This window comes from Erigeron canadensis, chromosome 8 (assembly GCF_010389155.1).
Source record: "Erigeron canadensis isolate Cc75 chromosome 8, C_canadensis_v1, whole genome shotgun sequence".
Taxonomy (NCBI): domain Eukaryota; kingdom Viridiplantae; phylum Streptophyta; class Magnoliopsida; order Asterales; family Asteraceae; genus Erigeron; species Erigeron canadensis.
Window position 1 is genome coordinate 34,489,746 of NC_057768.1, and position 144,179 is coordinate 34,633,924.

Consider the following 144,179-nt stretch of genomic DNA (forward strand, 5'->3'; position numbering starts at 1 on the left):
AAACGTGACCATTATCCGTGTATAAAGGACTACTAGTGTCATTTTGAAATTTAAAAGATGAAACGTGATTTTTTGGTAAAGTCACAAGGACGATTTGTGAAATTAACTCTAAAAAAAAAGTTATACTTTAATTTTTTTTTTTCTCATATTTGAAAACGAAACCATTTTCTTTCAAAAAAAATGAAAACTAATTCGTTTTCATATAAATCAAAATACCGTTAATTATAAGTCAAGTTGGCAAAAGTTTTAAAAGTGACTATAATATTTGATCTAATACGAGTATTATCTTATAAAACATTTTATCATTTTTTTAAATCTCAATTAAGTAATTAAACTACCTAAATTATCTTTCTTCTTTATTCACTAATATAAATATCTCTACCTAATAATATACCTATAATACCTTTAAATCTCAACCACTCATTTTTTCGTTCTCTGCTCAAATTTCAACTACTCATTTTTCTTCCCTTCTCCATAAATCATTTTATTCCTCTAATTCATTCAAAATCTTTTATCACAAAAACCGTATATCGATAAATTATAAAAATTGTATGAGTGTTTTTAAAATTTCATGTTCTTTCATTAGAGATGCCATTCGATATACTTTCGACGAATTTTTAAATCCGGAGGGCTGAGCCAGTACGGCTAAGTCATTTGGCTATCATACTCTATGACTTGACCTATCAACCCTCCATCTCACCACCGCAACGCACGAGTACTATATCTTGTCTTATTAAATAGATATTGATCAAAAGTAGTAATTCATATGAATTATGTAGATCAGTATTAGTTTACCATATTTATTTATTTATGGTAACAGCTTATTATAGGACCAAACTAAACCCAAATGCAGCCATATGACCCATTACAAATCAAGATGACCTTTTTGATATAGATAGTGCTTGCATTATTCCATGAAACACTAACAAATACCATTTTAGATACCTCCCACATACCTTTACAAGTTGTAGAGTTTTTCATTCTAAAATTTTACCAAATTCCGTTGAGCATTGCTTATTTACCGTGACTGCAGAGTTTCAGTTACTGCATTATTGTGCAGTAACAAACGCAAGGACATGATCAACCTAGTCTTTTAAGAATTACCAAAATGTATTTAGACAAGAAGATTATTTACCTGCTTCACATGAGCTTTACGGCTTCAAATGTAACAGACAACAGAGTGTTTGCCTAATACGAAGCTATAAAGGTTTAAAATTTTTTTTATCCTCATGGGACTCAACAGCAAAACCGAACCTGATCAATTCAGATATTCGTGGCCCATGCTGGTAATTCTACTAAAGTCAGCGGAACAAGGATGTACTGATGTGCATGGCACCCAATCTTCACAGCTAGAGAGAAAATATGTCAAGTATGTACTTATAGTAGTATTTCCACCGATAATCATTGCGCTGCAAAAACCAGATTAAAATGAGTAGACATAGCAGACTAAACCGAGGGGTCAGACTTGGTGAAGAACGTTGGGAGCCTATCTGACATACCCCTCACAAAATAACCATTTTCTTATATCTTCACAATCGACACACTATTGCCTTTCCTCTTCAATTAAGGTTTACCATTCTCACCCTTATTCTACCATATCCAACCGTCACCCCCATTTAAGTTCCAGAACCTTGCCATGCCTATTTTTGAAAAGCCCGAGACCCCTGTTATAGAAGTATAGAGCCTACCTATAATGCATGATATGAGGTCCCATTCCCTCCTTGTTTGTAACCGAGCCTGGCACTCTTATCAATTGGGGAGCTTTAAACATAGTGCAGGCTCCTCTGTTTTTATGATAGATGTAAATGCAACCTTTTGATTACATGTTCCTTATTAGATACAACTTCATTACTTCATGAAATTTTGTATGGACAGTCAGAGTTATACTCTCGAATATTGTATATACTCTCAACTTTCTAGCAAGTTCATCATTGTTGCCCATAGGACAGTCAGAGTTACCACCACAAATCACTAAATCAAGAAAAGTTTCTAAGCATATGTTGTAACAATAATCTAAATCATTTCTGGAATGCAACTTTCATAATCCACATCAATGCATTATAGTGTAAACAAAATTTGACAGTATTCCTATCCATTAAACTTTAAAAGACAGAAAAGCACACTATTTGATACCATATTATTGGCAAAATACTTAGGAAAAAAAAAAGGTAAAGAACAATGAACAAAAAAACTAGCCAGAAACGATAAGAAAAAAATATATTAACTCAAACTGTATTGTTTATACAGTCTAACTTAAACTAGTCGCATCTAAGAGTTATATGATGTAAGACATTATGTAAATATTGCAATCTATATTGTAGGGAAAACTTCATAAAACTATGATATATGAACACGAGTCCATTAGTTTTCAGTTTCTGGAAGACAAAACTAAGAATCAAAATGACCCAACCAACAAAATAGTATCAGTAAATTGCCTCCAGTAACTTTACCAAAAAAAAAAAACATTACCAATCTACTTTTATAAACTTGAGTAGTACCAATAGAAATTGCATTCAGGAACTTAGACTGCATCTGTCCAATCTACCTTTTGCTACCAAAAATCATTGAACCTGTTCTATGTTTCTGAAACCCGAAATGGTGAAATACCATCACTGCTTAAGAGATAAGTTGTTCTGATCGGCTGCAAAAACACATAAAATGACATAAAATCAAAAATTAAATATTGACTGACATGCAATTCAGCCTGCTCTAAAGCTAAATAAGTACCTTATTTGCTGCTTGGTTTCACTTGCACTGACGCTTAGATGCACTTCTCAGTCTAGCAGGAGATGTATCAAAGGAGAATATGGAAGAAATGTAGCCCCGATTCTCCACTAAAATTTCCATATTCTTATTCTTCATGAGAAACTCGATCGCTTCCACATCAAACTCAGCTCCACTAGAAAACCCAACCTTATTAGTTCCGAAAGTTGTGGCACAAGTTCTTCATTCTCCCACAACACCCCGTCGGCTATCACTTATGCAAAACGAGACGCACATTTGATCACATTTCTATGAGCGCGAGATATCTTCATCTTCTACTTAAAGAATTTGGAGTTCTGCCTGTCCCAACGGATCATTCTGTTTGCTTCAACATTGACTACATTTCCAGAAGAAAAGAAAAGCTGTGATTGGTTCGGGAGTTTCATAAGCTTCAATAGTGAGTAGACGACTAACAGCTTAATGTCTTCTTTCCGTGTCAAGTTCAAATCTAAGATCAGCAAGAAAGCCAAGAATGAGTTTAAACAGACCCCTCTTGATAAAAAGTTTTTCTAAATTTACTGGCTTGAAATCTACATGATCAACATCTGTTATGTTCTTCTGTGCAGATTCAAATAAGGTACGAACGCCTAGTTTCTTGTAGATATCCAAAAGCTTCGTTCGAGTTAGAGATTTCTGGGTTATTTGAGGATACCATAAAAAAATAGAAGAATTTTGAAAGAGATCCACCAAGAAAAGATCATCAGCAATGAAAACATCGCACTTGTCCAACAGGAGAATCTCATCAGAAGTCGAATCTAAAACAGGAAGTTTTGATAAGTTTTTGATGAAAGTTTCTTCTGTTTTTGGGTTCAAACTTTTAACGACAAACTCCCAAAAGGCACAACATTCAGTATGTGTAATCTTAGGTTTTGAATTATCCCATTTCTTCAAAAGTTTGCAGTAGTCATCAACAGACGGGTGAACTTTCACATTGAAGATGTTGGCAAAGAAGGCAAAAAGTTTCTTCCCGTACTTGAAATTCTCCAAAACATACAACTGACAGAAAAAAGATTGTTCTTATCATGGAGAACACAGTCTTGAGGATCGACACACTCTCCCTTTTCAACTCCACTTGGTAGCCAGATCTTTTTGTTGTCTTCATCATCTGGCCTCTACTTGAATTCACACAAATAATTGTAGATTCGACTGATGGTTCCAAGCACAGAGTGAGATTCAAGGTAACTAGCAAGCAATTGACATCCCTTTTCAACATCAGTTGTTACTCCTAAAACATTAAGCTCCTCTTTATAAGATTGGATGGCAGATCCATAGAACTCCTCATCAATAAATGAACCATCACCATGTTTCAGATGAGAAACCCAAGCAGGACTGAAAAGCAAGCACTCTTTAGGATGTTTGTATCCAAACTGAGTTTTCAACCAATTCTTCTGAGACAGTTTTCCAAGAAATTTAGCAAGAAGTTCCGAACTATGCGCTTTCAATTTCTTGACCGTTTCAAGCAAAGCAATAACATTTAAAGGAGTAATGCTACTTGAATCTTGAGGGAAAAAAAGGCCGGCAGCCACAAACTTGGAACCATCTTTAAAGTCAGTAATCACACCCAACTGCTTTAGCTCCTCTTGGTAGTCATGGATCCCACTGCCATAAAAGTTATGGCTATCGTCAATAAATGGAAGAAGGGATATTGGAGGTATTGCTTCCCAATATTTACCAAAAAGAATACATTTATTGGGTGATCTGTAATCACCACATTTTGTTCTGAGCCAATTTTCTGCCCGTAAACATTCATTGAGTTCGCTGGGAAATTTCACCTTCATTTTGTTCAGCTTTTTGCAGCATTGCAGAAATGAAATAACATTTTCTTTTCTAATAGAAGACATTGAAGCCTGTTGCTTGAAAGTACGAGTGATTTCTTTGCTGGCATCATCGAATTCTACCATGACACCAATTGTCTTTAGTTCTTTTGTCATTGAGTAGATACACTTTCCATAGAACCGAGAAAGATCCAAACACCTGTAAAAGGCAACCCCAGTCAGATTCCTGATTCAACAGAAAACATTCAGATGGGAATCTGTATCCCAAGTTTGTCTTCAAGCACTTGTTGTTTTTGACTGCTTGCACCAACCTATCTGACGATTCTAACTTCTGCATGCACCTTAATATCAATAAAATAGCATCAGATAACAAAGAAACAAATGAAATCGAGGATTTCAGGTAGTCCGAAACAAGCTAGTAACAACTCTCACTGATTCTTACTACCACACCCAACATTTCAAGTTCTTTCTTGAAAGAGAGTATTTCTATTCCATAATAATCTTGATCGATAAATGGAATGTCACTTATTTGTGAAGCGGCATTCCATTCATTGCTAAACAAAACAGACTTGCTTGGAGTCATATCACCTCGAGATGTTCTAAGCCATTTTCCATCTCTGACACTATTGATGAAGTCCTTACTAGGGAGATAATGTTCTAAGCGGCATGGAACAATAGTTTCATTCATCAGTCTTGCTTTAATTTCATCCCGAACATGGTTTAGTTTTGTATGAGATGACTCATTCATGAGTAAGAACCGTAGCATTTACAGTAGACTTCACCAGAGAGATAAATGCATTTAAAAAGGCTAAAGGCACACAATCAAGAATTCTCTGGTTCCATTTGCTGTCCCAGAGAATATTTTCTCTAGATGAGGCCAAGAGAAAATCCGCTTGGATTATAAACGGAAAGTTAGCAACTGTCTCTTTGGGTAAAAATGAATAGATACCAGGCATGCTTGCACCTCTGTTGAGTCTCCTTCCGTTCGGGAAAGCCAATGTGATCACCCACTCTTCTACTTCAGATCTCACATCAACTTTGTTTTCCGGTCTGACCGGAAATCTTTGCTTCCACATGTAGTAACCACATTCTTTATCAACTTCATCTCCAACATCATCCGTCGTAAGATGGATTGTGTAAAACTTTGCGTCCATGCTCTTCAAAGAAACGAAGTTTTTCTCACTTGATATAGATATTGCAGTCATAGTGTTAAGCTTAGGATCCTCATTGACTTCCTGGACCAAAAGCCTCTTTATCTTTGACAGAAAGAGTAAAACTTCTGGATGAATACTTGACAACTGATCTTTACGGGCTGAACCTTGTCTGATTTTAGTGGCAACACAAGGGTTGTGGTTGGTAGTGCAGTTGCTAAACCGTACACACCCTTAATGGCAAAGAGAGTCGGGTTGTCATCGACCCATTCAGGAACAACATAACCAACATTACACTGATTGCAAGGTTTTTCATTAAACCTTATCTGATAACCATCACTAAATATGTGAGGCTGAGTTGTTATCAGAAATACACTTTTGAACCCATTTCCTGATAACATGTTGGATATTTTAGTGTAATTGGATTTAACTTGTTTGATGAGTAACGTCATAATAATACATCATATTTGATTGGAGGTGCGGAGTGCACACCTATTTGAATTTATTATGACGAAGCCCCTAAGGTACGGGGGTCCAGAGGAAGCTCCCCTGGGAGCGGGGTCCAAGGCTGGGGTCGAGCTGCCAGGTCAGCTTAGAAATTTTTTATTTCCATTAAATTGCTATAGTGAAAATCCCTCCGAAAATTTAATTTTCGGAACTTGAGGGACCAAAAATGACAATTCAAAATCCTTGCAAATAACTGTCGTTTTGGTAGTTTTATATATCCCGTAACAAGATTTCTGGTCATTCTCTTCTTCTCTATTTTTCTGGTTCTTTTCTCTCAAATAATAAACACACAGAACATTCTTAATTCCCTGAATTGTATCCGAAAGAATAGTTTGGGTGAACCGCCAAATTGATTCAATCTGAAAGTGATTACACGCCTTTCAAAGTTTGATTATATCTGATTATCTGTTCGTTTTTCACGAATTTCCCCAACATAACAAGCATAGAATGTATCAAAAGCGTGCAATGGTGAGTGAGCAATTATACTAGGTACTACTATCAAAAGAGTTGCGATGAATAATTAAGTAACAAAAAGAAGTACTTTTCTCTCCGATGTAACGACGCTTGCGCAGACCTTTCTTAGTAGAATATCCCACACTGCAAATCGAGTCAATGTTTTTGCGGGAAAACCCTTTCTCGTTGTTAAAAACTAACAATGTCGCCGAAGCTCCAGTGTTTGTTATGTCCTTGGATGTAACAAGGAACTCCAGCGAAGGATCAATTCCTTCCGGATATTCGTTGTCCTCCGCATTCTGTCAAAGAACATTCAGCCAAAGAAGAAAGCAATCTAAATTTAGTTACAAACTGAAACACATATAAATATGTAATTATCATATTATATACAGCTCTTTGAATGTAACTCTTTGAATCTAATTTAATATGAGTGACTATTATATACATTAATGTAAAACTAATAATTGATATCCAACACAAATTAATGAAATAAAACTATTAATAAAAATAAACACAGTATAAAGTAGGATCATATCAATTGTGGTTAGGAGTTTCGAGGTATATATAGATCTAAATAAGACCTTTTATATCATGAAATTGTGTAGTAGGCTATAGGGGGAGGTTGATACAGAGAATTAGAGTTGGAGAAGAAGAAGAAATTGATTTATCACACAAATTGAGTTTATTGATATGTAAATTGGATATATATACAATTTTGACTCATTGACCAACCAAAATAACCGCCCAACGAAACTATTCAAAAACTTGACCCAAACACCCCCTGACTTATTTGTATATTACATATCAACCCAAAACTAAAATAAAACTCATATTATACGTAACAGAGGTTATGGTGCGAAGGATTTTTTTTTTATGAACGGCGGCGTCTCTTCTTCCCCACCACCACCGTCATCATCTTTTCAGGTGGATACGGTATAGGCTTTGCTCTTATGGGAACATATAAAGGGATTGGAAACACTTAAACAGTGATAATCAATATCTATATCTATATTATATACTATATAATATATAATATTATAAAGCAAAACTCATTTTCAACTTCCAACATTAAACTTTAAGTTTCTAACAATTCACCAAAATCGCATTACACCAATTACACTACTCCCCTGCCACCACCTGTCGCCATTACATCGGCACCACCCATCACCGCCACCATTTACACCACGGCATCCACGGGTACGTTTCTAGTTAGTTATAAGGAGGATATTAAGTTGTATATGAAAGAAGAAATAATTAAACCTGAATAAGTTCCATAAGGAAATGGACATCTTTAGCATAAAGTTCGGCAGAAAGGTTTTTGACAGCCTGATGGAGATCCTTGGTTAGCGGGGTCGGTTTCCCGCCTATCAAAAACTTGGTCCGCCTTATCTCCTCCACATGCTCCTTCGCCTTCGCCATTGCCATAGTAGTACGTAGTAGGAGCTGTAGAAGTAGTGGACGATGATACCTTTATGATCGGTTGATATTTAAGTGAAATACATGTATCTATATCTAAATCTATATCTATCTAGGGTTTTATAGGAATGATTAATCCTCATATTTGATAATGGAAGAATGCCAAAGGGCATGGCAGTTAGTCAGTTACTACTACTACGTTGAATGTTATCTTATTGAGTTTTGAAAATATTTTTAGTTATCCATTGGGGATTTTTAGATTTTAGAGTTATTCCAAAAAATGAGGAAGATTTGAAAGAAAACTTTTTTTTTTCCAATCTGACAATCTCACATTTTCTTTTCATTTCTTTTCTCATCTAAAATAACTCAAGAATAGCAACAAATCTTGATAGTATGTCTACTTGATCTTGTCAAATGGCCTTTTTATATTCTTCATACGTATTTCTTTTGTACAATTTTAATCAGGTATATTAATCTTTTTTATTGTTTTTGCTAATCTATACTACATATTAAAAAATATAGCCCCCTGCTGAAAATTACAAGAGGAAAATGTCTATTATACCCTCACTTAACAAAACAACTCACGTACATACCACCTCATGTGCACCAAATCACCTAATTATGGTATCTATTATTTCATTGTTATCAACTCATTAAATGGTTGCTGACCATCCCCTTTACGCACCATTGGCATAAACACAAAATCTATCTAATTATGGTAATTATTAATTCATTGTATCAATTTATTATTATCAATGTAAAACTTTTCTTTTGTACATAATTTCAAACTTTTCAAAATTTGTTCAACAATCTTTTATTTATTTCCAAAAATAAAATGCCCAGATTTATTTGAGTTCTATATAAATACTTTTCATTTCACACAAAACTTTCATACTACCATGAATTTTATCAACAAACCTTTCGATCTAGCCAGATCCTAAATATGAAATGAAGACGGATGCAATCATAAACAGGTTATTATTTCAATATGATGAATATACGTCTACTTTTTTTCTATTTTTTTTACGATAACATATTTGATATAGGAATCACTTCATGAACTTTCGAAAAGAAGCATCGTATTTTTTCTTATTTGCTTTTTTCTGAATTTTTAGTTTTTTACAGTTAGATATAATGGACAAAGTATTTTTGCTTGGAAAAAACAATTCCAGGCTTTGGTTATATTAGGTAACTAATACTAAAGCATCAGGGTTTTTTTGTTTATGCTTATAGTAAATTCCATTTAAATTATCTGCTTTGGGATATTAGCTTTGCCAACATCCTGACAACTTCACGTAGTTATATAGATTCTTGTGTATATTCATACTTTATAAATGACACCCGCAAAATAATACAGTAGCGTTTAAGAGGTATAACTACAGTGAGCAACACCAACAAATCCTCTCCCTCCTATCATCATTTTCAAGAAGATCATTGTCACATAAATGAATTTCTGTTGCCAGAAATTCATAGCAATGCGTATTAATGAATAATGTGTACATGATATTTATATAGCCAGTAATTTCTTTTCATTTCTATAGTGTATTGTGTTATTTTCTTAGTATCAATTTGTAACATTCATCTAAAAGCAATGTAGATATGAATTTCAATATTGGAAGTGACGAAGTGTTTTTACATGTTGATGTTGATGAATAATGGTCTTTAATGTACATATTACACTTTTTTTTCTTTATGGTTGTGAGCGCATAGGACTGCACATGTTGATATAGATGAATAATGGTCATTAGAATGTACATGTTATGCTTTTTAATTACCTTTATGGTTGTAAGCCATAGGAGCCTCCTCATCGGATTAGTGTTGTTAATCACTTTGCATTGATACATACTCAAATTTTTACTTTCTATTTTTTTCATTGAAATGTAATTCGATGTACGATTTCCATAATTCCATTTGATGTGAATTTATGTACATTTGTTCCTTATTTCAATATCTAAATAAAAATGATTTTGTCGTATGTGTATAGCTGTGTATCATACTATTATAAAGCAAATAGGGTTTCTACTTTCAACTTTCAATTCAACATTTACTTTCCCAAAATGCCTCTTCTATCAATTATATATTACCAAACACCATTTCTCTCTCATCAAATCTCAATCAATCATCTTTTTTCTCTCTCATCCATAAATCATTTATTCCTCCAATTCGTTCAAAATATTTTATCTCACAAACCGTACATCGATAAATTATAAAAATTATATGGGTGTTTTTAAAATTTCATGCATTTTCATTAGAGATGTTATTCGATATACTTTCGACGAATTTTTAAATTCGAGGGCGGAGCCCGTACGCCTAAGACATTTGACTATCATACTCTATGACTTATCACCCCCATTATCTCACCGCCGCAACGCGCAGGTACTTGCTCTCGTACTATTATATATGTAACAAATTTTTTATTCTAAAGTTGAATTGATATGAAGGGGTGTGGATATAACAGAAACGATATACTCCCTCCCTTAGCTACAACAGTCTCTTTTACAAGGGAAGGAAACTCCTTTAATTTCATTTCTTCAATTTTCATTACCTATGGTAAATTTACTTTACTTAGTATTGATATGATTTTATCTCTTTTCTATTACATTTTGAAACTTTGAAGTCTATATAGTTGATTTTGGTGATTATATATATTCTTACGTTGTTAAGTATACTCGTATAATATATTCACAATCCAAGCTACACGTTTTTAATTTGTGTCCTACCAAATACATTCACATTTATGGTAAACTTCCAATTTGCCACATTTTCTTACACTTACCCTCCATAATTTCATTCACTTTCACTCTCACTCTCATGTCTATTTCAATCACTTACAAGTCGTGTATATATATATATATATATATTTTTTAGCGGTCAATCACTTGCAAGTCGTATATATAGGTGTTTAATTTTACATCTAAGTTGCAAATTATGTATAAACATATTTGTTACATATTTTCCGAACCCTTGTACTTTTAGATTAACATTGACCGCTATTTTAGCTACGCAATCCATTATGATATTGCTTAATTGATTGTCCACGCTTATTTTTTTTGTTATCATGACATTAAAAGCTTGTACCATGGTATCCGCTGCAACGCGCGGGTACCATGCTAGTGATAGCTAATGTATATAAAGTTGTACTTTTTTGTCATTAGATTCAACAATTTATATGTAGTTTTTATGTAAGTTATTGACAACCCTAAAATTTGTTATTAACAAAATTATCTCTAAATATTTTACGGAGTAAGTAGCATTGTACCCGCACGATACGACGGTGGGTTGGTGGTGACGACGACTGGTGGTGACGGCGGTCGTGGTTGTGACGAACTGTTATTGGTGGTCGGTGTAAGTAATGGATTTATTTTAGAAGATAAATGATTGATGATGTAAATTATCTTATTAAGGGTAAAATATGAATTTTGCATCTAACATTTTTATGAGAGAGAAAGTAATAATTATTATAATATAATATAGAAGTATAGAAGTATAGATAATATCTTCATTTAAACTAACTAATTTGAAATAGCCATTTCTACTTTGAGAGAGTTTTCTTACGCGTATCCGATTAAGACAACGTATGCTAAACCTCCGCTGTTGAATCGTGACACGAAAATTTCAACGAAATTATTTATGATAAAAGTTACATATTCCTATTAGTCAATCGATTTTCTTTATTATACTTAAAATTTTTATTTTCCTAGCTTATTATACTTTAACATGCGTAAGATCTCACAACAACTTATATAAGGTGAATATTTTACCTATAGCGGGTAAATGTCTTAATATTAAGATAACGCCTCAAAATGCTAGATTAATTCGAGAAGACTGTCATGAACAAACGCCATACTAAAATATTCACCTTTATAGAATTATAGGTCAATAGGGGTTTTAAACCATAGTTCATTGCTCCGCAGGAAGGGTGAAGTTATCAATGACGCCATACAAAAATATTTTACCTTTTATACTAAAAAAAGTTATAAAACTTTGAGAGAAAATGTCATAAATGGTCCTTCTAGTTTGTCATATTCGCATTTTGCCTCATATGCTTTTTATTCGTTGCAAATGGTCCCTTGATTTTTCATTTTCGTTGCCAGGAGTCCCTGGCACTAACTTCTGTTAAATTTGACCGTTCAAAGAGGGTATAATCGTCCACTTACATAAAAATCATTATTGTTCTTCTTCTCCTTCTTCTTTCTTCTTCTTTTATCTGGCTACCACCACCATTACTAAAATCTAGCCAAACATCAGGTTTTTTCAATACAAACACCCCATATATATAATCTTATATAATCATTCCTTTATATATACATACACTTGATGCTTAAAATACAAACATAACATATTAACAATACCAAATATACATGTCATATATAGCAATTACAGTATCTACTTTCCTGAATGTTTGATAGAAACAACAATGTTTTAGTATTCAGTTTATATAAAGAAAAGAAGCAAAGGATAAAGAATTAGCATGAAACTATCTTGTTCGACCGTTTTATACCAATCAGTTTTTCCCCCAAAATTTCAACATTTTTTTTTCCAGTTTTCATCGTCATTCATGAGTAAACTAAAAAACTTTTACCAGCAAATGAAACACCCCATACTATGAAACGAAAATGGATCAATCTACCCATTAGCAGTCGGGTCAACCTGAACCCTTTCTTTGACCCGAGATCCCAGCAGCTATAGCAACCCAGCAACAGTAGCAACCCAACAAAAGTAACAACCTATATATATATATATATATATATATATACCACCAAAAAGAAATTGTTGATAGAAATTAATTTGTGTGATCCACCTTTGTGTCATCTCACGTTGCCGTCATTTGTGAAATTAGTTGACTTTTCTTTAGATTTATTCTTCCTTTATTAACTTTATATTTGATTTGGTAAAATGATATGCTTAGATTTATAACCTCTGTTTCTCCATTTCATACAAACCCATCAGATTTTTTTTTTTTAAATGATTATATCATCTCTGTGATTGGTTTTTAGATGAAGATGACATAGATATATATTTTTTTGAAGATTATAATTTTCGTTTGGTTGGTTTTCGGACGAGATGACAGATATGGTATTTCTCTTTTATTTTATGATTGGTATTATAAAGGGATTAGTGTCTGGGAATGCAATGAACTATCCACGAATGTCTATGTTATGTAATGATTTACTCGAGTGTTTATGTTATGCAATGAACTTGCTATTCTGTCTAACTGGTTTAAGTTACCTGGTAACCGCTTACGTGTAATAGGTTGATGCCACGTAATTCAATGTCAGATGCCACGTATGTTACATACCATACACATTATGTTATAGTTCTTTACATTGTATAGACTTTCGATGAATTCCTGTATCTGGTCTTCTTCTCCGATGAATCTTTGACAAACTTCTAGCAACTTTCCAACTAACACCTTTAACTACCAAATCCACAATATTTTCCAACTTAATCATCTCGCCTTAACTTCAACCATATGCATCTTCTTCCAATATAGCCAATCAGTTAACACCATCCATCCAATCCAATCAGTTCAATTACTACCTTGTTATATATACATCCATGATACATACATTGCGGTAAAGTAATATGTATAATTAAGTGATAATAATAATAACCATCACATGTCCAAAATCTAATAATCGAGAGTGGTGCGGTGGTTGTGGTTAGGGATATATATATATATATACATTTACCTTCAAGATCTATGTCTATAATATACCCATCCCTATCTATTTATGTGGCTGCTGAGAATGGTGGCGGCTGAGGATGGTGGTGGCCAGAAGCGGTGCTGGTTGGGAATGGACAACAACAGCTCGAACCAACACCATCACGCGCCCAACAGATCTAATAACAACGAGTAAATGATTCAAGATCTGTTTAAGATCTGATGGAGATTGGAAATGGCCACCGGAGTACCATGTGGTGGTGGTGTTCCAGATTGATTTCATCCCTAACTCCACCCGTCGATCCTTATCCTCTTGCTCCGACTCCAGTTTTTTTTTGCGGTTCATTGTTTTTTTGTGTGTATATATGTGTGTGTTTATATACTCGTATGTGCGTGTGTTTGTCTGCTCGGAAACTGGAAATAACCGGTGAGACCGGAAATCATATATGGTGTAAATATTTAATCCAATATATCTTTTATAAAATAGATATAATTGCCACGTATGAAAATAGGGATGACTAAGCGTGGCCCATTTGGTCAAACTTAAATAAAGTCAAAGTTGTGACTTGAAACTGATTGTTCAGCCGGTAACATACATCGATTCAACAAAATAACGAGTTCATTGCATAACATAGACATTTGTGAATAGTTCATTGCATTCACAGACACTAATAAGTAAAAAATATAGATATAGAATGTATGTATATATAAATTGAATTTGGGGTTTTATCACAAATAGTCCCTATGGTTGGTAAAAGGACTAAGATGCCCTCACGTGGTATACATGTGAGGGATTTTAACGGCCAAATTTAACAGAAGTTAGTGTCAGGGACGCCTGGTAACGAAAATGAAAAATCAAATGACCATTTGCAACGAAAAAAAAGCATAGGGGGCAAAATGCGAATATGACAAACCAGAGAGACCATTTGAGACATTTTCTCAAACTTTGAACATCCTCCAGTTTTGGTTTTAGCAAGGTTCTCATATCGAATATATACATAGAACTTTGAACTCATTAACATATAGTAACATACTAGATTTTAGACCCGTGTCAAACACTGGACATGAGGTTTACGGTATTATCAATATTAGATCACCATATATTTAATTCATAAAAGCTTAAATTTTGAAGATATACAGTTTTAAGTGTTATACTTTGCAAGTTGTAGTATAATAACCACATGATCGTCACTGTCATTATTAGTTGAGACATATTGATAGAATTGTTTGTCGTAATTATTCTCCAAGGCACATGCTGCAATAATTTCCCTATTATAAATATTTTTTGAAACCAGTTATACTCATAATGTGATATTATTATGAAAGATAATTAAAAATTAAAATATAAATATATTTGTGATCTTGTATTTGACATTTAAATTTATGTATTTGATCATGATACGAGCCATAACACGAATATGTTTATTTTCAATCACATGTCTTATAATAATTAGATAACAATTAGGATTGTTTTCATATTTTTTGATAACAATTAGGACTCTTGATTTGTAACATAAAAAAAATTAAATATATAGATATTGTCGTTTTAAAAAAAATAAAACTTCTCAAGTTGATGACTAAAAATAAATATAATAAAAAAACTTAACAAGTTGATGGTTAAAAATAAAAAATAAATATATATTTAGTATTCAGGGCTAAAAAGTGTAAATTACTGATGAGAATAAAAAAAGTGTAAATACTATCATATGCTAATAATTATTACTTCTCTCTCATAAAAGTGTTAGTTGCAAAATTACCATTTTAACCTTAATAAATTAATTTACATTATTAATCCCTTATCCTCTAAAATATCTCCACTACCCATTTACATCAATTATATTAAATCAATTACTTACACCCACCACCACCGGTCGTCGTCGTCACCTCCACGACCGCGGTCACCACCACCACCAGTTGTCGTCACCACTAAACAGCCATTGCATCGCGCTGGTACAATGCTAGTTAACCTTAATGTAAATGCTTGTCACATCTAGCATACATTGTTATAAACATCATGTCGATATTGTTTTAGAATGTAAGAAAGGGTGATTGATACTCTCAGAAACTGTACAATAGAATTGGAATTGCATTGTGCAAATTATATACCCTATTAAACGTAATGAAACGATGAACAGTGATGGCCACTGTCCTAGGTGGCCAGTTTACGTATTGGATTCTTTTAATTCATGTTTATTTGTTGGGCTTTTAGGTATTTTTACTTCTGGGCCTACTTTTAATTTCTAATGGACTTTTGAAATATTTTAATTTCTGTTGGACTTTTAGACTTTGTTTAATGGCTCTTTGTAATTTGTGCATCTATGTACTTTTGTGAGCAGCATATTTTTGCCCCATTTTTACCTAATTGAAAAACTTTAGAGGATGATTAGTTTATTACCTTTAGGTCCAACCAGCAAACATAAAGAGCGATAAAGCATTAAAATGTGTTATCTTAGTAATTAAAACCATGCAACACGCAAGTGCATCATATCGACACCGTACACATACCATCGGCCCCGCAATGCTATCGGGCCGCGCAACGCGCGTGTTAAATTTCTAGTTATGAATATTTTAGTACAATGGTTTTTTCCCTTTTGTGTTGGATTATACGATATTGAAATGACCCAACCGTTACCAATAAAAGCGCATACAAGAATGAATGCAAACTAGGGGTCAGCAAAAACCGAACCGAAAAAACCATGAAAACCGAAAAAACCATTGGTTTTGGTTTTCTGAAAACCGAAAGTTGTGGTTCGGTTTTGGTTTTTAATGAAAAACCGAACCGAACCAAAAATATATATTTTTACTTTATTTTATATTTATATCATTTTTTATTAATTTTTGATAAATATGTTATTATATTTGCATTTTTAGGTGTATATAATAATATCATTTATATGTTTTAAGTGAAAATACACAACAAAATTAATTTGTTTTAATAATTGTATAATTAAACAACGCACAAAAAGATATAAATAGTTATATATAAAATTTGTTTGAAGTTTGTACAACTTACTTTTATAGATTTATTGTCATTGTTGTAGTGTTATTGTTACTAATATTGTTTTGAAAACTTGTTGAAATTAATTAAGGTGTAATTATAGGATATAGACTTATAAACTTTTGAAGCTCAATTTAACCCAAACCACAAGTGGTTAAAAACCGACTAAAATCGAAAAACCGAACGAAATAGACCTAAACCGAAAAAGCCGAAACCCTATGGTTTTAGTTTTCAAAAACCAAATTATAACGGTTCGGTTTCGATTTTAGTCAAAAACCAAACCAAATCGAACCATGCTCACCCCTAATGCAAACCATTACCTCTTATACTAATAATTATTACTCTCTCTTATAAAATTGTTAGATACACAATCATCATTTTATACTTAATAAATTAATTTATATCATTATTCTCTTATCTTCTAAAATATCTCCACTACCCATTTACATCAATTACATTAAATCAATTACTTACACCCACCTCCACCGGTCGTCGTCACCACCACCACCACCAGTCGTCATCACCACCACCACCACCAGTCGTCGTCACCACAAAACCGCCGTCGCATCGCACAGATACAATGCTAGTTAACCATAATGTAAATGCTTGTCACATCTAGCATACATTGTTATAAACATCATGTCGATATTGTTTTACAATGTAAGAAAGGGTGATTGATACTCTCAGAAACTGTACAAGAAAATTGGAATTGCATTGTGCAAATTATGAACATTTTAGTACAACGGTTTTTTCCCTTATGTGTTGGATTATACAATATTGAAATGACCCAACCGTTACCAATAAAAGCGCATACAAGAATGAATGCAAACCATTACCCGTCTCCAATAACTTAAAAAGGGTAAATGCATCAAAAGGTAACAACTTTGATTAGATTTACCAACTTTTTAAAGCAAAAACTATTAAAGTCTCAAACTTATGGTTACAAGGTAGTTTATCTAAGGTGGTTTTTTCAAGCGACACCAAAACCCTCCATAAAAAAGGTTAACACGATCAAAGTTTACCAAACCATCAGTGGACACCATCATTTTGACTTGGGCAATCCAATTTTTCGAAATTTGGTAACCTTTAATCATAGTTTCTAAAACTGGTAGTTTTCTTCCAGCAAAAAGACAATAAGTTGGTGATCTTAAAATACACATTAACCAAACTTGCTTACCTTTTTATGCAATTTGCCCGTAACTTAAACTTTATAAACCTATCTACCTTCCACTGCTAAAAACCTCTGAAGCGGATTCTTTGTTTCTAAACCTAAAATCCATTGACAGACTAAGTGAGGCTGGAAGAAAGGTTCGTATGAACTTACGTGATGGTTCCTTCTTGGTCTTTTTAGACCTTGAAGACCCACCATTGATCCCTGGTTCTTTGACTGATCTTGAAGACTTTGACTCAAAAAACGAGGAGCCGGATGATTTATCATCGGTTGTGGTGAAAGAGACCAGGACACCATTATGTGATGGATACCCGAGAGTAGCATCTTGATGGGGAGGTGGAAATTTCTCGCTCTTGCTTTTGGCATTTGCTTCTGTTGCAATTCGTCTTCTCTGAAGATAAAATTCAAAAAAAATGATATATCTTAAATAAAGTAATAAGTGTAATAATATGTCTGAGCTTTATCTTGAATAACTACATACTCGCAGAAATCACAGAAACTATCAAAATCACCTGCACTGTAATATCAATATCATACCACCTATGCTTCTATGTCCAAAAAAGTATGTATTTGACTTTTAAAAGTCAAGGCAATTGAATTTTTAACTTGAAAACCGCTTTGATTATTTTTACATATGCGGAAAGTCGGAAAGCAACAAATATCAACCATATGGACTCAAAAACTACTAGGGTTGAATATCTAGAATGTGGATTCTTATGTTGTGAATCCAAATCAGATTTTTGCTATTTCTCTTTCGAAATAGAGAATTAGATCATGCTATTTTAGATATTTATTTCTACTATGTATCCAAACGTTTATGCCAAACTGCAAATTATTTAGACTAGTAAATCAAAAGATCTAACATTTTGCAACTCAAGAACACGCGAACACCATCAGAAAATTGACTCTTTGATTACTCTCTCAATTTTGTGAACTAAACTCTGAAAGAGCATGTGATATAGACGCACAATATACTATTAAAATTTTAGCTCAATCAGATAAATACACAAATAGTTACGGTTTTTCAAAATTTTCAGCTCGGTTCAAACAACTCAGATCAGCAACTTGAAATTACTTCTTGATATTGATCGTATGTAGCTTTCTGGTATTGATCTTCAAGACATTAGACATACATATTTCACTCAATCCGACTTCATATGAATTTTTTTTAAATTCCAGAAACCATATAGATATAGATACAGATTTTTAAGAGAGATGGATTTATATATAGAAAAAAAGATGTAGATATGCTAAAAAAAAAAGAAGAAAAATATGAGATGATAAACAAGAGAATGGAAAAAAGATTATTTACATTGAAATGACCTCGGACTTGGTTTGATTTTAATTTGGATTTTGGCGTTGGTTTGATTTTTATTTAACATCTATACTATGAAAAGTAAAAAGACCATTATACCCTCACGTGCAATGCATGTGAGGGACTTAACGAGCCCTAGCTAACTTCCATGTGTTTTTGGACCATTGATGAAGCCATTTGCAAACAGTAGGGCCAACGGGGTAAACTTTTAAAGTAAAGAACAAGGAACGAAATTTTGGGAAACTAAATGGATGATCTGTGTAACTTAGTCGATAGATTTAGTCAAATCATTTCGATAAAAGAATGGGCCACTTCCCAATCAACGACTCTAGCATTGGAATGATATGAAAAAAAATTAAAGGTGCTTTGGTGGACCTCACATCTAGAAATTTTTCAGCATATAGATCAAAAGTGGTTACTAAACTATAAATACTGACTTTTGCCTTTAATCAGATAAAGGATGTGTGCCTTTTAAGTTTTTTGTCCTGTCAAATATAAATAACCAATACCAAAGGGTTTATAGTATGTGATTTGGCCCACAAACCATAAGGTTGTCTGTGCAAGTCCCAGGAGGGACAAATGTGTGAAAAATTATGTGGTGGGTTGATATTTGTTTTTCAAAAAATAAATCTCTAATAATAGGTCAACTGGGTTTATACAGTATTTGTCAAATGAAATAACAAAAAAACTTAACTATTTTATCATGACCTGAATTAAACAAATAAAAAATGGAGCGTAAATAAAAACGTTTCACTTACATCTAAGTTGGATTGGAGCTCTGCATTGGCTTCGGGGGCTGGAACTGCACGGCTAATCCGTTCTCGGGCTCTTGTTCTTCTATTTCCATCCGCAACATGGGATTTACTCAAACCTCTTTGCCTGCCAATAAAAAACAATGCAATTTGCATGAAGTTATAGTGATAATAGACTAAAAATTATGTTGTGGGTTAAAGCAAATATAACATAACAACCTTCGAGCTTCTTCCTCTCTTAATTTAGCATCGATTTCTTTGCTGGGGGGATATTTTGGTAATTCTGATGGTTCACAGGCATAAGGTTCTGAGGTGAAGAACTGCGCACAAGGAGAAAGCGAGAGTTCGATGTATGCATACAAGTCTGCCAACTAATAAGATATTTCTGATATTCACTAGAAACTAATACCAATGCAAGATGTTACTCACATTGCTATTCAAGGCTGACGTGGCAGACCCACGGTCTTTAGGATCAATTGCAAGAAGATTTTCCAGTAAAGGTAGAGAAGAAGGTGGAAAATCTTTAAATGTTTCTACTATACAACGCTTGTATGGATGTTGTGGCTTAAAAAGAGTCGCATTTGGCAACCGGTATTTCTTCCAATATTCATCTGATGGAGAGCCACATAATTTGAATATCTTGTGCAATTGTTCAACCTAGAGATACGAATTTAAATTAATATGGGGTACTAACTGGTCATTATCGAACTAGATTTCATGTAGATTAACAGAGTAGAAATGGAAAAATGGGTGGGTAGGGTAATGAGTCAAAATGGGTAGTGTTTTTTTAAAGTTCTATCATTGTTGACCCATTTGACTTGCTTACCTTTTAGCTAGCTTTTTTCCCATCAGTTACCAGCCCAAATTGACCCATTCATAACTAAATATATAGAAATTGCCACCTCTACTTTACAAAGAAGTTATTTGACATACGTTGTAGTAATGTCGATTAACTAAAAACTATAATAGGGTGAAAAATGAATCTTTAGGAGATCTTTTTTTATCTTAGAAGGATATAATTAAACTGAAGGGATTGTACTTTGTACCTCTGTCCGTCCGGGTAATATTGGTTTCCCAGCAAGAAGCTCAGCCAAGATGCAACCGGCACTCCACAGGTCAACACTGACACCATAATAAGTGGCACCCAGAAGAAGCTCTGGCGGTCGGTACCAGAGGGTAACAACACGACTAGTCATCGGTTGCTTATGTTGTGGATTATAAAAAGAAGCCAACCCAAAATCAGCAATTTTGAGAATTCCATCATTGTCGATCAGTAAATTAGATCCTTTAATATCACGGTGCAGCACACCATTCTGATGGCAATGCTCAAGCCCAGAGAGTAGCTGTTTGATGTAGCACTTGACCTGCCCATATGATTACTTTTAAGCCGTGCAAAATAAATTATAAAAAAAAAAAACATTTTTACTTATTTCCTATTATTTAGATGATACTAAAATGACCTGAAACCTATTAATAAGATGGGGGGAAAAACGTTGTTCCATTCAATTTTATGGCTATAGACTTCTCATTTTTCGTAGTTGTTATCAGTTGGTACTCATTTTTAGCAAGCAGTAGGTTCCTCTGTATTTATTTGACAAATTTAAAAAGTTTCTGGCCATTTTGATATATTCCATGTGTTCCTTAGATTTGAAGCCCTTGTTAACATTGAATGAACAAAGTAGCTAGTAAATAGTGGACTCAGCAGATATATGGTATAAAACAACATTGATAATATTGTATTTCTTGAAGATTAAAAGCAGGTTCCTTGTCTTAAGAAAGTTCATTACTTTATAAAAACTTCACCATCATTCCTTCCATTAGTATATACTTGACTTCCTTACAAATCCATGGTTATTCCCCCCCCCCCCCCCCCCCCCCCCCGGTAAAATACAATTAAAGTACTTCACATGGCGTCTCACAGTTGTCTAGCAACAAGCAAGCAAATTTCCTAATCAAGCTGTAACAAAACTATAAATAATTTAGGAGCGCAACTTATTTGTCGACATCAATAAAATATGAAAATATGAGCTCGAGGCAACATCAACAGTAGAGTTAATATTTCAAAAGCAAGAAAAACATATATTTGGATACAATGGTATGGACAAGACCATTAAAAAACATCAATTTTGGAAAGCACAATAAGCAACACCACGAGACAAATACAAGCATACAAGCCGAAAACAATAAGAAAAAAACAACTACATTATAATAATTAATACGACAACAAAACATAAGGTCAACATACTCAATCTATATACGTTTTCAAAACCGCAAAACTAAACAAATATTTAAGTCCATATCTATCTCAATCAAACAAATTATATAATGGAGTTTGAAAGTTACCTGTGGCTCTGTAAACTTGACACCTTGAACAGCAGCAAGACCGGAGAGATCATGTTCCATGTATTCAAATACAAGGTAAAGACTACAGGACATTCTTGAAGTAACCAATCCTTCAAGCTTGATAATATTTGGATGATTTAACTTCTTCAATATAAGAATCTCTCTTGCCATAAACTTGACACTTTCTGGCTCTAAATTATCAAACCTAACTTTCTTCAACGCAACTATCTTCCCAGTTATTAGATCCTTAGCTTTATATACATTGCTATATGTCCCTTGTCCAATCTGTCATCACCAAATTCAACAATAAAACATAATCATTCACTATATATATATATATATATACACACACATGAGACTCAAAAGAAAGGATTCAAGTTTTTCATTAAGGCCACCCAAATATTCAAACCAAGTACTTATCTACTTCAATTTGTATATATTCCGTCAAAAAAAACATGCCAAATGACAAAATGCCCAATAAACTTAAAAAAAAAAAACTTCCACTAAGTTTCACAACACATGCGCCGCTCCCTCTTTAGCAAACCGCTCGATTGTCCTCTAGATGGGGCAATAGGGCATATGGGCAGTCCAGAGCATAAGCTCAGCATTGCCTTCCACATATTGTCCCCTAAACCAACCAGCATTGTCAGTTATCAACGCTTTAAAAACATAATAGACACCTAATCAGTATTACTACAAGTAGTATTTGAAGGGTAATCCTCACTGTTTTTTCTATAACTAGTAAGGGCATTTTTGTCATAGGACATATATGATCATTAACTTCATTTTTTAACAAAGTCAAATATCTAACACACAACCACACATATTTACTAGTCGGTCTATGCGACTTGAACTCACAGCCTAACTCGCTCGTTAATGGGTCATCGCACATACTTATATTTAGCACAAATGAAAGCAAATACATACAACATATCAATTTTCAGAATTTACCTTATCAATTTTTTCAAAAGTATTAGCACGTCTAGGAGTCCAATCTTTAATAGCATCACCAGCAACATCACAAAGCCAAGAAGGCCATCCATGAGCCACCTTCAACCCATACCCCGGCTTCGGGCCCGGCCCTTTCAGACCCTGACCCGAAACTTCACCAACAGATTCCCGGATCCTATCAACACCAACACCATCTTTTTCTTTACCCAAACACACCACCCGTTCGACGTTATGCCTAGCTGAAGAAACTGCACCATTTTGGGTTTTGGAACCTGGGTTTTGATTATGATGATCTGGGGTTGCTCTCTTACAAAGCAAACATCCCATTGTTAAGTAAAGAAGTATGAATTGAAGCTAGTTAGTTTCCATTAACGGTGGAAAAACAGTGTGGTTGTTGAGTGCATTAAATGTTTGAAGGTGGTACTGAATCTGTGTGTGTGTGCAGAAAAGAGTGGGGATTTATGTGGGGGTTAGTTGTGGAAAGAGAGTTTATGTGCGTGTAAAAGTGTGTGCGAGACTTTATGGTGGTAGATAGTAAAAAGGAAGTCAGTTTTTTAGATTTTTATAGTTTTGATAGATTTTATTTCCCTTTTTAATACCATTGTTTCCATTTATTTATGTTTGATATTGATTTTTTTTTCTTTTTTCTTAAAAGTTGAAACTCTATTAATTTCTTTCTTTTTTCTTTCATTTACAAAAAGATACTCATGCAATGTGGTGCAGGATAACAATGTGGTGATACTTGATAGCGTGATAGTGACGATGCCGACGACTGATATAAATTATTGACGTAAAGATGATAACGAATATATTTTAAAATAGAATAAACTTTTGTTCTAAATTAACTCATTAAAGATAAAATGATCATTTCCCTTGTTACAAAAATCTAATTTTTTAACATGGGGTTAGAACTTCTATATAGTAGTATAAATAATACAAAATATATTAAAAAGCATTCTTTTTCCTTTTTTAAACAAAAAAAAAAAGTTATATACTTAGTTTTTCTCTATATTCCATTACTATTCTATTAAAAATCCCTTAAAATACTCACACCCCCTTATTTATATAATTTATTACTTATACTATCCTTATACGTTTAGTCAAATTTTTCTTCTTATATAATTGTCTTAAATTAGTATAAGTTTAATTTATTATATCTTATATTTTATAATTCATCGAAACATTATTTTCCTACCTACTCAAGGTTGCAAAAATCGACCTATACAGCCGATTAATCGAAATGCAAATCAAGATCGCCACCTCAACGATTTGATTCAGGCTGGATTGGCCTCAAGAATCGGTCAATGCATTAAAAACAGTTAAATTAGTCAAGGTTCGGCCAAATCAATCAAAATTCGCCTTAGAAATTGTCAGCTCTATACTTTTTCTTTTTTGACAGCGATAGTAGATGATGATGATGATGATGATGATGATGATGATGATGATGATGAGGTGTTGTAGGCGAAGGGTGATGATAGGTAGCAGGTGGTGATGTGGTGGGGTAGATAGAGGAAAATGAAAATATGTTGACTAAAAACCCAAACGGGTGATATGATCAAAATGATGCACAACTCTTGTTATATGCATGAGAAAATAACTAAGGAAAATGACTAATCCTCCTAACAAAATAGCCTAAAAATCCTCCTTATACTTTAAGAAGATGACATGTGGTATCCACTAATTCTCTTTCCTAATCTTGCCCCCTGATTTTTTCATATGTCACCATCCAATAATTAGGAGAATTATTAAACTATTTTGTTAAAAGAATTAATCATTTTCTAATAACTAATGATGATGATAATACAAAGTGGCTGCTACATTCATTTAAGGGTTCCACATTTTATTATATAAGTTTATATACATAACTGCTCTTTTACTTTAGCCCCTTTGTCAATGACTTAATTATAATATATAAGTCGTACAAATTATGCACATATAATCTCTCAACTTATATTTACAATTATTATTACGCAAACTATTATTATAAAAAATACATAAATTATTAGATTGATTTAAGTTTATGTTAACTTTTTGACTTTTAAACTATTATGATTCCATTTATAAGTAATTATGTTTAAATACGAAGTTTATTACATATAATTAGCTTATAACCCGCGTAATACGTTGGATTTGAAAAAAATTTTGCATTAAAATTTTTTTAATATCTGAAAACTATTAAAATCTAAATAGATATTTACATCTTTTGAATAACAATTATAATACCATATTAATTGTTAAGTGAGATTATTATCAAATTATATTCTCAATCATAAAACTAAATTATATACATGAAATATTAAAGAGATCTTTTTGTTAATACTAAGTTGTAACTATACTTCTATCTTATCAAGGGTACCAAATATGTTAATTTAATTCATGTCTTTAACCAATCGCATTAAAAAAATAATGTAATATCAAACTTTTTTGAAAAATATTTGTAGTGTCGTTGAAATAAAATGTTTTTAATAGAAGTAAAATGTAACTGAAATTTTTTGTAACAATATAATATTTTTGATGTTTTATTATAACTAAACACTAAAACAATATAAAAAAATTTAATAAAAAAAATAAGTGAAGTACATGATATAAGTTATCAACAAATAAATAAGCATATAGTAAATTTATCGAAAGTTTTTATCAAAACTTAAAAATCATATTAAATTTATCAACCCATTTTAAATTGAAATTTTGTTAAATATTTTAATTATATGACATTAAAAATACAGATATACAATATATAAAACTTTGTATGCTTGAAAATATAATATATTTTTTATATAAGTAAGTGATTTGTTTATAAGTTATAACATTAAAGAATGAATTAATATAAATTAGGACATTTATCTAACTAAAATAAATAACAGTAAATTGTAATAAAGTAAAGTATGAGGACTAAAAATGTTATTGACCAATTTTTGGGTCAATGATGATGTCATCAAGAAAATCTAATGGTGAAAAATAAAAAATAAAATGTAATCAATGGGTCACACTTTTTCAAATTTGAATCAAAGGTTTTGTTTTAATATATATTAAAGATTCAAAATATTTATTTTTATATATAAAAAACTCAATCCGATTTTTTTTTTCCGATTCGATCTGAGTCTTCAAAAGATCCTGACTCCCCTATCGTAGATCCGATCTGATCCCAAGTCCCGAATTCCCCAAGTTTGATCCTACTACACTAACGAGGTTGCAACTAACCATTACAAAATCAAAGTTAAAAGAATATTTAATGTCAGCTTCATTGTTCAAACTACTAGCTTGATATATAAAAACTTTTTATTATTCTTTCAAAGACAAATTTAGTTAAAAGTATTATTATTGAGGCTTTGACCATTATTTGTGGAATATTTATCATTTTAAATTATATATGATTACATATTTCTACTGTAATTTTTAAAACATATATTCAAATCTTTTTGATTTAAATTAACAATTGATCTCAAACATCCATTTCTTAAGAGGTATATCTAAAGCACTATTTTTACTTTCTCTCTTACATACATATTTTTTCTTCGATATTTTCATTCCTTGTCCATTTCTATATCCTTCATCTCTCTCATTAAACTTCTATAAAACATCATCGATGCACATACACGCACGTACATATACACATAAAAAGTTTGTATGCCATAGCAAACTATTATCGATGTCGTTGTTATATGTGAATAAGTTACTAGATATGTAAATACATATCAATATATCTTATAGACCCCTATTTGTGGTTTTACAGTGAGCTTATAAACCCTTTTGTGGTTTTCTAGCAGAGTCGTGCCTTATTGGTTTGGGGGTTTTTATGGTCGTCTTTGTCTAGGAGTGGGTTTGCATGTCTTCTCCTTTCTCCTTGTTTGGCGGTTTTATGTTTCTCGCTTTCGTGGGTTTATAGAGGTCGTCGGCTAACTATTTACGATTTCAGGTGACTCCTTTTTTGGGTTGTTGCTAACTATTGCTACATGTTAGTTTATATTATCGTTTATTACTTGATTGTGATTACATTTATGCAGTTTTAGTGTTGCCAGAATTCCATTTTTGAAGCGATATGTTGCGAAGATCCGAATAGCTTGCCTTTGATTAGGTTATGTTTAGCTTGTCGATATATCGTTACACGGGTATGATGATAAACGATTCAAAAAGGTGATCAGATCACGGCGATATCTTAATGAGGTAAACCTTAGAGTTGGCATGATTATCATGGCATAGTAGCAACTTCTGATTTCTCACCCCAAATCTGAGTCCAATTTAATAAAATAAAATAAAATTCTGATAGCGGGACCACATTTGGAAACCACAACTTTACGTTTTAGTGAAGTTTGGTAAAAAAAATTGAGGCCACATGGCATGATGTAATTAGCTACCACTTTGTCAATTTATAGTTTTTCGATGCAATTCTTTCACCCTTTTTATACATAGGGTTTGGCAAGCTCATAAGAGACACTATTGTGTTGATATAGCCTTTGGCATGCTCAAATAAGACACTATTATGTTGAGGATAAGACTATGATAAAAATACTTTTAAAATAAGAATGACGAGAACATTTAAAAACATCATTTTGATGCATTAAAAGTCCAAAAATTAACATAGTGCATAACTAATTATCATTATTTAAGTATTTAACTAATTATCTTGATGAATATGCATCCAAGATAGATGCACAAAACAAAAAACATGATTTTCTCGATTTTGAGAGACCAATGTGTCGTTAAACACTTAAATAAAGATAATTTGTTATATATTATGTTAGTTTTATGGACTTTTAATACATCAAAATGTTGTTTTTAAGTGTTCTCACCATGTTCTTATTTTAATATTGTTCTTATTTGATTGTCCCAATGTCTAAGTACAAAATATATATGTATGTAAATTCATAAATTTGCGATACATATATTTATAAACTTTATTGCTTCTCCCATCCCAAAATTAATATATATAACATTTCAAAACTTTCACAATACAATAGACGTTTAGTTACATTTTGATTGTTTAGTTGGTTGCTAATTATATAGTTACATAGGGATTGGATTCGACAACTTCTAATAATCGACTGTTGCTAATAATAAAATAATATAGAGTAAGTTACAATTTTCGTCCTTATCGTAGGTCAAAATTTACCGTTTTCATCTCCAGGTTTCATGAATTACCGTTGTCATTTTATATATCATATATATAGGGGTTGGGTATTGTAAAACAAGTATTAAAGTAAAACAAATAAGACAAGATCTTGACCCTTAGATCATTGTTAAATTGATGCACGAAGATTCATGAAGTAATTGATGCAAAATAATTTTTATGATGCACGGTGATTTTCAGTGAAGAGAAACCTATTGTTTTATTTGTTTTACATTAATACTTGTTTTATTTTACCTAAAACCCATATATATATATATATATATATATATAAGGTTGTCCGGCATATAAGTTTAGGTATGGAACCCTTTACATACAAATTTTTTAATATTTTTTGATTAATGATTAAATGTTTGGGCCACATGATATTTATGGATTAAATAAAAAACAATATGTGAGTGTTCCACACCTAAACTTAGGTACCTAACAGCCTTATATATATATATAGGGTAACATTCCAGTGAGAACAGTCTTAAAATAAGAACGGTGAGAACACTTAAAAAATATCATTTTGATGCATTAAAAGTCCATAAAGCTAACATAGTGCTTAACTAATTGTCATTATTTAAGTGTATAACAACACATTGGCCTGTCAAAATCAAGAAAATCATGTTTTTTGTTTTGTGCATCCATCTTGGATGCATATTCTTCAAAATAATGCATCGACCAAAAAACATGATTTTTTCGATTTTGACGGACCAATGTGTTGTTAAACACTTAAATAATGATAATTAGTTAAGCACTATGTTAGTTTTATGGACTTTTAATGCATCAAAATGATGTTTTTTAAGTATTCTCACCGTTCTTATTTTAAAACTGTTCTTATTTGATTGTCCCCCATATATATATATATATAATTTTTTACATAGTAATTTAATCAAACTTTTAACCACAAGTAAACTGGTTTAGATCCTTTAAGAGAAAAAGGATCGGTGTAAATTTAGCTTCGTGTCAGTATTATTTGATATAACAACCCACCATATGTTTTAATTTTTTTTTTATTTTAATTATTTACTCCCAAAAAAACCTTCCTCCAACTTCAATCTTATGTTGTATTAGACAAATGTAATGAAGAATTGGTGTGAACTTAGCTTCGTGTACGTCGCGCAATGTGCGACGGGTAGAATTACTAGTTATTATTATATCTAGGCAAAACGCCATTTAAAAAATTGCAACAACTACACCGTGCAGTTAATGATATTCGATTTTTATCATTTAATTGATTTTTGATTAACGTAATTTGTAGTAGATAATTATTTTAAGACATATTAATATGGTAAAGTAAGTAAGTAACCCCTAATTCCGTCTTTTACGGGTTTCAATATCGTCTTCAACGGTAGAGAGACTGCTTCCAAGTTCCACCATAGATAAAAAGGACTTCTAGCCTTGCTGGGCATGAGATCGAACTCTTGACTTCTGTCTTCAAAGGGAAGGGCTCCAACCACTTGATGCAACCCAATTGGTTTTACAAGTTAAAATGGTAAGATGACTAATATATATAACGAAGAGAGTAAAGTTTATCCTTTTATTTTAAATTTAAGTATTTTTCCGCAATATTTTTGATAGCAATCAGTTTTTAATATAAAAACTTTTATACGTCTAACTTTTGGTGTCCCCTAATATCATTAAATACATTATATCCTTTATTAAGGGAAATGAATGTGAATAGTAACAAGGTTGATTTCATATCTATCTATCTATTAATATTCTACTATTCTACTAAAGAAGAAGTTCACCTGATATAAGAAAAACTTAGGTGTCAACAATTCACACTAGCCAACAATGTTTTTATTATGTCATGCTGATGTCATGATACATTAAACAATTTTTGTTTTGTTTTGTTTTTGTTTTTTATTGATTTTGTAATATTTGTATGTTTATATAATCTGTGTTTAAAAATATATTTACCTTAAAGAAATATAAAACCTTAAGAAAAAAAAACTCACCGGAATCTTAAAAATTTTCCGACAAAGTCAATTGTTGCCGGCCAAAATTAAAAAAAATACCCAAACAAAATATAGACAAAGATTAAATTATAAAATGTTGACTTTTAAAATATGAACAAAATTTGTATAAATAATCGTGAGTGTGGGGTTGCCACACACTTAAGTTTGGTAAAACACCTCTCACATATTAATATTTAAATATTAATGAATAAATGATGGACCCCTTATTTTTATGAAATAAAAAATCAAGATGTGAAGAGTTTTTCACCCAAATTAGATGGTGTTATCCCACATATTCACTATTTCACTTCCCCATATATATATATATAAAATTTAGCAACTAACAAACAAAAGAGGTTTTGGAAGAATTGGTTCATGCATTCACTTTAAAGGGTGCTTTTTTATAATTTTTTTGTATTTTTTTTTTTGTTTATTTACATTTTCACTTTCTACAACATATTTTTTTAAAGTTTTTTATTTTACATATATCTTTCTTAGAATTTTATTTTTAAAAATTTTTCGTTGTATATTTTCTTTTTGGTTTTGTGGATTTTTTTATAACAGTTTTTCTTTTTGTGACTTTTAAGAGTAAACACATACATAATGGTGTGGTTATAAAAAGTAAAACAGACAACCATAGTATTTTTAATATCATGTTTTACAAAATTATCAATACATGAATAATTTATGATGTTATGTTTGTGTATCTATACTATATTATAAAAGAAATAGCCCATCTTATTTATGGAAGTGTTGAAAATATGTAATATTTTCACTTAGTACCCCTTAAAATAATTCAACATACACTACCCCATAACATTAATGATTAATTTACACTACCAATCTTTTATTCTTTAATATATTTTCATTAACCATTTACATCAATTATCCACACCACTTGACGCCGTCTCCACCACCAACACTCGGCCCCCCACTACAACGGCATTGTCACGACCACCGCCGCATTGCACGGGTAACGTGCTATTAACATAAAAATAAAAACGATAATTACGGCCCTTGCAAACCTCCTAGTTAAATTTATGTTCCGGCTACGTAGTAGTCATATAGTTTAAATAATTATGCTTTCCTCGCCTAGATTGTTTAACAACATTATTTGATTGGCGGCATTGTCTTAATTTGCATGCATCCATCTTCAAGGAACATAAATACTTTAGGGAAAACTTCCTCCAGAAAATATTTTGCTTATACTTGATTTTTAATCCAAAACCTTAAAACGTCATGTCTTCTCAAATATTAGTCCATTGTCCATTTATACCAGTATCCATATTATTTCATTAAAAAGTTAATATATATATTAAATTACCATTTAAGATGAAGTAAGAAAATAAAAACATGGACCACATAAAATAGCTATATAGGACATGCATTAAATTAAATTTAATGTATTAACATTAAGAGAATATGACATTAACAAAATAAACCAAGTTTAATAGATTGTCATGTACTTACATTTTTTTATCCAACCATCAAGGTATATTGTGAGTGTATTAGTAATAATGACAACCATGGACACCCTATAAAACCACATGCAGCACAAGTAATCAGTTTTTTACTTGATTTTTCTTCCTTTTCCATACATCTTCATCAACTTCATTAGACCAAAAAAAACATACATACATTATACATAATTAAATTCGTAAAAAATGGTTGCGGTGTCGTATATGACCGCCTTAACGACCTACTTCAGCTACGTAATGTTATTTGTATTTGGTCAAGTACGTGATTTCTTTCATAATCTTATTGATTGGTGGAAACATACCAATCTTCAGGTACGCACACTAGCTAGTTTCTTTTTAAAATTTAGTTTATTTATTTAATTCCCTTTTCTTTAAGTAGTTACGAGAGCAAGTATCCGCGCGTTGCGGCAGTGAGATGGTAAGGGTGATAGGTCATAGAGTATGAGAGGTTATAGGAGGTGATATGTCATAAAGTGTCATAGCCAAATGTCTTGTCGTACGCAGAGGCGGTACTAGGAAAAAATTCCAAAGGGGGCAAACTTAGAAAACTTATGAAAAATAAATCTAAAAGGGGGCAAAATGTTAAAAACCTATAGAAAATTTTTAAAATTTTATGAAAAATTTAAAAATACATGACAAAATTTAAATTTGGAGGAGGGGTATTGGACCCCCATGCCCCCCCTCCCCCCTTAGTACCGCCCCTGGTCGTACGGGCTCCGCCCTCGGATTTAAAAAATTCGTCGAAAGTATATCGAATGACATCTCTAATGAAAGAACATGAAATTTTAAGAACACCCATATAATTTTTATAATTTATTGATTTATAGTTTTTGAGATATAAAAATTTTTGAAAGAATTAGATGAATAATATAATTTATGGAGGAGAGAGAAAATTGTAAGCATTGATATATGGTACATTATGTATTATTATATGTACATTGTTGAAATTGAAAGTTGAAACCCTATTTGCTTTATAATATAATATAGAAAGTATAGATAATGTTGTTAGTATATGTTTAAATGATTCGGTTCACCAATTTATTATGCATAGTTGTATATTACAGGGGTATGCACCAATATGTTTAGGCCTTGAAGATTTTTATATTCGGCGGTTATATCTTCGTGTTCAGGTAATACGTACTAGTAATTTGTTGAATACCATCGTATATGTATAACTATAGTGCCGATCAAGTTTATTTAAGCATTTTTATTCCAAGAATCGTGATAATTTTTAAATTACATGTTGAATCGCAAGTGTTCAAGTTCATTCACATATAAAACATAATAAAAGTTCATATGATCGATGTGAACAAAATAAAAATGAAAACATGTAAAGATACATATAATTTGATATTTTATATGTGAAAGTAAAGTTTTTTTTTTTTTTACGATATGAACTTTTATGACTTTTTACATGAGAGAATAAACGTAAAGTACATGTGTGGGCTAATATGTAATTTAAAATTTACATGTGTGGGCTAATATGTAGTTTAAAATTTTTCGCATGAACCTCTCATAATATAGAGTAGTTATGTAGTTATATTATTACTAGTTACACGATTTTTTAATTAACATCTAAAAGTATATTAAGTAGTTCACAAATAGATTTAGTTTGTTGAATAGGTGATTGTAGCTACTATCTGATCTTAGGCTTGGAAAAGGTATTTTGCATGCTGCTTTATTAAGATGTTTATGTATCTTTGATTCGCGCGAATCGCTTGGCTGACAAAGTTAGAAACTAGTTTATTATACGTATGCAAATGCAGGATTGTTTCCAACGACCTATATCGAGTCGCCCTGATGCTTGGGTTGATGTGGTGGATCGTGTTTCCACTGATAATAACAAGACACTCAAGTAAGTGTTTAGATCGATATGTATTCTAATTAGGTTGCGGTTACATGAATGCATCATTATTCATTGCATTTATACTAAAGTTGTACCAAAGTGTCCCAGGTACTTATCTTAAACTTACAAATGTTTATATCCTGGCAGGCGGACTACAAAAGTACGTAGGTGCATTAACTTAGGTTCATACAACTACCTTGGATTTGCCTCAACAGATGAATACTGCATGTCTTCTGTAATTCAGTCTTTAAAGAGATATCGGGCCAGCACATGTAGTACTCGTGTTGATGGGGGTAGATTTCTAACTTCATAATCTATCTGTTTGTAATAACTTTTATGATCCTCTACAAGCAAGTCTTGGATCAAGTGCTTAACACCCTTACCTAGTCAGAGGTTAATAAGGGGTTGGATCCTTACTCCCCGCAAGACCGAAGGTCCTTTTCTACCTTAAGTAGTATAACCAGAAACAGGTTCTATTTCTTAGTTAGGGATAAGGTTGTCTACATTTCAACCTCTCCCATATATACACTGTGGAAGACGGTATTAGGCCCAAAATTCATTGAAGATGGCTGGAGTTATACTTTACTTTATCCTCTACGAAAATGAACACTTTTTGTTGGCCAGTTCTTTTATATTTATTGGTGTTTACCATTAATTCAGGCACGACAACACTGCATTCCGAATTGGAGGAGATCGTAGCTGAATTCGTAGGGAAGCCCGCGGCTTTAGTTTTTGGCATGGGTTATGTTACCAACTCTGCTATCCTTCCCGTCTTGATTGGAAAAGTATGACCTACTATATTATGCGCGCAGTAATATATATCAATGACATGTTTAAGTTACTAATTCATTACATACTCCAATTTTTAGCAGGGTGGGCTAATAGTTAGTGATTCCTTGAACCATAACTCTATTGTAAATGGTGCTCGGGGATCTGGTGCTAAGGTTATAGTATTTCAACATAACTGTAAGTTTGTGCATCGTGATTGCATTCACATTTAAAATGTCGTATTTTAAAAGCCCTTCATGATGTTTGCACACGCATGTATTAAATATATGTAGCACCGTCTCATTTGGAGAAAATATTGAAAGAAAATATTGTTGATGGACAACCAAGAACACATAGAGCTTGGAAGAAAATCATTGTTGTTGTTGAGGGGATTTATAGCATGGAGGGAGAATTTTGCAAGCTTCCTGAGATTATATCTATTTGTAAAAAGTACAAGGTGAAACACCTTAATTTCTTTTGCTTTTTTGGGTGCGGAGAATGAAATATCATTTTGTTCTTACATATCATTTGTTATATATATATATATATATAGGGATATCATACGTACAGCGGGCTGTACGTATGTTGGGTACAGCCATGTTGAAAATCAGGGGGCATTTTTGATACATATATAAATTTAAAGGTCAAACTGTAAAATCAGGGGGGGTTTTTGTGTGTATAGTATGTAAGTGATGTACCCATCATTTTCCCTATATATATATAAAGAAAAGTTATTTTTAGTATGAGGGTTTAAAAAAGTACAAAAAGTATAAGGTATTTTCTCCTTTTTCTTCCTTCTTCCTTCCATCTCTGACCACCACCACCACCACCATGATCATCTCCGACCACCACCATGATCCTCCGGCGACGGCGACCATCTCCGGCGAGAGTTACATATGTGTAACTAACTTACACATGTGTAAGTACAACTTCTTTTTTTAGCATTTTAGGGTCTAAAATTTTTAGGTTTTTTCCTTCGCGAGACAATCACCACCAGCCACCATCATCTCCGACCACCCCAACCACGGCGCCGGCATCAAGGGCTTCGCCCGTACCGTAGCAAACCGTCACCATCTCTTGGATCGCCGCCCATCAAATTCATACGATTCCCATATGCGTCCCTTGACGGTCATCTTAGAACGGATGAGGGCCTCTGGCCCGTACTGTATCCACCCGAAAACGAACCTGATTCTCGTCGGAAAGTTAACTTACACATGTGTAAGTTGTAGTTACACATGTGTAAGTCTCGCCGGAGATGGTCGCCGTCGCCGGAGAATCATGGTGGTGGTCCGAGATGATCACGGTGGTGGTCGGAGATGATCATGGTGGTGATGGTGGTGGTCGGAGATGGAAGGAACAAGCATGTGTAAGTTAACTTAGACATGTACTTTTTGTACTTTTTTATATGCTTGTACTATAAATAACCCACCCCTATATATATATATATATATATATATATGTAACAGGCATACGTGTATATTGACGAGGCTCACAGCATTGGAGCAGTCGGGAAAACAGGGAGAGGCATTTGTGACCTATTAGGCGTGGATACCGCTGACGTGGATATAATGATGGGAACATTTACAAAATCATTTGGATCATGTGGTGGTTATATAACAGGATCAAAGGTCCGTTTTGATCATACTACAACGTTAAAAATAACACAATGTCGTGCACATGAGGCATATCCAATGCAATTGTATTGGTTTTCAGCTATGGTTATCGTTGGAATATGATCATGTTATAATAAATGCATGTCTAAAAATCATTTAAGTCTACGAGGTTACACAAAATAGCACGTGAACTTTATATATTTAATTAATGTATTAAAGTAATATATTAATTAAAACGATCACTTAAATAATTAATTAAACTAATTAAAAGTATTAATAGTGTTTAATTAATAGAAAAGGAGGTGTTGGAGTGAAATTAGGAAATTAAAAGTTCTTTCCTAACTCCACTATAGGGGCTGAAAATCTAAGGCTTCTAGGCATTGAGATTACTTGGTTTCTAAGTCACAAACCCTTCAATCTTAGCCTATAAATATAATGCAAGGGTTAAGAATTTTTACACACATTAACAATAAAATCAATTGTGAAAAACTCTCTCCTCTCTTTCTCTCGTTCGATTGAAGGCAAAAACCCAAAGGGTTTTTCAGTTTTGGGGTTTGACATCTAGGGAAAAAACACAACGGGTGTATGAGTTCGTGATTGGGTACTAGCATACGATATAGGGGTGTCAAGTGTTTGATCGTAGAGGGGTTTTGATTTAGACCCTACAATAATAATAATTATTATTAATAACATTATTGGAAGCTTTGCGCAAAAGTACACATATTCTATTCATTACTTTGTTAATTAATATGATTGCATATACGTTTCTATTCCGCTGCTTACTCATGATTTGTTATGTGTTTATGTTCATATATTCTAACAGCTATTTGCCTATTTCTATTAATTATTTGCTACGTACTTAGGAGCTTATCCAGTATTTGAAGTATACTTGTCCTGCTCATTTATACGGCACATCTATAACACCTCCTGCCGCTCAACAAATTATATCATCCATGAAGGTTCTTCTTGGAAGGGACGACTCTAGTCGAGGTTCAACAACTATCATAACTAAATAGTATAGTAGCTAGCTAGATATGATTATATAACACTAACTTGACCCCTTTCTTTCACAAGAATTAATGATCTGATTTTCAGTCTTATATATTGCCCGATATATATAGGTGCTCAGAAGCTTGCCAAAGTCCGTGAGAATAGCAACTATTTTAGATCAGAATTGCGGAAACTGGGATTTGAGGTTTTAGGGGACAATGACTCACCCGTAATACCTATAATGCTTTATAATGTCGCAAAACTACCTGCCTTTTCAAGGGAGTGTCTCAAACGGAATGTATGTTTGATCTTAATTTCCTTACATTTTCTCCCCTTTCGGGCTATTTGATTGACCAACTTAATATCTCTAAACATAAATCATTTTCGATTAACCATGTGGACAATTTTGAACCTATATCTTCCTTTCTTTTAATATTCAGTATATATACTTTTAATCTTTTATGCTTAGTTTTTACTCATATAACAAAGATTATGATATGATTAGTGATTGAATTGCAATATAGGTAGCGGTTGTCATTGTAGGTTTCCCAGCGGCCCCTCTATTGTTGGGTAGAGCACGCATATGCATTTCTTCCGCTCATACACGAGAAGACTTGGCAAAAGCTTTAGAGGTAACAAGTTCATACCTTAATTTGGTTACTTGATATTCTTTTTTCGATCGACTTTACGCATATGGTTAACTAGAAATTTCAACGCCCGCATATAATCATGGATACGTGATGCCGCAAGTAAATAAAAATATATTGATTTAAAGGCAATGTTACGACAACCTTAAAAAATGTTACTCCATTCAAGCCCAAAAAACATATATATGAAAAACCAAAAAGTAACTCGTGTTTGGAAACCCGAAAAAATGTGTCATGGACGAATAGTAACGCGCCACATAGGCGGATACTGTTCACGGTGGTGAATAAGTAGGCCTTTCTTGCAGACCGATTCCATTAAATACATAAATTTACTTTTTAAAAGAATCTAAAAAACAAAGCATATAAAACTATTAAAAAAAATATAGATGAGCAAAATCCAAAATAAGATAGCTGAAATCTAAAAAAACCTTAAACAATATGATAAACTCACTGAAACGTCTGACATATAAGTTTAAAAAAAATAAAAATAAGCAAGCTAGTAGGCAGCTGCACAGCTATCTGGGAGCCTGCTTCACTATTCATCATTGTATTCGACGAATAGTAACGCGTCACGTGGCTTCATTACTCCATCTCCATTAATATAGGACACGTGAAAATCAGTGACTAAAAACAATAATAACCTAGGAAACCAATTACGATTAAAAAATAAACTCTTGCAATTACCTTAATCGATTGGAATCGCAGCATTCCCTTCACCAATGGAAACGAAAGCAAAGACAGTATACAACATACAACAGATATATATGAAATAAAGATAAAGATTTTCCCATTATATTCCCCACTGTAAAAATCGTACACGTAGCAACACACCACTAATTCATCCCATATATTTGCCACCTAAACTTAGACTTTTAAGACAAGCAAATAATAAAAATGAGAGGCGAAGGACTCGATCCCGGGTCAATGCAAACCGGAAACAAACCCCAAACCAACTAATTTAAAAGCAGTTTTATTAAATTTTTTGTGTATTAAATACATACGCAAACTTTGTTTGACCACTGTTCACATCCAATATTTAACATATTAAAGAAAGTAATTGTGTGCATGTACTTGTGCTCGATCGATCTCCATCAAAGGATCATGGTTCAAAGCTTGTACGAGTTAATTAGTTTCGCATATGTATGTATGTCATTTTTAATGCTAAAAGAAAATCCTGATAAAGTGATATATTCAAACAAGTTGATTAATGTGAAAAATGTAGAGGTGGCATAATGGGTAGAAGGGGTGTTGGATAACATGTCAAAACGGATAACTTTTTGTGCGACTTGGGTTAGCCTAACCCAAAACACTTTTCGTCGTTACTTTTTAGTTTTGTTAATAATTAGTGTGCTGGATATGATTAGGAAAACAATCTTATTATAGCTTTAATTTAATCTAGTCTTTCAAACATATTATTTAGCTGGTTTTATACATTGAAAATTCAATTTGGGCGAATTTCAACTCTTTTAACCTAAATAATTCTATTTGTAACCAAACGAGCTACGATTTAGCAAGTTGTATGTTCTTAACATGTAAAATGCACACAAACTGATCTGTTTTTGCAAAGCCACATAAACTAAATAATTTGATGTGGGGCGTTTGGTATTATTTTAGGCAACTCTAAAACATAATATGTACCCACTTATAAAAAACCCTTTCAATTGTGAGGCTTTATTGTAGTAGTATAGTAGATAAGTTTTCTACCTTTTAAATGCAATGAATTTTGCCGTTATTTCTGGGCTTTATGAGCTAGTCTATCATAGCCTCATAGGTGTGGTCGTATGGGTCACACATCAAAATGGGTCAGCTTACGTCTGGGTGGACTTGTCACTTTTTTTTCTTCATAAATAAAATTCATAAATAACTATATGATAACGATTATAGAACTGTTATTTGTAAAAGTTCTAGTTTTCTCAATAAAACAAGTTAAGAGGTTGTAGAAAAGTTTAAGAATTTGCTTGGTCTGTTCTATACATTTTTGTAGCCATTATATAAATTTTCTTTGATAGAAATTAGTCATTTGTTACAAGAATTAGGTATTCTCATGATGTTGAATTGAAATTTGTCTCTAGCTTGAAAACTCGTAATCATTATTATGTTTTTTGAGTAACGAAATGGCATTTCAGGTTATAAGTAGAGTTGGTGACTTGCTGGGTATGAAATACTTGAAGGCTCAACTCAAAGATAGAAAGGAAGCTGAATTGCAGTGAAGTAGCTAGAATTATAATAGTCGAAGATGATAAAATATAAACAACACTCAACAAATAAGAAAGAAATTGTAATGAGGAATGTTAGATTTATAAACAAATTATATTACAAATAAATATTGATGAACTAATTACATATAATACTATTTTCTCTTTCTTTATTTTTTCTCTTTTCATTCTATGTATATTCAGACTCGTTTCAAATACACAGATTGTTTATGATATATTAATGATAAAGTTAAATATATGTAATTCAAGAAAAGTTGTGAAAAAACCAGGGAATTCAAGAATGTAACTAAAATTATAAAATAACAAACCGGTAAATTCAAATATAAATAATGTAATGAAAATCAAAGTAGCGAAATGTACTATTGGAATATTGATGAAAACGTTTAACTTGTTCGTCAATCAATATCTAGTCAAGCCTTGTCGTTGCAACAATTTTTCTAACAATACAATCAAAGAAACTTCTTATAGTTTATGTTGTGGTATTTAATTTTTATGAAAGTTTGGGATTATATAATTGTTATCAGTTAGATATATATTATTTTGTATATATATATATATATAGTCATTAATAATTTGATAAGCTATAATTATAAATAACTTGAATAAGTTATAATTATAGTTGGATGAAGACTAATTATAAACAAAGTTGGTCTTTTTTATTTGATATTTTTATTTATTATTTAATTAGTTGGATATTTGGGATAAACATGAGTTTTATATTGTATGTGTTGGTGCATACATGGTTTAATAAAGTTATAACATTTATAAGGCACTCCTTAGTTTTGATGATGATTAAGAATATACCACATGAAGGTAAGTGTTAAATATAATTGATCATACGTATATACTTACATGCTTCAATATCCTTCTAAAAAACGTTTTATAAAGACGCAAAGTAGCACTATCTATAGCGTCGATCAATGTGTGGTGTGCCATAACAATTTATAGAATGTGTAAGATGGTATTAATAATGTTTTGGGCATACATACGCTAATTCAGAACCAAAAATGATGAAAACGTCAAGTTTGAGTTAAATGTAGCAAGTTGTCGAAAAACCCAGGCACGACCTCAGTTCAGAGCACGGCTCCAGAGGACGGCCTCATGTCCTGTAAAGGTCGTAATCCTTTTGTCCAATTCACTAGTTTTTCACCCGGCCATCGTTACTCGCTTCCGTGACTCCAAACTTGTACCATAACCTTATTTTGATATTCTAAGATGTTTGAATTTGGCAAATCTCAAAAATAACAACTTTCGTTTTTCATCAAATTTGAGGTCGAAATATTTTCTAAGTTTCATGGAGCACGACTCTTGTTCAGATCACGGCTCCAAAGGGCGGCTCTTGCAGGATTAGAGGTCGTCATCTCTTTGTCCAAATCAAAGAATTTTATCAAGCGTTCGTTACTTATGTTATTGACCCGAAACTTGTTCCTAAGGCTTATAGTATCATTCTAAGGTGGTTGAAAGTGTCAAAATTCAAATCTAAACAACTTGATTTTTCACCAAAATTTGGAGGCCAATTTTTTTCTAAGTGTTGAAGGTCACCAAAAGTCAAAATTAGTTAAGTTGTCAAAATTGGTCAACATGTGATTAAATTCAGATGTGTATGTGAAAAGATAGTGGGATTTTGATTCATTTCCATAACTCATCTTGTGACTATCCCATTCTCCAAACCTCCCTCTCTTGGTAAGCATCTTCACAACTTTCCTTCTTTATCTTTTGAAGTTAATATTGGTTTAGGAAAGTTGTTGTTGTGAGTGGGATTTCATGGGAGGTTGCAAAGGCTTTTTGTAGTTTTCCAGGTATAGCACGACTCTTGTTTGGAGCACGGCTCTTGTGCCATGAAGCACGGCCTTTGTTTGGAGTCGTCCGAGTCAAACGGTAATAAAGCACTTTTTGACTATAAATTGAAGACTTTGACATATTTGGACTTCACATCTTGCATCTACAACTCCTGGAAACATACCTTCTTATCATACAAATCTTATATCATTGATTATTAGCACGAGTGTCAAAATTTATAGTGAGGAGATTATTTGGTGAAATAATTGAGAGCCTACAAATTGTTTATTCAATTGCACTAGTGAGTGTGATTGTTGTGTATTCTCTTGAAGTGTCAAGAGCTTGTGTTTTCCTAGTGGTTAGGAAACTTTGTATCTTGAAGTGTCAAGATTATTTGGGTGTAATATAAACTCTAGTGGTTAGAGTTAGGCAAATTCTTGAAGTGTCAAGAATTGAAGATTTCCTAGTGGTTAGGAATCATTGGTGTGTCTTGAAGTGTCAAGACTTGGTTAATTTCTAGTAGTTAGGAATTGTTGGTTCATCTTGAAGTGTCAAGATTGTATTGCGGACTCTCCATCGGTTTTGGAGAAAGATAGTGCTACAAAATCTCGATTGTGAATCGAGGAGTAGATTAAGGCGGATTAGTTAACATCCGACCCCAACCACTATATATCGTGGTGTTCATGTGGTGATAAATTCTCTTTCCCTTATTATTTCTCATTTTATTGTTATTATATTTGCTTCAGAAGGATTGAATTGGTTGTTGGTAATTACAAGTATTATCTCTTTGTTGTTCAAATGAAACAAGTTTTGTAACTTGTATTGAAGATTAATCAAAAAGTATTACAAACCAAATAAAAATCGGGTACAACCTATTCACCCCCCTCTAGGTTGCACTTACAGTATGTATTTTATTTCAATAAAATTCTTATTTTAAGAAAAAAAAAAACTAAAAGTGTAAATTGATGATGGAAAACACAAACATGTAAATTATATTATGACATCTGCTAATTTAATTAAATTAGAGAAATTAAGAGTTGTGATTGGTCCATTGAAGTTATATCAATTGTCTTTTAGTATATATATATATATATATATTAAAATTAAGATTGTATAATTTGTTTGGAAATTTTATTCTTAACATAATATCTTTCAATTGTAAAATCCACAAACCACATATGTAAATAATAAGCAAACATATTAAACTTTGAATTGGAATCCTAAAGTATTTCATCTTGGGTTATATATGTTGTGAATTGAACTTCACCATGTCGTTACTAGCTTTTAGATCAAGTGGTCACCTGAGGCCTTCTTTAAGAATTATGGAAAAATGGATGTTGGCTTGAAGATAAGGGTTCGAATCTCAGTTCTTATGGTCTAAGACATTGACCTCTTCAGATATGTACAAACCGTGTTATTCTTCGGGTTCCAACCTCTAACATACCATCTGCTTGGATGTCACTACTAAGGTTTGAAACACTAACCGCACCCCTCAACAAAATAAAATCACGACAGTCGTACAGATCACAAATAAATGGAGCCAAACACGACCAAGACCAAAAAGGGGGTCTTAAAAAAAAAGCCACTGAAAAGGAAGGAAGCAGACAAACTCAAAATTTTCTCCAAATCCATCCATCCATCCAATCACGCTTCACATCTCTCTCGCCGGCAGCGCTCCTTCCGATCTCTGATCTCCAATCAACTCCCTTTCTCTCTCTCTCTCTCTTTTCCTCTCTCAACAAAACTATATATATATGTATATATATATCATCAAAAATAAAAAATAAAATAAAAAATGATCACAATTCCTTATATAACCGCCTTAACAACCTACTTCAGCTACGGTTTACTTTTCGCTTTTGGTCAATTACGTGATTTCTTTCGTAATCTCGTTGATTGGTGGAAAGATAACAATCTTCAGGTACTCTCTATATCTATACATATGTATCTATAGGTTCTGTTAATTAGTGTTATTTTCAAGTGTATGCTTACATGCTCAGTTTATGTATGTTGTTAGGGTTATGCACCGATCTGCTTAGGTCTTGAAGATTTTTATATTCGTCGATTATATCTTCGTATTCAGGTATCTAGTAATTCATTTTATATATATTTGACAAGTTATAGAGGTTGATTTGGTTGCTCAATAAATGAATGAATGATAGTATGATATAAGGCAAATCTGTAGGTTTAGATTCGTATCGGTGATTAAATTAACGATATAATCGAATGCACAAAAGCAAATATAATATAACCACTCACTAAAAGCAGAATGCACAAAGCAACTTGAATGAGTACTACTTTTTTTAGTTATATTTATTTAATGGCTATATTGAATGTTTGTTCCAAATTTATTTATTTTTGTTTATCCTGTAAAGTTTGGTGTTTTGGGGGACATATTGTGGAGAAATGCTTTTTTAGCCATTTGAGAAGAGGAAGTGACAGATATTTGCCGAGTCCTCTTTCTGCAGAACCATTTGAGATACTGGCAATAAGTTGTAGCGGTGATTGAACTTTGGACTTTGTGTTTTGTATAGAGATTAATTGATAGTATATACGTTTTCTCTAAAAAAGAATCCAATTAAATCAAGGTATTGAATAAAATTAATTATGTTAGTATAATCTGGAATAGATGGTTGCTGATGAAAGATTTTAGAGGGGAATATTCCTGAAAGATGCTCTTTATTCGTGTGTGTGTCTAAAGATAAAGAAATGGATATGGTTGGAGAGCACCTTACTCTCATCATTACGTTTTTTGAGTAATGCACTCTGAATATTTTGTTTGACTGTTAAGTCTTTCTTTCAATAGGATTGTTTTGGACGACCTATCTCGAGCCCTCCAGATGCTTGGTTTGATGCGGTGGAACGTGTTTCTAGTGATAATAACAAGACACTCAAGTGAGTGTTGAGATATGCATTATCAGTTTGAAGCTGTTATCTAGTATTAAGTTCTGATAATTTGGTTCTAATGTTAGGACGTGTTATAGTGCATGCAATGATAAATTTTGTTGGTTATACTGAAAGCTAGTAACAAGGTGTCACCATCTCACAAACTGTTGAACTTGTATATGTTTGTAGGCGGACTAAAAATGTACGCAGGTGTCTTAACTTAGGATCGTATAACTACCTTGGATTTGCTGCAGCAGATGAATACTGCACGCCCCTTGTAACTCAGTCTTTAAAAAAATACTTTGCCAGCACATGCAGTAGCCGTGTTGATGGAGGTAGTTTTTTGGATCCATATCCTATTCCTGATCTTCCTCCTCAAAAGTATTTTTGATTAGGAAATTAAATTTGTGACTTATTACCTCTATTTATATCGATTCATTCAGGCACTACAGCACTGCATGCCGAATTAGAGGAGGTGGTTGCTAATTTTGTTGGGAAGCCAGCCGCTTTGGTTACTGGCATGGGTTATGTCACCAACTCTGCTATCCTTCCTGTCTTGATTGGAAAAGTATGTCCTGCTATATGATGAGTAATATTGATGATATGTTTAAGTTTCTCAATTCTTACATGAATATCTACAGGGAGGGTTAATAGTTAGTGATTCTTTGAACCATAACTCCATAGTAAACGGTGCTCGAGGGTCGGGTGCTACTATTACTGTGTTTCGACATAATAGTAAGTTTGTTCTCACCGCTTACATTTTAAGTTGTATTTATTCTGCTCGTTGAATTTCTTTCTGTTTATGTATTTAAGTATCTTGTTTGGGGCCTTCCTCATTATCGTACTCTATTTAGTGCCGTCCCATTTGGAAGAGGTATTGAGAGAACGTATTGCTGATGGGCAACCAAGAACACATAGGCCTTGGAAGAAAATTCTTGTCGTTGTAGAGGGGATATACAGCATGGAAGGGGAAATTTGCAAGCTTCCTGAGATTGTTGCTATCTGTAAGAAATACAAGGTGATAAATGTTTCTTTTCTTCCCTTTTTGGGAATCATGGTGTAGAAGTTGTTGCTTTCAATCATGGTTATGAGAACTTGATTTTCATTCTTACTTTAGTGTACACTTTTCAACATTTCTTCTTTTTCCACAGAACTTGTTTCTGTCAGTCGCTTTCATATCATTTGAATGTGTATTATTATCAGTTTTCCCTATTATTAATTGTATCTGTTACATGACAATAGTTGCTTGAATACCCTGGCAATACACCACTTAACTTTGGATTTATACTTGAAACTGAAGGAATACTTCTATCTAATGATTTTTAGCTTTTACTATCATTAGAATATAACGCTTGAATTCACACTATATCTTCTTTCCCTTTAAATAATAAATTTTTTAAGCTGTACTATTGTTTGGCACATGATTTTGTAATCACAAGCACAACAGTTAAACATTTGAAGTTCTATTGTGTTTATCCTTTCATTAAGTGTAACAATGAGGTTAGTCGGGAGTACAACATTTCATTCTTGCAATTCTGGAGGTTACAAAAAGTAACTGAAGTGCGAATGGTTGTGCACTTGTGCTCCTAAGTTCTGTTGTTGGTGTCCAAGTCTGAATGTGTTTTATTTACGTGTATTATTGCAGTTGCTATCTTTTTATGGCAGCTGTTCCTCTTGAATCTTGCTTCTGTTTCCTTCTGGGTGTCCCTTGTATTTATTTGTTTGGTCAATTTGTAACAGGCATATGTGTATTTGGATGAGGCTCACAGTATCGGAGCCATTGGGAAAACAGGAAGAGGTGTGTGTGAGCTTTTAGGCGTGGATACTGCTGATGTGGATATTATGATGGGAACTTTCACAAAATCATTCGGATCATGTGGTGGTTATATAGCAGGATCAAAGGTCTGTCTTGGTTCCTTCTCTATAGAAATGTCATAATTCATAAATTGATTTGACACCAATGGAACATCACATGATATGATTTTTTTTTGTATGGAAGTGAAAATTCTGCTCGGTTACTGACAGTAATTGCCTGCCTTATGTGTTTATACTTGTTTCTAATGTCAGAACACTTGCTGCCATAGAAACATACGAATTTATCCAGGTGCTAATTAGTTTCTGCATGTTTGAAAAACCACCCGTTTTTTTTGTAAACGAGGGTATCCTTGCCAGAACCCTTTGATGGCACTTGATAGGTCCTTTTTTAAGGTCCTCCTGATTTGGGGACTGGGGGTAGTGGGTTGACTTTATCCTTTATTGTCGTTTACAAATACGGGATTCAGTCTACAAGAGGGGCAAGCTTAAAGAAAAAAGAGGTGAAAGCTATCAGTTATGTGAAATTAGGAGGCCAACATTCTAAATTATTGCTGCTTTTTTTTATTCCTATGAGAAGATAGAGTAATATGAATGTTCCTAGTAGAAGTTGAAGTTTCAAAAGCAAAAACAGAACAACACTTGGAGGGACGATTCAACAATCTTCCATAAGGGTCCCTCTTTTGAGGGCTCGTGACTTTTGTCGATGCTTAGGATCCTTGAAACCTTAATGTGTATCCTTCAACAAAGTATTGTTATAAATGCCCTTGGATATTTGATTCTTTATTAGCTTCTTCTGCAAGTTTGCTACTACTTTTTTCTTTTGTGTTCTATAGGCATAATGATTAGTTAAGATCCTGCATCATAAAACAGAGCATTAACGTTTATATGTGCTTACAATTGTATTTATGTGCCAGGAAATTATTCAATACTTAAAATATAATTGTCCAGCTCATCTATATGCCACGTCTATATCACCTCCTGCTGCTCAGCAAATTATATCTTCAATAAAGGTTATTCTTGGAGAGGATGGCTCTAGTCGAGGTCCAGATGTCTATCTAAATATTTTATTGATTTGTCATTAATAATTTAACCAATTTCGCTATTGTTTGCTGATTTTCTTGTAATTTGGTTAATATAGGTGCTCTGAAGCTTGCTCAAATTCGTGAGAACAGTAACTATTGTAGATCAGAACTGCAGAAAATGGGCTTTGAGGTTCTAGGGGAAAATGACTCACCGATTATGCCCATAATGATTTATAATCCCGCAAAAATCCCTGCCTTTTCAAGGGAATGTCTCAAACGGAATGTATGCTTCATATCTCCCTATTTTTTTTGCTTTATTTAGAGTTGACCATATGCATGGTTCAAACGGGCTGGGTGACAGGGTTAAGTTGAAGTAGGTAGTTCTAGAAATGAGTCTAACATCTTAGTATTCAAATTCCTATTATTTATAAATAATCTGTGTGTCATATATTATAACATTTTATTATTACACTACTGTCTACAGACCTAATTACTTGAAAAAATGATTTAAGCGGTATGTTCAAAAAAATACTTCTAGGGTGACATTCGACCTGTTTTATCCATATGACCCATTTTCATTTAAGCTACTCCATACTTTTAACATTACCCGAGTTGATTTAATTAATGACTAAATGGGCCAAGAATTCTATCTTTATGGTTAGCCATGTAGGCGACTTCAATCTATAAAGTTCTTGCTGATTTGTGTTCTTTTAATCTGCTATAAATTATCTTTCTCGATGGATATTTATATCTGACTCTACATTCTATGGTAACAGGTAGCGGTTGTTGTTGTCGGTTTCCCAGCCACTCCTCTACTGTTGGGTAGAGCACGTATATGCATTTCCGCTGCTCATTCACGCGAAGACATCGTTAAAGCTTTAGAGGTAACAACTTTACATCTGGATACTTCCATCTCCTAATGTTTTCCTGTTGTGGGATCCTTTATTCATTTGCTTTTCACTGCAAGGTTTCCATCTTTATTTTTATTCAACATTAGGTTATAGAAACAAATAACTCGACCTAAGAAAGTGAATCAAATATCATATTGTCAACTTACCCAAGTTACCAACTTATAGAGTTATATCTTTGCTATGTTAATCTAAAGACTTCCCCTATGATTTCACACCTTTTGGTTATTTAATATATGGCTCTTGCACGCATGAGAGCTTTTATATGTGTTTTTCATCTTAAGATCTGTTTGTTTCAAGTTTATCAAGTGTTGCACACATAGTTGTCAAAGGCGCTCGCTTAGTCCGTCTAGGCGCAATGCGACGGTGAGGCCAACCTAGGCCGAACTTGCTAAACTTGCAACTGATAAAGTGAAAGTGAATCCATTAGATCCGAGTAATAACCTCAGCTGAATAATAACCTATAAGTATTAAGACAATATAATCATGTTTAGGCTTGTGTGTCTGTTTATAAATTTCTATTATCATCTCTGTGCACAATAGTTTGTAGTCACACCTTAGATGCGCTTACTCTGTAGGCCACTTAAAAGTGCTTTGTTTTTATTTTATACACATTTATCTAAGTATCTTGGTATTATAAAGATTCATTTTAAAACAGACTTATTTTATATTTTTAAAGCTGGTTTTCTTTTTCTTCTGGAAGGATATCTTACCTCACCCATACCCCACATATATGTGAAATTGGAATTGTTGTATCATGTATGCATTAAAAATTGACATTGTCCGACTTTCATCCCTTATGATATTTATGATTTATCTAATCTGTTGATCTTCTGGATGAAATTTGGATTTCATTTGAGATTATTACTTGTTGCTATAAACTCAATAGGTTGAAGAGTTGAAAATTTATTTTCACATTTTAGCATGTCCTTGAAGTAACAAAGTGATCTTCTCAGGTTATAAGTGAAGTTGGCGACTTGGTCGGCATTAAATACTTCCCTGCTGAACCCAAGAAGCCACAACTTGAAGAAGGCAGAGTTAAAACAGAGTAGCTTATCTGTTTCCGGGTGTGCTAAAGCAATCAAATTCCTTGAAAAGGAGCTGCAGAATAGAACTGTTTGTTCTGCTCATCCAAGTGTATCTGTATTTTTGCTGAACTTGGTCTTGAGACATTGTACAGATGCTGCTACAGCTGCATTTACAGCGTGCCGCAAGTATACGTGTTTAGTGTTGTACGTCTTTCAGTCTTTGATACATTCTTCACTCCAAACCTATGTTTGATAAAACTGGGCATGGTTTTGGCTGGAGAACAAGATACCAGCTAATATTTGTTTGTTTGATTTTTTTGTTCTTATTTCTTAAGTTATTTATAGAATATTGTATAATTACTCTTATGTAGTTATCACTAATTTTGACATTAATTTGTGACAGGATATAAATAGTGGTTGTGGATATAATGACTAGTGTCATGCATAATATACACGTAATACATAAGCAGCCCCTGTTCTCCAAGCTGATACCTAATGATATGATTTATACTTGCAGTCCATCACATAAAGATTGATCCCTAAAGTAAAAGTACCAATCGTGTTTCGGCTATTCATGCATTGTTGGGCATCCTTCATTGCTTTCGTCACTGACGTTAGAAGTGTACAAACATGGTGATGAAATTTTGTAAAGCTAAACCGAAACTGTATCATACTGGAATGCTTTGATGTTGATATACTCTCCATAGTCGGGCACCCTTTTAGTATCGGGTTTTGATTGAAAATTAAAATGCACTATACATAGGTCACGTTTGTTAGAATTAGATTAAATACTTAATATTTTAATAATCAGTCAAGAAGTTAAGGTGTGCTATTTTGCATAACCAACCATTCTGAGATACTGAGACATGGAGACCATTTGGTGTTGCGGTATATATTGTCGGTATACAAGTTGGCTTCTTTAGTTCTTTAATAGAATAAATTAACTCCAAGTTAAAAAGCTTTTAAGATATACTGTATCATTTTAACAAAGGTTTTTCGTTTTTTTAATAAAATTTCTATAACAAAAGTTCAACATGACGGGCTGATTTCAGAGATTATCATATTATGTTTTCTTATACATTTTAATGCAAATCGAAAAAAGTAAAATTAACAAACAAGAGATGCTAAATCTTCATATTATCCTTTCGAACAAACTTAAGTTTCAAACTTTAAAGTTTTCCAACTCTTTGTTTTTTCAAAAGTTAGCTCGACCAAATACTCAGAAGAACAGGTAAATCTTGGAGATATATTGTTGGTCACTTTGTGTAAAACAAAAGAAATGTTAAAAATGGATATATCTATTCTTGAAAGCTTTTTATCACTCAATTTAAGTTATTTTCTCTTCAAACAATCTATAAATTAACAATTGGCGTGATATAAAGCAACAATTTTGTGTAATGTAAAATCAAGTGATCACCTATATATCACTTGCAGTGTATGCATATACCAGCGAGATCAGCTGTAGTTGCCTGAAAATCGAAGATGATGTTGACTACACAACCAATATATAGAAGGTAACCATGGGGACATAAATGTAATATATGCATGAAGTCCCTCCACTTTATTAGAAAAAAACACACAAACAACTATATATATATGGCTGTAACCGGTAAACCAAAAAATCTAAAATATATACCAGTTAGGCTATTACATCTGAGTTAAAAAATGGCTCGCCATCATAAGGTAACCCGAATATAGAAAATCTCATCCATTTACACACACAAACAACTATATATATGATCGATGCCTGTATATATACACACCATATCATTCTTTTCAAACCACTACATAACTTCATCAACTTGCTTACTCAAGGAAGCAATAGTTACTAGCTAAGCTAGTTAAAATGATCACAATTCCGTATTCAGCTGCATTTTCTACTTACTTCTGCTATGTATCCGGGTTCATATATGGTCAGCTGCTTGATTTCTTACGTAATCTGGTTGATTGGTGGAATGCTACCAATCTTGATCAGGTGCACTAGCAAACACACTTGAGTGTGTTTGTGTTTTGTTTTACATTAATACATAGTGTTGTACGTTATATAAAACACATACTCGTATATGTTTAAAAGACAACTTTGAACTATGATCTGCAGGGTTATGCACCAATATTGTTAGGACTTGAAGGTTTTTACGTTCGTCACTTCTATCTCCGTATGCAGGTAATGGTAGCTAGCTAGTCCGCGCCTAATGCATGTTTGTTTTTTCATCTTGGTTAAATGCTTATGTTGATGATGATAACTTACTTTCTTTCTTGGCTACTAGTTGTAATATATTCATTTTGGGTGATTGATCATATTAGCATATCATATGATAAGTTTATGAAAGGGTTTTGAATAAAGTGATAAAGTGGGTCATATTTTTTTGAACCAAATTGAACATTCTGTTTCATGTGACATGAAAACATCCAAGATTACGAAGATATCCAGCGTTAAATTTATGTGTTACAACAATCTGATAATATGTATATATAGGATTGTTTTGGACGACCTATATCAAGCCCTCCTGATGCTTGGTTTGATATGGTGGAGCGCGTTTCCAACAATAAGAACAAGACTCTAAAGTGAGTGTTTAGATATGCATACTGAGTCTGGGGTCCAAATTTGGTACAATGTTTTGAGTCTTCCTTAATATCCAAATTTTATGAAATGTTAGAATGAAAGTGTCCCAGGATATATCCTAAACTTACAGATTTGTAAATATTGGCAGGCGGACTACAAAAGTAAGCAGGTGTCTTAACTTGGGCTCGTACAACTACCTTGGATTTGCCTCAACAGATGAATTCTGCACGCCCCGTGTAATTGAGTCTTTGAAGAAATACTCTGTAAGCACATGCAGTACTGGTGCTGATGGAGGTAGTTTTCTTGGACAATATTATACTCACAATCATGGAATATTTGGCCAAAATAATATAAAAAAAACAAAAAACAAAAAAGACACGTACACATTACTCTTCATACAGCTTTTTCCAATTGTCCCAAATGGGGCTTGAACCCTCACCAACTTGAATACCGCAAGGCCAAAGGCCTTTTGTAATTATATCTGCAATAAACTTCAGTTCATGATCTTTTGTGCTTATTTACATCAATATATACATACAGGCATGACGGCCCTGCATACTGAACTGGAAAAGGCGGTGGCTGATTTTGTTGGAAAACTGGCAGCTATAGTTACTGGCATGGGTTATGTCACTAATTCTGCTATCCTTCCTGTCTTAATTGGAAAAGTACGTCCTGCTATATAGGATCGATAAGTATTCATGACATGTCTATACTTCACATACTTTTCATGGTTTTTTTTTATGACAGGGAGGGTTGATTATTAGTGATTCTCTGAACCATAACTCTATAATAAATGGTGCTCGAGGGTCAGGTGCTACGATTAAAGTATTTCAGCATAACAGTAAGTTTGTCACTTTGGTATTGATAGCTCGCTGTGATTCTCCTAGGATGCTTATTTAGTTGCATTGTTTACCATACTTGGTCCCTTTCTTACTTGACTTTGTATATAGCGCCATCTCATTTGGAGAATCTATTGAGAGAAAGCATTATTAATGGACAACTGAGAACGCATAGACCTTGGAAGAAAATCATTGTTGTCGTGGAGGGGATATATAGTATGGAAGGGGAAATTTGCAAGCTTCCTGAAATTGTTTCCATTTGTAAAATATACAAGGTGAAGGTTATGTATTTTTTAGATATAAAGCCTCTTATATGGACTAGTTGTAGTTGGTTCTCTTAAACTTTGCCTATGTTTTGATTTGGTCCGACTTATTTTAATTTTATATTCAATAGGCATATGTGTATTTGGATGAGGCTCACAGTATTGGAACAATTGGGAAAACAGGCAGAGGTGTCTGCGAGCTTTTAGATGTAGATACTGCAGATGTTGATATAATGATGGGAACTTTCACAAAATCATTTGGATCATGCGGTGGTTATATAGCAGGATCAAAGGTCTAGCTGACCCGAACACTTCTTAAATGCCACTTTTCTTGGTTTTATGATGAGGGGTCTTAAATAGATCGATTCTGAGGGACTATGTTTATAAGTTTTTTCCTATTTGTGTTTCACTATTTCAGGAACTTATTCAATATTTGAAATATACTTGTCCTGCTCATCTATATGCGACGTCCATGTCACTTCCTGCTGCACAACAAATTATATCTTCCATAAAAGTTATTCTTGGAGAGGATGGCTCTAGTCGAGGTCCATACATCCTATCCAAATAAACTTACTATTCAGGAACTAGTTCAATCGCTTTCACCAAAGTTATCTGACTATTGCCTTTATTTGTCCAATGTAGGTGCTCAGAAGCTTGCTAAAGTCTGCGAGAACAGCAACTATTTTAGATCAGAGCTTCAGAAACTGGGCTTTGTGGTTTTAGGGGATTATGACTCACCCGTTATACCTATAATGCTTTACAATCCTACAAAAATCCCTGCTTTTTCAAGAGAATGTCTCAAATGGAACGTATGCTTCACCCCTTACCTTTTCTTTTTTGTCTTCAATCACGTGCTCGTCATTTAACCTATATAAGTCCTTGCGGGATCTTTCTAATTCTATATGAATTATGGTTCTCTAAAGAAACATTAATTTACAAATTACAACTGAATACTAATTCTAAGGAAACAGGTAGCTGTTGTCGTCGTATCTTTTCCGGTCACCCCTCCACTGTTGGCTAGAGCCCGTATATGCATTTCTGCTGCTCATACACACGACGACATGGTCAAAGCCTTGGAGGTAAAATCCTCATATCTACATATAATAATGTACTATTTGTTTCTCCATTATTTCATTTTATTTGATGTCCTTGAAGTAACAAAGTGGACTGCTCAGGTTATAAGTAAAGTTGGTGACATGGTTGGCATAAAGTATTTTCCAGCTGAACTTAAGAAGCCACAACTTGAAGAAAGCAGAGTTACAATGGAGTAGAAGATTGGATTTTGGGTAATCGGTTCAGGGAAAGCCATCAAAGTCCCTTAATGAAGCCTCATATAGTTGTTAAAGTGCCTTATGAGTATGCATTCCTAATGTGTACCTCTTCAGTGTTTAATACATTATCGATTGTATTTTTTGTATTATTAGTTTCATGCTGTTTGCGTTGATCTTGACGTCGATTTGTGAGAGAAATCAGTACTAGTCTCTGTTTTTGTTCTTGCATCTACTTTCGGATGTTTGTTTATATGAAGCAGAATGTGTAGGTAATGTATCAACTATGAATGCCTTGGTAAACATGATAATATGCAGAAACAAAAATAGGAAGAAAGGGAGCCTGATAAGATGAAGTCACTTGTAACCAGGATCTCCAATTTTAATATTGGGACTTTCAGACTCAATGGGATTGAAGGCCCAAAACCTTGAGTCCTGGACCAGTTGTGCATATCCAATTTAGTGCATTGTTCACCAACCGCCTCCTCCGAATATGAAAAAACAATGTTTTCTTGCATGGATTCATTTAGAGTTTACATCTTTTACCACCGATCCTTAAATCCTTTGTTTCTCCATCCAACATCTTACACAAACCAAAGTATTGATATACTTCTGGATTTATACTTGTTTCTAATATTGCCACCACAGTTGATAAACTCAAAGAACCAACATTATTGGATTGCGATTGTGAAGCGGAAAATGAATCCATATTATGAGAATTTTGATAATGTTAGTGATTTTGGAGTGTTTTTATAGCTTTTGTGTGTTGTAAGTAAACCAAATCCAAGATATCTATTTATAAGAGGCTTATAATGGCAAAATGGTTAATAAATGGCGGAAAAAAAGGATACGGTCATAAAATGTACACTTTTAGTCCTTTTGATGGTCAGATCCCGGTTTCAATCCGATTTGAACCGGGCATGACGGGACTCTCACCTTCTTTGGCGCCCCCTTCCAGGGGACTTGGGCCCGGTTCGCCGCTGAGGACGCTTCTCCAGACTATAATTCGAACTACAAAGCAATCTGATTTTCAAGCTGGGTTGTTCCCGGTTCGCTCGACGTTACTAAGGTAATCCTTGTAAGTTTCTTTTCCTCCGCTTATTGATATGCTTAAACTCAATGAGTAGTCCCGCCGGACCTGACCCGGGGTCGCGGTCGAAGCGTCATCAGAAAACAATGCGTTGGGTCAATAAGATGCAACTTTTGGACGAGATACCCGCAACAAAAATCCTGGTTATGTCACCACTAGTCTTGCGCCCGTCAACATGTGCTTTTATTTTTGCCAACCGCTCGGTGAAAACGGGAGACCAATATCCGTTCAGTTTGGAGAAATCGACATTCGAACCGATCCTACCCCTTAAATGTTGAACCGGTTTCAAATCGACGGTTTATCCGAAACCCGAATTAGTTTTAGTGAAACCGGTTGGGTTTTCGGTTTTGGATTTCTGAAATCGGGTCGGGTAAAACCTGTCTTAATGGTCACGACTATTGGTGACAATCATTTGTCATATCGACACTAATATTTTATTATGTGTATAAAAAAACTTCTAAATTTAAAGTTTAATAAATTTTAACTTTTTAAAATATCAATGTTATTAAATTTATGCAAATACTTTAGTAGCATATAACTTAGATGTTTTCAAAAAAATAGTAAAAAAAATTACATGTGTACATTTAAAGAGAAATGATATATTCTCTTAAATATTGACCTAAAAATCTTTTTAAAATTATAAATTTTATGACATGTAAATTCTACTAAATATATTTTATAATTTTTTTTTTTTTAACGTTCGTATCATGAGATGGCTAGCCGTAAAATTTAATTGGGTAGATAGTCATTAGTGACCAATCCACGAAGTCAGGGAAAACTATTCTTTATTCTTTTGAATTCCAACTATTTCAAAAATATTATGGAACCAAACGACCTTAAATTTAAGCATATATATATTTTTAAAAGGATCCATATTTGAAATAGTTAAAAAAAAAAAAAAAGAAAAAAAAACAATGGAAAATGTAAATTTATTTTAAAAATTGGCTTTGGAAACACATGATAGGTATATACACACTCACTGTCAAAGGATAGAAATATACACAATCAGTCAATCACTCACTTTAATCACTTCTAACCCCTTTCCAGCTAAAAAGAAAAAATATGTCTGAGCTTCAACCACCAGTAGATACTCAAACCAACGGCGGCGATCCTCCGGCCGGAGCTCCACCAGACACCACGACGCCTGTGGCCGGACCACCAAAACGACAGCGTAGACCAAGTGTCCGATTAGGCGATATCGGAGTTCGAAATCAAAGAAGAACCAAACATCATCAATGGAAAGATTCAAAATCATGGAAAACAGGTGAGTTTCAAGATTTTGATAAAAACGTTGATAATATGACTAACAATGATGATATTAATAATGGGTTTTTGATGGGGAGTTGGAAAGGTAAGGACTTTTCGAAATCGAGTAAAGCGTTTTCGAGCTCGAAAAGGGTTAGGACTAATTGGGATGACTTTGATTATAATGATGATAATGAAAGTTTGAATTTTGATGGACCATATGATGATGTTAATGATAATGATGATGATGATGGTGTTAATGATGATAATGATGATAATGTGGAAAGAAATGGTGTTAGGGTTTGGTTAAATCAATTAGGATTAGGAAGGTATGCACATATTTTCGAGGTACATGAAGTCGATGATGAGGTTTTGCCTTTGCTCACATTGGAAGATCTTAAAGATATGGGGATAAATGCTGTTGGGTCTAGGCGAAAAATGTTTTCTTCTATTCAAAAGCTCGGTAAAGGGTTTTCGTGATGAAGTGAGACGAGGACGTAAGGTTAAGAAGCGAAAAGCTGAAAACTGGTTTGATCCCTTCTTTTGTATTATATATAAGTTTTAGGGTTAATTTGCCTTATTGGTTTTTACTTTGTATGATGTGGTTTTGTGATGTATATATTTGTAGTTAGATAAGGTTTAGCTGTGTAATTGTTGTTTAAGAGAAGAATGGGAATAAAGTGTATATCTTGTAGTTCAAGAAGTGTTAAATGATGTAGATGGTGTGAAATGATGTTATTGATATGAAAATTGGTACTTGGTTTATCTATAACTTAAACAGAAGAGTGCTAATCTATATGGAATTGGTATATTAGCTTGAGACTGTGTTTAAAATGCTTACAGTTCTCGTTTGTGTTTTTGGGTGTTTAATTCATATGCTAGGCTCTTGGCAGGTTTTGTTGTGCAATTTCAAAGTGAGTATTGGGTGTTTCAAAATCATAAGCAGTTTGTTAAAGTTAGTGGCAGTAAGTAATTTTATATTTATGTTAGATTATCTGTTTTCATTGATCATATTCTTCCTAGCTTCTCCAAAGTTCAAATGATATGTTCGCCCCAAAGGTATAATACAAGAGCTTTTTTAGTTTTGTCAAACACATGAATCTGATCGTTCGATTTTAACAGGCCGTAGTAAGTGCGTTAGCATATACCTCTGTTGGGTATATTATACCCCTGTCATTACTATTTTGTTTTATTTTTATCTAATTTTTTTGCCTTTGTGATGGCAAATTTGCACCTGATAAACCCGATGTTATGAATGCACAATGTTTGGTCTAGACAACCCGCTTATACCCTATTATTGAGAATGACATGCATCATAGAGCTATGGCACAGAGACATTTCACATTAGATAATTTTACATTTATCTTTATTTTTCTTGAGGCAAGAATCATAATTAGGTAATAAGTTTATTACATTAATGCTACAATAGTTAGACAATAGCCAGTCTTGTCTATTGTTATTATTACTAGACTTATGTCGTAGGCTCGTAGACGTTTCATGGTTGCCTTTGTTTACTGACTACGCTGATGGGTTAATCACGCCCTCTGGGTGTGTTGTTTATAAATTTTGTAATGTATCTATGACTGTAGAAAAGATTTGTATAATCTATATAACAAATTTGTTCCTATTTTGGCCAATGCTCAATGGTGTATGCCATACCTCATTAATTGGGTTCTTACCATACCCTTGGAAATAGGGATGACAAACAAACTCATACCCGATGGGTAAATCTGAAATCCGACATTTTTGGGTCGGGTTCGTGTCTGGGTATGCGGGTCTAGGGTCGGGTATGGGGATGGTTTTAGTTTTTTTTGCGGGTTCAAGTCCGGGGACGGTTTTAAATGAAAACCCGTATACCCGAACCCGTATATCCGACCCGTATATACTACATTACATAGTAATAATATGTTTTTTTTCCATTGGCGGTAAGGGGAACTTAGCACTACTTCATTGGGTTTTTTTTTTTTTTTTTGTGGGTGGGGGTGTGGGGGGCTATCCTCATTACTTCCCACTCGGCGAGAGGTGCACCTAACCCACTCATCAATCACGGTGTTCAACTAGCTGACTTGCACTGATAGACCCCTATTGTATTGAAATTTGGCGCTAATCTCTTCAATGTTAGATTATACTCTATGTCAGAACATTTCTGTGAATGCTATTTTGATCTAAGTCTTCTTATTCTGTGCCCCGTGCTAGGAAGCATTTCTTCTTTTTTTATTTTTTCTTTTTCTTTTTAACAACTAATAGTATTACTCTGTATATAATACCAAAACAATAGTACTTGTATAACAAATAAGATACCTATAGAAAACTTCATGCGAGCCAAATATCCAAAATAGGGGAAGAACTTTATTCATATTACTTGCAAAACAAAGTCAAAATCATCCGGACGCCTATAAGCCACTTCATTACGCCGAATTCCAAAACAAATAAAAATAAATAAGTAATGGATCCCCGATTACATGCGGGGAAATCCGAAACCTGGCGGTTAGAAGGTAAATGGGGACCCATCGGGTCCGGGTTTAGGACGGAGATTTATAACCGGGTCCAGGATTACTTAAACCCGGACCATACTCGTCCCATTGGCATCCCTACTTGGAAAACGTATATATCATGATGTGTATCATAGTTCGCTTATATGTACGTTCGAATGTAGAAACTATTAAAAGCTATTGCTCAAGATTTTATTTCATAATTCTTTATGAAATGCTTTCAGAACAAAGGTTCGAATAAGAGTTTTCAGAACAAACCTTTTCTTTCATAAATCTTTATGAAATGTCAGACATGGAAATCCCTCCAGAAAATGCATATATGATCATTGAGACGGATGGATGTATGGAATGCTGGGGTGCAGTCTGTAAATGGAAACGAAAGAAGAATGATCCAAGAAAAGAAGAGAAAGTGTGTGCTTACGCCAGTGGAAAATTTAATCCCATAAAGTCCGCATTAGATGCTGAAATTTATACTGCCATGGAAGGATTAAAGTCCTTCAAAGTCTATTACATTGGGAAAGGCAAGGTAACACTGCGAACAGACTGCTTAGGAATTATTAGCTTCTACAACAAGACCGTCCAAAGTAAACCATCAAGGGTTAGGTGGATGAATTTTGTTGATTACTTCACTGGAATAGGAGTTAATATTCATTTGGAACACATTGATGGCAAGCTTAATGTATTAGCTGATAATTTGTCAAGATTGGTCATCGTCCTTATTGCAAGAAACGTAGAACGTTTCAACCTAGAAGAACAAGAAATTAACAACTCAAGGCTTGGAGTTTCTAGAGACTACACTCGATGAGCTATGGAATGAGAATCAACTGGGCTATAACACTACTCATCAGGATTCTCAAGTCAATTAAGGTCTAGTTGCCTTAACACAAACATGAAGATGTACAAGTCCTCGGTTGGAGAATGCATGTTATCTGGTAGATTTAAAGGCTGGACTAAAAGAAGCTAAAAGGCCGATAAGGAGTTGGCAAAATTATCAACCCAGATTGATGAACTCCGATCTATCCCGGATGATTTTGAAGAAAATAAGGAACTGGCCCAACAAATAAAAGCCCAAACCAAAATCCAGGAAGTAAGCCCAAAACCCATGGAGCACTGGAAGACAAATGGTGGGACCAACCTTATCACCCATTATTAGAATTCCCAAATGTCGTGAATTATTGAAGGAACAAGTGATGGACCATCCGGACTACTCATCATCAAGATTCTCACGTGTTTTAAATTTAGTGTCATTTGTTTGAATTGATGTGTCCAATTATTGTACTCCATGTTTCCTTTTATTTGTCGATTGTAGTAGTCGAATAATTCCTTCTCAAAAGGAATGGTGTGTAATTACAGAGAAAATGATAGGTTGAAATTAGTGAATATGGGGCCCATAAGCACTGTTGTAAAACTCACCGAGCAGATCCGAGTAATCTCTGAGTTTTCGCTACAAGCTAGGGTGCCGAGTCGAACCGATTACTCCGAGTACTCTCCGACTTGGTCACTTTGACCCCCGAGTACTCACCGCATACAACCGAGTACTCTCAACTCGCTTGTCGACCGATGGGAACGATTAACGACTTCTGCAACCTTGTCCATAAGTGCACCCGGCTAATACCTAATCCCATCTCTTTGGGTGTACAAATAGTTGTTATTCTATGTTGAGAAGAATCACAATAGGCATTACCTAATCTGATAATTCTCTAAATATTTTCAATAAAAGATTACAGTTTAAGTTTTATAATCTGTTTAAAAATTCCAAGTTTTATATTTTTAAGGTCTATTCTCTATAAGTCTTTAATTATTTTGTAGTTTGAGTTTTATCGTTTTGACTCTCTGCATGATCATTATTCACTCCGCTGACTCTATTGGTATCAATAACTTGGTGAGATGAGTTTATGGAATCAATGGTTCAAGTGAGATACATCAGCCCGTTCATACATTCCATTGTGTTTGTGGCATTTTTTAGATTATGAAACTTCATCCAGTAACTTGGATTGACGTAGTGTTATGTTATGCATACCGGCTTCTTTTTACATCTTATTGTACAGCAGATACTGTTGATATATGTTTGAAAGCAAAATAGAACATGTTTTATACAAGTATTGAACGCAAACACCAAATATCACTCGATTCAAAATTTCAACTTCAGTGGCTCCTTTGCGAAACATTTTAAAAACTCAAAATAAAACCTGTGTATGTTTCAGAAAGGACGAAGTCCGTTGAGGATGTATTGTTATAACCAAGCAGTTTCTATCATTGAAATAATTTTTACTCTGCAACTACTTGTTATTTGCCGCCATATACAAAATGTTCAAAAGGGAGAACTAACTTAAAACCTATGACCAAACAAATACATAAATGCTATTGCAAAAACAATGTGGTCCGTCCTCTCCTTTGACTGTTTGGATTCCATACAAAGAAGACCGATTGATAATCAACACATGTTACAAGTGTTACAATGAAGCTGAAACTGCCTACGGTGTGTTTAGAAACCACCAACCTGGAAAATGGTGTACAATAATTAAAAAGAATAAGATTTTATAAGCCTGTGTATATACTCATTAAATATGAGGCAGCGTTCAGCATTCATTCTAGTAGAGGTGGTCACGTATTTGATTGGTGCTACTTCAGCTATTTGACACGGTGCAAAGTTGACTATGTCCAACACTATGCTCCAAAGGGTACATTGTCGTTTCTTTCACATATCTTTGATGATCTAAAGCAGCCTTTCTGAGGCCTGAATATTGGCTTTTATGAAGTTTCTTCTTGATGATGGAACAAGATGCTAGAGGGTCATCAGACCCGGCTGCAACCCACCTATTACAGTTATGAAGCACCGTTTGATCATGTTGAGATATCAGAAATACATTATTCCACATTAAGGGGTGTCTGGAATTGTATTTGAAAGTTAATTATCTGGTTATCTTGCAACATCAAGTTGTATTCGATTAATTATAGAACGTTGTTTGAGAAATGAGGTTTCAACCTAGTTTCTCAAAACTGCATTTCTCTGATTCTCTCTAAGACAATACAGACATGCCATAGTCCTTTTACAGAACACTGTATTCTGAATACTTGCCTTTTGCAAACATGATAACCAGAAATTCATTTCAAAACACAATCCCAAAACCCTCGAAATAAAATAGAATTTAGTCTTGCGGAAACTAGGATTAATTAAAATCTAAACAACTAGCAAAGAGATCACAGGATGCTGAAACTACATACCTCAGAATTTTCTCTGATGCAAGTCTAGCAGCAGTGATAGTGTTATGGCTAGGTACCCATTTTACAACACGGTTTGGGTCAGCACGCATTGGAGAATGAATTTTTATAAGCTTGTAATTCAGAAAATTGGAACAATAAATTAGTCAGGAAAAGTTGAAGTTACAGAAAATTACGATTTTTAAATAACAAATCTACTATTAGAAAGCAGAACAAGATCATGGAACCACACTGAACATGAAGGAAGACGTGTCACACATTCGTAATTGCTACATTCTTATTGCAAAAATACATGGCCATTAATCAATTTATCTACATATGGGTCGATTTGGGTGAAATTTCTACTATAACGGGTCAAATATATTAGGCTAGACTATTTAACTAATAAGAAAATGGGTCAAATGGGACAGAAGTAATTCAGATTGTATTACCATGTATATGTACTGCCTAAATCACTATGCTAATATATGTTAGGTTACTTTTGTTATCACATCGTTTTTATGATTACATCTAACATGTTACTTATTCATGTAAAATAAAGTGATGGATACAAAAGTGTAGAGGCATGTCCCAAACCGAGCCAATCTGTTTTGACCCAAACCCAACACTCCAGCCTCGTCTGACTTGTCATAGTGCTGAAGGAGCAGGTAGCAAAAATTAACTTACTCCTAAACACTCCATCATCTGGTAGTAAGCCCTACCATGCAATGGGGTATGGCCTTGTCGAGACTCTGAGAAATATCTTGTCCTGTATTCAACATAGCCAAAATCATTGATTAGGGACATCAGTCCTATATATCTTGGTTAGAATAGCTTCCAGCAATTTTAAGGATATAAATCTTTGAGCCTGTTGATAAGACTCTGATGCAAGTAACTTAGCATGCCACATCATGTATTTTGTACATGCTGATTGCATTCAGGTACCATATCATCAAGATGACATATCATTGTTGTTAGTAACTTGAAGTGGAAACTTAGAATTGGCTTAAGGTCTCTCACTTAAGGGTCAAATGGGTCCTGTTAAAAGACTTAACTAGAAAGGAAACATGGCAAATGGGATGGACGGGTTGTCAAGTTCAAATGAACAAAAACCTCCTAAGTCAAATGCACAAGACCTCCTAAATCAATTGATCCTCATTTTTTTTCGTATTCACTCTTTCATATCCACCCCTCCTATCATTATAGTCAATTTACTATTGTGAGAAAATAGTTGTCATAATTATCTCTTCATACTCCAAGTCTCAAATACTAGTTAAATACCAAACATGGATAAGAAAGTGTTTGAGATCAGCTCAACCTGGCCTGTTTCGCCCACATTAAACTGATCTGTTTCACCCACATTAAAGATAACCCATTTCAAGCCGGCATGGTTTTGCCTGTTACCCAACCCACCTGACCTGTCCAGTTTGCCAACTATATTGGAAACCCATATTTTTTTACTAACAACATCAATGCCTAAAAAAGTTGAGATGTTCATATAAGCTTTTATACCATTCTTTATAGCCTGGATCTACGGTGAATCCATACATGTCAACCGTATCACATATTGACAGAGCAAACTCCAGAGCCTTGAGACCGGTTCCTTTTGCTGCTGATCCAAAAGATGCACCTAACATGAGATATATGGGATTGAGAATTGGAACTTCCTACAATACAAAAATTTTAGTTCAGGTTATAGAAGGTGGATTGAATAATAAACAGACAAGTAAGTTCAGCTTATTAAATTGCCATCTACTTGAAAATTAAAATCACACATCCAAGTAGAATGCCATGTCAAAATTAGGCTCACCCGAATCATTTTGTTCATGATGTCATGGATTGTAGTTTTGACGAGCAGCACCTCTTTTCCAGTTTCTGTGGAACATGAAACATTTAGTAATGTTCCAATAAAAAATGTATCAGGTTCATACATGTAGAGTTGCCATAGTAGAATACCATATAGCTCAGCAACTTTATCCAGAGCTTTAGCAGAACCCCTGTTCAGTAGGCGAAATGTACTTTTTTTACCCACATGATCCGTGTAATTCTGCATTGCAGCTTGAGAGTGAGAGGGGAACTCTAACTAAGTTTACCTACAAGCCAAAATCCGGATATGATATATATACCTGGATAGGTGCACCGTTTTCCCTTAAAACGGCATCATAATTATCAATTTCCTCGCCAAACTTTGTCTTTAACAGATCTCCTGAGTTACCAATAACTGCACAACGACCATATTGACGTGGAACATACGGTGGCGTTTCAGGTAGTACCAGAGAAAGTTTCTCCATGCAGAGAGTTTTATTCGCACAGTTGTTGCTGCAGCAAGAGTGCAACAAATCAGACAGCAAACATATGTAAGACCAAATAAACATTGTATGGACTTGCAAAAGAGAAAAGACAAGAGTACGGTATCTCCTTGAGATACATAAACTTGGCTGAAACTTTGAGCATCTTGATTTACGATTGAAGATAGACACATGGAATTAACAAAACTAGCAGGCAATGTGTGTCGTGGACACACCTTGTTCTTAATAATTATGAGATTTTGAGGCTTACAGTTGTATTCCTTTATTAATTCTCCGCCATGCATAATCTTTCCATCCATCAGGCAAAGCATCGATGAACTCCTTCGTAAGAATGGTGGTACTGTTACGAACCTGGACAACTCAACTTATGAGAAACGACACAACTAACAAGTGTGTATCGTTAAGTCTTATGACCATTTTCTCCAAGAGAGAGCAGAAGATGTAATTTGCTTAACCATATTAAATTATTGAGATGGTAAAAAGATAACTGTGAAACTGAACAGCATGAAATTAAATTCCCACCCAAACTCCCCATCAATGGGTTAGGTACAAGTCCACAGTTTATACTGAATGTATGCCAGAAACCGACTCTCCAATGTGTCTGCCGTGTTTGCATGGAAATAGACAGATTTATCGAAGGTTACATATAAGTGAGACTTTTCTAAGAAGATAAATCAATGTCATGTTTGCCATTTTACTTTTTATGTGGGGTCTACTGGTAAAAGTTACACCGTGAAACAATTGGCGACTTGGCATACTAAAAGCTTTACATATGGGAAAACAGAAGGTATAAAGCTAGTTACACATCAGATACTAACCTGCTCCCATGTGGCAACTGCTTCACACAGGTTAAATTCAAAGGATAAGCCCTCTAGATTTCCAGTTTTGGGGTCTTTCTGTCAGAAGTCCAATTCAGATAATAATTAGATAACATATGATAAAAATTGCGGATAAACATGAAGCGATAAATCAATTTTATTCCTTTTCCAATGAGTGACAATAGCCACTTAATCAGCATTTAACCGAAAATGCAGCTATACCGACACACCTGGGATACTTTAACAGAATTAGATTACAAAGAGCTGATATGTGAGAAAACCTACCCATTTAGGGATTGTGTCACTGGGAAACTGTAGAGTAACTGTGCAATAGTCTCTGCCACTGAAAGCTTGCAGCCCTAATCCATTGGCCCTCTAAACAATTTGAACCAAGCAATTACAACAAATCACATAAAGGCAGTGCTTTTCTTCTAATAGTCTACAGGACAACTCTAATTATAAGGAGATACATCAATGTACGTCTTGTGTGTGTGTGACTGTGTCAATTATATATATCCTTTAATAAATTTATGGGAACACTACTCATCCTTTCGATTTACGGCTTACACTCTTTCCATCTAATAATCTACAAGGTAAGTCTAATCATGGGTAGATACATCAATGTATGTCTCGTGTGTGTGTGTGTGTTAGTTATATATAGCCTTTAATAATAAATTTTAAGGGAACATGTACACATGAAACCTCTGCAATTACTAAACTGTAGTATTTTACATTTCACGTCACTTTCCTATAACCGTACATTCACAAAGCACTTCTCTTTCCTATAAATATAAATTCATAAAGCACTATCCAATATGCATCATTACACAATCATGCTCTAAGTTAGCTTATTCGCTCTATTCTCCAATCCAGTTGCCATTTACCTAAAGCTGTTCAATACTAAACTCAACGCTGTCCAAATTCAGTAACATTAAACTGAGTCTACTTATCACTTAAAGCCGTATTACAAGTATTCATTTTTGTATCACTAACCAACATTTCAACTTAAATTCACAATCAAATAAACTCAACCTAAAAAAAAAAAAAAAACCCTCACCACACACTTTTGAAAACCAGTCTGCAACGATTGCAATGCTTCGATTTCTTCGTCTGTAATATTAAATGGTCCGTCTACTCGCATATACATAATCATATATATCTCATCAAAATCAAATCAAACTAAGCTAAATAAATATCATAAAATGTGAAAGTAAAATAAGAATAAAAAAAAAACATACTGAGATTAGATACGCCGGTGATGTAGATAACAATAGCTACAAATCCAGATGCTAAAGCAATAATAAATGCTAAATGTAATAACTTCATTTATTATAAATTAAATTAATTATTTTATCAATAATTTTTTATTATTATTTATTGATGTTTTTAAAAACAAATTATTAGTTCAATCAAGTGCGAGTTTGAAATAACTTGAAAACCTGATTATTCGGAGTGTGTAGAAGAAATACACAGTCGGTGTGTTTAAAGATTTCGCAGTGAGAGTGACGGTGTTTCTTGATCTGATTTGCGAAGAGATGGACCTTTTATAGTTACAAAGAAATGTTACATTTGTTCACCTTTAAGTGTCATCTTTTTTATTTTGTACCCCCTATATTTTACTATTAATTAATTAAACCTTTTTTTTTAAAAATGTGAATTACTGGAAATTAGAATGTCTAGCATATGTTTTTAGCCGAATTTGCGTTTAAGATCCCCTCGCTTAATAGATTCTCGTTTTAGACCTAGGGATGAGCAAAAGACCCGATGATCCACGCCCAATCCAGAACTGACCCATAACCAGCCCTAACCGACCCGTCCAAAGCCCTAACGGGTCGAGTCACCGGTCACGTTTTTAATGCATTCGCGGGTCACGAGTTGGACTGGTCTAGCCGGGTGAAGGCAAAAACCAAAAAATTGTGAAGGAAACCCGTAACCCGCCCGAACCGTCCAGAACCTTCACGGGTCACGTTTTCATGCTAAAGCGGGTCGGGCCGGTTTCAACCCGTGCACGTCCCTACTTAGACCAATGGAAACACAATTGATGTGACCACACTCAAATTTGTTTAAAGTGGAACTCAAACTTAAATACCTAATACCACTTATATAAAAAAATATATATCCTTAACACTAGACCAATATGTAATGAGATCTGATAATGGTTGTTAACTAACAGTCTAACATCTATACCTACTTATAATAAAAAAAAATAAATAAAAAATCTTCTTTATTCTTAGAAATGTTAGAAAGTTACAATATGCAATATTATAAAAATATCTCTTTCCTTTTTTTCTTTTTTATTTTTTGAATAAAATCACTCTTTTTTTCATTCATTAATTTAATTATCTCCACTAATATATATCTAAAATACCCTAAATGAAATAAATTATACCACCAGTCACTCCAACTCTTAAATTAACTACACTAGCCATTATATCAATTACATTTAAATCAATAGCCTACACTATTTGTTATCATCACCACATGTCGTTGGCCTCACCTGACACAACCACATTACCGCCACCGCATTACGCAGACACCAACAAAGAAGTGTGTTAACATTTAAACAAGGAAAGTGATATTTGTAGTTTTGTACCACAACATCTAATATATTTACCACATACATGTTATATTGCTTTATGTGGTACTAATATCGAAAAAATTTTAGTACCGAGAACAAGACAACACAAGGGCTTGACTTCAACAAGTTTCAAACCTAAGAGGCTATTTACATTACTAGTATTACCATAGGGGCCTTCTACAACTAACCAACCATCTGTGTTTGTTCTAATAATAAACACAAGATCACCGCTCAGCCGTCTCTCACACCACTGCCCCCAATTCCATCAGCAGCTCCTCCGTCTACCACCACCGGTTAGTTTTCCGGACACCATTTCTTCCAACACACATACACACTCGAATTCCTAACTGTGTGTATTCATTCTTTTTATATCTATTAGGTTTTATATGTATATCTATTTAGTTTTGGGGTACATCATTTCTATTTATACGAGTAATTTTTAACCTAATATATTTCATTCTATTTTATTTCATTATGAATTATACTTCTTACTTATTTATATATGCTTGTTAAAAAAAAATTAAATAGTCATTAATTAACCCCGAAGAACAATACCAATGGTTATCAAATCATTTTGGCCTGTAAAAGTAGAATCGGTTATTAAGAAGTATTAAGAACCGATTAATCGATAAGTAGCGTCAGCGAAACAACTCCTCCTAACAAACATTGTGTGCTGTAGGTTTTTAACGCTTGTCTGAGTGTCATGACTAAGTTAAGGAAGCTCAATCGTCCCACTGGACATCGAATTTCCATGCTCAGGTTTTGCCATTATCGGTTTTCTTTTTGTAATCCCGTGTTTATATGAAGACGAAAACGATGATAGTATTTTTGCATATGCAGGACTATGGTCTCGCAGCTGGTGAAGCATGAAAGAATAGAAACTACTGTTGCCAAGGTGATCTGGCATAGTGATGTTTGCTTTATTTTTATAGCAAAATTGCTCCGTCATGTATTGTAGTTGAGATACTACATAGAATATAGATTTTGAGATTTTCCTTTATAAACCATCTTTATCCTTTAGTTGCGTGTAGTATAAATAGATACCCTCGTTCTCCTTCAAGTGCTACTGTACCTTTTTTCAATCTTAAACTTCTAGATTCGTTATAGCATACTCGTGAACAGTTTTACCTAGGAAGTTGAACATATTGGAGCTGTCAAATCCGTGATCTGTTAATGTTAAGTTATACACATTTCTTTCAAGGGAAAAAGATAATTTGTTTCTTGCATGTTTTGTGAAATCTGTGATTTTGTCAAAAATTTTTATAAAACAGTACTTTCTCAATGATGACATTTCTTTTTACTTCGTGATTGTTATATAGGCAAAAGAAGTCCGCCGACTTGCTGATAACATGGTGCAGCTCGGGAAAGAGGTGTGTGTATCATGTAATTTTTTGTTTATGTTCATCATCAAGAAACTCGTATATATTACAGAAATTTCATTTTTTAAAATGAAAGTTTTATAATTGTCAAACTTTGTGAACTTCTTATGTTTTAAGTGTCCTAAATCTTTTACAGGGCACCCTTTGTGCTGCTCGCCGTGCTGCTGCTTTTGTGCGAGGGGATGATGTTATTCACAAACTATTTACAGAGTTGGCTTACCGATACAAGTGAACTTCATTCCTGTCCTTTGGTCAAGTTTTTTTAGTCACCATCAGGTATTAATTGATTAATATATTGGTTGCAGGGATAGGGCGGGAGGATATACAAGAGTGCTTCGAACTCGGATAAGAGTTGGTGATGCTGCACCAATGGCATATATAGAGTACGATTTTCAAACTCTTAGGCTTTAAATACTTTATTTTCCGTATGTTTGCTCTTTTTGTTACTTAAAGCGCTTTAGAAATGATGGTGCACAAATTGCTTCCTTCCGAGTTTGATTAATCTGTTGAGAATATAGTTAGAGATAGCAAATGGGCCGGTCGGGTCAGATTTAGTCGGACAATATCTTGTCCAAGTTTTACATTTCTTACAAATAATTAGGGTGTCGAATATACAAATGCATTAGATTTCAGTAGTGTCCTGATTTTTAAGTAAAATTTATTTTGGAGGCTTATATGCATTGAAAATACATTCTGAGTGCCGTTTGAACCATTTGGCCCGTTTCTTTTTCAGCTAAGCACTTTTATTCTAACAGTTTTGCTTGGTAGAGATCAAACGTTACATGAATTGGCATAATCGCAAGTAAATCAGTCAAAAACTGAGAGTAATCTAATATTTTTAGGTGTTTGACTACATGATCAGTCACCCACTCTAGTAACTATATTGGTGACCAGAGTGAATTATATTATGCAACGCTAATTTGGTAGATTGACGCTGCTTCTGTTACATAATGAATGCAATCTTTGACTCGATAACAGCTTGATTGAACAGTGAATATTAGTCTCACATCCAAGACTTGTGCTCGTAAATCTGTCAACATTTTAGATTCATAAAGAATCTTGATGCTTATCATTTCATAGTCTTCTTATCTTGAAATGTCTTTATTCACCAACAGGTTCATAGATAGGGAAAACGAGCTTAGACAGTCAAAACCCCCAGCCCCGCAACCAGCTCAAAGACCGGGATTGGATCCTTGGACAAGATCTCAGCTAAGCAGAAGTTTTGCATCTCCAAAAGAAGTCAAAAGCTCTGAAGCAGAAGATTAAAACTCATTGTCACTTGAATCATATCTTCTGAAAGGATAAGAAGGTGTTAGTAACAATGGTGACACTACTATAAACTTCTCTGAGCACAATATTCCAAGTTTGTAGCAACATTTTGTTACACTGATATGTTTCATGAATCTAGTTTATTACATTGTTGTGGAGGGAGTAACCTGGTCTACAGTATGATCATAAAATCGCTTTGAATTTTGGATCCCGTATGAATAGTTTCTTCGGTATAATAAGATAGCATTTTGAGTCGATTTCCTATCGAGTTTTTTTGAGTCGTATTGATGTCCTAACATGTGTGTTGCTCACTTGCTTGTATCAAATTTGGGATCCGAGTTTTTTAACTACCCAAGCTCCCAAATCTAGTTTGTTTTATCAAACATAGTTAAGGTTTACCTTTCTCTCTTTTCCAATCTTAACCAGCACTAATGCTTCCATCTGAGATAATCAATCAGACTTGACTTGACAATTATTTTAGTAACCTTTAGAAAATAGGGAGTATGGTTGATGAAACCTCATGATATCTTGATGTAACTTGGTTTCTAATACAAAAGGCTTTAATTTGATTTTGAAGCATGGATGCAGCCACCAAAAGTAATTGTGACCGAGTACTATGTCGTTCATTGCCAAGACGTATGAGCCTGAGTGTACATGGTCGACTCTATTTAGGGGCATAGCTACATTGTGGGTAAGAGAGAGAGGGTTGTTGCCCTCTTAGTTTTTCACGTCTCCTTGACATCTAGAATCACTTTTTGTAAAAGGGAAATAAATACAAGTACATGTAAACTATTTCCAACAAGTTAGAAAAAGCGTCTAATATTGCGACTTTTAATAATTTAACCAGACTATTTGCAGCGACTGTCGCTGCAAATCATTATGTATAGTAAGTCGCTGCAAAAAGTCCCACTAGACTTTTCTCTCTCTTTCACGTGAACACCTTTTGGAGTTGTGTTTGAATTTTTTATTGCTACTACCAATACTTTGGAATTGTCCCTGCAACTTTGGAATTGTGTTAAAACCATGAGCCACCACCAATATTTTGGAATTTTTTTTACAGGATTAGTAAAAGATGCGTACTCTTTCCAAAAAAAAAAATACATTTAATAAGAGAGAGAAATATTTTAATGTGAATATAGTATTTGCAGCGACATGTGTGGTCCCCATAGATATCAGTGTCAGTCAAAAAGTGACATGACATGACTATTTGCAACGACAGTCGCTGCAAATAGTCTTGATCGAGATACCAATTATTCCTGGTCGGGATATCAAAAAGCCTATGTGCTTGCCTCTTTTTCTTTTGGAGTATTACATTTTTTAATGTCAAAATGAAATTCCTTTTTAGATTATTTTAGTTTTTATCAAAAGTTTTGTTTATAGTTTTGTCAAAAAATATCACATATTAATTGATAAATGTCTAGGAATTGTATAGGAGATTTAGCTTTTAATTTTGACCAATAAGCTTTTATTATGTTAGAAATTTTGTTTAGATGCAAGTAGTTTTAGCTTATATTTTAAAAACAAAAAAAAAAAACTTCAATAGATTAAGTTTGTAATTACAGCTACTATACCAAACACCTTTAAAAAAATTGTTATAAATAGCTACAGTAACACTGCATTCTCGAGTTTAAACTGAAAAAAAAAAGAAAGGAGAAGATTGGATAGGAGAGGGAAAAAAAGAAAGAAATTATACATAAAAAAAAACTTCTCAAGTTGGAAAGAATATTATAGAAAGGAAAAGAAAATTAAGAGTTAATAACATTCTTGAGTTCATAAGAAAGGAAACGGAAAGAAGAAAAAAATAGAATTTTACAATAATGTCCATTTGGGTAAAAAAAGAGTAGATAATAAAAATTTAAAAAGGGGGTAAATTAGTAATTTTGTGCTAAGCTATTAACTTTTTTCCACAGTCAGCCCATATTTGGCATAAAGTTTTGGTCTAAAAATGATATGACTTTTCCCACTCTTCTCTTTCTTTTCTTTTAGGGTGAATTTTTGAGTTTTATTTTTATGGGATAAGAAAGGGAAGGAAAGAAAAATTTATGTTTTTGTATTCTTGAGTTTTTTTTCTTAAAGAGTTAATTTCAAAAATCGTCATTGTGGTTTTACCAAAAATCACGTTTCATCATTTAAACTTCAAAATGACACTGATGGTCCTTTATACGTGGATAATGGTCACGTTTCGGCCTTTAATCAACAGTATAAAGGACGAAACGTGACCATTATCCGCGTATAAAGGACTACCAGTGTCAATTTGAAGTTTAAAGGCTGAAACGTGATTTTTTGGTAAAACCACAAGGACAATTTGTGAAATTAACTCTTTAATAAAAGAAAGGAAGGTGATGGAAAGGAAAAGTTGAAGATTTTAGACAAAAATTCTCTCCATATTTGGAAGGATAAGTTGTAAATTTATCAATATACCCTTCAAACCTTATATGAGTTATAATAACTATGAGGCTATAAATGTAAAATTACATATTTTTTATTCTTTCTTATCCTTCTCTTTTAACTCAAGGATACATTTTAAATCCTTTTATTTCCTTCCTTTTCTTTTATAAAACTCAAGAATGCATTTTATAAATATAATTTTTTATCTTTTCTTCTCATATCCAATCTTCTCCTTTATTTTACTTCGAAAAAAACTCGAGAATACAGTGTTAATGAAATATCATAAGAATGTCTTTTTTCTATTTTTTCTTTTCCTTTCCTCCCCTTTCTTTTAAAAAAAAAACTCAAGAATAAAACTACATTAACTCCAACTAAAACTTACAGGCAACAACTAAAGTTAACAATTAAATTATGGAAAGTTTACAAACATCCCTACATTATATAAATCTCACTTCAAAATTTGTTAGTTATTGCCTATGTGGCATGCTTAAAAATGCAAGAAAGCCCAAAAATCATTACAATATTGCTCATTGAAAGGTCTACGGATTAGTTACTTTTATAAGAAGTTCAAATTTTTGAAAACTGATTTGTTATGCTTTCAAGAAGTTCAAATTTTCGAAAATTTGAATATGTAACCGTTCGTGTATTGCTTGTGGCGGTTACTTCTTTGCATGTCTATGTCTATATAAGGCCACTTCCATTCAGTTTTAAGGCATTTTAAAATGTAACACATAACAGATCAATTTTAGCATGGCATCACTAAACCATTTTTCAATTAGAAATTTGCGTCCAAATAATAAGCCATGTACGATAACGGTTAGAATTTGCGGCTATGGAAGTAACCTCTACATGGAGATGTTAATAACATAGGTAGTATTGAGATGATCCTGATGGATGAACATGTAAGTATTCATTGTTTGTGAATTTTTCTTTTTTGATTATATTACTTTTTAACATAACTTTCTTTCGAATTTATAACTAGCTTTTTAACATTCTAATATATAAACATTTTCATTTTGACAGTTTGATAAAGTGGTTGTTGTTGCAACAATCGGTTTTATTCCAACCGACCAGTTATGGTATTCAATGGAATGTGTGAACTGTTCTCAAAAAGTTAAGTTGACCGATCTCTACATGGATGCAGTCAACATTATTGATGCTTTAAGAGACAACAAAATGTGGATTTGTTGTTCATGTAACAAGGAAGGAGTTCTCATCAATCCTAGGTATATATTTATATTTCATATTAAAACTCTATAATCATTAAGTTATGTGGTAAAATTGTATCTCTGTTTTTTTTTTTGGTAGGTTTAATGTGCAAGTTAGGATTGTAAATGCCACTGGTGCTATTGGAGTTAAAATGAATAATCAACAAATTTCAAATCTTATACAAAGAACAGCCTATCAAATTTGTGATGAAAATTATGAGGTATATTTGGTTTATTTTAGTGCTAAATAAGACTTTTCTATGCATTTTAAGTCATTATTTTTTTTAAAAATGGTCATTAGTTGTAATAGGAGTACATTTACTTCACTATATGCATGCTTGAACTGGTGTTAAAGAAATTATTTAAGGTTATAGCGCATCCACGTGGGTCTATATATCAAAGTGAGAGAAAATTCATAATATATATCACATCCAGGTAACCAACATAATCCTTCTTATATGCGCCTACTATGGGCAATCCATTTTATAATTTCTCTCCGGCGTGCAATGTACGCGTTTTAAGCCCTCGTGTATCATTAATAAATCCCAAGGTATATCTAGCATTCTTCTTCTTTAAATTAATCAACTCATAAGAATATTTTTATTATGTGCAACTCAATTATATTTATTTATTGATACAATCTTAAAATAAAATTAAAAAAAAATTATTTAGGGTTGTCCGTGCATGTGTTAGTAAACTAACAAACGAGAGATATGTTTATTTTGCATTCTAACAAAACTAAGCAAACACAATTTTATTTTGTTAAATTCGGTTCATTTAATTAAAAGCGAGACACAAATTGGCGAGTACGATCCGAAAAACCAAGTATCAACTGGAAAGAGCAGAGATCTCGTTAATTTTGATCTATCCTTCCTTCCCTGTGTTCAAAAACCATAAAAATAACAGAAAAATCATAAGCGAGATCTGAATCAAACAATGGCGACTAGATACTGGATAGTATCTCTGCCTGTTCAAACAACATCATCTTCTTCATCTCTATGGAATCGCTTACAAGAATCCATTTCCAAAAACTCATTTGACACTCCTCTTTACAGAGTACCTATATCTATATCTATATCTATATCTATATGTCGATCTGTTTCATTTTAATTTTCACTGCCTCATCCAATTTTGTTGTAATTTACACACACACATACATATTAAATAGCTGATGATTGAATTTACTGTAATTTTGCAGTTTAATATACCGAATTTACGTGTCGGAACTCTCGATTCGCTTTTAGCACTCGGCGATGACTTACTTAAGGTTATTATTATCATATTTCATCATTTTATGATATTTTAGCCTAGATTGTGAAATTTTGATCTTAATTGTTATATCGATAACTGAGAATTTTTGACCTGAATTTTTGTATGATTTTGTGAAATTCCTGAGCTAAGTTGTTGAACAGATATGATTATGTGTGGAATTGTGTACGCGAATATGTACTTTAAGTATTTTGATATTTTGTGAATTTTCGGTCCAAAATTTAAGTAACATTTTGAAGTTAATGATTAGATTTATTGAATCTATATATGACTGTGTAGGCCTGCAGCAAATAGTTAATTCACTTCAGAGTTCAGACTTATCTTTCGTAAGAATCTGAAATTTTTGACTTAATTTATTGAATTTGTAGAACTGTGTAGGTGAATACTTAATGTTAACATTTTGTTAATTTGTAATTTGATTGGAAGTTATTCACGATCTTTGTGCCGGAACTATGTATTAGCTTTTAGCAGTCAGTGAATGTTAGAGAGAAATCAATAAGAGAAGAAGAATTTGTTTAATCTCAAGCTAATCTCTCCAGCTTGGATATACGATTGTATTTATATGACGAATACAACGACTGACGGTTACAACGACTTCTAACAACTTCTGTTACAAGATTACAAATTGACACTTTCGACCCCTCGACTTATTGAATGTACAATTATTGATTAAAACTAATATTATTACTACATAACAAATACCCCTCTCTTAAAATTCTTTTTGACCTCAAAAAGAGAATTGAGGGAATCTGCATTGCATATCTGCCAAATCCTCCCATGAAGCCTCTGATATTGGCAAATTCTCCCAATGAACCAAGATCTTCATAGCACCCCTGTTACCTTTCTTAACCCATTGCTTAGAAAGAACAGCCCTTGGTTGAAGCAGGAACCTTGGACTTTTAGGTAATGGAAATACTGCATCAGTAGGACTAAATGCTTTCTTCAAGAGTGAAACATGGAATGTATGATGCATCTGGGCTTCTACAGGTAAATCCAACTTGTAAGCAACTGACCCCATCTTCTGCAAGATGAGAAATGGTCCAAAAAACTTTGGAGATAATTTCCTGTTATGATGAGACTTCAATGTGGTTTGAGCAAAAGGATGCAGCTTCACATAAACCCATTCTCCTGGTTGGAAATTTCTATCACTCCTATGCTTATCTGCAAACTGTTTCATTCTGTTTCTTGCAACTTGTAAATTGTTTTTGAGCTTCTGAATCATCATCTCTCTATCTCTATGCACCTCCTCCACAGCCTCCACAGCAGTATCACCAGGAATATAGGGAATGTGAAGATTAGGCTTGATTCCAAAGAGTGCTTCAAATGGTGACATTTGAATGGCAGAATGCCATGTGGTATTGTACCACCACTGAGCCAAAGGGACCCATTTAACCCATGTCAAAGGTGCATCCATGCACATACTCCTCAAATAAGACTCAAGACATCTATTGAGAACTTCAGTTTGACCATCTGACTGTGGATGATAAACAGAGGATAATGCCAAAGTGACTCCCTGAAGTCTCATAAATTCCTTCCAAAATTGGCTCATGAATATTGGATCCCTATCAGAGACAATTGTTTTGGGACACCCATGAATTTTGAACACTTGATCCATAAAGACTTGAGCCACTTTTACTGCAGTGTATGGATGAGATAACACAATGAAGTGACCATACTTAGTCAGTCTATCCACCACCACAAATATAGTGTCCTTCCCTTGAACCTTAGGTAGTCCACTGATAAAATCCATTGAAATGTCTGAAAATATTGACTGAGGAATAGGTAGAGGTTGTAACAAACCAGGGGATGCTGCCTTGTCATATTTGGCTCTTTGACAGATCTGACATTCTTTAATGAATTGTTGCACATCCTTAAAGCAATGCTTCCAATAAAAAAGGTCTTGTACTTTCTGCAGTGTTGGAATGATGCCAGAATGCCCTCCAGTGGCTGAATTATGAAAAATGGAGATAATATCCTTCTTTAATGTTGGATCTTGACCAATGATAATCTTGCTCTTCCTTTTGAGTAAATTGCCATCCCATGACTGGTTGGGAATTATGTCTCCTTTTTCTAACTTCTTCATCAGTTCTTTGGTTGCAGGATCACTCAACCAAGAGTTTTTGATTCTCTCCAACAACAATGCATCAATACTACTTATTCCCATTTCACAAACAGCCATGCCCTAAACTCTACTTAAAGCATCTGCCACCAAGTTATCTGCTCCTTTTTTATAACAAATTTCATAATCATACCCCATTAACTTTGAAAGCCATTTCTGTTGCAAGGGTGTCATGATCTTCTGCTCCATCAAGTATTTAAGGCTTTGATGATCTGTTTTGATAACAAAATGATTGCCCACTAGATAGTGGTGCCACTGCTTAACTGCCATCAAAATTGCCAAGAGTTCTTTTTCATACACAGACAGGCTTTGCTGTCTTACTGATAGTGCCTTGCTTATGTATGCCAATGGGTGACCTTCTTGCATCAAAACTGCCCCCAACCCTTTAGATGAAGCATCTGTTTCTATCAAAAAGGTTTTTGAAAAATTTAGAAGACTCAAAACTGGTGGAGAACTCAATGCTTGTTTAAGTGTCTCAAATGCTAGTTGAGCATTTTCATTCCACAAAAAACCTTCTTTTTTGAGTAATTCAGTTAAAGGTTTAGCAATGATACCAAAACCTTTAATAAATCTTCTGTAATAACCTGTCAGACCCAAGAAGCCTCTGAGTTGTTTTATAGTACATGGTACTGGCCAATCCTGAATTGCTTGAATCTTCTTAGGATCAGTTGAGACTCCTTCCTTGCTAATAATGTGGCCCAAATATTCTACTTGTTTTCCTCCAAAAGAGCATTTAGACTGCTTGGCCTTCAATGCATTATCCTGCATAACCTTCAAAACCTGCTCCAAATCTATCAAGTGTTGTTTCCAATCTTTGTTGTACACCAAGATATCATCAAAAAAAACCAGTGTGTTTTTCCTTAACAATTCCTTAAATGTTTCATTCATGAGGGATTGGAATGTTGCTGGTGCATTGGTTAAACCAAATGGGAGTACCAGAAATTCAAAGTGTCCCTGATGAGTCTTGAAAGCTGTTTTGTAAATATCTAGTTCATGCATCCTGACTTGATGATAGCCTGACCTTAAGTCCAACTTGGAAAACACAGTAGAGCCCTGCAATTCATCCAACAACTCTTCCACCAAAGGTATAGGATAGACATCCTTCACTGTCTCTTCATTTAATCTTCTATAGTCTATGCACATCCTCCAAGTCCCATCTTTCTTTTTCACTAACACCACAGGGGCAGCAAAACAACTATTACTCTGTCTAATTACTCCACTTTCAAGTAATTCTTGGGTCATTTGCTCAATGACATCCTTCTGTGCCTTTGGGTATCTATATGGCTTCAAGTTAAGGTCCACACCCTCATTCTTGAGCTTAATCTTACGGTCACAAGGTCTGGATGGTGGTAAACCAGAAGGAACTTCAAACACAGCTGCATATTTTTTTAACAAAGATTGCAACTCATCTTTTGAACTACATCCCTGAAGAATGGGTTCATACATGTGATGAGGGTCTGTAGAATCTTGCAGAGTGAACAATTGAGCCTATGTTATCTTATTTGGCCTTTGAATCAATGTAGACATCTTCTCCATAGAACATAAGCTCACACCATGTTGCTTGACCCCTTTCAGTTGGAAATTTTGACCATTAACACTGAATTTCATAGTCAAATGCTTAAAATTCCACACAATATCATTGAGGGTTTCTAACCATTGCACTCCAAGAACTATATCATAATTGTTAAGTTCTATTAACAACATGTCTCCACTAAACCAGTTCCCTTGCATACTCCACTTAAAATCCTTGCACACATTAACACATTCCATCTTATTTCCATCTGCAACAGTTACTTTCACATGAGGAATTTGTATTTTGGTGCACCTTAATTTTTCTGCTAATAAGTGACTCATGAAATTATGAGTTGAGCCACTATCCACTAAAATGTGCAGACATCTAGTACCCACAGTACCTATAACCTGCATTGTGGAGTATGATGGAATTCCAGTGATAGCATTTAGTGATATTTGAGGATCTCCTTGTATAATTGGCTGCTCCATTTTTTCTTGTATCCCCAAATTATTTTCTGTTTCCATTGGCAGCATATTCATACTATGTAATAATCCCAAATTAGTCATATCTTCATCTAATTGTTCTTCCAATTCCACCAAAAATAATTGTTTCTTTCCTTTACATACTCTGAAATGTCCTGGTACAAACTTTTCTGTGCAGTAAAAACACTCTCCCCTTGCCCTTTTTTCTTCCATGAACTTGTTAACTCTTTTAGGAACTATGGCAGTAGAACTAGAGGGGATGGAACTGATAGGGGTTGCCAGAATTGGAGGTTTAGCAGCATTGGTTAATTGATTATTTCTTGGCAAGTTACTCCTATAACCAGTAGTTCCTCCATTATTTCCCCCTAATTTCAACATCCTATTTGCATCATTTTGCATTTTGGCTAAAGAATGAGCATCTCTTAACAATTTAGGTTTAAACATCTTAATAGGACATTTAATCTCAGGTTTTAATCCCTCCACAAACATACTAACTGCATATTCTTCTGGAATGCTAACCTTATTAAGAAGAGCATCAAAAGAGTCACAATAATCCTCCAATTCACCGGTTTGAGTCAATGCTTTGAGTACTCCCATTGCATCTTCCACATCTGCTGCAGCGAACCTAGCCATAGCGGATCTAGCATAATCAGTCCATTGTATCTCCTCCATCGGTTTGCCATTGGATTTGATATAAGCCTGATGCCATTGTAGTGCTCTGCTTTCCATATGAATGGCAGCATATCGGACTTTTCTTTTTTCCGGTGTGTTATCAATCGAAAAAAAATGATCACATTTATACATCCATCCTTCGACATCATCGCCATCGAATTTAGGAAAATCAAGCTTAGTGAGGCGGTTATTGACGCTTCCACCACCATCGCCATGGGGAACCACCGCTCGTTGTTCCTCTATTGTGGCTACATTCCTTGTGAGTGTTTCAACCGCCGCTTTCAATGAAACTATCGTATCTTGAGCAGTTGCGAGTTCGCGTTGTACTCGTTCCAAATCATCATTGTTAGATGTGTTCTTTGTTGCTGGTGCCATTGTTCTGAAGAACTTGCCGGAATTGTGAAACTGTGAATCAAAGTCGCCGCCGGCAGCGGTGGCTCTGATACCAATTTGTTAGAGAGAAATCAATAAGAGAAGAAGAATTTGTTTAATCTCAAGCTAATCTCTCCAGCTTGGATATACGATTGTATTTATATGACGAATACAACGACTGACGGTTACAACGACTTCTAACAACTTCTGTTACAAGATTACAAATTGACACTTTCGACCCCTCGACTTATTGAATGTACAATTATTGATTAAAACTAATATTATTACTACATAACAGTGAATAGTTCACAAAACGGTGATAATTGGCAACACTTAGTTAAGGTTATTATTTCGATCATTAGCAAAATTTTGATCTAAACTTGGTATGATTTTGAAGTTTTTGTATAATTATATCAGATCAACATTAATGCACCACTAGTAGTATATCAGACCAACATGATTATCCATGGAATTGTGTAGTCGAAAACCTACTTTTGGTATCTTGATAGTTTTTGAATTTTCTGAATTACATTTTGTATGACTGTGAAATCATTGACTTGATAATTATGTTGGTGAATCCTTTCACTACGTTAATATCCTAATATTTTTTGAAATTTCTGACCTAAATAGTTAAATTTCGTATTTTATTAGAAAATGTGAAGTTGATATGACTGTATGTGAAATTCAGAAATTGTGCTGGCATATACTTAATCAAGTTTACTAGCTTAGTGTTATGATAATACTAATCTTCTGAACAAGTTTTCATATCATTGTGAACTTTCTTAGCTAAGATATTGGATTGATATGATTGTGATGTGGAATTGTGTAGGCAAATACTTTTATTGAATCTTGTTCTCACAAGATACGACGTCAGATTGAAGATTTAGAGAAGGTGTCTGGGGTTCTTAGTAGTTCGTTGACCGTTGATGGTGTTCCCGTAGATTCATATCTAACAAAGTAATGGCTCTTTCATTTGTTTAATGTGTATTTAGATTTTGAATGAAGATCATGACTTTTGATGAGTGTGAGTTTTTTGATTGTAGATTTGTGTGGGATGAGGCCAAGTATCCAACTATGACTCCTCTTAAGGAGATTGTGGATGGTATTCACGTAGAAGTAGCTAAGATTGATGATGATCTTAAGGTATCTATTTTGCTATCTCTTGTCACTGTATTTGTATCGACGTGCTTTTTTCAGGTATAATCAAATATATGTCGAAGACTGTGTTTAGGATAGTGCTAGACCCCAAGCTCACTTCATAAAATAAGTTGAAATAATCTCACCTTATGCTAACAAGTGCAATGGGAGAGAACGAAGTAAATGCTAGATTATAAGCAATACCCTGTTTTGTGCTTCTATCACTTCACAAAAGTGCTTGACATTGCTATGACATTTTGTTATCATGATCAATAATACATCCTATTTGTTTATCCAATCTCTGAATGTTAATAAAAATCTAGAAGCTTTTTGTTAGTGGTAAAACTGCTTTAATGCATTGACCTTACCATTAAGAAGCTTTAATCTGTTTAAAAAAAGTAGAATATTAAGTAACTTATAGCCCTGTCAGTAAATTTTAAGAGTTGGCTGTGTAAGAACCTCTAGAGAAGTTCATTTCCAGTGGTATATATTCTCTTTCCAAGGTTAGTGTGGGTGCCAAATGGGCAAATGATACCACTCTACCAACATGGTAAGGAACATGGTCAACTTATTCAGGTTTTAACCTTTTGATGGATGTATTATGATGATTGGATCGACACTATTCATTAAAGGAAATATATAGCTAACAATAACATAAACTTGGTGGATCGGCTCAAGAATAAGTGAGAAGTAAGATTATGTTCTCCAGTAGGAACTAGGAAGGAAAACTCTAATGGATAAATGCGGGATTGGACTAGAAGTGTTAACAGATAGATTGATAATTTCATAACTTCTAAATTTTAAATGTTACCTTCTATCAAATTGTTGTGGTTGATCTCTGATGTGTAAAATCGAGTTATAAAATTTATAAACTAAAAATACCTAATTATCGACTACTACACACTTGGACCTAACCGTATATAGTATAGAATAAAGGTAAGACAAGGTCTAACACAGGTACTGATTAAAAGCAAGCGAGTTTAATGTAGTTTAAGAAAAGCTTTGGATTTTAAAGACTCCCGTCATATTGGATTTTGAAGAAGTTAGTTAATTAATAAAATTAGTCATTCCGAAGAATTAAACGAAAAGAGATTTGATTTATATCAAGATTATTTAAAAGATCATCTACCTTGAATCCATGACACTACAAATTCAGGTTGCACTTAAATGAAGAACCAATTCAAATATGTTGATTAATAACTGAGAACTAAACAAAGACTCACCCCGTACCCGTCAAGTTTGTTACTTTATTCAATTCCCTTAATTAACTAGTTCCATTACTAAGACCGGTACCCCGAGATGCCTCTGATAACTTTCCTAGTTAACTAATTGTTTTTGGTTATTTAGATAACAAATGTGTCTATTGATTGTACCCAACCATTAACTCGTTAAAACTTATTAACTATTAATTACTTTCTACCGTACCCGTCATAGAAACAATCGCTTCTAACCAAGTAATCAAAATAACTTCTACACAACCTAAGTTACCACTAAGATCATGCAAAAACTATCCGCAATCAAGAGTTAAATAACAAAGTATTAATAAGCTAAGATTACGACACAAGCTTAAATCAAATCAACTTGAATTATAAAAATAGTGCAACCATCATTCAATTGTGTCACTTCATCTTAATAGATGATTAAAGATTTAGCTACTCATGGCAAGAAAAATAAAACTAGCAATTATCAAACAAATAAAATCCATAATAATAATTGTATAGTAATATAGTCTTACAATAAACAACTAATAATAATAAGAAAAGAGAATAAGTTCGAATGAGAATTTTACTATCGTGATGATCGAAAGTTGTTGCTCCTAGGAACTCTGTATACACCGACCTCCTTAATGGTGGCTCCTTTAATCGACAAAAGACCAAGAACCTCCAAGTGAGGGATTCTTTTGCGGCTCACACACACCCAAAAATCACGTACCAAAACCCCCTCTACCGACTCCTCTAATTCGTAATCCCCTCCCAAAACTCCTAAAACTAATTCGATATCTAGATGATTTTTGATTGTATATATATACATGATGTTTCCATAGCCGACTTCCACGGCCCAATCCAACCGACCCTCTCCTCTTTGTGATTTGTGAGGCCCATGTACATGACAAGTCCATATGCTCCTTGACTTGCTGCCATGTTTTATTAATTTGACTTAGCCCACATTTATTTCATTCTTTTCGTTTCATAGGAGAGTCCACAAATATTACTAACTAATTCATAAATGCACATATTAAGTATAAAAGTCTATAAAAATGACACTAATACAAACATAAAAGAAACGATATCGCGTGAAATAAATATATATAAAATAGGCGATATCAATCTCCCTCGAGAAGGAATAAAGTTTCAGCTGTAAAAAGTTCTTTCAAAAGAATGACTACTTATTTTCCAGAACACAACAGGATAATGTAAATATTGCTCACTTTGTTTAGAAAAGGGGCTGCCTAGGCGCTAGGCACTTCTAGGCGTTTGGAAAAGCGCCTTTTGCTACTTAAGCGCTTGGGACCCTCGGGTATGGTTAAAAGGCTGCTAGAGACTTATTGGGCTTCTTTTAAGCCTGATATGTGAAATAAATAAAAGGGGGCCTCTTTTTCTGCCTTAGCAACATTCATGCGCGGGAAAAATAAGTGGCTCATCTCCCTAATTCCAGATTATGAGGAAGATGGTGACTAATTATGGCACATTATAGTTGATATGTCTCGCTACTTGATCTTTTGTTTACATCGATGGTTACTAGTTGGTGATTGCTCTTTGCTTAATTGCTTTTAAAATTCTTGAAAGTAGCTAACTATGATACTATTACTTGCTAGTCACAACATTTTTGTTAAAACTTTTTGTATTTAAGTGAAGCCATGAAGCATCTTGTGTATTTTTGTTATGTAGAAGTGAATTTTAAGTATGTTTAAAGCAATTGTTTAATTGTTTTCTAGAATATGGAATGTAGGGTTTGAACAAGTATATGGCACAAAAAGTAGTCTTTTTACACGAGGCATTAAGCGCTTCCACTTTATTTGACCCTCATCACCTCAGAGCGCCTATCACCTTTTCATAGATCAGATTGCTCATTATTATCATCTGTAGCACTATCCTAATTTGCGATGTTCTCTTTCTTCTGAAAGCACAGTTTTCTTTTTGATCTTATATATTTAAAATACGCACGTTATTGGCTTTCTGATGCCATTGGGGCTTCGCGCCATGACAGGTTCGGATTGCTGAGTATAACAATGTTCGCAGTCAACTCAATGCAATTAACAGAAAGCAGACTGGAAGGTAAAAACATATTAACCCCTATTATTGTATAGTAGGTAGCATGAAAATAGAATAAACGCAATGGAACTTTGATTGGCATTAGTAATTAGTTAGTGCGCCGGATTCGAACATGATGTTCTATTTTAATCCTTGTAATGTTTCTGAAATGACTCATTTAATTTCTAGCTTAGCTGTTCGGGATTTGTCCAATCTTGTGAAACCAGAGGATCTTGTCACTTCAGAACATTTGGTTACTCTTATTGCTGTTGTCCCCAAGTATTCACAAAAGGATTGGTTGTCAAGTTATGAGACTTTGACAACATATGTGGTAAGATCTCTATTCTTCTCTAATGGTAACCCGATTTATTTATTTTTATTTTTTATGTTTTGTTAATATCTTAAATCCAGAATTTGGTACTTCATATCTTTTGGCTTGAGATGGTTGGAGCCTGCCATTTTGGTTTCTGCTACTGCATATGAGTTTCATATTTCAGTAGGAACAAGAATTTGTTCTGGCAATTCTACTTTTGATTGAACTAATTGTTTTAGGTCCCCAGATCCTCCAAGCACCTACATGAGGACAATGAGTATGCTATCTATAACGTGACATTATTCAACCGCGATGCTGACAATTTCCGAACCAAGGCACGTGAAAGAGGGTTTCAAGTGAGTTTTTCATCAAGTAACTTTGTTGCCCAAGTTAGACTTCAAGTCTGCAACTGAATAATCCAACTAAATGTGTAAACTTACTAAAAAGACACTGAAAAGAGAAATATTAAATCCTCCTAATGGACACGTGGCACTAATCCATATATGTGATGTTGGCTTTTGTATGTACATTTATCATTGGCAAATGTCCTTTAGGAGGATGATTAGGAAGATAATTAGCAGGATTTAGCATTTCTGTGTCGAAAAACCTCTTGACTTGTCTTTGTGGTCACGTGACAGCAGAAATATCTCTAAAACGTCTACGTTCAGCCAAGTACTCCTATAAGTTGTTAATTTCCAGCTGTCTTTCAGATTCGCGATTTTGAATATAGTACAGAAACTCAAGAGAGTCGGAAGCAAGAACTTGAAAAACTGATGCAAGACCAGGAATCCCTGAGGAACTCTCTTTTAAATTGGTGTTATACAAGCTACGGAGAGGTAAGTTAATTTCATGAGAATCTTAGTAATAAGGTGAAGTTATGATTTATTTAGAGGTGTCGAAAGCTTTTAACAATTTTAAGAAGTCGTCTAAACTCTAAAGGCCTTTTACCATTGAAGATTACTTTATACTGCAATAGGTCGAAACATACTAAGCGATTGGTGTGCGTTCAAATATTAATATGCACTCACTTCATCTATTTACTCTCCCACAAGACAAATTTTGACTGGAAATAGCTTTTTAATAAAAGTCTTGTGTATTGGAGAACGTATATAGATGACGACTTATTAAATATAATACTTACAAAAAAAAGGGTTGATGTGGCGAAATAAGAAGTAATTGGACGAGTTTTGAATTGTAGATGCTTTAAGTTGTTTTATTACTATTAAAATAAATGTAATTTCTTTAATCATATTTGACACACTAATTATCTGTAGAGAAAATACTAGAATTTCCGACCTGACTCATTTCTACAAATTTGTCTGTTTTGGCCGGTTACCTGACCCTCTATTATATGCTCTCAATTGATGGGGTATTTGCTGCCAAACCTCTATAGAAATTGGTTTTGGCATCATAAGTGAGTATGGGTCGTATACTATGATATGCATGAGGTTTTGGGGATACAAGGTCTCATCTATCCCTAAGTTGGAGAATGGGTCATTTACTGTCATAAGTAACTTTCACATTATGTCACAAGAATATTCATTTTTTAACTGAACATTCGAACCACAATTCAGATCAGTCATCAGTCATGTTTTACTATTATTTATATTTGTTGCAACTGATGGCAAAAAGGGCATGTTAATTGCTAGTCAACTTATTTTTTGCAAAACAAAAAAAAATTGACAATTAGTTTGTTACAACTAGTTGCAGGTACGGCATATTTAGATATTAAAAAAAAAAAATAGTATTAATATCTATATGACTTTATCTATCCTTTTCCATAGTCTAGCTTTCTTCCGTCACATAATATATGGTTATATAAAATGCTAGATAGACCAACATGGACCTAAAGATATAATTGAGACATGTGGAATATGATGAGAGAGATTGTATACACCATATGTCATGTATTGAACAGATTAGGTCCATTTTTAGGCCCCTTTACCATTTACTCATGATGAACATGGACCTAAAGATAGGCTTAATGTGATTTTCTACAAATTAACCTGAGTAGCTCAACAGTCCTGGGTTATTAAATGCATACTGGAATTTTTGTCGGTGACTAAGTATTGAACTGCATTGATCCTGCAGGTCTTTACTTCCTGGATGCATTTTTGTGCCGTACGTTTATTTGCTGAGAGCATTTTGAGATACGGATTGCCACCTTCATTTCTGGTATTAATTCTAATATTTACCCTGGCAGGGGAGAAGATTAATCTAGTATTTCTTTCTACCTGTTAGGTGTATGCTTAAATTAAACTTTAAGCAGAAAGGCAGAAACAGTAACTTACAGTCAACGACTCAACGGTGTTGTTAACTCTTTAATTGAGAAGATTTGGAACAAACTTTTGAATAGTATGTCTCATGTTTTTCCCAAGGTTGTCTAGAAAACGTTTACACTTCATTGGTAGAAATAAAGTAAAATAATGTAAATGAAACCTTGGAACTTAGATAAGAGGCCGGGAGGATTGAATTGGATAATATTGTTACTGCTCAAAACCAGTCAAGTGGACATGAATCACCTATTTATTATATTATAATAGTTTGTGTGCTTATTATGACTACAAAAAACATATTATCATTTCAGTTTTAGTTATAAAGAATCACGAATTAAAATGTATATTCATTAAAGTTACACCTTTCAGTGGCTTTCGACCCATTTGACATTTTTGAGTCTTTACTTCCAATCTTTCCCGTTGGCATTTTTACTATCCTTTATATTTTTTACAGATTATTTTGTTTATTTCAGTCTGTTGTGTTGTCACCATCTGTGAAGAGTGAGAAGAAAGTACGTTCCATCCTAGAAACTCTATCTGACAGTTCTAACAGGCAAGTTCTATATTTCATCTCAAATACACAGACCTAACCTATATTGCTGTATCGAAAGTATCTAATGCATTCACAAAATATTAATATCAACTCAAGAAACTACATGCATTATTTAGAACCTGACAAAATACTGATGTGCAAGTGGTACCCTATCCTTTTGGACCATTTTGGAAACTTGTCTTGTTAGGGCTACAATATAGGTATTCAGGATATGGGTGTTGGTGTTGTAACATTAAAACCTCTGAATGTTGGAACAGTCAACATTACCACTCGAATACGACAGAACGAAAGAGAATGGAGCTTCTTCCATGCTTCACCCCCACCCTATAGTGACATTTGTTTCTTTATCCATTTTTAAACTATCTGATGTATGAATAACGGTTTTTCATAATTGACATATCGTTATGCAGCACGTTCTGGAAAACGGATGACGATGGAAATATGGGTGGCTTAGGTGGTGATGCTGACACTCATCCTTATGTCTCGTTCACCATTAATCTCATATGAGTCTACTGCTGGGGTGGTGTCAAACACCAAATCGTCTCAATAATCTCCAAGTTATAAAATCTGTAAGGTGTATTCATCTGATTTTAGTTATTCAGTGCTGTCCTTTTTGGTTCTTTTATTTTGGCATATGAAGATATGTTCGCCTGATGGTTACGCTAATAGCTCGGTACAGGCATTTGGTTATTCGTTATTTGGAAAGTTATGTAATAAGTAATCTTGGCTATGCTTAAAATATACATACCATGTAAAATCGAACTTGGAAATAAGGTTTTTGTTATATTTGTAAAGCTTTATTTGGAAAGCTTTATTATATATTGGTGAATAAATACAAATAATTATGAAAATAAAAGATAGTTTGACCTAAAATTCAATCGAAATTAGAAGTCTAATTTATTAAAGTTATATTTTGCAAGGCAAAGTAAAGTGTGTACTATGGTCGAGGACTTGAGGCTGCCACTAGCCTAGTCCCGCTGTTGCAGTGTACGTTTAAGTAATTCCCCAATTCAATTCCATGCAAACATACAACTGTTCTGTTCCATATAAACATACAATAATAATTAATCCTGGACGAAAGTATTACTTTATTAATCAAGTATTTTGATGATAATCATATATACAGTCAGCGCGAGGCTATAAAATGTTGTGGATCTAGTAACTGATACCCGGACAGTCTTTGTGATTGATAGTTTATGAATTTGAATTTTGGCTTTTACATATCTGTATATTAACTACATTGGTATTATTTTTTTTTTTTTTTGGACAATGACTAACCATTAAAGCCATTATCTGGTATAGATCAAATCTTAATTAGATTATTTTAGTGTATATATATATCAAAACGACTATATAATTACGACAATGCAAGTACCATAATTCGCTCTATCTGATCTTTGTTTAATTAGATTGAAAAATCAAATTAAGTTGGTAACTGAATTAGGAGATTATCTTACTAAAAATGAAGCATATCAGACCCTAAATGCGAAATTGCAAGCTAAACTCATAGTAGACCGATGTTTAGAAACTGTATCGAAAATATACGGATAATGTATGTAGATTTTGAATTCGCTGGCTTTGCCGCATTTTAATTTTTAATATTGTAGCTTTCTATTAGGTGTGAATTACTCGCCAACATCTAGAGGCTTAACATACGTTGTCCTACGACTTAACCAGGTTCGCGCTAAGAAAGCACCATCGTTGAATAGATCCACAATTTTTTGAGAACCCCCTATCTGTAGGAGAAAACTCGATCACTATGAACCACCATAATACTAGCTAGCTAATTAATGTTAGGAAAATTATTTAAAGGAAACAAAATGTGGAAATTGAACAATAAAATGACCATTATATATTTTGTATTACAATTTAATTTATTCTCAAACACAATATAAATTTTATAATACATAAATATGGTATGAGAGAAACAACATTACATGTAACTTGTATATATTAATATACATACATATGCTTGTATCCTACTAACTCATTTCTCGTTTGTACTATAAGCACGCCTTCTTCGATTTGCTTAATACCCTGTCATGCACTTCGATGGTGTTAAATGACAATCCAAAACAAACTAAGAAATATTTTAGTCAAATTAATTAGCCTTTCATTTTCATCCAACCGAAAAACAGCTCCTATTTTTTTTTAATTTTTAATATACATACATGCATATAGGTGCGTGAAAATTGTGTGTGCATAAATGTTTTTCTTTAAACGGAAAATGTTTTATTAACGGTTTAGCAAGTTGCTAGAAAAGTGACAGTTGCTAATTAACTTAAAAGCGGATTAAATCGCCATTCTAGCCAAATTAATACAATTTTTACACCTTGTGTATGTGCTTGTGTGAAGGAATGCATGCATATATATATTAGTTATACATACGTGTATATATGTGTGTGTTTTGCTCGTATGTCATTGTATGTAGCGTTAAGTGTGTCGCAATGTAGATAACTAAGATCGAAAAGTTATAATATGCACAAACTATCATAACTATTATTGTATGTACCAACTTTGTAAAAATGTTTAAATTATGTAACTAATTATGACCAACCAATCAAAAACTTGCACGTGACATCTCATACGAAGTGCACATAAAAGAAACCATGTTACATAATTTGAACATTTATATTACATATATTTCGGTGCACTTATCCTTTGTATATATAATATATGAAGTATTTATGTATGTATGTAAATATGTATGAATGCATAAAAATATTGAATATTGATCATCAATCTGTAGCTTGTACCTAGCTTGTAGTAGAGGCTATCAAAATGTATTGAAATTGTTGATGATGGCAAAAAGATCATCAGGTTCTTGTCTTGGTACTCCTATATTATTCCACATCATCTCTTCGTTATTCTAAAACACAAACCATTTTTATTCAATATATATATATATATAGATTTTAGAAAGAATAAAATTTTAAATTCTATTTAATTTTATTTATGTGTCACAAAATATACCTGGGAAAGCATGCATGACATCTGGTCCTCTTGTAATAACATCAGTTGCTCCTGGTATATGTAGTAGTACACGTAATTAATATCTCCAAAGTATTAACTATCTAGGTATCATTTACAAAAACTATTTGAAAAAACCTATACTTAATTGATTTAAATTAAACAAAATCATTGTTTAAATAACTTAGTTAATATTACCAGCTGATCAGCTGTGAGCATGGGTGCATCAGAATGATCTACTCCAAACATTGGATTTACAGAAGCAAGCTTGGAAGAAAGAAACTAAAAATCTAGTAGTTAGTTAAATACGAGTAATTACTAATTATTAGTAGTTTATGAATAGATTAGCAATATATAACCAACACTTTAATAAATAAATAATAAAGGAAATAATCAAATGGTTAATTACCTGAATTTGATTTTGTAGAGAATGTACGTAGTTAATTACTTCATCCAACATAAGTGCCTTCCCCGTTATCTGCTAAACATTTATGTATAATAATCAATTGTTAATTAAGTTATACTAGTATCAAGAATACAGTAATCAATTTATAAAACTAATTACCTTGTCACACCCCGGAACTATGGCTTGCAAAGTCTTCATCTTTTCACTTATCTTTTCTCTTCTCACCTAAATCAAATCAAATTCATCAATAAATATGCATGTATAATGGCTTGCGTTATTATAAATTAGCTAGTGTGTTGTTCTATGGGTATATATATAAAATTGGAAAATTAAAAATGATCGAGTATATATGGCTAGTTTCAAGAAAATTAAGCAGTATGTAGCTAGTACCCTTTCAGCAAGACTATGGCTATCAGTTGCTTCACCTCTCCTTGCTCTAACGTGTATATATCCACTACTTTGATGCCCTTCTCTTTTAAAATCTCTCGTAGTTATCATCGAATTTTCTTGATTATCAATGATTTTCTTTTGCTTTCCCGACCGTCTTTTGCAACTCTTTTTTGCCATTTCCTATAGCATATATGCATGAAACCCGGCCCATAAGTAGGTTTCAAATTTAGTGGTCACACACAAATAAAAATAAAATAAAAATAGCATATATATATATAGGTTTTAGGTAAAATAAAACAAGTATTAATGTAAAACAAATAAAACAATAGGTTTTTCTATAGTGATAATCACCGTGCATCAAATAAATCATAGTACATCAATTGTTTCATGAATCTTCGTGCATCAATTTAACCATGATCTAAGGGTTAAGATCTTATCCTATTTGTTTTACTTTAATACTTGTTTTACAATACCCAACCCCTATATATATATATATGCCAAACCAGACATGTATTCATGAGCACTTACTTTGATAGAACCATTAGGGTCATGATGGAGTTGGTGGAACTCGCCGTAGCAACCACTGGTGGCGGTAGTGGTGTTCGAGAAAGAAAGACATTGTTCGAAAAGAGAAGGGTTGTGGAAGGGAAAATTAGCTTCCATTTAATTTGTGTTTTTTGTATCGAATTTAATAAAAGGGAGAAATTTGAAAAGAAAATGTTGGCGGATATGATGGCTAGCTATTTTGGAAGTGACAAGTATTTATAATGATGAAGGATGAAAAGGATATGGATGGGTGTAAAAACATTAATTAATGTGGATAGATCGTTTGAAGATATTATGGTATAAGATCATGCAAAACATTTTATGTTTAGGTTGCATCTTTGTTTCAACAGATTTAAATTAAGAGTTCTTGTTTTAGTATTTTGGAGGTCATGAGTTCAAATCCGGCGTAAATATATCCACTAATTTTGGGATAACTCATTACTAATTAACCACTTAACATTTGCTGTTAAAAGTACAGATAAAGTTTGGGTGGCTTAGAAATCTATTTTAAGTGACCCTTGTTTAACAGAAATCCTCATTGTAATTTGAATAGATTTTTTATATTTCATTATTTCCAGCATGCTTTTTCTCAAACAATCTTGAAGTTTTCAAATCTAAGATTTACTCCATATTGGGTAGTTCTTAGACTTCAAAATGTTTTCTTTTCAACAATTTGATATTGTTTTCGCTTCTCTTGAACCAAAATTAGTATTGTAAAAAACTAAAAACTATTGAACGTTTATATTGAATGTGTTATGGCAGGTTCTTGGGGTGAATGAAGAGACAAGCAGAGTAAACTTTTGTGATATCTGTATGTAATGAGGAAGTGCTTTCATCTATTCAGGATAGCTCCTGTCTACAAAATATGATCTTTAGTTTTACAAATTTTGGAATAATATTAAGCACTCATATATATTGGTCTTTTCGACTGATACTTTAAGCGAGTATTTAGGCATCTTCATGTGTAACGGGTCAAATTTACCCAAATTTACCCAATCTACCCAATTTGACCCGCTTATTTTGTTGCGGGTTTGAATTGCCAGGCGTAGTGAAAACACTAGCAACATTCAGATCTTGAAAACTGTCATAGAGAAGAACTTTGTACATATTTGAATCAAATTATTGTCGGTTTTGCGTCATTTCAATCTTCACTTCTACAATATCTCGAACTAAGAACCTGACCAAAAGTTGCTTTGCTAACACTAAGTACTGAACCCAATATAGCTAGGTCCTATCTTGACAAGCTTGATAATTTGGATTTTTCAGTTGAACATGTCAAGAAGATAGGCCGACTGAATATATATATAGGACTTCAACTTATATGCAGTTTCACTGAATCAATAGGCTTTTGACTTTGTGGTATCCATTATTCATTACAAAAAAAGAAGGGTAACCAACTCATACAGAAAACAAAAATAGTTTGCTACATATGTAAATGGTGTTTATATTTTCCATCTATAATGACGTAAATAATGGCTTGGACTAATAGTACTAGACATTGGAAAAAATGGAAGGAATTTTCTCTCTTTAAGAATCGTATACGAGAGTAGATTCCACACTGGACTAAATAATTTAACTACTTAGTATCACACTGCTGATAATGTTTTCATATCGAGAGTAGATTGTTCTTTGTGCCGTTTATGATACAAAATCGCCTTATTTCGTTGACAGTCGTCTGGTAATCTACTTTGCAGCAGTAGCAGGAGGAGTACCACCAGTAGTTGGCCTAATAAGAAAACGACAGGCAGGTAAGAAAGGAACTTCGGATTTACTTTAAAAAATGCTAGACAAAAAGAGTGAATAAGAAAGAAACTCACAGCCCAACAAAAACTTTGAAAGCATCATAGATACCCCATTGTACCCCTGTAAGAGTTCCAATCATAACGATACGAAGAGGAAGACCACGAGTAGCAAGACCCCACAAACCTAGCTTCTTGACAGCCTGCAGATCAAGTAAAGATACATTCAAGAATAATGGAGTTTTATAATGATCATTAGAGGTGAAAAAATGTATCCGAAATTTGGATTAGTACTAGTATATTTGTACTGGTTGAAGCATGTTCTGTTAAACTGAAACACCCTTAATCCAAACTGCTTATGATAATTCCAGATAATTGGAGTCAGATGAGATATGGTTACAAAATCATACTCAAAATAAACTTGAGGCAACTTCAACTCATTTGACCCGTCATCTTTATGGTTTGTTTCATTTTACCCATCCGACCCATATATGATCAAACATAATTCTAAATCCGTAAATCGACCCATTCATAAGTGATTGAAATGAAAGTGTCAAAACACTGATGATCACCCTTGCAGCCTACTCTTTAGGGGCATTAACTTGTAAATTAAGGGAAATAGATGATTAAATATACTTACATCTCCAACGGTAGCTCCCTGAGCATTGTTGAGGAAAGAGACTAAATTATCAGCCGGGTGAGAAACGACGGCACAGAATATACCAGCCACATAACCACCAGCAAAGCTCACTCCAAGCTGAAAATTTTTGCTACATTCTTCCTTCGGTGTAGGGATAGCATGCTTGTACATCATCTCAACGATTGTTTCAAAAGATGCAAACTTCATCATTGTATCTGAAAAGCAAAGTGTCTGTTGGTAAGTAAAAGTGCATTCAAATCATACAAATATTAACATAAATTTGTCAAACACAAGCATATTAAACAGAGGAACGATAACAAATGTATTGTCAATGTCTTCCCAAATTCAATAATTATAAACTTACATGGAATCTGTCGTCCCCATAGAGGAGTTAGCCCCTTGTATAGCCTGTGAGATAATGTACAAAAATAGAAAGAAAAAAAAATCAATCCTTTGAATAGGTAGGAACAGATACAGTTTACAAGACTTTAAAGTTTAGCAGATAAGTGGTCATACCCTGCAACACCTTCAGCCTTGATAATCTTTGGAAGGCCATCCGACAAACCCCTAGCAAATCCAGGTTGCGTTTGAACACGAACCTTAACTGCTTCAAAAGGGCAAAGGGCAATGTCTGCAATAATTTCAGCGGATGCAGAACCAGCAAGGTAAATCAATGTTTTATACTTGGTAGCGTACTCAGGACCAACGATATCAGAGTAGGTTTTCTTGAAATATTCGTAAAAACCATACTTGCTAGCACCTTGTACACTGTAACCGAGTAAAGTTGGCGCCCATCCCTTATAAAATCCTTTCAATCCCTGCTCTTTGAGCAATACCCCGAATCCGGATGAAATGGTCTTGTACTTTACAGGGTCAATCTGAAGAATTGAACATAACATGGTCAAGCCATAGATAAAAGACTAACATTAGATCATTTTTCAATACATGGCTAATCTTTCAAATTTCAAGTTCTTTAACATATAAGCTTAACACATTCTTTCAAATATTAGAGGCATGTAGTGTACTCTGCACCTAGTATAGCTTTTTATAAGCATTATGATATGCAGAAATCCAAAAATTAAAACAGTTCTATACATAGCAATTTAGCAAATGTGAAATACTAAGCTAATAGCACCTGAAGGCCCTATATATAGAAAGCAATCAACATAAATTTTAAGATTTACTAGTATATGTGGTAAATTCTAAAAGTCCCTATACAGTTGCAATTGTCACACAACTTCAAAGACAGCCTTATTTTCTAGCTAATGTCAATGAGTACAAAAATGCATTAAGAAGCTTAATAAGCTGATAACTCAAATCAAAACTTGATCCTTAAACTATACATACACATAAGAAATCAGACAAATAATATATAGAAAGATATAGATATAGATATTCATCCACCTGCATATTACATTTGACAACATCCAACGGAGTAACAGCCGTGTGAGTGGTCCCACAAGCCAAAGTACCACCAATAGTACACGCCGCATAATAAGCAGGCGAAAACATCTTAATCTTGCCAGGCTCACTTGGAGCTGCCACCACAAAGCCTCTTTTCTCAACAGGATCCATTTCTGAACTCAAAAATGACGTTGACTTAGATGAATTCCCCTTATTTGACACCAAATGATCATTACTAAATCCGGTTTTAAACTTAGAAGAATATAGATAGCTTGGAATCATAGATTCTTTTAAGCCCTCCATAAATTAAGTTAATTACAAATTAATGTTTTTCGAAATCTTTTTTTTTTTTTCCAAGATCAAGCTTAAAACATATACTTATGGTAACTTTTTTTGTATGTGGGGTTTGAATGTAATAAATTTTGTATAATAACGTATATATATATGTGTGTGTGTCTTTTGGAATTATTATTTTTTTTAACAGTAAAATGATGAGGAAAATGCAAAGAAACACGTAAATGCAGCCTTCCCCATTAGACTGGAATTGAACACTTGAAATTGAAAACTTGTAAGCATTTCGTCATGCATGATACATGACCAATAATTCAAAAGTTGGATACTTTCATTGACTTGACCTTTAATAATGTACTACTTTATTCATAATAATAGTCGTGAGAGATGATTCGCAAGAAAATAGTCGGGGCGTATATTTGACAAAGAGTTTATAATAACTTATATATTGGTTAAAAAGAAAAAGTTTATCACGAGGTCAATTGGTAATGTGGTCAACCGCTTAATTGGTAATATGTATGAATATTTTTGTTACGAATAACACAAGGTTTTTTGGGTTCTAAGCCAGTTATTCCATAAGTTCATAGCTATAACCGTTGTTGAATGAATCAGGCATATCTTTAAGCTAAAAATATCATTTTAATAGGTTAAAATAATGAAATTCGATCTTTACAAACGGAAATTTGAATTATTTTGAATTTGAATGGACGTTGAATTTTCTTACTTGTTTAACAAGCGTCGACATTGAAACTTGAAAGTGACCAAATTGATAACAAAAACCACTCGCTTTTAGATATGTGATTATTAAGATGAAATATTTCACAAAACATCAACAAAGGTTTCGTGGTGTAGTTGGTTATCACGTCAGTCTAACACACTGAAGGTCTCCGGTTCGAACCCGGGCGAAGCCATTTAACTTTTTTTCAATTCAATATCTTTTCATGGTATATATGGGCTCATTACCATCACAATTTGGGTTTCCAGTAAGCCCAAAATCAATTGACGGTTAAAAATATATTTGCCAAATACTAAAACAAGACGCCGTTGCCGGGGATCGAACCCGGGTCACCCGCGTGACAGGCGGGAATACTTACCACTATACTACAACGACTTGATGTCGAGAGTTTTGCATAATTTTTTCTTTTTAACAGACGTAAAATGGTTTTGTCAACCATAGCAAAAATTATCCCAAAATCTGCATAGTTTAAAAATCAATATTAATATTCACTTTCAAAAGAGGAATGTTAATTAAGTTTATATAGACATTTATCCATATTATAGTTTTTTAAAATTTGATTTAAAATACGTAGTGTGAAAATATTAAATGTAACATTGTAATTATAATTAGGCATTTTATATTTAATATGACAAAACCCGAGTAATAACGCGGGATGTAGATGGTCGTGACACTGTTTATGAGCCTCCTCCTTTAATAATATTATACAATTACTCCTGCATTATTACACGAATATTTACTTTTTGGTTATCGAAATAAATTTTAAAAATAACTTTATACAAACATTATGTTATGCAGCCTTAAGCTCTTAACAAATGTTCTGATGGCGTTATTGTCATAGACGGAGCCAAGATCTTTGGTTGACGAGGGTCGGGATAATAATTTTTGTCGTAAAATTCTTAACAACTAAACATATTCATAGCTACAACTTGACATATAAATTTAACAATATACTAAATGAAAACTTATAAATGAAAGGATTATATTAAAAATCTTTAAAAACTAAAAGGTTGTAAAATGAAATAAAAAATAAAAAACACATAACTCCATGTGGACATAAATTAATGGACTCACACCCACCATCTAGATTACCTCTTTCGTCTTCAGTCACCTTCCCCACATAAATATCTTTCAATTTTCATCATTTTTATTTTCAAACAGTACCGATTTTCACCATTTCCTTACGTATTGGAGGGGGTTAAATTATATAAAATTCGATAAATCTCTAAGACCAAACTATAGAAAATCAATCATATTTATGCCTATTCGGGGAGGCTTGGCAACCGCCAGCCCCCTGTTTCTGCCACTGGTTATTGTCATGTTGATCTCCTACAACTTTTGGAAATTGGCTCATAAAATATTTAACCACACTTAATTATGTATCCTTCACTGATTACCTCAGTGGTTGGATACCTGGACATTTGTCCGTGAGGTCTCAAGTTCGATACTCTTGGACGTGGGATTTACAGGCTTTAGGTTGCATGTGCCTTCGTGGAGCATTTACCGGGTGGGGCGAGCGGCGGGGGGGGGGGGGGGGGGTGGATCGGGTAGGTCCACGGTATCCAGTACGGATACCCGTGGTCCGGCCCTTGTTGTTCTAAAAATATATATATATTAGTTAACTTTTTATCTTTTAAGAGCATGGTATCCGCAAGTCACGGCGAATACCATTGATGAGGCATTTCATGTCGTGATTAGTGTATCAAAAGTCTAAGCTTTAGAGCCCTAACATACAATTATAAAGAGAGAATGATCGGAGACACAAAATTAATATGAGTGGAGAAAAAAACACGACATTAATTAATCGAGAATGTAGATGGAGATAATGGTATACAATAGTTATATGTGTAAGGGCAAATAAGTGAATTCGCATGTCCCAAATTTATAAAATTTGTAGTACCACCCTATAATCTTTAATAGGGAGTTAGATAGTTAAACATTTTTACTCTTATTCATAAATTGTTTCAAACTAGTTTCATACCTCTGGACGTTGCCCCGGGAGACATAACAATGCGTAAAATGTGCAACGTATTTAAGACCGATGATCGATACATAACGATAAACTTACATTACAAAAGTGTATCATGATGGTAAAAAGATCTTGTAAAAAAATATAACGTTTTTATTATAGCAGAAATAATACATTATATGTTATACTCATTCCTTTGTTTGTGATTAACTAGTCGTTGACTATGGGTATGTAGCAACCTTCAAATCAAGATGCTTAAATAATGAATTAAAAGAAAAAAACAACTGGACTCACGCTGAGCATGATTCATTGTAGCTAAGTCCTTCATACAATGTTACTTATATTACAAGTAGATATATATTCTATAAGTAATATACTTACATTTTATTTTAAAAAGTTACGTAGGAAAAACGCATTCAAAATTGTTATAAAACCTTAACTTTATAAGATAAAAATTAACATTGAAAATTTTAAAGAAAACATAATTCCTTTCTTTTACAATAAATAATGTTTTCAATTAGGAAAACTGAAGTAGTTTAGATATCAAAAAATCAAATATTATTTTCTAGGTTTTCTACATCTAAAAAAAAAGTAAGTAATGCTCAACATTGTTTTCCACGAGTTTTGAATCCCTATACCACTATGGTGTATGAAGAGGGTTAAGATGTAGGCACTCTTACCTTTAACTAATTAGAAAAACTGCTTATAGATCTATATAAGATTGGAAAAATAGACTTTTGGCCTTGCAAGACATGAGATAAAAAGTTCAACTTTCGTCTCTAGAGGTAAGAGTGTTAACTACTTGATCTAAAGATTCAAAGGGCTACTTAGGTAGACTACTTACAGGTCTATATAAGATTAAAAAACAAAAAAGACTTTCGGTCTTGCAAGACATGAGAATGAAAAGTTTGATTTTCGTCCCTACAGGTAAGAGTGTTAACCACTTCATCTATAGATTCAAAGGACATAAAGTAAAGAAACACAAAGGTTGGTGGCAAAAACCTAAAAGCTAAGTTGGTGTTAAAATTGGTAGCAAATGTTGGAAAAACAAAATTTTAGTGGCCAAAGTTAAAAAAAATAAAAAGTTTATTATGGGTATGTTTGGCAAAAGTAGCTGTAACCTGTAGCTGTAGTTTTTAGTTGTAGTTTTTAAGCAAAGCTGTTAGCTAGAGCTTTTACTTTTTAAAATTGTTTGGTATGGTAGCTGTAGCTGCAGCTTTAAGATGAACTTGTGTACTTTTAATGACAAAAAACTTTATCGAAAAGCTAAAGCTCCTGAAATGTTACTTCAAGAAGCGTTTCATTTTGGAGCTTTTTTTTTCAAATAAAAGCTAAAGCTAGTTGCATCCAAACAAAGCTTTTAACACAAGAGGAACTTTTTGTTCAAAATTAAAAGCTAAAGTTCTCCAAAAGCTCTTGAAAGACTCTTGCCAAACATAGCCTATAACTAACTCTACTTAAATGTTATACGAGTATATAATAATGTTTCTATGTACACTTATACCTTTAAACCCTTGGCTTTTTCCTGAAAACCATATATTTTTACCAAATAATTTAACCTCACATAAACAAATAGTAATAAAATTAACATCAAATAATTTTATCCAGTAAGTGATAAAGACACAGTGAATGTTCATAAATAATAAAAGCCCCATATCCACACATCCAAATTCACGAGGCCACAAAAGGAATAATAACTGTATACAAAATTTTGTCTCTCATTAAATACTCTTTTGATTTAGTGATATATCTTTAATTTTGAAGTTCAACTATATTTATAAATAAATATTACTCCATTATATAGTCCATTAGGGACAATGATGCAGTGTCAAAAATTGACAAATTTGTAAGTTTTGACAAGTTGGCTAGCCAATAAGAACGTGTCACGTGGCCTGTTGGTTTTTCTTGACAAAACAAAGGGAATAGTAAACCAATTCTTGCCAATAGTTGCCGAAATGCTAATGCTGGAAAAATAATTAGTTGCCGAATTTTAGAAAAGTGATTTTTTTTTTATTAAAAAAAGTAAATTACTTGGGCTCAGAAATTGGGGGTCGGGAATTCGGAAGTTGAAGAGGTCATAGCTGCAAACTCGAAGGTTTACAACGCCAAGATAGGCTCCGGATCATCCGAGTCCCATTTTTATGAAAATTTTGTATCATCATCACTCATTTAACGTAACACCGGCAACCTACTTGTTCAACGATATCATCACCGACATAAATACTACTTTTCCGGCCACATATTGCTTTAATAAAACCAAAGACGACAACACTACCACGGAAAAAATTCCGCCAAAGCTACTTCTAAGTTAACACTGTCAAGCTAATCATAAACATGCAAATAACGGCGATATTAAAGATAAATGTACATATAATCATAAGCAGCAGTAGTTAACCGGAAAACCCAAAAACAACTCGCGGGAAAACCAGAGCAACCAGAAACCCAAATAAGGGGTCACCGGAAAACTGAATCAACATAACCAGAAACTCCAAAAGGGGTTCTGACAACATGCAACAACGGCAACCAAAAAGCCCCAAAAAGGGGTCACCGGAAAACATGTAGCAACAATAACAAGAACCAGGAGCCCCAAAAAATGTGTCACCGAAAAAGCAGCTACAGCGAAACAGAAAACCCCAAAAGGGGGTCACTGTAAAAGTGAACAACCATGGTCGGCGACGAAAAGAAACCCCAAAAAAAGGGTTCAGATCTCGCGCAGAATAAGGGTGTATTACGTTAGGAGTATCGGCTAGTCATTTCCCGCAATACAAGCTAAGAAAACGATAGTATTCATCTCAAAATCGAAAACCTCCAAATTAAAAATTAGGTTTCTGGTCAAAGACAAGATTGACACTACAAAAATAAAATAAAATAAAATAAAAAATGGTCTCATAGCACGCTCTCAACGTTCACACACAACGACCTACTTTGGCCGATATATATATATAACTGATGCAAAGTGTCGATGTTTGTCGATGGATAAGGTACAATGAAGCCAAGGAACTGATGCTTGTCAATGGAAGGAGCCGATACAAAGTGCCGACTGCACCCTTGCTCCTTACTTAGCTGACTTCTTAGCTCAAGAAACTTGTAACATCCCAAACTTTTTATTTAACAGTTGACTTGAGTCATTAAGTCAACATTACGTGTCCGTTAAGCCTGTAAATGATTTAATGACTATATGTGTTTAATGTGTTATATGTGTCCGGCTTTAGTGCTTTAATGATTAATGTGCTAAAGTGCTTAAGATATGTTTTATATGCCTTTTGATGTGCTTAAAGTGTTTAATGTGTTGTAAGTATTCCCAATAGGTGTTTTGAGCTAAATATGAGTCATAAGGAAGCCTAAGGACTAGTTTTGACATAGATGGAAACTAAAAAACGGGATTAGGGTCTTGGAGCAGGTCATTAGCTTCTAATTACTCATATTATCCTTTTCTCTTTGAGCCCTAACCATTCCCCATTGCCATAATCAATTCCTTGTTTGATTTCATCTTCGTTTGGTTGATTCGAGAGTGTTTTGATCAAGTTTTTACATTCTCTTTATAATCTCCAGGTATCCCAGGTATAATAACATTGATTTCATGTCCTTTCAATCCCTTGATTCGATTCATAACTGATCTAGGTCTTTAGAGAGTTGATTGGAGTCAAAACCGTGAGTTTTAATCGATTACCTAAAACGATTGTTGTTGTGTTGCAAATCAATTGGATGTTAAGGATTGTTTTCATGACATCATTAGAGTCTTAAAATGATGAATTTTGAGGGTTAAAAGTCGTTCATAAGGTTTGTTGATGCACGTTGATGTGACAACAGCAACTTAGATTTAATATGTTGTTTAGATTGAGACATTATGTAAATTTATGTCGTATCTATATATGTAATTGATAGATTATGGACTTTATGTTTTGGTAATGATCGATTACATGTTTTGGAGTTGTATATATATATGTGTTATGTATGATGTTTGTTGTGTGATATACAAGTACAAACATAATATGTGTTAGGATTCCTTAAGATGAAACACTTAGGAATATAACCAAGTATTACATCTAACGAAAATAAGGTATATCTTCGTTAGAGGCAAACGAAGATAAACTTCGTTTGGTACAAACGAAGATTAACTTCGTTAGATGGGCTGGCAGCTAAGTTCGTAAGAACAAAGCCCAGCAAGCCCAGTTCGACCTGAAACATATATATACGAACGAATACCCTAAAATATATATACGTTCGACATACAAGTACTCCAGACACCTAAGTTCGTTCTATAGCTTATAGAAACGAAGATAGCACAATACGGCTGATTATTTACTTGATAATTAGCGATATACCAGTTTACTAATCAAACTAGTTATCTCGTGAGGATTCCGCACTCACGACATAATCATAGACGATCTCGAGAGCGATCTATAGCTATCGAGGGACTCACAAATTATCATGATAAACACACACGAAGATAATGAGAACAGGATATAAACACAAAAATACTATCATTAATCAACCCTAAAGACGATCATAGATGGATTCCGCACATCTATGATTGTTAGATCTCGTGTTAATCGATCCGGGAATGTGCTGAAACACGTTTTCACAAGGTTTGGGGTCGTTTGGGGTGTGTTTGGTTAAGTTTTGGAGGTTAAACAATGAGGTTTGTGCAGAATCGGGGCTAGCTGCGGCGCAGCTACTAAGCTGCGGCGCAACTGGAAAACAGTGACACATAACTGCGACTCAATAGTGACGGAATTTTCAAATGGCCATAACTTTTGAACCGTAACTCCGTTTTTAACAAATAAGCTATCCACGGAATTTTAAGAGAGTCTACTTTCTAATGGTTATGTTTTTAAAAGATGATTGTGATGTCAAGTTTCCAGAAAGGTTAATTTAGTGATTGAATGTCGAGTTTCGTCGAGTTATGTAAGCTTTAAAGTATTAATCGAATGTCCGATGCATCAAGCCTTGTCATGGGTCATGTTTATAGATACTTAGGCTTGATTCATGAACAAAAGTAAGTAGGTACTTGTTTAGCTTATTATATCGTTTAATGCTTATAGGTAGTCGGGAATACTTGCAAAGCTCGATAACTTACGTTATCATTTTGTACGCTTCTAAGAGGTAAGATACACTACTTTGACATGCTAGGGGTTCAACAAAAGATGGTTTTCTTATAATAACTTCCATTTGATATCTTGATCGTTTACGGGTAATCGAGATACACGGGAGGTTATATGGGCTATGCAAATGATCAATGAGGCCTAAAATGCAGTCCCAATGATATGTGATGTTGTCTTATGAAATGAAATGCAATGTCTTATGATGAATTGATTTATGACACTTGTTGATGAGTATTGAAATGTGCATGTTTGTATGGCTTGTTCATCTAATTCACTAGACTCTTTAAGTTGCCATGTCACGTGCACATTTAAGGGCCCAAACGTAAAGATGTATATATGTGATGATTGTTTAGGTTGTGTAAACACCTAAACTATATGTGATGTGAAATCGAGCTCGTAAATTTAACGTGAAAGCGTTAAGCTTAACCCGTACTTGCCCTAGCCCCGGTTAAGTGCGTTGATGTGTGGTTGCTCGGGTGGCTCCTTGCAACGAGGTATAACGTGAAGAGTAATACGGGAGGTCTTACCAGCCCCATTGTCATTGAACATACGGATTACTCCTGGAATTGGCTTGCCATTCCTTAACGACATTGATGGACAGCCGTAAGGTGTGTTCATCTAATCGGGTGTGACTTCAGTTACACTTAAATGATGTTATGATGTGTTATGTGATGATGTTAAAGATGTTTAGGCACAATTAGGGTGACCTATTTTGTATGAAAGATGATGAATGAGATTATATGTGATGATATGTAATGATATGTATTCTAATGTCGCAAAACGATCTTTATAATGTTTTAATTGGACAAATGTTTTCTAAACCTTGTGTATTCTTACTTAGCTAATTCGTTAGCTAACACTTGTTTCTTGAAATGTGTTGTTCCCTCAGGTTTAGCAAGTTAAAGATCGTTGATGAATAAAAGAGAGGCATGGGTAGATAGCTTATGAAGATGACTCTAGTTTACCCATAGTTGCTACTCCTTTTAGACATTGAATTATGTTTTGCAATTTTCAGATTTGTAATGCCTTGTGATCGGTTGCTTTATGTTGGGCAATCGATGGGTTTCCATTAGACATATTCTATGATATGATGAGTAACACTTTTTGAATGAATAAACCAAACTGAAATTTCTGGTTTGGACTATAAAACCTTTTTCCGCTTTCTTTAACGCCGTTAGGCGAAAATTTTTGGAAATCCATATTTTTAAATGTTGGGTGTTACAAAACTACTCTCATTACTTTATTAAAATCCATCCAATACTTCAAACACAAGTAACTTTTATCAACCGCATGTACACAGCATCAATAATGCTGGAGCAATTGCGAAACCCCTCAGTTTAGATGATTATGCTCTTTGGTTGTTTCCCTCTTCGTGACTACTTATGGTCTCGGGTTATTTTTGGTGATGTGTTTTCCTGTTGTTGTTTGTTTCTTATGACTCGTTTGACGTAATTGGAACAACATTTTCATCCTTTTTGTAGTCTCCACATTTAAATTTATAAGGAGGCTTTAGTTTTATGTTAATATTTGTGTTACTATAATTGCTTTTGCTTGTCTTTCCTGTACTTTGATCATTGTAGTTGTATTTTTCGACAACTTGCGTCTTGCTAGTGCCTTTGTTAATAATATCTTTGTCGTTCCAAAATTAAAAAAGGTATGGGCAATTTATATCAAATACAACTACGGATATTATGATTGGTTGATAAGTAAGTGATTGCTTATCATGTTGTTTATTGGGAGAGATATTGCATTTACCACAAATTCATATGTTATTATATACAAATTTTACAATAGACTATATAAGTAGTGATGCATAGTTATGAAACAAGTAGTAATTATAGGATAGGGATTCTATAAAGTTGGTTTCAAGTTTACCAATAAAGTTGAAGACATTTTGACCATTTGATTAAAATCAATTGTTAAAATCAATGTTTTAAAAACCGGTATTTTAGTTATACCAGCGTGGAAAAAATTTCCGGTATTACCGGTATTATCGGAAATACCGGCCGGTACGACTATTTTTAATTTATTATATTTTTTGTGTAAAAATCTTACAAAACTTATTACAATTTAACAAAAATAGTCAAAATGCAATTATAATTTACTCAAAAATAATACCAAATATGTATTTCATAACAAAATATAGGTTTTAAAGTTCACAAGTAACAAAAAATAACATTAAAGTATCATAAAAATAATTTTTTTTAAAAATCAAAATTTATTTTTTGAAAATACCGGAATTACCGGTACGGTAATACCGGAAAATACCGGGAATACCGGAAATACCGGCCGGTATTGAATAGTGAAAATACCGGACTTAAAATACCGGCGTGATCTCCGGTATCGATAATACCGATAATACCGACCGGTATTTATCGGTATTTAAAACATTGGTTAAAATTCAAAAATCATCAACTTTACTAATAAAGTTGGAGATAACTTTAAAAGATCTCTATCCATAATTATAACACATTTGTTTCTAGTAATATATGTTTCAAGACAAATACTCCCTATATTTGTCACAAATTTGTGTACTTCGCCTTTTTGTTTTGTTATGTTTCAAACTATTTGTCTATTTCCAAGTTTCACTAGTCAAAAATCATTTTAAATTGTAAATATAAAATATTATTGGTAAATATAATTATTTCGTTTTTCTTCTTACTGTTAACTCAATTTTAGACCGGTTAAGGAAAAGGAAACTCGTCAATCGTCAGCTTGGTTATTCTTGCCTACTGTCGGACAATTTGGAAAATACGTAACGATTGTATTTTCTCAAACAAAACTCCATCTATCTGATTCGCAATAAAAGAAATTAAAGGATTAAGCTTCCTATGGCTTAGAAATTGAGCCTAGAGAACGGAGATAGATTGGCAAGATGGAATAGTTTCAATGTGTAATGTTGTCTTCCGAATTTTTTCATCTAATTGTTATTATGTACCTTGTTTTGGTGCTAGCTACTCGCTAGTTTTCTTTCCTTGTGATAATGAAAATATGATGATATTAATGTTCAAAAATTTTTTTGTCATGTGAATATGTGATATTAAAAGATAGGAACTTAATACTTTGTATCAATCTACAAACTTTCTAGATTTTGGCTTCTAAAGCTTCACTTCTGAATTCTGATCAAGGCCACCTACTGAAACATTAACCTGAACGTTAAAGACCAAAGGAAGACGATAAAAACTTATAATTAATCTGGTGACAGGGTTCAGAATAAATGTTACTTGTTAGATATCCGAAATCCAAAGACCTTCAATAAACAACAATAACTTTATACTTATTACCCAAAATTACTTTTATTTTTATTTTGCAATAAAGGTCTCTATTTTATTAAGATAACTCTCTACAATAAAAGATAAAATAATAAATAAAAAAATAATATATTATTGATTAACTAATTAATACTCTTAAATGAAAACAATACTATCATAAAACTTAGAAATAAGTAAACTAATTGAGAAATAATAAACCATATTATAGATATCATAAATTATATCGATAATGTAAGCTATGATAATACATATTACATACTTCGTAGTAATAGTTTGCTAGTTATAACTCCAAGGGTGTAGTTGTTTCCTACAAAAATGAGAGTTACAAACTTACAATTGGTTTGTCAAGCGGTGGTGACCACTCACCCTTCTTTGTCTTCACGAGATCCTTGGCTTTTGCTTCTTCTTTTCTTCCTTTTTCTCCTTCATAACTATATTCTCACCACACAATGTCATTTATATATATATATATATATATATATATATATATATATATATATATAAAAATGTGATATTTATTTATATATTCGATATCTAACTTAGAACTTAGAAGACATACTAGAAATAAACACCCGCGCGTTGCCGCGGAGCTTTTATAATAACGTCGTGGACAATGATTCATTAAGCTTAAACACATTGCCGCAGATTATATTACACACCTTGCGGCAAGACTCAAGTAAATTATCTTTTCAGATGACAATGTTTTGGTACAAATTTGATAAAGTCACCAACAAACATTTATTTGACATTGTAATAATAAAGCATTTTATTGATAGGCTAAAATGTAAAAGATAAAAACTTTAGGGGGTTAAATGGTAAAGACGTAAAAATTGATAGGCTAAACTGTAAAAGGAAAAAACTTTGGGGGTTAAAAAGTAAAGAGAAAACTTTAGGGAGTTAAAATGTAAAGTAGTAAAAGGTGATGGGCTTAAATTTGGGGGTTAAAAATTAAAGAGAAAACTTTAGGGAGTTAAAATGTGAAGTAGTAAAAGGTGATGGACTTAAATGTAAAAGGTAAAATCTTTAGGGGTTTAATAGGTAAAGAGTTCAAAGTTGCATGTATGTATAGTTGTACCATGTGCATAGAAACTTATAAAAAACCAGTTAGATTTTTAGTATATATATAATTTTGACAAGTTTTCTTACGATGTTTTTAAGTGAGATAGATAGATATGAATACATGTCAACATTTTAATAAAGTGATCAAAAATGTCTAAATTTTGTTTAATTATATTATAAATGGGTATGCTTAGATTCTAGAAAATCAATTAATAAAACCATTAAATTGTTACACCTTAAACCATCCACAAAATTAATTGTACAGATATGATACTATGTGCATGTTAAATTTACTATAGATCTTGTTATTCTTTTCTTTTAATTGGTTTAATAAAAGACGTTTCTTATCTTTCTTCAAGATAAAGCACAATTCTCCTGCTCTCAATCGATTTAGTTTCTTAACAGTTTAGTTTTTGTTTCGATATATTGTGTTGATAGAACTCTTTGGATACTAATCTATTCGACTCTTTCCCCTTAATCGGTGATTATCATTAAGCTTCAAAGTAGTTTCTTTTCACACTGCAAATTACATTAACATAATGGTTTAGCTACATCTACATCCTCCCAGTAAAACAGGTCTTTATATACTCTTGAAATTATTTATCAGAAAGCAACGAGGTTTTATCCTCTCCAAGGCTTTTAAGGCAGAGCGGATTAATAGCTAACACCTCTAATTTGTTTGCGCCCATGCCGATTTCAAATTTTGGGTACGTTTTAAAGGGTTTGTTCTCTTATGTGTAGATGGATATAGTGTTGCTAAGGCTCCCTCGCCACATTTACTATTCGAACCCTTTACCCCGTAAGAGGAAAGTGAAAAATTCCCTAAGATTCTTTTTATGATGACCTAGCTATATTTTTCAAATCCTCTTGATTATCCAAATAATTTATCGTCTTTCTATTTAATACGGAGTATATAGTTTTTTTTTATTATTATGTGACATTTATCTTTATACATGTTTTGAATTTTAATAAATTAGCAAGGGAGATGGCTAAGTGTATTATTAAATACCGGGCTCAAGCTTGCCGATATCTTCGATTGTTTTAAACAACATTTGTATTATCTATTTTCACTAGATTTTAGACCCGTGTCCAACACTGGACACGGGATTTACGATATTAACAATATTAGATCTTCATACATTTAAGTCATAAAAGATTACAATTTAAAAAAACCACGGTTTTAAGTGTTATATTTTGCAAGTTGTAGTACAATAATCATAGGTTCCTCACTGTCATTATTAGCCTAGACATATTGATGAAATTGTTTGTCGTAGTCATTTCACAAGGCACATGCTATATATAATAATTTCTCCATTATAATATATTTTGAAACAGATGTACTCATAATGTGATATTATTAGGGAAAATAATTAAGAATTAAAATATAAACATATTTGTGATCCCGAACTTGACATTCAAGTATATGTATTTAATCATGATGCGCGTTCATAACACGCATATGTTTATTTTCAATCACTTGTTCTATGATAATATGATAACAATTAGGATTGTTTTTATATTCTTTGATAACAATTAGGACTCTTCTAATATTTATTAATAAGTCATTAGGTTTTCAAATAATTTTTTGTAGAAATATTTCATATGTTAATTTTTTTTTTATTTAATTAAATGATTGTAAATTTTAAAAAATTCTCTCAAGTTGATGGCTAAAAATAAATATAAATTAAGTATTCATGGCTAAAAATTGTAAAATATTGATGAAAAACAAAAAAGTGTAAATTAATGAGACTTTTTCTACAAATTAATATAAATATTAATATTAATATAATTATATATTTACATAATGATTATTAGGATTTTTAATTTGTAGTTTATCTAAATGATAACATCATCAAATCGAACGATGTGATTGGTTAATTAGTCATTAGTTCAACTGTCTTATAGTATATATTAAGATTAAGATTGGTCTTCTCATATGTACAATAGTTTATCAGTACTCAACAAACATCAAATAATAACCACCAAATACTTTACAAGATTTCAAGAATCATGGTATAAAGTTTAAAGGATTAATCCATCCATCACTTTTTTATTCGACTTTCAGTATACATGTGGTATAAAGAGAAATTGAGCACATTCTTAATCTTTCAGATTCCATATTTACCTTTTGATCCTTGATAATGTTTAAGCAAAAGACCTCGCAAAACTCTTTCAGCCATTTGTATAAAGAAAAGTAAGCTTTTGATTATGTAAAGAAAAGCTTATGATTGTATAAAGAGAAGTTTATGCTTGTAGATAGGCCAGCAAATTTAAATTCACCACATAAATTGTATATTTGTCGAACGTCAAAAAAAAATATATGTAACGGGTTTTTTCTTTTCCAAATATCGTAAATGTATTTCAGGTAATCCACCGGTTAAGGAACCATACAATGTCATTTTACATCTAAACTTCAAAATCATATGGTAGCGAATTATCGATTGACAATCAAAGACATAACTTCTTGAAAAACCATTCATATAGCCAACATTGTTCACAAAAGTGGCCACCAGCACAAGCTACAATATATAATCCCACCATCTATATTTTCATTGGCTTTCATTGAACATTGTTATACCTCTTGACAATTACTAACACATCTTGTTGTCTTAAAAACACAGTCTCAGCAGATTATAAAAAAAAAATGTAGACACGCATAATTGGGAGTGATAATACTTCTAGACCTAGTGGAGATTTTCAATGTTTCTAGTATCACAGTTTGTAGCGATATGTGCAAACTATGAGTGATTAAGCAGGTAAATTTTTTATGAAATTAAATAAACGAATTTCAAGTTTATAAACCTAATGATGTGAGTATTCTTCGCAATAATTCTAATAACAAATATTAAAATCATAGTTAAAAAATCATAATATAATAATAGTATTGATCTCTAAACCAATTGATTTGAAAATTCTTGATAATAATATGATAACTGAGATACATTAATATGAATACTAATAAAAATAATAATAACAATGTTATTACCCTAAGGTAACGATGAATCGTAAATAAAGCTGATTACCTACAATCATCACAAAAAGCCATTAAATTAGCCTGAAATCGGACGATCGTCATCTACCTATATCTCTACTTTCAAATATTATATATTAAACAAAAGTTATAAATAATAGTTTATTTATAAATTAAATACAAGATTTATTTGATGACATATGGTGCTAAAGTATTAAGGAAGATCAAACAAATAAAATATCTAGATAGGGGTGAAAAAAGAAAAGTAATGAAAAGATTGGTGTTTAGTTGTGATCATTCGGTCTTCATTCTATTTTTTTTTTTCCAAATCCATACCCATATGCATTTCATCATCATCATCTTCCATTTTCTATATGTACAACCCATAAAACCATAATCTTAAGGATATGAAAACACATCAACAACATGAGAAAAGTAGTGATGTTCAAGTAATCTCGATCCCATAACAATTCAAATAACAGAGATAAAGGACGACATCCTTTACTTAGAGTATAGTGATATTATTGTAAAAATTTGGTGGAATATCGATCATGATTACAACAAAAAGTGAATTTCACAAATAAAAATTGTATTGATCACATTAATATTAATAACAATGAATAAGCATTATTGGGTGGCCATGATTCATGTAGTCCACAATTAATAATTTATTAGGAATTTTTAGTATATTTTAATCAAAAACACATGAGTTAAGTAGCTAATAAAATTTAATCTTTAAACTCATAGATAACACAACTATCCATTGATAATAATCTTAATAACAATAATATTTTAATCTGTCATAATATATTTAACAACAATAATCATAATATCATTGTTATAATAATAATAGTATTCTAATAATAATTATTATTATTATAATAAAAAATAATACTACTACTACTACTACTACTACTACTACTAATAATAATAATAATAATAATAATAATAATAATAATAATAGATGGTAAAGAAACATAAATCTATTTATTTCTTTTTTAGAATAGCAATTGATGAATAATTAATATCATAAGCATTTAAGTAATGTGGTTTTCTAAATTTAAAACAAAAGTCATTGTGGTTCAATTGACAAATGTGATGGCTTATATACATGCTTAAGTGGACACTCCACATCATCAGATAAGTTGCCTACGTGGCTGATGACTTGTCACTTGAATCATTCTGGTGATGCCACGTAAAAAAAAGCTGATGTGGTGGGCTAGCACCACATGAGCGCTTTCTGATAGCCTTTTATATATAGAGAGAGAGAGAGATTTATAAGATTCTTTTATGATAACCTTCATTTTTTACGATTTACTTCATTTTATATACACCGAAGAGTAGGAAATTTGTGGAAAAAATTTAGCTTTCAATATTTGGCAAAACTAGCTCTAGCTTGAGGGCGAGGTTGAGGCTAGGGGTGTTGATGGGTCAGTATATTTGGGTTTCAGGTTATTTGAGTCGGGTTATTCGGGTTTTAAAAAATTATAAATCAACCCGTAACCCAAACCAAATAAGCTTTAGGTTATATGAGTTTGAGTTGTTCGGGTTCGGGTTTTTTTGGGTTGGGTTTTGGGTGACCCAAATAAACGTGATTGATGAACTTACGTGCAAATTAAAAAGATTTGTTAGTTATGCAACATTGCAACAATGTAATTTCAATTTCAAAAACTTAAATAATATTGATATTTATTTAGATTAACAAACTTTTATATCCAAAATGGTTGAAATACATATAATTTTGTGTTTTTTGAATTCTTGAATGAAAAGATAGTTGTTTTATCATTAATATTCAAGAATATATACTTTAAACAAATTTGATGTGCTATATATTAGTATATATAAAAGAAACAAACATCTTATTCAGGTTATTTGGGTTGACCCAAATTATTGAATTTTCACCCGTAATCCAAACCGATTAAGCTTTGGGTTATTCAGGTTAACCCAAATATTGACCCGTAATCCGAATAACCCAACCCATTTCACCCAAACCCATTCAGGTTAGGTCGGGTTATTTGGGTTTGGTTATTTTCAACACCCCTCGTTGAGGCTGGGGCTAATATGGGAGCCAGAGTTAGGGGCTAAAGCTAGAGAGCGAGACTGTAAATCTCAAGTTTTTGTTAATATAATATGTTTGGTAAACAAACTGTAAGTTATAGCTAAAAAATGTATAATTACATTAAAGGACATAAAATTTTACTCTCTCTGTCACACTAGATGTGTCACATTGTGAATACTCAAAATCTTTATTTTTTAAGTTTTGACCTTAAATATATAATTTTGTGTGTTATTTAATACTTGATGAAAATTATATCAAATCTCTCTATATAATTAAGAGAGGGTGGTTTTTTTCTTATGTGGAATTCATCTTTGTTCGTTACATCAGCTTTTTTTCTACGTGACAATTTCATATGATTTTGTGTCTAGATTTTCCTCCTTTAAGATATGAACGCCATTTCCTACGTGATAACATTGAAATCCTTCACCCTAAAATAAAATAATGTAAAAAGCATATGTCGAGTATTGAACACAAAAGTTATTAGCAAGTGTCTATCCATTAAACCAATATTGTATTTGTTTACGTTTTTCAATCCCAAAAACTATATTGTTCTCACCATCATTTCCATAATGGTGAACTTATATTTTAGGAAAAAAATTAAAAATTTTCTATATAACTAAAAAAGGATATTTTTTTTTCATAGATGACATTTTTAATTTTTTTTATCACATTGAACTTTTAATGAGCTATCATTTTCTCATTTAAGTTGTTATATTTATGTTGTCATGTATAATTTTAATCATTAGTTTTAATCATCAATCATAATCCAAATCCTTAATATTTATTTTTCTATTTTCTATATGAGTATAAAGATGTTTATATATATTAAACTATGTTTTTTCTATTAATTCAATGATAATTAACTTTTTTCCAAATGAGATTGTTTATTATATTTTTTTTTTATAAAATATTTTTTATATTGTATTTAATAAATATATATATATAACATATATGACGTACATCATATATTTATAAAGTATTAACTTTATTGTTTGCATCAATCAACAATCTTTTTATATTATAAAAGATTATAAATAATAATGTAACTATAAGGTTTTTTTTTATGTTCTCAATTAGTCCCGCACAACGTGTGAGTTTAATCTAATGAAAATATATCTAAAACTCAATAAATTCATATAAATTTTGTCAAGAATTATACAACACAAATCAAAATATTTAAGTTCAAAACTTGAGAAATAAAGACTTTAAAAATTTAAAATATGTCACTTTTAATGGAACAGATGAAGTATTTAATTATAAAAACAAAGATATAAACAAAGTAGATTAAATTATTAGGAAAAGATCAAAAACAGATGATAAAACTCGAACCCTTTTGGCTCGCACAATTAGGTCTTAATAACTAATATTGTCACCTTTTTGTCTCTCACAATTAGGTTTTCCTATCATATCTACTCCAAGGATCTCACAGCTATGAAATTCCAAGTCCTGCAAAATACAATTATTTTTGTCCTCCAAGGCTCTACAAGTAGGTTTTCCTATCACATCGTAGTTTGAAGAATTTTTACGATGATTAATTAGGAAGATTTATGAGTATTTATCATTTCCCAATTACAAAATACATACACCTATTCATCGTCTCTTTCCAAAACTTTAACTATCGAGAAAATTACAAAATGCAACATAGGGTAAAAGATTAAAAAAAAAATTATGTTGACCAATAAATAATATTCGACTACTCAGATTAACCCCATGGCGAAAAACGACTTCATATACACATGAACATAAACAATGTTTTTTAAATTTTTTTGAAATGTGAATTTCGCTTAGAATTTCTTGTCACGATTCGACAACGAGAGATCTATCATACGTTATCTTAACCGGATCCACACTAAAGAGCTCTCTCAAAGTAGAAATATTCTTTAACTAAGCGTACAGCGTATCATTTAGCTCCATTTCAAAAAAAAACTCACGTATATCAACTCAAGAATTGAACTTCCTAGTAGGTAAAACATGAGTGTGTCACCATTTTAACCGTCAATGTAACTTTATTAAATGAAATATTCGATATGATTAGTAATCGATGTTCGGTTAAGATTTTCAGTTACAATTTAAGTCACGTGTATGGTATTATTTTTAAATTTTGTCGTTTGTTAATGATTATATTGAGTTTATAGAAAAATAAATAAACAAATAAGTTATAATTTACACCGACAGACACATCATATTTATACGTTACTTTTGTGCTGATTACTTTTTCATTTTATTTTTAAAAAAAATGAATTTGAACCGAAAACTATTAAACTGTCATCATAACAAATAAGCATTTATTCCAATGACCTTTTCGATCCTTATTTTTAGGTTTTTTCGTAGATAAAATTCTTATAAATACCAATATCTATAATTAAAAGAAATAACTAAATGACATCTACATTTTATTTAATTAAAAGTTGATAAAACAGGATAAATTGTGTAAGTTGTTGGATAATGATAAATCAACCTAATTGCCTAATAATAAGATAATGACATGTGAAAAAATCAAAGAGCAAAATTAAGAAAAGAAATTTGTAGAATTCACATGTCAAATTCTTATGATTTTAAGTTAATTTTTAGGCATATAAGTTATGTTGATTAATCATTTTCCTAGTTTTATAACACGAACAATACTTTTCACATGATCGTCAAATTACTGGGACAACATCACCTTTTTAGTGTATTTCTTTTATTATATACCTCATGCATTTAAATTTATCTTCGCGATAAAGCAATATTATAAGATTCAAGTTAAAATGTAAAATCTCTTTGGTTTTGTGTTTTGTAAAAATTATGTAGTTTTGACGTTACTTTTATCATTACAAGCTAACTTTCTTTGGATTCTCTATTAATGAAAATAAGGAATATGTTTTTATCATAAAATTCAAAGGTGAGTTTTGGATAATTTTTTTTTTTATGTATGTTTTTGGTAGTCTTAGAAAAGTCCTTTTCTATCAAGTTAACTATATTTACTTTACTAATTTAAATGGTTTTAACATAGCAGCGAGTTAAATTTATTTTTATTTCGGGAAAAAACTTATAATATGCAAAAAGTTTCTTCAACAAAAAGTTTAACAAGTTTAATAAATTCATATAAATATTACATCATAATATCTTAACAAAACTTCATGAATTTGGCCAACATATATAGCTAAATTTCGGTTAGCATCAAGTTTAGTTAAATAGATACTATTTTAAACATAAAGTAACTCTAAAAGTACTAAGTACATGATATAAAGAAAATGATATTTCGTTCATAAAGACGATCCTAAAAATGTATAATGTTCTTGAAATGATTTGAATTAATATATGAAAGTTTATAAGTTTGGATGGACATATATGTATTTATTTGTCTCGATTTTTAAAAACATGTATAATCCATTTATCTTATTTCGTCATTACATATCTACATCATATAATATTTTCATCTATTGAGGCGATCCTGTTGTCCGGAGAATAAATATCGATATGTTAGCCAGGAAGATAAATTCATTAAATACGACTATTGATTTACTTATTTATTATATAAATAAAACAAAATTTTGATGATATACTTATTTTCTAAAAACATCTTACATGACATCCTCATAATTTTTTTTAATAATTATTTCTTTTCATTAATTGTTTTATGACATCATCTTTTAATTTTTTTTATTTTTAATCCTTTTACTATGAAGTTTTTCTAAAACCTAACTAAGCCTAATGTAAATAACATTTTTATCCAACCATATGTCATATTATATCAATAACATCTCACTAATTCTATTATTATTTTCATTTTAACTTACTCATTACCATTTCTTACAATTTAAGTATAATTTCAAAAAACATGTGATACATTATTGATAATATCCAATTTGTTTTTATTTTCATAATTGTGCTTCGTTATTATCATTTATTAGTATGAGTTCAGTAATAACAGTTAGACATGTGTATAATCAACGAAATAATATGTAAAATTACGATCAATCTTGTTAACACTTTTTATGTTTTTATGTTAGGTAAATACATTTTCGCCCAAGTGTTGGTCACCTTTTTTGAAAAAAAAAATCAATTATAGCATGTCTTTTTATCATCAGTTTTTATAAATATGTAAGTAGTGTTGTTTTTTATGTTTGTCTTTTTGTATCTCATAACTAAAATATCTTTACTATGCCTGGGTATCACCCGAATTTATAAGCTAGTTCTATATGTATTTAGCATTTTCTTATATGTAAGCAGGTTATCTATAATAAATGCTTATGCCAGAAAGTAGGGATCATTTTTATGTTTGAACATTATCTAGATATTATTGTTAATTAGGTATTCAGTTTAATGATTGTAACTAGTAAGTATATGTTTAATGGATAGACATAGTTATCGACTCGGTCTTTTGGACTCGACCCAAAATCCTTTTTCATTCGTGACTCGAAACGTAACTCAAATTATAAAAGTCAAAATAGTTGTTAATATATAATTTTTAATCATATATAAGTTTTTATTGAAGAAATGTAGTAATGTATATATATATATATATTAAGTTAGAAATAATCCCTTTGGATCAAGCATTTATTAGATAGAGTTGTTTTGTTTTTAAACAAAAAAAAAAGTTGTGTTAAATTAAGTATTTATTCTGCAAGAATACACAAACCCGGTTAGTGATTATCTATACTCTATTATAAAACAAAGTACTCATTCGCCCTTTTTAACTTTATATATTTGAAATACTCTTAATTTTCAACACATTCTCAACCCACACAAAAAATCTACCAATTTATATCTATACTCCCTATTTTATAGGATGGTGTTCAAAAGTTTTTTAATTTAAGACATGCAAATTTACTTATTTGTCCTTACACATATAACTATTGTATATCATTATATCTATCTCCATTCTTGATTAATTAATGCCTTATTTTTTTCTCCACTACCCATATTAATTTTATTTATTTTTTAAGACACCCATATTAATTTTGTGTATTCGATCATCCTCTCTTTATAATTGTATGTTATGGTTCTAAAGCTTAGACTTTTGAGACACTAATCACGACATAAAATTCTCCGTCAATGATATCCGTCGCAACGTGCGGGTACCATGCTCGTTTTTTTTTTGAACAGTTAATCGGTATTCGACATCAGGGAACACCTCACCGTATAATGGTGAAGCTCTGCACGTATTCTAAACTACGAGATGTCATAAGCCGTTACATGTGATTCAGAAAAAAACTCACAGACTTGTCACTCCTAAGAGGCGAACCTAAGACCTATAAGAAAAACCAAAAATGCATCTGTCAGTTGAGCTAGTTTCATTTTTCACTCCTACATGATGTACCATTCTCGTTTAACATACGCTTACAAAACACAAGTTTAAAACATTAAATGAACTAAAAAATTATAAATAATTACAAGAAAAACATCTAATTGACATTAATGAAATGTAAAATTTACCATTTTTAAATGAAAATTTTTCATATTTTAAAAAATAACGGCTTCATTTAATGTTGCTAACAATGTGTTCTGTGGGCGCACCTTAAAAAATCTTTGGGGGGTGTTTGGTTCATGGAATTCCTTAGAATTCTTTGGAAGTGGAATCTAAATTCCATTCATTTCTTTTGTTTGGTTGAAAAACAAATGGAATTGGAATTCAAAAAATTCTTTCAAATTCCTTAAATCATGGAATCTATAATTCCATCACAAACTTGATGGAATGTTTAACATTCCATGGAATTCATCCCTCTTTACAAAAATACCCCAAAACTAAAAATACCAACCTCAAAAGAGTTTCTTGATTTCAAGTCCCGTCGAATATTAGCCACCATCACTATCCACCACCACTGTGTTACTGTTATTCCGGCCGCCGCTACTGCTTACCAAGATTCCGGCAGCGGCAATCACTGTTGCTAAAGGACACAATGAAAATGGTGGTTGCTTTCCATCATTTTTAATGAGTTTTTTTTTATTGATCTTGTAAAGAATAATGAAAAAAAAAACCGCTAACGATGTACACGGCACCGAAAAGAATGGAGGAATGGCAAGAGTGGAGGTGGTGTTAGCGGCGAAAATGATATGATGAAAATTGACTGCTGGAGTTTAGAAATTAAAGGGGTTTGTTGGGTTTAAATTAAGGGTGTTGAAAATAACCAAACCCAAATAACCTGACCCAACCCAAATGGGTTTGGATGAAACGGGTTGGGTTATATGGTTTGTGGGTCGTCATTTGGGTCAACCCAAATGACCCAAAGCTTAAACGGTTTGGGTTGCGGATGAAAATTTTATAACTTGGGTCAATCCGAATAACCCAAATAAAATGCGTTTATATATATACACACTAATATAACACATTAAATTTATTTAAAGTATATATTATTTGAATATTAAATTTTGATTCATAAACAAAATCAGGATCGTGCAAAGTTAAATAATAATAGATGCTTAAGAATACACTAATAAAAGATGATAACAATATGAATATAAGAAGAGTCATATATTGTCAAAATTTGTTTATTCAATATCAATAGTTTTTATATTTTTATATAGTTTATAATTTTTTTGTTTTGTATATGACTTTAATTCTAATAATATAATCACCTTTTCATGCGAGATTTCCAAAAACGCACAATCAAAAGTGTTTCAACATGGTCAGATATGGACAATTTGCCATTATTGATATTTACTATATCATATTTATATCATTATTATTATTTTATAATTACTACAATATAAAATGTTATATAAAATTTATTATTATTCTTATTGATAAGTATATTATTAGTTATTATTATATTCTTATTATATATAAGTTGTATAATAATTTTTCATTAAATTGAAAAATGCAAGAATTTAACAAAGGGTAATTTTGTCATTTGTAGTAGTTTACATTCAAATTCCATTAACTGAATTCCATTGAATATTATCAACCAAACACAAGATAGATTTTAAAACTTTCAGATTCTAATTTTTTCAAATTTCAATTCCATTGACAGATTTCAATTCCATCAAAAATATTCTGTGAACCAAACAACCCCTTAGTGTAAATAAGTATCCGTAGACATTTTTCTTAATGTAGTCTTTAAAAATACGTGTTAATTTTCAAAATACCATATAACTTTTTGTAACACCCGTGAGTTGACAATGAAAACTTTTGAGTCAAAATAAAATTTTTAAACTTGAAAATGCGACCTCGTATCTTAAAATCGACCTCGTAATTTTAATCTAGCATCATATTTGGGTCTGACCTCGTAATTTTACCCTACATATAAATACTCTTTATTCTCTCACAAACCCTCATTTCCACCACCTTAGCCTCTTAGCAAAAACACACACAAACCCTTTGCTACCTCATTCTCACTTTACTAACCCATTACTACTACCTCACCATTACTACCCCATTTTTACAACAAGTTTTTTGGAAATCAAACCTTATTTTGTTTAGATTTAGCTTCAATAACAATGTTTTTACGTCCTAAACATCATCATAAACATCTATTTTACAGGTTTAAGGTATAAAATCAAAACTCCTTTTTATGCTCTTCTTTTGGTGTTTTTCGTTTTTTCTTTTATTACACATACTACACACCAAGTATTGAACTTTTTACGTCCAAAACGTTTAAAATCGTATGCTACAACTTTTGTCAAAGTTTCGTGTGATTTCGTTAACAAAATCTTAAGAATTTTTGTACACTTTTTATAAACCTTGTTCAAATGGGTCTTTAAGATTTAAGTCTGTTTTCGAGTTTCCGACTTTAGTATTATTTTTCCATCATTTTAGGGAGTCTAAAAGTACAACTTGATGTTAAAAACACCTTTCCGATCAAAAGAAAGGATTAGGGTTTTCTAGAACAAATTCGGGGAAGAACAGTTCCCATTTGCGACCCCGCCATCTAATTTGCGACCCCAAAATACGACCCCAAAATACTACCCCAAAATACGACCCCGAAATACGACCCCGAAATATACCCCAAAATACGACCCCAAGATACTACCCCAGATTACTAGCCTCTTATTTTAGCCTCTCAATTTTATTTTTGTCTTTTAGTGAAATAAGACTCCAAATCCCAAATAAGACCTCGAATTCAATTTAAGACCCCAACTTTCAATTGAGACCTCGGATTTCTATTACTAACTCGATTTGGTCAACCTTGGTCAACTTAGTCAACCTTGGTCAACTTAGTCAAACTCGTAAATTGGTCAACTTTGGTCAAACTTGTAAAATGTGGTCAAAGTCAAACTACTACGCTTTTGGACAACTTAGTCGACACTTGGTGGCACGTTATGAGTACGCTTTCTTATAATGAATACATACTTAATTTCGATAACTTGAAACAGATTGATTGCTCGCCGATTACTTGCTTTCTGATATCTTGCTTAGTTTAAACTTGTTGCTAGCTGTCAGGTGAGTGTAACATCCTAATATTTTTAGGCCAATGAAAATTAACCTTTATTATAGTTTTAACATTAAAGTAATTTCCTAATAATTAAAATTGAAATATGGGATTGTTTTAGTTGGAACTTTAGTGGATAGTGGGTAAAAATACCCATAAAAAAAGAGTAAGGGCGTGGCACTATGAGAAAGTGCCAGCCAAATTTCTTCTCCCTTTTGAGAACACATCTTCATCATCAACTTCTATCATCTTCACACTCTTGTTCCAATTATTTTTAAGAAATTGTGTAAACTCCATTCCATCTAATTCAAGAAATCTTCCAAGTAATTTATAATAATCTTCCAAACTTTATTACATCAATTCCTTCTTTTAGTGATAATAACAATAATAATAATCATTCATGTAGCTTGCAATTGAATTTGGGAATTTAAGTGTTGTGAGGGTGTGTGTGGTGTCGACAAACACAAGGAATAAAAGGAAGAAGAATTTGAGTTTGGGATTGCATGTTACCATCTAGTTGATTTCCATATCAAATTAAAGGTACTTTTAGTTATTTTGATTGTTTTAAATTTAGGGTTCTTAAATTGGGAAATTTGAGGGTTTTTGACCAAAAGTGAGTTTATGTATGATTTTCCTAAGTTCTTGCATGTTATGATTTTGTTATTGGTTTGCATGATAACATTGGCTTAAAATATGGATGATGACAATGAAACCCAAATTATAAAATAGAGAACATTGAATGATAAATGGTAATAAACAAATTATAATGACCATGATTAAAAGATGAGAATGCTAGTTGAACCAACTCAATAACATTGGGAATTTGGAATGAGTTAAGAATGATAGTGAATTGATAGTGTTTGGCTATGGCTAGTTTGCCTTGAATGTGATGAATGACCATATAGTAGAGATTATGAAAAGATGGAAACTTTGGTTTTGGATAAAAATGGTATAAACATATTGATGTGATAATGAAGTGGTATTAACATGTATAGCCTTGGAATTTTGATATGGCCATAATTAGTTGAATTGAGATGGCATGGCCACTTTATGGTAAATGAAATGAGATTTTTAGTAAGTGAAAGATAATTTGAGAATGATGATTATGAAAAGATAAAAATGGTGATTTTTGAGTAAAATGTGTTATGGCCATGTTGATGTGAAAGTAAAATGAGATTTTGAAAGAAGCCAACTTTAGAGAATGATGAGAATGTAAATTACATAAAAGTTAGGTTGGGCATTGTGATGCTAGCAAAGATAGTAATGTATGGCTTATTAGCCTTGTTTATGAAGTAATTGAGCTTGATGACATTATATGTGTAAATTGTGAATTATTGCTAGGTGGAAAGCAATATGATTGTTATGAAGTCATCATGGATTTGGTTGTCGCGAAGGAGGTGAGTACTCTTGCATACTCTTATATGTGCGTTGGGTCGATTACCATATGATGGTAGATTCCGTGTGTGGTAATCGATTCGGCGTTAGGGCCTAATTTTGAGGCCGGGACCTAAGAACCCCATAGTTGAGATGAGATAAAGGCCTAAGAACCTTTGAGGCCTAAGAACCTCTTGAGATTATTGTTTAGCGTATATGGATCCATGTATGTGTTGTTAGCGCAAAGGTGAGCATGCAAAAGATGGTATGACGGTACCATAGGCTACATGTGATAGTCCTTTGTGTTTTTGCCCTCCTTCGTGTGTATAAGCGTATGCAATGGTATTCACTAAGCTTTGGCTTACTTTTTAGTTGTTTACCCTTTTATAGGTTGTCCCGGAAGTGGAAACGAGATCTAGTGCCTTGAAGAATATGGATGTCTTGAATTGTGAAATCTTGACTTTTGCGGTAATAATGGTTTGAAGCTAGAACCCTTAGTAGCCCCCTTCTAACTCAATGGCTTTTGATACATGTGTCTTTCGGATGAGAATGTGGTGTATGATGTATTTTAAGTCTTGAAGTCTTGACTATTATGGTGGATTGAAGTATAAATCATTTTGAAGTCAAATTGGTCATTTCGTCACTTTGGGTAAATACGGGCGAGTGACCCGTTTGGTTGTTTTAATGTAAATTTCAATGGTTAAAGTTTCGAATGTATCAATTATGTCTTAATATGTGATTTTACACTTCTTGATGTTTTGGTTTAAGAATTTGAAGCATGGAATGTGAATATATGGATTTTTGGGTCAAAATGGGTTTGTGCAGAAGTATGTGGAGTATTAGTCTGTTGTAGACTAATATGTGGAGTATTAGTCTGTTGTAGACTAATATGTAGAGTATTAGTCTGTTGTTAAAAAAAAAATTCCTTATTCTTCCTAAATTGAGTTTGGGACCTTTCAGTGAGTTTTCGTAGCCCCTTTTTACTTATGTTTTGGGGTGAAAGGAATACAAAATATGCTTTCATATATGCCGTAACTGCTTTCATTGTTTATTCTATGCCTATTAGACTACTATATGATATACATACTAGCCATGTCATGTTGATGACTGTAAGTGCACGATTGATACATACTAGCCATGTCATGTTGATGACTGTAAGTGCACGATTGATATTCATACTAGCCAAGTCGACCGTAAGTGCACGCTGATTCACATACTCATACTTATGTATCGTAAGTAGGTCTATAGCCACTTCATACTACGTTATTTAAGTTATTCATACTTAACGGCATAAAACTTATTTTATTCAAACGATAAATGTTTCAAGTGGTTATTTAAGCATTCAATTTGTGATTTAAACGAGGTTTTCAAGTAAACAACCATGATTCCAAATCTACAAACTCACCAACCTTTGTGTTGACTCTTTTAAGTATTCTTTTCAGGTAATCAAGCTAATCGTGGCTAGGATGGTAGCATAGGACTCGTAGCAGACTTCAGGCTTAGGATTTGGAGTTTTGCATGCTTTCTTATGTGTTAGTCGGCATTATGCCTAATCGTTTCCCCTGCGTGGGAACTTATCTTATGTCTTATTTGAATGCTTTGTTTGGACGTGTGATCATGACTTATGTTTTGTTTATTTGATCTATGTATTTCGACTATTTATGGTTAATCTATGCACTCATTTAGTTTCCTATGTAACATCCATGTGCGCGTGTGCTTATCTTGCACCCCGAGTTTTCTGCCCTAGTCGGGGTGTGACACTTTTGTAGAAAGATAAAAAAAGAAAAAAACCATATAACCATATATTAGGAGGATTGATCATCTTCCATTAAATATCGATAGATTAAATATTGATAGATCATAAAACTTTCATTTATTTGAAGTTCATATATATATATATATGGTAACACTCCGGTGAGAACACTTAAAAAACATCATTTTGATGCATTAAAAGTCCATAAAACTAACATAGTGCATAACTAATTATCATTATTTAAGTGTTTAACAACACATTGATCCGTCAAAATCAAAAAAATCATGTTTTTTGGTGGATGCATCATTTTGAAAATATGCATCTAAGATGGATGCACAAAACAAAAAAACATGATTTTCTTGATTTTGACAGGTCAATGTATTGTTATACACTTAAATAATGATAATTAGTTATGCACTATGTTAGGTTTATGAACTTTTAATGCATTAAAATGATGTTTTTTAAGTGTTCTCACCGTTCTTATTTTAAAACTGTTCTTATTTGATTGTCCCCCTATATATATATATATATATATTTTTTTTTTTTACAAAGTGAGTTTCGATTCATACGTGTTGCCGTGTTGGAGACAATTATTTCCAGACCTTCAACCTCTCCTCATGGAAAGTAATTTTGAGATGGGAACTCCAAGGCTCGAACCTGAGAACTTGCGTAAACTCACCCCGGGGACCATTAATAGTTATTTTATATAAAAGATTATGCATCTTATTATCAAATAATTTATTAATTACGGAAGCAAAAGTTTAACCAATAATTCAGAAACATAAGAGAAATGATCCCTACACAACATTTTTAGTCATACACAACACTGTATGCATTATATAATGCATATATTGTTATGTATAGCAAAAAAGATATTGCGTAGGGATCATATCTCCAAACACGATGGTGTTATCGAGGTTAACTCATGAAATCAGAAGTCTAAATTTTGGCTAGGACCTTATAGGGTTTCTTCAGAATAGATAGTTTCGACTTGGGCTACCTAATAGTGTTTGCGTTTGTGGTTTATAAGAGTCACCTTTCAGTCATCGAATTATATCGCATAACGGGTTGTTATTCGTTAGCTTCAAAAAGAAATTATATTTTAAAATTAATGAATAAAAGTTTCATTTTTCTATTCTTAGATTGTAAAAAGCCAAACAACAAACTTTTACAGAAAACAAGAAAATCCAAGCATAATAACCACATATACGTTGTACATCAAAGCTTATACATTTCAAAATCACCATGTATCCAGCTAAGTTTGTAATCATATCACCGCAAAAAGTAACATTTTTTTTAATAAAACTTTCTTTTAATCTAACATGTCATCTTTTTGCTAACAACAATATAAATCCATCCATTGCCCTTTTCATTATGCAACCATCACTATCACTCCCTCTTATAAAATCTTCCTCATTTTCATTTCCAAAACACTCCAACTTTTTTTAAATACACACAATGCTATCTAGAGCAAATAGTGTTGTTTGGATGGATGATACTAATGAAAAACATACTCAAACAAATAACAACAACAATGAAGTTGATGAAGTAAACACTTTCAAATCCATGCTTGAAGTTGATCATGAAGAAAATAACCACACCAACACTTGGTTTTTGCAACAACAAAACATCACTCACAACAACAGCAACAATAATTTGTTGTTACAACAACTTGATTCTACTTCATCTTGTTCACCAAATTCATCTTTTCAAAATCATTTCTTTTTACCACCACCAAAGCCCATTTTAGGCCCACTTTTCAACAATCCAAGCAATCCTTTACTAGACGAAACCTTTGAACAACTTGGGTATGGCAATAATGGAAATAATGGGAATGGATTTCTTGGAATCAACCTTGGGAATGGCTTTTGTGACATGGGTATTTCACAAGATCCAAACTTTTTAAATACCCATTTGCTACAACTATCTGGAACCGGGTTCGGGTTACCAGGGTATCCATTTTCTGAAGATGGGTCGGTTTTAAACAGGTCAAAAATACTTAAGCCTTTAGATAATTTTGCTTCGGTTGGAGCACCACCAACTTTGTTTCAAAAAAGGGCTTTGAAAAGAAACTTAAGTGATTTTTCCGGCGCCGGTGCCGGAGACGGTGCCGGAAAAAGGAAGAAAAGTGGCGGTGGAAGCTGGGAAGATGTTGATAACTTGAGTATGGATAATGGGTCTGGATTGAATTATGATTCTGATGAATTTACTATTAATGATTTTGAAGAAAATGGGATTAAATTTAGTGGTGGAAATAGTTCTAATGGTAATAGTACTGTCACCGGCGCCGGAGCCTCTGTGGCCGGCGGTGATGGTGGTGGAAAAGGGAAGAAGAAAGGGTTGCCGGCGAAGAATTTAATGGCGGAGAGACGCCGGAGAAAGAAATTGAATGATAGGCTTTATATGCTTAGGTCTGTTGTGCCTAAAATAAGCAAGGTAATGTCTTATTTACTAGTTTTTTTTTGTTTAGTTTTTATTCTATTTTCGTGTCACTTTTTTATTTTGTTTTACGTGTAACGTGATGTAACAAAACGTTGCATATAAATAACCGTCTTTAAATTAGAGGATTATCTAGCGGGAAATATTCATGATTTAAATTAATAATTAATCTCCAGCATTGATTTATTTAGATACATCTAAGATAAATTAAGAGTAGAATTAATTATTACATTAAATTGTTAAAAAATGAATAGATAGAAGAATGTAGTATGAGTATTATGGTAGTTATCTCTTTATATTATTTTGGGTTTTGGATTTTGAAATAAAGTATTAAAAAAACCTTGTATAGCAGTTGATAATTATTTCTATATCTAACACTTACAAAATGAATCTTGATGAAACCTCATGATAAATATGTATTTCTGAATATATTTGATAGAATTCTTTAATGATAAGTATAAGTATTAAATTATTAAGGCATATATTTCATGAAAAACATTTAATGTTGTTTGATTACAGATGGATAGAGCATCAATTCTTGGAGATGCAATTGAGTATCTAAAAGAGCTTCTTCAAAAGATCAATGACTTAAACCATGAACTTGAAGCAACCCCATCAAGTTCAGCATTGACACCCACCGGGGCCGCCACGATGGCAGCTGCCGCCACCGGTTTTTACCCTCTAACCCCAACTCCCACCAGTCTCCCTACAAGAATCAAAGAAGAACTCTGCCCCACAACCATCCCTAGCCCAACTGGCCAGCCTGCAAGAGTAAGTATCATACACTTGTATATTTGATAACATATAATCAGATTACTTGAATTATGATTGTTTATTTTGATAAAATTGTCGTTTTTTTTCGTGGTTATTTTGTGTTAGGTTGAAGTGAGGCAGAGGGAAGGAAGAGCAGTGAATATACATATGTTTTGTAGTAGGAGGCCTGGTTTGCTGTTGTCAACTATGAGGGCTATTGATAATCTTGGTTTAGACATTCAACAAGCAGTGATTAGCTGCTTTAATGGATTCGCTCTTGATGTTTTTCGAGCTGAGGTTAAAAACTTTTTTAGGTGTTTTTGATCTATCCAATTTATGACACTCTTTAGTCCATTTATCTGGGTTTTGATCGTGGGTCTTTTTTGATTATTTAGCAATGCAAAGAAGGGCAAGATGTTCATCCTGATCAAGTTAAAGCGGTGCTGCTGGAGTCTGCTGGTTACCATGGTGTCGCTTAATTGGATCTGAAGTGAAGTCGGGAGGTTCAGTAATATTGGTTCATGGTGTTTAGTTTCTGGAAGTAGTATAGCTTTTGATATGAAGGCTATTTTCGTTGTCGTTTTAGTTAGTTTGATAGTGATACTGGCTAGATCTGCATATCATACAAGGCATTTTGGATTTTAGTCGTTTATATTTTCCAAAGAATTATTTTTTTTTTCTTTTCCTTTTAAATCTTGTATATGTTTTGAAACATCTTATACTGGATTTATGTTCGCGTATCAGCGTATGGCTGGCACAAACAAATGATGTGTTATGCCAGCTGCCTGTGTTTTGTAAAGGTGACCCCACGTCGCCTTTACCTGGAATGATGGCTTTCGGCTCATGGCAAAAGGAGAAGTTTGTTGCTTTTACTATATCTATATGCATAACCCGATAAAAAATAGAATTCGATATAGAAGATCGAATAATAATTCTACATATATCACTTATGCTCACAAGTTTCACATTTCTATCTGGCCTTTTCCTCGAAACGTTATTATTGATCATGCATTTGGTGTCTTATTTTGTTTACGTTTATTGCTTGTTTCCTGAGTCGAAACAAGAACTCAAAATGTGCGACACAAGCATTTACTTTTATCCTTATAGTATACGAATTTAAGTACCCAAAATTATTGCATTTACTAGAGAAAGGATGGTGGGCTGGGCTCAAAGTTTGAGCCCGAATACAGAGACGAGACATTTGAATATTTGATGGTCTTGTCTAGACTCTAGAGGTTCATGGACTTTAAGAAACCAAAGATATTAGGCTATCTCCAATGGGGTGTCTTTAGGTGCCCTTGAATATCTTTTGCCGTTAAAACTTGTCAAAACTAAATATTTTTTGAGGGATGCCCTTATCTAATGGTTGTCCTTACCTAATATATTTTTGTTTTTAACTCGGATAGAAAACTATAACTTGATTAGTTTCATGAACTGAATCTAGATAACTAAAATGGCTTGGCTTGGTCGAGAACTCGTTTATTTATTCCAGTTGAATGAGCTAGTTGAATTGAACAAGCCCAACAACCTTTTGTGGGTGAGCAAAAACCGAACCGGAAAACCAAAAACCGAAAAAAACTGACAAAACCGAACAAAAAAAACGAAAACCGAACAAAATTCATTGGTTTGGTTTTCGTTTTCTAAAAACCAAACGGATCGGTTCGGGTTTTGGTTACATATGCCAAAAACCGATCAAAAACCGAACCGAACTGAATATATTTTAATTTATTTAATATTTATATCATATTACATATATATTTATTACTTATAATTTATAAATATGTTTATATATTTACTCTTTTTATCTTTTTAATGTACAAATCTATATAAATTATATATTTTTAATAAAAACGTACAGTAAAAACAATTCGTTTTATAAAAGTTACACCAATTTTAACACCTGAAAAATAAAATTAGCTAATAAAAAGCGTCTCTGTACTTTAGTTTTTATAATATCATTTTTTTTTCTTAACAATTGAAAGTTAAATTTATAACATAATATATAAAAAACTTTTTTAAAAAAAAAAAGTTTATAGAAAAAACAAAAACCCGAAACCGATCCAAGCCGAACCGGAATACCGAGAAACCGAACCGAACAAAAACCGAATCCAATGGTTTTGGTTTCTAAAAACCGAATGGATCGGTTTGAGTTTCGGTTTTAGGCAAAAACCGACCCAACCCGACCTATACTCACCCCTAGTTTGAGCCAATGTTCTACCGGTATTTTAATCATACCGGTGTGGAAAAAATTTCGTGTATTACCGGAAATACCGGCCGATACGACTATTTTAGTTTATTTTAGTATTATTCAACAAAATTTGTTACAATTTAAAGAAAATAGTCATAAAACAATTATACTTCACTCAAAAATAATACCAAATAGATATTTCATAACAAAATATAAGGTTTAAAGTTCACAAATAACAAAAACTAACATTAAAGTATCATTAAAAAAAATGAAAATACCGGAAATAACGGCCGGTATGAAATAGTGAAAATATCGGAAAAATACCGGGATTAAAATACCGGGAATACCGGAAATAACGGTCGATATGAAATAGTGAAAATACCGGTAAAATACCGGAATTAAAATACCAGAGTACTCTCAAATACCGGTAATACCAGCAAGGTATTTAAAACATTGGTTTGATCTATTATGCAAGTATATTGAGCCTGTAAGCGAGTAGCTCAAGCTTAATATATCCCCTTTACTTTTTAAAAAAAACGTAACTCACAAGTCAATGACCGATCATCTTTTACATGTCCCATACCCATATAACCATACTTTCGTATCAATGCAACCCATCATTTCTAGTTGTTCTTGGCCCATCCAACTTCAGACATAAATAGATGGCTGCTTGCATTTTGCTCCCTCCTTTTGTGCATCTATGTTTAGACTTTATTGTTTTGCAGATTTTCTCAGAAACCGGACGATATATCCAAGTCTAATGACGAAACAATTTGTAAGAAAGAACAAAATTGACCAAAACAAACATTAGAAACATTATTCAAAAAGGAATGGACAACAAATGACTAAACTCCAATGGGTCATTCCAATAATAGTCAAAAATCAACAAGTGGGTTGAAAAAGGCCCACTTGCGAAGTCTTTGTAAAACCTTCAAATTTCCACCCAAAAACACATTTTTTTCTGAAACCTACAATTTCACTTTTCCTATTTCAACAACTTAGACGACTTTTCTCAACTAGAATATTCCAACATACACGCATTTGACCCAACACAAAGTACCACACTATCATCTCCCCACTAAACATTTGCTTCTTCTAAATTCATCCCACTAATTATAACAAGTCTAGGGCCGTCCCGAATTTTCTACTAAGCCCCTAACATTTTTGTCAAATTAAAATCGAATCTCTTATGAGATTTCTTGCAATGAAGGCTCTTTGATAAAAACAACCATAACCAATTTATTGAACTAATTATTTCTTGAGTGATTATAACAATAGAACTTGTTAAAAATCAAATTTCACACTATGAATAGTTTGTAAATTGTAACCATGTTTATCTGCAAGAGTTCAATCTTCTCGTAAGTATAAATTGGAAAATTATAACCGATTGTTGGTGCAATGGTTTGTGTCTTGGCTTTTTGCCCTGTACCCGAAAAAAAAAAAAATTTGGAAAATTTTTGCGAGTTTAATTTAATCAAAATATATTAGACTTTTATCATTACCCTTTTACAAGTGATTGCCTTATTGGCCTTAACGTCCCCAGTAAGAACGCATAATCGCATAGATGCCTTTCTAAAATGATCTATAAAGTTGATGACCTGATTATTTCCAAAAATGGACTTGTAATTGCTGAAACATGTATCAAGAAGAATATGATATCCCACAAGGCCACAACAATAGAAGTCTCAAGTCAGGTTTTACTGATTAATAATACTATACAGTAATAAATAAGATGAGAGTTCACCTTATAAGCCAATCGAATCTTTCATTCACATATAACTTGTGACAAGCATACAAAAACTGGAATGTAGACTATGTACATGATAATACGAATTGAGACCATCGATATAGAGTTGAGCTCTCAATACTTAGTTACGTTTATGTATATGTAAGGGCTACATATCAATATATTTGCCCCAAACGTCCAAAATTGAAAATATTATATTACCAAGAAGTTGAACCACCTCCATGCAACTTGAAATATTTTATTTCAGTTGTTCCGAGCTGCACAGTCTCTAATTCGCCTACATCATCGACCTGTTAGATCCATTACCATGCATCAAATACACTGCACTGGTGCGACGATTTAAAAGGGTGACTTTATATTAACAAAAATAACAAAATAAAAGGAAATAGTTTACCTAATTATGTGAATCAACGTTCATGAGTTTCATTTTTCCTCGGGTCCTTTTCATCCATGCCTTCTGCAGCTGATGAAATGTCCTCATCTCTTGAATTCAGGGTCCCAGGATTCATTCGTTGAACCTCCTCTCTAGTGTAAATGAAAATCTTTCGAACCATGGCACAAAACTCCCTGAATCACATACAAGAGTGAGAACAGCAGCAAATAACAAATCAAGTCATTCAAAATATAAATAAAACTTACTGCCATGGATCATCTCCAACAAGCATCATGTCCCCTTCATCATCGGTATATACTACTAACCAACTCTTGTTGCGGCTCTTTAATTCACCATTGAATTCAAATAACTTGTCTAATTCAGAGATCAGTTCATCGTAGTTGTTAAACTTAGTAAGGTCAACAGACCTACCAAGAGCCATCCCTTGCTTGTGAACCTGAATAATTATGCTTACAAGTCAAAACACCATGAAGGTCATCTTATCTATAATTGTCATCACTAAAATGGGTCAAGTCAAAAAAGTTATTTTACAGATTTGTATTTGTAAATAATTACTGTCTTACAAAAGTCATACTACATATTTAAACAATCATCTAATTTAAAACAAAGAGATTTTGAAGGTTTATGCATTAAAATTGAAAGAAAAAAAAAACACATCTTGGCTAATTTCGACCATTTGGCCTGTTTATTTTAAACTGCCTATTAGAAATAAAACATAACACCATTAGAAAAATATAACCTAATAGACCAAAATCGCCACTTCTAAAATCATACAAGCAGGTAACATTTTAAACAAATACCTTTGTGCAACTCCTGGTAGAAACGCCTGGGACTTTTATCTGACTATCCCTCGCAAGCGGCTGGAAATGTTGGAATTCTTTATCTTGCTCTTTACCTTCTGGTGAACTGTCGACCACTTTCATGCGCTTTGATTGTTCGGACCTTGGACTAGCCTCTAATGAAAGGTAATTTTGTGATTGCAACCCTTGATGTACATCTGATGCATTTATATTACCAGCAAGGGGTACACCAAAGATTTTGCAGTTTCCCTCTGTAGGTTTCATGACATCATTTTCTTTAACCAACGTAGATTTAGAAGGCGTCTGAAAATATGAAGAGAGTGGCGGTGGCATCAGCCATTTCCCGTATGGCAGATCTCCACCTCTTTGATTAGAATTGGGGGAGTACTCGTCAAAAGCACTAAACCTAACATCTCTTGTCTGGTATGAAATTTCACTTGATTGATGACCACTTTTTGCACCACCTCCCAACAAGCTGAGAGACAAGTTGGAGGGAGTAATGGACCACGAATTAGCATGCAAGTTGTATTTTCCTTCAGATTGTGTAGAGAATTCACTTGAAGATCCATTGGTAGACCCGAAGCCTGATAATAGGTCCGTATAGGAAGACTCGGTTGTCCTCCCAGCAGGTAAAAGTTTATCTGGCCCATAACGTCGAGTAACAGAAAGTGTTTCAGCTTTTTCATCTTCTGTTACAGAAGGAACCCATTGCATTGGCCTATCACATGATTCCGACTCGGTGGTATCCACAAATGGCCCTCTCAAGGTCGATAATTCTTGACCTTGCAAGACCCTTGAAAATGCACTCGGTGGTGAAGGGTCTGCTGCAGCCAATTTTGTTGGTCCTATAAGTAAAATTTGTTAAGAAACAAAATTCATGATTCAATAGTTTCTAAAGCACCCAACCCGATGATATGGATTTGGGCCAGAGCCCGAAAGTTGGAAAGGACTGGGGACTGATTTATACACGGAAGAAAAAGAAAGATAAAAGTAATCAGAATTAGAAGTTGAAGGGTGGAGAGTGTCGTTTTGACATATTTAATTTAGTAATTACTTGTGCTCCAAGGTTAGGTTTAGTCTTGGATAAATAAGGCCTTTAGGCCATCGTTTTAGGGGAGATTATTATTATTATTGCCGTATGAGACAGTGGGAGTTGCTGGGCTCTAATCCAGTTTATCAACTTAATTACTTTACAGCCGACTGTTGTCGACTGTTAATTCTATTATCGTTTGATTGCTATTTTTCTGTGATCGTTCTCATCACCCGACCTATGCCCTTGCAGTTTTAAGAGTTACTCGTTTTGACTTGAACCTGCATGGCCTGTTACCAACATTTTGCAACTTTTAAATGGTCAGTACCTTCTCTGGTAAGAACAGAGGAATCAGGAGATGAAGGCAAAATGCTTGGCCGGGGTCTTTTTTGTCTGTGCACCGGAAGTGGATTGATTGCAGGAGGCACAAGAGCCGGTTCTATTTTCCACGGAGAAACTCTCTCTGGACGAGGAATGGAGGAAGTTTCATCCCATCGTACCTGCAATATCATATACAACAAATGTTAGGATCTGTAAAATTTATCAAAAAAGAGGAAACCTTTGAGAAGACTAGTAATACCTTTAAGCATCTCCATCTAGAATCAGGCCATCTTTGTGGATCACGCTCTTCAGTCCCGACAATTGTTCCAGTAAATCTACAACATCAATTTTATAAAATTATAAAGACAAAACCAAGAGACACCACAAGATGAATAACTCGAGTATAGGGTCGAACTAGCTATACCTTTGCTCTGGAGCCTCTTCGCCCTCAAACCTCATATTAAATCTCATCCCAATCGAGTAATTGTTCTTGACAGATTCCATGTATTGATCATATGGAACAATAAACTCGGCGGGGCTAGTCCTGCGAAAACAAAGTTTGAATTGTTAACAACGAAGTGAGATACATTATACACAGGAGATCGCACCCCAAGTCAATGTTTAGTAGACATTAAATAAAATTCGATCACTTAACATACCTAGGCTTGTAATAAACTGTAAACAATGTTCCAGTCTGAACGGCATGCCAAGCTGTTGCAAGGACTCCAAGGTGCATGCTATGGCTGGAAATGACCGATGAGGGTATGTTTGCTTGTTGTCTCATTGCACGTCTTACCCCGACACGAAGTTCCCCATTCTCGCCTCTGTGTATTCCATTTACATATATCACATGTTAACAAAAAGAACATATAACAGTACAAAGAAAATGAAAAAAGCAAAATTTCTAATTACCTTAGAAATATAAAAGCATCACCGGCGACAAGCCTTTTTGAACTAACAAAAACACTCCAGCCACTTTGAAGTAGATGCCTTCGTGGTTGACCTGCCATTTACATTCGATCATAATTTTAGAAACGCTGAAATATGCCGTTGACATACGATATACGAAATGGTATTAACCCAAGGCACACGATAAGATGCTAATGGACACTGCGCCAGTATTCAACAATTACCTCTAAAGATGTGCCTAAAACGCCATTCACTTCCGTGTAAATCCTTGGCCACCAGTTCTTGTGTGGGGGGTTGCTTCGACATGTCCTGCAAAAAGACGAAAACACCCAAACCGTGAGCAACAACACAGCAGACGGAAACCAACTATAGTAAAAAGTCACAAAAAAATCGGGTAAAAGCTCCTAACCAACGGAGGAAGACATTCATCGGCATGACGTCTCAAAACCGAAAATCCACCATGTGTACTAGTATCTGAAGCAGTCAACGTCTTGCAAAACGAATGCACACGAAACTGCGTCTCCGATGGTGGCGCCGGATCCTTCTTTACCGCATTTTCGTCTTGCTGACATCACACACACACAAAAAAAATTATCCAGTTCAAATCAACATTTTTAAACAACATATAAAACAAATCATACAACGAATTGGTCAAATTGATAACAAACTCACATTTGGTTCAGGCATCAAAGTAATTTGTGCAAACACTTCATCTGTATCTGGCTCAGCCTGCAACCCACATATACATCCATATAAACTCCACTATATCTACCTCATATATATATATATACACACACACTTATGAATCTAATCATTTTTTACCTTCTTTCAAACTATAAATATATTATCATCAGTATACATAGATATATATATATATATAGTAAAAAATAAAGGGAGAGAGAATAAAAATTGTACCCTGAGCTGGACGTTAACAACTCGGCAAAGTATTTTAGCCGGAAGGTTATACATCGGCATCTGTTGATCAGCTACTTGATTTGTAGATGCCTCTACCTATTTCATTTCATTTCATTTTTATTTACAAAATTAATTAATATTATCATCATTATTTCTCAAAGTTTATAACAAGTGGTAAGATAACAAAGGGAAAAAAAAAATTAATTAACCTGTTCGATATGTCCTTGAGGAAAGTAAAAAACGAGGTCGTTTTCGCGAGGAACAGAAACTAAAGGACCGGCACAAGCTCGCCATAGATCCTTATACAAAGCTATATCAGCATCAACTAAAAAAAAAAGAACATTAACAAAATTAGTTTTAATTCTAATTAATTAACTAACAAAACAAATTTTAGAATATATATATATATATATAAATTAAAAAAGCATAAAAACAGGAAATAAAATTACCGTGACATGAATCAGCAGCTCCTTCATTATTATTATTATTATTTAAACAAACTTCAGATGACGTCATTTTTTAGTTTTTATTGTAAGAAAGAAAAAAGCTCTTAGAAATTATATCATCTGAAAAATAGGTGTGTGTGTGTGTGTGTCTCGTTGAATCAGACAGGCTAGAAAAACAAGGATTAGTGTGAATATAGTTTTTTTGAGAAGGGAAGAAGAATCAAAGTTTGATAAGAAGGAGAGAATAATATTTAATAAAATCTTTTTGAGAGAGGAAAGAAGATTTTGGAGAGAGAGAGAGAGAAAAATGGGGAGGTGGGAGGAGGAGGCTTTTGGAGAGACAGAAGAGTCAAACTGGTATTTGTGCAATCATTTCATTCGCGGGGTATTACCACATACTTACTGTGTGTTTACCACCGGCTATCTCCGGTTGTTTTCGCCATTGAGTCATAGGGGTTGTTATTGACACGTACAAGTATTATTTTTTAACCATATATTACCGAACACATTTTACATTATTTTATAGAAAAACAAATATGTTGCTATAAGCATATATGCTTATCAATTTCTCCTTGCAAAATTTTCCTCCTGAAAGTCACATATGTAAATATAAAATCATCTCCAACACAAAATCATGTTATAAGCATGTTTCTAGCAGCATACTTGTTATCCCTACATTTTAAAACATATTTAAGAATATATAGATTATGTGAATACAACTTATTTGTTTATAAAATACTATAAATCTATAAATTTATCTCTTTTAATCTGACTGATATTCGAATATAACAAATAAATTCTTCAATGGATTTAAAATATATCGTATATATTGAATAATGATTTTTAACAATAAAGTTCAATTTTTAAAGCATCAACTAGTTAGGTTAACCCTAAAAGTTATCATTGAAACAACTTTTATCTATGTAATTTTGTTGCTTTTATAAAATGGTTAAAAACTTCTTGAGAATTTATCCAAAATATCAATAGGTTATGTGTACAAATGAAAATGAAAAAGTGATACATGTAGCATATGAAATATACACATAAGGTTCAAGTGAGTCTTTGGAGTAGATCATCATGTCCGCTTGCATTGATCCTCATGGCCTTTGATTTGATCTTTATACATGTCAATATGTCATTTTATAGTTTTATCCCCATACCCTCTTGCAGACCTCGTAATCTTTTAAAATTGATCGTTATTTTTTTACTTGGATGTGGAAATCTCATTTATTTATTTTTTCTATTCAATACATATGTGTAAGCTTGTTTTTTATTCAATAAAACATGTTAGATGCTTAACTATAATCCCATAATTAGTGTTAATTTGATATTATGTAAGCTTACTCTATTCATCTTTCCATCAAAATTTACACTAACTATGAGACCAATGAAAACTTGAAAGGTTAAAATGTGGAATATATATCTCAACTTAAGTGGCACATATAAAAAGTTGGAGAACTAAATATGACAAATAATATCAAAATTAAAGTAGAGGGGCGTTTAATGTAAGTTCAAGATTTTAGTACTATAAACTGGCAATAACAGTGACCCCCGCTTTCCCGACCGGAGTGCTGTGTACCTTTGGAAGGACCGGGAGTGCAACTTGTACAAATCTGTGCAATAAATTAATGGGCCAATGTGAGATGCTTTTGGATATACTATTGCTGTTTTATTGGTAGGTAAATTAATTAAATTTAAATAGGTAATCATTTTGTTTTAGTTTTAAAACTCTAATTTTCTATCTTTATGTATTATTATTAATTAGATAAATAATTAATTTTCCTAACTAAATAAACTAAAAATCTTTCGAATAATGAGATGATAACATGTAAAAAAATCAGATGATAAGTTTATGAAAGATAATCAATGAATACCACATATCACTTTTTTATAACTTTTAAAAGAATTTTTAAAATAATCTTTAAAATAATTTATCATTCTTATTTATTAACATTCAACTCTTGAGTATGTACACAATAGCACAACCCAGAAAATTCAAAAAAAAATCACATAAATTGATTAATTTAAATATTAAATTCAAAACTTATAAGTAAGGTAAAATTAAAAAAACTTTCTTAGAACATATTTGTCAGTTAATACCTCATGAGCTTTAGTTTTTTTTTTATTTTTCTATTAAGACGTATAAAAGTTTCATAAATCTAACTTTGTATAGTAGTATATGAATGCAAAGTGGCAATAATATGCTTAAAGTATAGTATTATAATTAGTTAAATTAACAACAATATTTCTAATTCAGTAATAATGTTGACGCCATACTATTTCAATAGATAAAATAGTAATAATATAAATCGGTGTGAGTGATGAGAAGCATGATGATTTCATTCATGTAGTACATTTAGGCCATCATTAGCTTCCGGTTTTATTAATTGGTGGCTTGATGTAAATAAGATTAAACTCGTCCGTTGGACGGTAATATTATAATAAATAGATAATATATGTTATTTTTAATACTCCTAAACGATTAAAAATTAATGTAAATCAATTTGTTCAAAAATATATAAAATAGTTGCTAAAGTTTTTATATAATATCGTATAGTACTTATCGCAACATAGTTGATAGAAAGAAATTCAAACTTTAAGAAAACCTAAAATCACATAACTTTTCTAGCTAAAACTCCAAAAATATGATATGAACTATGGGTTGTTTGGTGTTGTGTTTTTAAAACAAATATTTCATTTTCAAAATTACGTGTTAAATGATTTTTCAAAAATGAGTTTCCAATAGGCATGAGAGGCATGATTGCCACCATTCTAACATGCACTGCAAGATAAATTTGGAAATCAACGTTGTTATATAATCAATACTAGTTAATCAACCCGGATTCAATCCGGATACGTTAAAAATATGGTTTCATTATAAATACAAGATAAAAATATTTGTATATAGATAATCATCGATATTATCATTATCATGCGATAATGCGGAGTCAGGATACTCAACTTACTCAAAATGTAAATCCAAATTAATTTAAATTGATACATTATGAATATATGTAAGTCATTATGATTAATAACAACACATGACCGTAAGTAAAGAAAGATAAAAACAAAAATTGATTTAAAAGTGAAATAAGTAAATTATGTCTTTAAAATTTTTCCAATTATCAACCAGGAAAAATATATACCAGCTCATATTATCAATTGAAAAGATGGTATGTCACACACAAAATGACATGATTCTTTGATTTGGGTTGAAAAAAGATAAAAGAATATAATATAAAGATGAATATGGAAAGAAAGAAAATTAAAAAACAAACATATTTTAGTAATATGAATATATGATGTCGTATTTTTTTGAAAATTAAACTGAATAGAACATTTTTAACTTGCCACATCAAATTTTTTCTAAAAATAACTTTGTCAAACAATCCTCTTTTATTTATAATAGAGATTAACAATTTAACATAGATACGAAACACAAAAAGAAAATATAAAAGCTTAAAATAAAGTATTTAAATTAAACTCACAATAAAATCAAACTTACATTTAAAAATTAGATAGGAACACAATCTACACAAAATAAAAAGCTTTATAGAATAGAAAGTAAAATAAAATAATATGACATAAAGATTATCTTCCTAAAGTAGAAAAAGATATTTAGGAAATCTTTCGTAAAGAGTCAAACTTGCAAAATCATAAAACTTGAAATTTAAGAATAAAAAAAAAAAACTAATGAGAAAAACTTAATGAGAGATAATTGGAAAACTTTTTAAGAACTTTACGATCAAAATATTTATTAATATTCCTTTAAACTATTACTTTTTTTTTAATAATAAATACATCCACATCAACATTTACTTATCAATAAATAACATCAAACAATACATAAGAATGATAAGTAAGAAAAACATTACTTATGTCACACTAGCCTAAACTATTATCTCTTAGTTATATATAGAGACTTCATGATGGATTTATCAATGTCAATGATGTTCGAATTATATTATATAGAGACAGTATAAAACAAAAAAGAAATTTTCATTTGAAAAAAAAAATTCCGTGAAAACTAGAAAACTGACCAAAACACACTGCAATCTAAACCTAACACAATATGTTTTCTAAAAGCATATTGTGTTAAGTTTCATATCACATTGTGTTTTTGATAACGTGTGACAACCAAAAACTGGTCAAACACACTTTGATTTGAAACTTAACACAATGTGTTTACGTTGTGTTAAATTCAGGTCAAAATATGTTTTGACCAGATTTCTAGTTTCCACGAAAATTTTAGTTTTCAAATGTTCACAACTTATAAAAAAAAACTTAACAAAGTGAATTTAATTGTAAGCATTATAATAAACATATTGAAATAAAAAATGAATTTAGTTTCATATCCTTTGAAAATATGTATCTAAGTTGTTATAAACCATATACAATTTACTATTCTCAGTACATGTTTAGCTATATAGATTGTATCATAAAAAAATATCGAATATGCCTCATACATGATTTATAAGTATGAAATAAATAGTGGTTAAAGTAAACCGACGCTCAAAGCTAAATTATACTAAACAATAATGATAAATATAATATATGTTTAGTTAGAATTTTGAATTTAACTTAAATTATTACTATCACATCAAAATCGGATCATGTAAGCATAGTGGATGACGTCAATAGTCTTGTGAATTCGGATCGTAGATTCAAACTTTTGAAGTCTTCATATTAATAATTTATTATAAATATTATAAGTAAAAAGAGATCAATTAAATAAAAAGAGACAATTTTATTAATGAAAAAAGATCAATTAAATAAAATAAGATTATAATATGTTTTGTATTATAAGCCAAGAATTAGAGTTTAATTTTAAGTCTAATAAGGAAATTGAATGTATATACAATTAAAAAGTTAATTTAATAAAATAAATAAAATAAAAAAACATTTGTTGATCAAGAATTACACCACCACATGTTGTTTCAAAACATATCAATTATGTTTTAATTTATTGGTACATGTTGCTAGGCTTGAATTATATAGTCACAAAAAAGTTGCGGATATTATTTGATATTAGTCCTGTTTTGAAAGCTACAAGATCATTTGAACAAATATGATGTCCATTGAGTTAATGAAAATACAATTTTTGATGCAATAAGTGTAAATTTTGCACATACATGCAATTTTAATGATACCGTGTTAACTCGTTAATAGGTGGTGTTTTCACGTATATTCTGGTTGACTAATGACATTTGGTTGTAAAAAGTGCTAAAATGTGCAAAGTAACATATGTTAAATTATTAAGCGTTAATAGACTAAGAAGACTCCTGTTGTTATAGTTTTTTTAAGTAGACAATTAAGTCAATAATACACAATTATAGCATGCATAATTGCGTATTATGGTATAGAGTTTTAGCACTACTCATGTCATTATTAGACTTTTAGCAAGTTTTATACTTGTGATTTATTTTTGAATTCGTAAAGGCTAGAATGTTGTCAAATGCATATTTGGTGAAGAGACCTTATTTACGTTATACCCACTAAAATTAGAGAACAACCCTTTGTCATAGCCATGATTTGCTCTTGAGATGAGCACATTAAATTGGAGTGGTAACCAATTATCTTTTTTGCTTTGGAAAAGAAAGTACACCGCTACTCATATAAATAAGATTATGTGAAGAAAACTGTACGTACTTGATAATTAAGGTTAAAATTGTTTTTTTTACATACATAATATTCAATTAAGATAACCACATTTCACATCTTATTTTAGAAAAATACAAAATGCATTCATTGGAAAAATACATAATAAGATTTTTCACAAATATACTAATAAACTAGTTTTCCCAGTTTATTTGTTTCTAATAAAGGCAAACTTTTTCTAAAACAATTTATTTTCTTCAAAGACAATTTTTTAAAGATAAAATTTTCTTCTTATATCTCACCTTATTTAAAAAATTAAAAAACTCTAATGATATGGGTTCTTTTAAGAAAAATCCAATGTTATTATGAGTAAAAATGTAAAATGTTCTAAAAGATAGCATTTATGGCTTTTTTTCAACATCAAAGATATGTTTTACAAACGTAGCTGTAGGGTTGTAGTTTGTACTTGTAACTTTTAATTAAAGTTATAAGTTGTAGTTTTTAAGCAAAGTTGTTGGTTAAAATTTTTATTTTTTAAAGTTTTGGATATGATAGTTGTAGCTACAATTTTAATAGGTATTTGTATAATTTTTAAAAATTTAAAAAGTAAAAGTTTCATCCAAACTAAAAACACCTATATCGTTTCAATTTGAAGTTTTTTTCCAAATAAAAGCTAAAACTAATTGAATTTTAACAAAGTTTTTAGTCCAAAATTAAAATCAAAAGATCTAAAAAACATCTTGAAAAACTGTTGATGAACATGTCCTAAGTTTATTAAATAGTTGAAGTTAGATTTACGTTTAAAAAAAGAAAATGATAAATCTTCTTAATACAGTAGTCTAAAAATCACCCTAACTATTAGATTGAGTTATGTGGCAAAATCAGGATGTGAAATTAGGAAAGAAAATTATTCGATAACACTTGTCATGTTTTAAAGATTTTATAAAAATTTTAGGTTAATATTTTTTTGGATTAAATATTTCCTATATAATAATTATATAAAATATCCCTCCGTCCCATATTAAGTGTTCTATCTTGACTTTTTGAGTATTTTTATTTCAACTTTGATCGTAAATTACTTTGTTTGTGTTATATAACACTTAATATAACATATATGAATTGATTGAGTTTTCAATGTACTTTTTATTGATATAATTTTTATCAACTAATATATAACACAAACAAAAATATTTATAATAGTCAAAGTCGAAAAAAAAAATTTGACCAGTTAAGATAAGACAATTAAAATGAGTCGGATTGTTAGATACAAAATTTTAAGCTCTTTCTCATCAAACAAAAGACTATTTGTTGGTACAAAGATTCCTACTCCTAACATATGTAGGTGCTGGTTGTAGCCACACACAAACTCCTATCAGACAAATCATGCTTTGGTCCCCACCACATCATCAA

The 144,179-nt window shown here is 32.7% G+C and overlaps 11 protein-coding genes, 1 long non-coding RNA gene, 2 other non-coding genes and 1 pseudogene across 16 annotated transcripts; 8 read left to right on the plus strand and 7 right to left on the minus strand.

The window, feature by feature from the left end:
* Window positions 1–2,745: 2,745 nt before the first annotated feature.
* On the minus strand, window positions 2,746–8,074 carry LOC122610696 (annotated as a pseudogene).
* Window positions 8,075–17,574: 9,500 nt separating this feature from the next.
* On the minus strand, window positions 17,575–23,777 carry LOC122580480 (probable serine/threonine-protein kinase At1g54610). The gene is made up of 7 exons (XM_043752754.1): window positions 23,261–23,777; window positions 22,310–22,594; window positions 21,013–21,330; window positions 20,396–20,623; window positions 20,186–20,286; window positions 19,973–20,093; window positions 17,575–18,290 (listed from the first exon to the last, which is right to left on the minus strand). Exons 1-7 carry the CDS (start codon window positions 23,585–23,587, stop codon window positions 17,949–17,951), a joined length of 1,722 nt encoding a protein of 573 aa, XP_043608689.1. The 5' UTR covers window positions 23,588–23,777; the 3' UTR covers window positions 17,575–17,948.
* Window positions 23,778–31,995: 8,218 nt separating this feature from the next.
* LOC122580066 (long chain base biosynthesis protein 2a-like) lies at window positions 31,996–39,926 on the plus strand. Its single transcript, XM_043752336.1, has 12 exons — window positions 31,996–32,121; window positions 32,874–32,939; window positions 33,576–33,664; window positions 33,803–33,948; window positions 34,316–34,440; window positions 34,528–34,621; window positions 34,717–34,880; window positions 35,890–36,051; window positions 36,900–37,026; window positions 37,158–37,324; window positions 37,551–37,658; window positions 39,800–39,926. The coding sequence occupies exons 1-12, from the start codon at window positions 31,996–31,998 to the stop codon at window positions 39,881–39,883; spliced, it is 1,458 nt and encodes a 485-aa protein (XP_043608271.1). The 3' UTR covers window positions 39,884–39,926.
* A 3,304-nt stretch (window positions 39,927–43,230) lies between these two features.
* LOC122578460 (long chain base biosynthesis protein 2a-like) lies at window positions 43,231–49,720 on the plus strand. The gene is made up of 12 exons (XM_043750431.1): window positions 43,231–43,589; window positions 43,686–43,751; window positions 44,475–44,563; window positions 44,744–44,889; window positions 44,998–45,122; window positions 45,196–45,289; window positions 45,409–45,572; window positions 46,295–46,456; window positions 47,284–47,410; window positions 47,508–47,674; window positions 48,168–48,275; window positions 49,256–49,720. The coding sequence occupies exons 1-12, from the start codon at window positions 43,464–43,466 to the stop codon at window positions 49,349–49,351; spliced, it is 1,470 nt and encodes a 489-aa protein (XP_043606366.1). The 5' UTR covers window positions 43,231–43,463; the 3' UTR covers window positions 49,352–49,720.
* A 1,408-nt stretch (window positions 49,721–51,128) lies between these two features.
* LOC122579964 (long chain base biosynthesis protein 2b-like) lies at window positions 51,129–54,406 on the plus strand. Of its 2 annotated transcripts, XM_043752230.1 has the most exons (12): window positions 51,129–51,302; window positions 51,426–51,491; window positions 51,804–51,892; window positions 52,039–52,184; window positions 52,431–52,555; window positions 52,638–52,731; window positions 52,841–53,004; window positions 53,124–53,285; window positions 53,411–53,537; window positions 53,635–53,801; window positions 53,964–54,071; window positions 54,168–54,406. In XM_043752230.1, the coding sequence occupies exons 1-12, from the start codon at window positions 51,174–51,176 to the stop codon at window positions 54,261–54,263; spliced, it is 1,473 nt and encodes a 490-aa protein (XP_043608165.1). In that variant the 5' UTR covers window positions 51,129–51,173; the 3' UTR covers window positions 54,264–54,406. The 2 variants fall into 2 exon arrangements, with proteins under 2 accessions (XP_043608165.1, XP_043608166.1); XM_043752231.1 differs by lacking the exons at window positions 51,129–51,302; window positions 51,426–51,491; window positions 51,804–51,892; window positions 52,039–52,184 and having other exon boundaries at window positions 52,424–52,555; window positions 52,638–52,739; window positions 52,858–53,004.
* A 1,929-nt stretch (window positions 54,407–56,335) lies between these two features.
* On the plus strand, window positions 56,336–57,367 carry LOC122579564 (protein bicaudal C homolog 1-A-like). The gene is made up of 2 exons (XM_043751751.1): window positions 56,336–56,614; window positions 56,702–57,367. Exons 1-2 carry the CDS (start codon window positions 56,413–56,415, stop codon window positions 57,073–57,075), a joined length of 576 nt encoding a protein of 191 aa, XP_043607686.1. The 5' UTR covers window positions 56,336–56,412; the 3' UTR covers window positions 57,076–57,367.
* A 4,059-nt stretch (window positions 57,368–61,426) lies between these two features.
* Window positions 61,427–66,790, minus strand: LOC122578494 (sialyltransferase-like protein 2). The gene is made up of 12 exons (XM_043750468.1): window positions 66,654–66,790; window positions 66,473–66,546; window positions 65,701–65,790; window positions 65,416–65,493; window positions 64,848–64,948; window positions 64,415–64,607; window positions 64,245–64,335; window positions 64,099–64,163; window positions 63,801–63,955; window positions 62,976–63,057; window positions 62,313–62,422; window positions 61,427–61,904 (listed from the first exon to the last, which is right to left on the minus strand). Exons 1-12 carry the CDS (start codon window positions 66,739–66,741, stop codon window positions 61,715–61,717), a joined length of 1,317 nt encoding a protein of 438 aa, XP_043606403.1. The 5' UTR covers window positions 66,742–66,790; the 3' UTR covers window positions 61,427–61,714.
* Window positions 66,791–68,187: 1,397 nt separating this feature from the next.
* On the plus strand, window positions 68,188–70,898 carry LOC122578939 (50S ribosomal protein L17-like). Its single transcript, XM_043750998.1, has 7 exons — window positions 68,188–68,286; window positions 68,673–68,752; window positions 68,834–68,888; window positions 69,313–69,363; window positions 69,509–69,600; window positions 69,678–69,755; window positions 70,488–70,898. The coding sequence occupies exons 2-7, from the start codon at window positions 68,697–68,699 to the stop codon at window positions 70,636–70,638; spliced, it is 483 nt and encodes a 160-aa protein (XP_043606933.1). The 5' UTR covers window positions 68,188–68,286; window positions 68,673–68,696; the 3' UTR covers window positions 70,639–70,898.
* A 4,107-nt stretch (window positions 70,899–75,005) lies between these two features.
* On the plus strand, window positions 75,006–88,988 carry LOC122579470 (V-type proton ATPase subunit C-like). Its single transcript, XM_043751652.1, has 11 exons — window positions 75,006–75,293; window positions 75,436–75,504; window positions 81,494–81,621; window positions 81,708–81,807; window positions 85,009–85,076; window positions 85,242–85,383; window positions 85,605–85,721; window positions 86,076–86,201; window positions 87,457–87,540; window positions 88,115–88,194; window positions 88,605–88,988. The coding sequence occupies exons 1-11, from the start codon at window positions 75,174–75,176 to the stop codon at window positions 88,699–88,701; spliced, it is 1,131 nt and encodes a 376-aa protein (XP_043607587.1). The 5' UTR covers window positions 75,006–75,173; the 3' UTR covers window positions 88,702–88,988.
* A 2,034-nt stretch (window positions 88,989–91,022) lies between these two features.
* Window positions 91,023–91,431, minus strand: LOC122610021. Its single transcript, XR_006325441.1, has 3 exons — window positions 91,363–91,431; window positions 91,168–91,218; window positions 91,023–91,063 (listed from the first exon to the last, which is right to left on the minus strand). It is a non-coding gene; the product is annotated as an uncharacterized LOC122610021 (long non-coding RNA).
* A 2,428-nt stretch (window positions 91,432–93,859) lies between these two features.
* Window positions 93,860–96,719, minus strand: LOC122579775 (mitochondrial phosphate carrier protein 3, mitochondrial-like). Of its 2 annotated transcripts, XM_043752007.1 has the most exons (7): window positions 96,290–96,719; window positions 95,646–95,763; window positions 95,402–95,516; window positions 95,250–95,293; window positions 94,886–95,100; window positions 94,324–94,448; window positions 93,860–94,232 (listed from the first exon to the last, which is right to left on the minus strand). In XM_043752007.1, the coding sequence occupies exons 1-7, from the start codon at window positions 96,590–96,592 to the stop codon at window positions 94,190–94,192; spliced, it is 963 nt and encodes a 320-aa protein (XP_043607942.1). In that variant the 5' UTR covers window positions 96,593–96,719; the 3' UTR covers window positions 93,860–94,189. The 2 variants fall into 2 exon arrangements, with proteins under 2 accessions (XP_043607942.1, XP_043607941.1); XM_043752006.1 differs by having other exon boundaries at window positions 95,402–95,763.
* Window positions 96,720–97,417: 698 nt separating this feature from the next.
* TRNAV-AAC lies at window positions 97,418–97,491 on the plus strand. Its single transcript has one exon. It is a non-coding gene; the product is annotated as a tRNA-Val (tRNA).
* Window positions 97,492–97,619: 128 nt separating this feature from the next.
* TRNAD-GUC lies at window positions 97,620–97,691 on the minus strand. The gene has a single exon. It is a non-coding gene; the product is annotated as a tRNA-Asp (tRNA).
* A 28,935-nt stretch (window positions 97,692–126,626) lies between these two features.
* LOC122578893 (transcription factor ICE1-like) lies at window positions 126,627–129,073 on the plus strand. The gene is made up of 4 exons (XM_043750942.1): window positions 126,627–127,665; window positions 128,188–128,439; window positions 128,548–128,718; window positions 128,817–129,073. The coding sequence occupies exons 1-4, from the start codon at window positions 126,688–126,690 to the stop codon at window positions 128,898–128,900; spliced, it is 1,485 nt and encodes a 494-aa protein (XP_043606877.1). The 5' UTR covers window positions 126,627–126,687; the 3' UTR covers window positions 128,901–129,073.
* Window positions 129,074–132,357: 3,284 nt separating this feature from the next.
* LOC122580579 (auxin response factor 2A-like) lies at window positions 132,358–137,466 on the minus strand. Its single transcript, XM_043752849.1, has 15 exons — window positions 137,175–137,466; window positions 136,935–137,050; window positions 136,726–136,821; window positions 136,483–136,539; window positions 136,220–136,375; window positions 136,035–136,119; window positions 135,814–135,904; window positions 135,561–135,725; window positions 135,326–135,445; window positions 135,161–135,236; window positions 134,909–135,080; window positions 133,551–134,395; window positions 132,996–133,186; window positions 132,751–132,923; window positions 132,358–132,646 (listed from the first exon to the last, which is right to left on the minus strand). The coding sequence occupies exons 1-14, from the start codon at window positions 137,239–137,241 to the stop codon at window positions 132,764–132,766; spliced, it is 2,397 nt and encodes a 798-aa protein (XP_043608784.1). The 5' UTR covers window positions 137,242–137,466; the 3' UTR covers window positions 132,358–132,646; window positions 132,751–132,763.
* Between the last annotated feature and the right edge of the window lie 6,713 nt (window positions 137,467–144,179).

Coding starts and splice junctions, on each gene's coding strand:
- LOC122580480 (XM_043752754.1), bottom strand. CDS start 23,587: ATGGGATGTTTGCTTTGTAAGAGAGCAACCCCAGATCATCATAATCAA. Junction 22,595..23,260: donor CTTTTGAAAAAATTGATAAG/GTAAATTCTGAA, acceptor TGGTGATGACAG/ATTGGACAAGGGACATATAG. Junction 20,094..20,185: donor AGAGAGGAAGAAGCTCGAAG/GTTGTTATGTTA, acceptor TTTTATTGGCAG/GCAAAGAGGTTTGAGTAAAT.
- LOC122580066 (XM_043752336.1), top strand. CDS start 31,996: ATGGTTGCGGTGTCGTATATGACCGCCTTAACGACCTACTTCAGCTAC. Junction 34,441..34,527: donor TTCCCGTCTTGATTGGAAAA/GTATGACCTACT, acceptor AATTTTTAGCAG/GGTGGGCTAATAGTTAGTGA. Junction 37,325..37,550: donor GGGAGTGTCTCAAACGGAAT/GTATGTTTGATC, acceptor ATTGCAATATAG/GTAGCGGTTGTCATTGTAGG.
- LOC122578460 (XM_043750431.1), top strand. CDS start 43,464: ATGATCACAATTCCTTATATAACCGCCTTAACAACCTACTTCAGCTAC. Junction 44,564..44,743: donor GATAATAACAAGACACTCAA/GTGAGTGTTGAG, acceptor ATATGTTTGTAG/GCGGACTAAAAATGTACGCA. Junction 45,290..45,408: donor TACTGTGTTTCGACATAATA/GTAAGTTTGTTC, acceptor TACTCTATTTAG/TGCCGTCCCATTTGGAAGAG.
- LOC122579964 (XM_043752230.1), top strand. CDS start 51,174: ATGATCACAATTCCGTATTCAGCTGCATTTTCTACTTACTTCTGCTAT. Junction 51,492..51,803: donor ACTTCTATCTCCGTATGCAG/GTAATGGTAGCT, acceptor ATGTATATATAG/GATTGTTTTGGACGACCTAT. Junction 52,556..52,637: donor TTCCTGTCTTAATTGGAAAA/GTACGTCCTGCT, acceptor TTTTTATGACAG/GGAGGGTTGATTATTAGTGA.
- LOC122579564 (XM_043751751.1), top strand. CDS start 56,413: ATGTCTGAGCTTCAACCACCAGTAGATACTCAAACCAACGGCGGCGAT. Junction 56,615..56,701: donor TTCAAAATCATGGAAAACAG/GTGAGTTTCAAG, acceptor GGAGTTGGAAAG/GTAAGGACTTTTCGAAATCG.
- LOC122578494 (XM_043750468.1), bottom strand. CDS start 66,741: ATGAAGTTATTACATTTAGCATTTATTATTGCTTTAGCATCTGGATTT. Junction 63,058..63,800: donor GATCCAGGCTATAAAGAATG/GTATAAAAGCTT, acceptor TGTTGAATACAG/GACAAGATATTTCTCAGAGT. Junction 62,423..62,975: donor AGATGATGGAGTGTTTAGGA/GTAAGTTAATTT, acceptor CTGAATTACAAG/CTTATAAAAATTCATTCTCC.
- LOC122578939 (XM_043750998.1), top strand. CDS start 68,697: ATGACTAAGTTAAGGAAGCTCAATCGTCCCACTGGACATCGAATTTCC. Junction 68,753..68,833: donor CATCGAATTTCCATGCTCAG/GTTTTGCCATTA, acceptor TTGCATATGCAG/GACTATGGTCTCGCAGCTGG. Junction 69,756..70,487: donor GCACCAATGGCATATATAGA/GTACGATTTTCA, acceptor ATTCACCAACAG/GTTCATAGATAGGGAAAACG.
- LOC122579470 (XM_043751652.1), top strand. CDS start 75,174: ATGGCGACTAGATACTGGATAGTATCTCTGCCTGTTCAAACAACATCA. Junction 81,808..85,008: donor AGATTGATGATGATCTTAAG/GTATCTATTTTG, acceptor GCGCCATGACAG/GTTCGGATTGCTGAGTATAA. Junction 87,541..88,114: donor GATTGCCACCTTCATTTCTG/GTATTAATTCTA, acceptor TGTTTATTTCAG/TCTGTTGTGTTGTCACCATC.
- LOC122579775 (XM_043752006.1), bottom strand. CDS start 96,592: ATGGAGGGCTTAAAAGAATCTATGATTCCAAGCTATCTATATTCTTCT. Junction 95,101..95,249: donor ATGGGGACGACAGATTCCAT/GTAAGTTTATAA, acceptor TTTGCTTTTCAG/ATACAATGATGAAGTTTGCA. Junction 94,233..94,323: donor TTCAAAGTTTTTGTTGGGCT/GTGAGTTTCTTT, acceptor TTTTCTTATTAG/GCCAACTACTGGTGGTACTC.
- LOC122578893 (XM_043750942.1), top strand. CDS start 126,688: ATGCTATCTAGAGCAAATAGTGTTGTTTGGATGGATGATACTAATGAA. Junction 128,440..128,547: donor CAACTGGCCAGCCTGCAAGA/GTAAGTATCATA, acceptor ATTTTGTGTTAG/GTTGAAGTGAGGCAGAGGGA. Junction 128,719..128,816: donor TTGATGTTTTTCGAGCTGAG/GTTAAAAACTTT, acceptor TTGATTATTTAG/CAATGCAAAGAAGGGCAAGA.
- LOC122580579 (XM_043752849.1), bottom strand. CDS start 137,241: ATGACGTCATCTGAAGTTTGTTTAAATAATAATAATAATAATGAAGGA. Junction 136,822..136,934: donor CTCAAGGACATATCGAACAG/GTTAATTAATTT, acceptor GAAATGAAATAG/GTAGAGGCATCTACAAATCA. Junction 135,905..136,034: donor TTTTAGGCACATCTTTAGAG/GTAATTGTTGAA, acceptor TGTAAATGGCAG/GTCAACCACGAAGGCATCTA.